At 39.4% G+C, this 144179-nt stretch overlaps 27 non-coding genes across 27 annotated transcripts; all 27 read left to right on the plus strand.

The window, feature by feature from the left end:
- The first annotated feature begins 8850 nt into the window (after positions 1-8850).
- TRNAC-GCA (transfer RNA cysteine (anticodon GCA)) lies at positions 8851-8922 on the plus strand. The gene has a single exon. It is a non-coding gene; the product is annotated as a tRNA-Cys (tRNA).
- A 2779-nt stretch (positions 8923-11701) lies between these two features.
- On the plus strand, positions 11702-11773 carry TRNAC-GCA (transfer RNA cysteine (anticodon GCA)). Its single transcript has one exon. It is a non-coding gene; the product is annotated as a tRNA-Cys (tRNA).
- A 19322-nt stretch (positions 11774-31095) lies between these two features.
- TRNAC-GCA (transfer RNA cysteine (anticodon GCA)) lies at positions 31096-31167 on the plus strand. The gene has a single exon. It is a non-coding gene; the product is annotated as a tRNA-Cys (tRNA).
- Positions 31168-37728: 6561 nt separating this feature from the next.
- Positions 37729-37800, plus strand: TRNAC-ACA (transfer RNA cysteine (anticodon ACA)). Its single transcript has one exon. It is a non-coding gene; the product is annotated as a tRNA-Cys (tRNA).
- Positions 37801-40589: 2789 nt separating this feature from the next.
- TRNAC-GCA (transfer RNA cysteine (anticodon GCA)) lies at positions 40590-40661 on the plus strand. The gene has a single exon. It is a non-coding gene; the product is annotated as a tRNA-Cys (tRNA).
- An 11483-nt stretch (positions 40662-52144) lies between these two features.
- TRNAC-GCA (transfer RNA cysteine (anticodon GCA)) lies at positions 52145-52216 on the plus strand. The gene has a single exon. It is a non-coding gene; the product is annotated as a tRNA-Cys (tRNA).
- An 881-nt stretch (positions 52217-53097) lies between these two features.
- Positions 53098-53169, plus strand: TRNAC-GCA (transfer RNA cysteine (anticodon GCA)). Its single transcript has one exon. It is a non-coding gene; the product is annotated as a tRNA-Cys (tRNA).
- Positions 53170-54052: 883 nt separating this feature from the next.
- On the plus strand, positions 54053-54124 carry TRNAC-GCA (transfer RNA cysteine (anticodon GCA)). Its single transcript has one exon. It is a non-coding gene; the product is annotated as a tRNA-Cys (tRNA).
- An 882-nt stretch (positions 54125-55006) lies between these two features.
- Positions 55007-55078, plus strand: TRNAC-GCA (transfer RNA cysteine (anticodon GCA)). Its single transcript has one exon. It is a non-coding gene; the product is annotated as a tRNA-Cys (tRNA).
- A 2789-nt stretch (positions 55079-57867) lies between these two features.
- TRNAC-GCA (transfer RNA cysteine (anticodon GCA)) lies at positions 57868-57939 on the plus strand. Its single transcript has one exon. It is a non-coding gene; the product is annotated as a tRNA-Cys (tRNA).
- Positions 57940-58822: 883 nt separating this feature from the next.
- TRNAC-GCA (transfer RNA cysteine (anticodon GCA)) lies at positions 58823-58894 on the plus strand. The gene has a single exon. It is a non-coding gene; the product is annotated as a tRNA-Cys (tRNA).
- A 2785-nt stretch (positions 58895-61679) lies between these two features.
- TRNAC-GCA (transfer RNA cysteine (anticodon GCA)) lies at positions 61680-61751 on the plus strand. Its single transcript has one exon. It is a non-coding gene; the product is annotated as a tRNA-Cys (tRNA).
- Positions 61752-62633: 882 nt separating this feature from the next.
- Positions 62634-62705, plus strand: TRNAC-GCA (transfer RNA cysteine (anticodon GCA)). Its single transcript has one exon. It is a non-coding gene; the product is annotated as a tRNA-Cys (tRNA).
- Positions 62706-63589: 884 nt separating this feature from the next.
- On the plus strand, positions 63590-63661 carry TRNAC-GCA (transfer RNA cysteine (anticodon GCA)). The gene has a single exon. It is a non-coding gene; the product is annotated as a tRNA-Cys (tRNA).
- An 886-nt stretch (positions 63662-64547) lies between these two features.
- On the plus strand, positions 64548-64620 carry TRNAC-GCA (transfer RNA cysteine (anticodon GCA)). Its single transcript has one exon. It is a non-coding gene; the product is annotated as a tRNA-Cys (tRNA).
- Positions 64621-65502: 882 nt separating this feature from the next.
- Positions 65503-65574, plus strand: TRNAC-GCA (transfer RNA cysteine (anticodon GCA)). Its single transcript has one exon. It is a non-coding gene; the product is annotated as a tRNA-Cys (tRNA).
- An 882-nt stretch (positions 65575-66456) lies between these two features.
- On the plus strand, positions 66457-66528 carry TRNAC-GCA (transfer RNA cysteine (anticodon GCA)). The gene has a single exon. It is a non-coding gene; the product is annotated as a tRNA-Cys (tRNA).
- Positions 66529-67411: 883 nt separating this feature from the next.
- TRNAC-GCA (transfer RNA cysteine (anticodon GCA)) lies at positions 67412-67483 on the plus strand. The gene has a single exon. It is a non-coding gene; the product is annotated as a tRNA-Cys (tRNA).
- Positions 67484-69319: 1836 nt separating this feature from the next.
- Positions 69320-69391, plus strand: TRNAC-GCA (transfer RNA cysteine (anticodon GCA)). The gene has a single exon. It is a non-coding gene; the product is annotated as a tRNA-Cys (tRNA).
- A 2789-nt stretch (positions 69392-72180) lies between these two features.
- On the plus strand, positions 72181-72253 carry TRNAC-GCA (transfer RNA cysteine (anticodon GCA)). Its single transcript has one exon. It is a non-coding gene; the product is annotated as a tRNA-Cys (tRNA).
- Positions 72254-73134: 881 nt separating this feature from the next.
- On the plus strand, positions 73135-73206 carry TRNAC-GCA (transfer RNA cysteine (anticodon GCA)). Its single transcript has one exon. It is a non-coding gene; the product is annotated as a tRNA-Cys (tRNA).
- An 883-nt stretch (positions 73207-74089) lies between these two features.
- TRNAC-GCA (transfer RNA cysteine (anticodon GCA)) lies at positions 74090-74161 on the plus strand. The gene has a single exon. It is a non-coding gene; the product is annotated as a tRNA-Cys (tRNA).
- Positions 74162-76937: 2776 nt separating this feature from the next.
- TRNAC-GCA (transfer RNA cysteine (anticodon GCA)) lies at positions 76938-77009 on the plus strand. The gene has a single exon. It is a non-coding gene; the product is annotated as a tRNA-Cys (tRNA).
- Positions 77010-77893: 884 nt separating this feature from the next.
- Positions 77894-77965, plus strand: TRNAC-GCA (transfer RNA cysteine (anticodon GCA)). The gene has a single exon. It is a non-coding gene; the product is annotated as a tRNA-Cys (tRNA).
- An 882-nt stretch (positions 77966-78847) lies between these two features.
- On the plus strand, positions 78848-78919 carry TRNAC-GCA (transfer RNA cysteine (anticodon GCA)). The gene has a single exon. It is a non-coding gene; the product is annotated as a tRNA-Cys (tRNA).
- A 17964-nt stretch (positions 78920-96883) lies between these two features.
- On the plus strand, positions 96884-96955 carry TRNAC-ACA (transfer RNA cysteine (anticodon ACA)). The gene has a single exon. It is a non-coding gene; the product is annotated as a tRNA-Cys (tRNA).
- Positions 96956-98769: 1814 nt separating this feature from the next.
- Positions 98770-98841, plus strand: TRNAC-GCA (transfer RNA cysteine (anticodon GCA)). The gene has a single exon. It is a non-coding gene; the product is annotated as a tRNA-Cys (tRNA).
- Positions 98842-144179: the final 45338 nt, after the last annotated feature.

The following is a 144179-nucleotide window of genomic DNA, read 5'->3' on the forward strand; positions in this document are numbered from 1 at the left end:
ATATGTCAAGGTAATAGGTATATGATTGTAGTAGTATGCCCATTTTCTAGGTGGATTGAAGCAGGGCCCTGTTCACACCCTGATGCGTTTAGAGCAGCCAAATTCATAGTAAGGGAGGTCTTCCCCAGGTGGGGAGTGTGCGAGGTGTTAAGATCAGACAACGGGCCCCATTTCGCAAACGAAATGTTCCAGCATATCACATCCCTGCTGAACATTAAACACAAATTTGCATGTGCATACCACCCACAGGCTAATGGTGTATGTGAACGCCTGAATGGCTTATTGAAGGAGGCAATTGCTAAAATACAACAAACAACAAAGAAAAGTTGGTTGTATTGCCTTCCGTTAGCATTGTTTGAACTTAGAAACAGGCCAGGGTCCGACCACCACCTCACCCCACACGAAGTGGTTACTGGACGCCAAATGCGCCTTCCCCTAACACCAACGTCAAGGGCATTCACCGACCACGAAAGTTCAGCGAATGTGTTAGGTGATGAAATGTATCAATATGTGTCTTCTTTGATTACTAGTGTCGTGTTTGTGTCTCAACAGCTCGAGCGCACACGGGGCGGGTCTACCAGCAACCAAGAAAAAGACGAAAATACAGAATTGGGAAAGGAGAACTTGTGCAAACTTGCCAAAGGTGACCACGTACTACTTCGCAATTTCAATAGGAAGTGGAACCAGAAGAGGTTCACTGGCCCCCATCTGGTAGAGGACGTATCAACAAGAGCAGTAAAACTAAAGGATAAGCGTGCCTGGAACCACCTACATGACGTAAAGATCTACAAACTGCAGACCCGCCCCAGCGCCAACGACAGATCCATTGGAAGAACAGCAACCACATCCCCTACAGCGGAAGAAAGTTTAACCACAGACAACGACCCAATTGTTCCCTCGGAGACAATAACTAACGAAGAAGGGAGTGATCCCCATACTGCCCACCCCATGATCACTCGCTCAAAGAGTAAAAATACTTCCGCCATTTGAGCACAAACCCCCCCATTGACTGCTAAGTACAGTTGTAACTAAAACTGAAGGACATGCTTGCACTAATACACATGTAAACACGTGAATGTTCTCTTTTTTTTTCTCTCGCACATACAGGAACTGCGTAATATTGTATTGTTAAGAAAGCTAATTAACAAATTCAGTGTGCAGGTGTAGATGGTGCTGCCAGACGATAACTACCCAGAAGAATTGTCACACCAGTTCGTATACGAAATAAAGAGGCCAACATACTTAAAAAGGAGAAGGGTACGTGTCTACTACACAGCCTTCCTCCTGGCCATAGAATATCACATGCCCCACCTCCACCCATACTTGCCGGTCTTAAGAGACCCATCACTTAGAGTAGCGTGGGAGCAGCTCTTCGCCTGGGCACTGAATGACTACTTGATAGGGAGAGCTTAAAACTAACATTTAATAACAAGCACTTTTGAGAATTTTTAGGCGGGCAACTGTAACGTCGCAAGAATAAGCTGCCAGGACTGCAGCAAGGTAAGAGCAAAATGCCGGTGAAATTAGCACATGTAATAAAAATAATAGGGATTTTTATGATCACCGGGTTCTTGGCTGCCTCTGTCTGGCAGTACAGCTATGCTATCGATTTTATTGCTGCGCACAAACTTAATATACCCCCGCCCTCTGCTGCAACAGGTGTTACGTCAGGTGGTAATAGTAACATTGCACCCAAGCAAAATAGAGTTAAACGCAGCACATACTCAGACAATAAAGGTATTGATAATTATGTACAAGATTCAGCACATGTCACAAACAACATATGGTACCAGCACATGACCCGCATTGGTAAGCAGACAACTGAGGATAGCTGTTACGTTTGCTCATTAATACCATACGCCATGAGCGCCTCACGAACATTTGTTGCCACAGAAATAGATGAAAAAACAGCACAGTGCATAATATATTTGGCCCTGTTCCAAACGAAAGGAAGATTTCAAGGAACAGTGGTGCACATGACATGGAAAACGCGAGACTCATACCCATATGAAAACAACTTCCTCAAGACCTATCTGAGTTATCACAAGACCAGTTTACATGCCGAAGCATTCAGGTACATAACAAGTGGCCCTGCAAAAGGAGAAACAAAGAAGGTAACACTGCAGTATCTACCATGTGATTGGTACGCCACTGAAGTTCCGGGTAAACAAGGATGCTGGGAAAGGCCGCTACTGACGATAACAGGAAAGGTGTATCTGGACAATAGCTGGGAGATAGGAGTAATTGGCAGCAACATGGTAACAAAAGAAACTATCTCAACCATCGAGACACACAATCATCGATGTTGGACGACGTGGATCAAGTACGTACCTATGCTCACGTGGGTAGAAGAAGATGAAGACCCAATAACAATATTACCATTGACTGCGCCCAAAGTATGCTACCAGCATAAAGGAGAGGTGGATGTAGGATATAACACCAATTGTGCAAGTGTGATGGAGTTACCTGAGGGGGGTGCGGGAACAGCAGTAATAATGGACCATTATTGGGCCTGCGGAGAAAAGGCATATCATACACTGCCTCCCCTGTGGAATGGTGTGTGCACAATGGTACACGTCAATGTACCATCACTAGTGGTACCTAAGAAGCATGTCAATGTGGCGAAATTTCCTAAAATGGATGAAGGGGATAAGAGACGAAAGAGATCTGCACCATTCCAGAAGGAGCAAGAGAACAAGACCAACAGCGAGGATACTGTCCTAAATAGGAGAAAACGACAAGGAGAGCCACTGACAGGAAATTACCTGTGGGGAAGGTCGGAAACGGAACTAACGTCAATACCGCCAGAACACAGACTATTCAGCAGAGCAGCAATGTTTTTCTCCTCAATAATACATCCGGGACTGCAGGCATACGCAAACGCAAAATGGCTCCAAATAACAAGATGGGAACTAATGATGACCATCAATTCAACAGTAAATGGGTTCAACGCAATTAAAGAGGAGCTGCGAGCTGTAAGGATGGTAGCACTACAGAACAGATATGTACTGGACCTTCTCACAGCAATGGAAGGAGGAGTTTGTGCAAAGATAGGACAATCTTGCTGCACGTTCATACCTGCCAACGATGCTGACAATGGTACACTGACAGAAGCAGTTTCACAATTGGCCCAGATGCACTCTAAAATGATGGACGAGAGTAACTGTGTAAACAAGGATAAGAGCTGGTTCTCACTATTATGGTCATGGATGCCATCTTGGCTGTCGGATGGACTGAAAATAATAGTGGGGTGTACTATTTTGGCTGGAGCTACTCTGATCATAATTAAATTTTGGAAAGCCCGAAAGGCACGCACGGCTGACGAGTTGCTGGAAATGGTGGGAATGCACCCCTTGATGCCAGCAGATGATGGTCAGCATACAGGGGTGATAATACAAGAGAGGGAGAAGCTGCGCACACAAATCATCACCAACCATCTAGATCCACCATCAGTGAAGATCGAGAACCCAAGGAACCCCAGGAGCTACATAGGAAGATGGGTATACTGTACTCCTGGAGGAACATGTGAATACATGTATTGGTCGTTTGAAGATCATGTAAACCATTATGGACATCTCGGAGGGATAACTAAGATATGGAGGGTAAGAGGAGATAACGAGAAGGATATGTTTGTGGTCGACAAGTCGACCAGAGGGGGGACTGAAGTGGGAGAATGGAAGACCAGGCTCCCGTCCTTCACCTCTCGCGCTTGGCCTAGAGGGTCACGGCCCAGACACCCGCCGCGAGAAGAGTTTGTCCAGTTACCAGACGACCAGGTACCATGGTCCAGGAACATACGAATGTGTCCACCTGTTTGCCCAGCAGCCCGCACTGGCCATGCCGACACCTGCGGCTCGGATCAGCTAGACTAAAAAACCACACGTCGTTAGAGATGCCATGACGACCTAGACAACTGGAAGCACATCTGTACAAATATACACACCTAACATTCCCACAACAATCTACACGAAGAACATACTCAGTGCTCTGACGTAGGCGACAGGCATATTCACGGACGTGCATCTTTATTATTTTTACATAGGCTTTCAGAATGCAGAAACGCAAGATGCATCATGAATTCATCTATAACGCCGCTTGCTCACGCTTCTCTTGAAACCCGTTACCACCATGAGAGGTATAATAGAAACACGATACTGGTCATGGAAATATACGCCACTATAACCTAAAGCACCCATGCCCGAAATGGATCACTTATACACCAGGCCCAAGTAGGCCTCAGGCAAGAGTTCCCGTGGACATTAACAAAGCAAAAGTCAGGTTGCTGATCCCGCAGAATGAGCCTGGTGGAGCAACCAGCCAAGGTCGCAATGTTGCAAACCCACATCCAAGAACAAATCATCAAAGGCATGATGTTGCAACCTTGCACTCCGCGTACCAACGTTAGAATCATATCTACAAATTAAACCAGACACACAGTGGAAAAGCAATATTAATTGTGCAGAATTCTGCCTCAAACACGGTCCCGCCTCACGTGACCAAGCCGAACCTGACGAGATGCCAAAGCCCAGGAGAAAGAAAGGCGTCTGGGTCCCTCGCTACGAGACATAGGCCGATACACTTGAAAGGCTCAATGGACATCTGCCACAGTGGGAGCGGTCAGCCTTCCACCTATGAATAAATCCTCACATTGTCTGCACGTACCCTTATTGAAACATTGTTGCAAACACAGGTACACCGAGAGCTGGGAACAACGGTGGTCCCAGGCTGGGGAGCTCACGGATGCACCAATCAGAACATGGGGCTCTTATCTCAGACGTCAGTAACATTAGCCAATCCTCAGGAGTCTTCATGTAACAATTCTTATGTATCTAATTATAGGGACAACCCAGATATACCACCTGACTACACCTTGACCACTAATATCATTCTCTATATGTGTACTATACTAACCCTACCACTCGAGCAACCAATTAAGAATGGCGATAGGTTTTTTTTGTTAACTTTTTGAAGTGACGCAAGTAGCGCGTCATATTACAATAAAAAGGGCCTGCGAGCCCCACGAGTGTGTGTGTCAGGACGAACGCGTACGCTCCTTGACCCATCCCTGCCGTTTGCATAATAAACAGCAGAAGTTGCCTTGCTCCTTGTGTGTGCCTCATACTCTGTCTCGATCCGAGATATACACGGGAGGAGTTGGGGCCTCCCTGCCCGGAGGTCTGCGGACGGCCCGGCCGACCCCGGAAGAATTTCCCCCCGACACTTTGCACCCCATATACTTATAAGGAGGGTTTGGTGGCTGAAAATGCATTGCTTTGATGGTGATTGCCTGTTGCTTCCACTTTGTACATATTACTGAATTAATAAAGGTGAACATTTTAGAACTGGGGGTATAGCTCAGTGGTAGTGCATTTGACTGCAGATCAAGAGATCCCTAATTCAAGTCTGAGTGCCCCCTGGTCCAACTGTTGTATCTGTAGAGTTTGTTTTTAATTAAATAAATTAAAGAAAACATTTACAATCTTAGCATTTTATGTAATGAGCAACACATTTCTACATTTGAAATACTCCTGATCATCTCCTGCAACATAGGGTAAACACCATTAAGCTGTTTCGGATTTCTTCGTATGATACAAGCTGTGTATTACATTCACCCAAGTTCTACTGGTGATATTATCAGTTTGAAATAGTCCATTGGAAGCTCATATGAATGTTATAAAACTGTGGTGGAAACCAATAATATGCCATTAATGAAATGTATTAATTTGTACAGCTGACCAGAAGTGCACTGATGTCATTAGTTCTACAAGTTCTATACAGTCACCCACTCTATCACTTTTTTAAAAAAGGGCAGTTTTCAGCATTCAAGGGTTTATGTCAGTGGTAGAGGGTAGGAGTGCAGTTCAAGAAGTCCCTGTTTCATAACCATATAACATCTTCAATAGATCCTGTTAAAAGGTTTTTCAACCCAATGCACGGTAAGAAACAATAAGATATATCATAATTTCATATACAAAACAATGAACAATTGGGTTTAAATATGCTCTAAGCACAAAATCAACAAACTGCAGTATAGAAGCAGTTATGTTTTGCAGAATTTGTGCATTTGACAAAAGTTTTTTTTTCCATGTTACAAGATCTACATGTGATACGAAATGTATGAATTCTTGCACTGGAAACCTCACTGTATTTTACAAAGGCAGATAAAGCACATCTTTTGTACCCCTTATACTTATAAACCGGGTTTGGTGGCTGAAAATGCATTGCTTTGATGGAGATTGCATGTTGCTTGCACTTTGTACATATTACTAAATTAATAAAGGTAAACATTTCACAACCAGGGGTATAGCTCAGTGGTTGAGCATTTGAATGCAGATCAAGAGGTCCCTAGTTCATATCTGGGTGCCCCCGGGTCCAACTGTTTTACCTGTAGAAATATTTTTTTAATTAAATAAATTGAAGAAAACATTTACAATTTTAGCATTTTATGTAATGAGCAACACATTTCTACATTTGAAATACTCCTGATCATCTCCTGAAACATAGGGTAAACACCATGAAACTGTTTAGGATTTCTTCGTATGATACAAGCTGTGTTTTACATTCACCAAAGTTCTACTGGTGATATTATCAGTTTGAAATAGTCCATTGGAAGCTCATATGAATGTTATAAAACTGTGGTGGAAACCAATAATATGCCCTTAATGAAATGTATTAATTTGTTCAGCTGCCCAGAAGTGCACTGATGTCATTAGTTCTACAAGTTCCATACAGTCACCCAGTCTATCACTTTTTTTTAAAAAGGGCAGTTTTCAGCATTCAAGGGTTTATGTCAGTGGTAGAGCGTAGGAGTGCAGTTCAAGAAGTCCCTGTTTCATAACCATATACCCTCTTCAATAGATCCTGTTAAAATGTTTTTCAACCCAATGCACTGTAAGAAACAATAAGATATATCATCATTTCATATACAAAACAATGAACAATTGGGTTTAACTATGCTCTTAGCACAAAATCAACAAACTGCAGTAGAGAAGCAGTTACATTTTGCAGAATTTGTGCATTTGACAAAATATTTTTTTCCATGTTCCAAGATCTACATGTGATACGAAATGTATGAATTCTTGCAATGGAAACTTCACTGTATTTTACCAAGGCAGTTAAAGGACATCTTTGTACCCCTTATACTTATAAGGAGGGTTTGGTGGCTGAAAATGCATTGCTTTGATGGTGATTGCATGTTGCTTGCCCTTTGTACATATTACTGAATAAATAAAGATGTACATTTCAGAACTGGGAGTATAGCTGACTGGTAGAGCATTTGACTGTAGATCAAGGGTCCCTAGTTCAAATCTGGGTGTCCCCTTTTCCATCTGTTTTAATTGTAGAAATATTTTTTTAATTAAATAAATTGAAGTAAACATTTACAATCTTAGCATTTTATGTAATGAGCAACACATTTCTACATTTGAAATACTCCTGATCATCACCTGAAACATAGGGTAAACACCATTAAGCTGTGTAGGATTTCTTCATGTGATACAAGCTGTGTTTAACATTCACCCAGGTTCTACTGGTGATATGATCAGTTTGAAATAGTCCATTGGAAGCTCATATGAATGTTATAAAACTGTGGTGGAAACCAATAATACGCCCTTAATGAAATGTATTAATTTGTACAGCTGACCAGAAGTGCACTGATGACATTGGTTCTACAAGTTCCATACAGTCACCCACTCTATCACCTTTTTAAAAAAAGGGCAGTTTTCAGCATTCAAGGGTTTAACTCAGTGGAAGAGCGTAGGAGTGCAGTTCAAGAAGTCCCTGTTTCATAACCATATACCCTCGTCAATAGATCCTGTTAAAATGTTTTTCAACCCAATGCACTGTAAGAAACAATAGGATATATCATCATTTCATATAAAAAACAATGAACAATTGGGTTTAACTATGTTCTTAGCACAAAATCAACAAACTGCAGTAGAGAAGCAGTTACATTTTGCAGAATTTGTGCATTTGACAAAATATTTTTTTTCCATTTTCCAAGATCTACATGTGATACGAAATGTATGAATTCTTGCAATGGAAACCTCACTGTATTTTACCAAGGCAGATAAAGGACATCTTTTGTACCCTTATACTTATAAGGAGGGTTTGGTGGCTGAAAATGCATTGCTTTGATGGTGATTGCATGTTGCTTGCACTTTGTACATATTACTGAATAAATAAAGATGAACATTTCAGAACTGGGGGTATAGCTCAGGGGTAGAGCATTTGACTGCAGATCAAGAGGTCCCTATTTCGAATCTGGGTGTCCCCTTGTCCATCCATTTTAATTGTAGAAATATTTTTTTTAATTAAATAAATTGAAGAAAACATTTACAATCTCAGCATTTTATGTAATGAGCAAAACATTTCTACATTTGAAATACTCCTGATCATCTCCTGAAACATAGGGTAAACACCATTAAGCTGTTTCGTAACCATATACTCTCTTCAATAGATCCTGTTAAAATGTTTTTCAACCCAATGCACTGTAAGAAACAATAGGATATATCATCATTTCATATGCAAAACAATGAACAATTGGGTTTAACTATGCTCTTAGCACAAAATCAACAAACTGCAGTAGAGAAGCAGTTACATTTTGCAGAATTTGTGCATTTCAAAAAATATTTTTTTCCATGTTCCAAGATCTACATGTGATACGAAATGTATGAATTCTTGCAATGGAAACCTCACTGTATTTTACCAAGGCAGATAAAGGACATCCTTCGCACCCCATATACTTATAAGGAGGGTTTGGTGGCTGAAACTGCATTGCTTTGATGGTGATTGCATGTTGCTTGCACTTTGTACATATTACTGAATTAATAAAGGTGACTTTTTAGAACTGGGGGTATAGCTCAGTGGTAGAGCATTTGATTGCAGATCAAGAGGTCCATAGTTCAAATCTGTGTGCCCCCTTGTCCAACTGTTTTACCTGTAGAAATATTTTTTTAACTAAATAAATTGAAGTAAACATTTACAATCTTAGCATTTTATGTAATGAGCAACACATTTCTACATTTGAAATACTCCTGATCATCACCTGAAACATAGGGTAAACACCATTAAGCTGTTTAGGATTTCTTCATATGATACAAGCTGTGTTTTACATTCACCCAAGTTCTACTGGTGATATTATCAGTTTGCAATAGTCCATTGGAAGCTCATATGAATGTTATAAAACTGTGGTGGAAACCAATAATATGCCCTTAATGAAATGTATTAATTTGTACAGCTGACCAGAAGTGCACTGATGTCATTAGTTCTACACGTTCCATACAGTCACCCACTCTATCACCTTTTTAAAAAAGGGCAGTTTTCAGCATTCAAGGGTTTAACTCAGTGGCAGAGCGTAGGAGTGCAATTCAAGAAGTCCCTGTTTCATAACCATATACCCTTGTCAATAGATCCTGTTAAAATGTTTTTCAACCCAATGTACTGTAAGAAACAAAAGGATATAACATCATTTCATATAAAAAACAATGAACACTTGGGTTTAACTATGCTCTTAGCACAAAATCAACAAACTGCAATAGAGAAGCAGTTACGTTTTGCAGAATTTGTGCATTTGAGAAAAGTTTTTTTCCATGTTCCAAGATCTACATGTGATATGAAATGTATGAATTCTTGCAATGGAAACCTCACTGTATTTTACCAAGGCAGATAAAGGACATCTTTTGTGCCCTTTATACTTATAAGGAAGGTTTGGTGGCTGAAAATGCATTGCTTTGATGGTGATTGCTTGTTGCTTCCACTTTGTACATATTTTCTGAATGAATAAAGGTGAACATTTCAGAAATGGGGGTATAGCTCAGGGGTAGAGGATTTCACTGCAGATCAAAAGGTCCCTAGTTCAAATCTGGGTGCCCCCTTGTCCAACTGTTTTACCTGTAGAAATATTTTTTTAACTAAATCAATTGAAGTAAACATTTACAATCTTAGCATTTTATGTAATGAGCAACACATTTCTATATTTGAAATACTCCTGATCATCACCAGAAACATAGGGTAAACACCATTAAGCTGTTTAGGATTTCTTCATATGATACAAGCTGTGTTTTACATTCACCCAAGTTCTACTGGTGATATGATCAGTTTGAAATAGTCCATTGGAAGCTCATATGAATGTTATAAAACTGTGGTGGAAACCAATAATATGCCCTTAATGAAATGTTTTAATTTGTACAGCTGACCAGAAGTGCACTGATGTCATTAGTTCTACAAGTTCCATAGAGTCACCCACTCTATCACCTTTTTAAAAAAGGGCAGTTTTCATCATTGAAGGGTTTTTGTCAGTGGTAGAGCGTAGGAGTGTAGTTCAAGAAGTCCCTGTTTCATAACCATATACCCTCTTCAATAGATCCTGTTAAAATGTATTTCAACCCAATGCACTGTAAGAAACAATAGGATATATCATCATTTCATTTACAAAACACTGAACAATTGGGTTTAACTATGCTCTTAGCACAGAATCAACAAACTGCAGTAGAGAAGCAGTTACATTTTGCAGAATTTGTGCATTTGACAAAAGATTTTTTTTCCATGTTCCAAGATCTACATGTGATATGAAATGCATGAATTCTTGCAATGGAAACCTCACTGTATTTTACCAAGGCAGATAAAAGACACCTTTTGTACCCCTTATACTTATAAGGAGGGTTTGGTGGCTGAAAATGCATTTCTTTGATGCTTCCACTTTGTACGTATTACTGAATAAATAAAGGTGAACATTTCAGAAATGGGGGTATAGCTCAGGGGTAGAGGATTTCACTGCAGATCAAAAGGTCCCTAGTTCAAATCTGGGTGCCCCCTTGTCCAACTGTTTTACCTGTAGAAATATTTTTTTAACTAAAAAAATAAAATGAAGTAAACATTTACAATCTTAGCATTTTATGTAATTAGCAACACATTTCTACATTTGAAATACTCCTGATCATCACCTGAAACATAGGATAAACACCATTAAGCTGTTTAGGATTTCTTCATATGATACAAGCTGTGTTTTACATTCACCCAAGTTCTACTGGTGACATGATCAGTTTGAAATAGTCCATTGGAAGCTCATATGAATGTTATAAAACTGTGGTGGAAACCAATAATATGCCTTAAATGAAATGTAATAATTTGTACAGCTGACCAGAAGTGCACTGATGTCATTAGTTCTACAAGTTCCATCGAGTCACCCACTCTATCACCTTTTTAAAAAAGGGCAGTTTTCAACATTGAAGGGTTTATGTCAGTGGTAGAGCGTAGGACTGTAGTTCAAGAAGTCCCTGTTTCATAACCATATACCCTCTTCAATAGATCCTGTTAACATGTTTTTCAACCCAATGCACTGTAAGAAACAATAGGGTATATCATCATTTCATATACAAAACAATGAACGCGTGGGTTTAAATATGCTCTTAGCACAAAATCAACAAACTGCAGTAGAGAAGCAGTTACATTTTGCAGAATTTGTGCATTTGACAAAAGATTTTTTTTCCATGTTCCAAGATCTACATGTGATATGAAATGTATGAATTCTTGCAATGGAAACCTCACTGTATTTTACCAAGGCAGATAAAGGACATCCTTCCCACCCCATATACTTATAAGGAGAGTTTGGTGGCTGAAAATGCATTCCTTTGATGGTGATTGCATGTTGCTTGTACTTTGTACATATTACTGAATTAATAAAGGTGATCTTTTCAGAACTGGGGGTATAGCTCAATGGTAGAGCATTTGACTGCAGATCAAGAGGTCCCTAGTTCAAATCTGGGTGTCCTCTTGTCCTCCGGTTTTACCTGTAGAAATATTTTTTAAGTAAATAAATTAAAGTAAACATTTACAATCTTAGCATTTTATGTAATGAGCAACACATTTCTACATTTGAAATACTCCTGATCATCACCTGAAACATAGGGTAAACACCATTAAGCTGTTTAGGATTTCTTCGTATGATACAAGCTGTGTTTTACATTCACCCAAGTTCTACTGGTGATATTATCAGTTTGAAATAGTCCACTGGAAGCTCATATGAATGTTTTAAAACTGTGGTGGAAACCAATAATATGCCCTTAATGAAATGTATTAATTTGTACAGCTGACCAGAAGTGCACTGATGTCATTAGTTCTACAAGTTCCATAGAGTCACCCACTCTATCACCTTTTTAAAAAAGGGCAGTTTTCAACATTGAAGGGTTTATGTCAGTGGTAGAGCGTAGGAGTGTAGTTCAAGAAGTCCCTGTTTCATAACCATATACACTTGTCGGGGGAAATTGTGCCGGGGTCGGCCAGGCCGTCCGCAGACCTCTGGGCAGGGAGGCCCCAACTCCTCCCGTATATCCCAAAAGAGATAGAGTATGAGACACACGCAAGAAGCAAGGTGACTCTGCTGTTTATTAGACAAAACGGCAGGGATGGGTCAAGGAGCGTACGCGTCCGTCCTGACACACACAATTGTGGGGCTCGCAGGCCCTTTTTACCTTATTCTGACGTGCTACTTGCGTCACCTTGGAGTGTTTAGCAAAAAACCTATTTCCACTCTGGATTGGTTACTCGAGTGGTAGGTTTAATATAGCATACATGTAGAGAACGGTGTTAGTGGTTGAGGGTTAGTCAGGTGGTATACCTGGGCTGTGCCTTCAATTTGATACATGAAAATTGTTACATGAAGACCTCTGAGGATTGGTCAATGTTAATGGCGTCAGTGATAAGAGCCCCATGTTCTGAATGGTCCGCTCGCGAGCCTCCCAGTCTGGGACTATCGCTGTTCCCAGCTCGCGGTGCACCTGTCCTTTGCAACAATGTTTTACTATGGGTAGGTGTAAACAATGTGAGGATTCATTCGTATGTTGGGAGGTCGACTACTCCCACTGCTGCAGATGTCCAATGAATCTTTTAATTGTATCTGCATGTGTCTTGAAACGTGGGATTCAGGCGTCTCCTTCCTCCTAGGCTTGGCGTCCTGTCAAGTTTGGCTTTGTCACGTGAGGTGGGACCGTGTTTGAGGCAAAATTCAACACAATTAATATTGTTTTTCCTACTGTGTGCCTGGTTTATCTTGCAGGTGCGACCTTGGCGTCGGCTTGCAGCGTGCGAGATTGCAACATCGTGCCCTTGGCGGTGTGCTTTCGCTGGGCTCATATTGCAGGGTCAGCAACCGAGCTCTTGCTCATTCAATGTTCATGGAAGCTTTTGCTTGCGGCCTACTTGGGCCTGGTGCATAGGTGGAACCGTTTGATGCAGAGCGCTTTAGGTTACGGTATCATATTGCTCTATCCTCAGTATCGTGTCTCCGTTTTATTCTTCATTATGGTACATGGTTCTTAGAAGAAGCGTGAGCAAGCCTTTTTAGATAAGTTCATTATGCGTCCTTCTGCATTTTGAGAGCCTATGTGGAAAATAATAAAGATGCACGTCCGTGGGTATGTCTGTCGCCTACGTCATAGCACTGAGTATGTTCTTCGTGTGGATTGGTGTGGGAGTGTCCGGTGTGCATGTTTGCACAGGTGTGCTGACCGTTGGCTAGGTCGTCATGGCATCTCTAACGACGTGTAGGTTTAGTCGAGTTGATCCATGCCGCAGGTCTCGGCATGGACAGGGCGGGCTGCTGGGCAGGTAGGTGGGCACATCCGTATGTTCCTGTACCAGGGTATTTGGCCGTCTGGTAGATAGGCAAACTCCTCTCGTGGCGGGTGTCTAGGCCGTGATCCTCTAGGCCAAGCGCGAGAGGGGAAGGGCGGGAGCCTGTTCTTCCATTCTCCCACTTCAGTCCCCCCTCTGGTCGACTTGTCGACCACAAACATATCCTTTTCTTTATCTCCTCTTACTCTCCATATTTTAGTTATTCCTCCCAAATGTCCATAGTGGTTAACATGGTCTTCAAATGACCAATACATATATTCACAGGTTCCTCCAGGAGTGCAGTATACCCATTTCCCTATGTAGCTCCTTGGGTTTCTTGGGTTTTCGAGCTTCACAGATGGTGGGTCCAGGTGGTTGGTGATGATCTGGTTGTGCAACTTCTCTCTCTCTTTTATGATTGTGTCTGTGTGTTGGCCGTCATCTGTTGGCATCAAGAGGTGTATACCAACCATTTTGATCATCTCGTCTGTGGTGCGTGCCTTCCGGGCCTTCCAAAATCTTATTATGATCAGTGTAGCTCCAGCCAAAATAGTACATCCATCCAACTATAATCTTCAGTCCATCTGACAGCCAAGATGGCATCCATGACCATAATATTGAAAACCAGCTCTCATCCTTTTTCACACCTTTACTTTCATCCATCATTTTTGAGTGCATCTGGGCCAATTGTAAAACTGCTTCTGTCAGTGTACCATTGTCAGCATCGTTAGCAGGAATGAATGTGCAGCATGATTGTCCTATCTTTGCGCAAACTCCTCCTTCCATTGCTGTGAGGAGGTCCAGTACATATCTGTTCTGTAGTGCAACCATTCTTACTGCTCGCAATTCCTCTTTTATTGCATTGAATCCATTTACTGTAGAGTTAATTGTCATCATTATTTCCCACGTAGTTATCTGGAGCCATTTTGCGTTTGCGTAGGCCTGCAGTCCAGGATGTATTATTGAGGAGAAGAACATAGCTGCTCTGCTGAATAGTCTGTGTTCCGGCGGAATTGAGGTGAGTGCTGTTTCCGACCTTCCCCACAGGTAATTTCCTGTCAGAGGTTCTCCTTGTCTTTTCCTTCTGTTGAGGACAGTGTTGTTGCCGTTGCGTCGGTTCTCTGGCCCTTTCCGAGGCTGTGCAGATCTCTTCTTCCTTTTGTTCCCTTCATCCATCTTGGGGAAATTCGCCATATTCACATGTTTCTGGGGCACCACTAGTGATGGTACATTAACGTGCACCATTGTGCATATACCATTCCACAAAGGGGGCAGTGTGTGGTACGCCTTGTCTCCACAGGCCCAGTAATGGTCCATTACTACTGCTGTTCCTGCTCCCCCCTCAGGTAACTCCATCACGCTTTCACAGTTGGTGATGTATCCTACGTCCACCTCTCCTTTATGTTGGTAGCATACCTTAGGCGCAGTTAGCGGCAGTATTGTTATTGGGTCTTCATCCTTCTCCATCCAAGTGAGCATGGTTACGTACTTGACCCAAGTCATCCAACATCTATGGTTGTGTCCATCAATAGTTGAAATATTTTCTCTTGTTACCATGTTGCTGCCAACCACTCCTATGTCCCATTTGTTGTTCATGTACACCTTCCCTGTTATTATCATCAGTGGTCTTTCCCAACATCCGTTTTTACCAGGGACTTCAGAGGCGTACCAATCACATGGTAGGTACTGTAGTGTTACTTTCTTTGTTTCACCTTTTTCAGGACCACTTGTTATGTATCTGAATCCTTCAGCATATAAACTGCTCTTGTGGTAACTCAAATAAGTCTTGATGAAGTTGTTTTCATATGGATATGTATCTCGTGTTTTCCACACCAGTTTCACCACTGTCCCTTGAAATCTTCCTTTCGTCTGGAACAGTGCCAGGTATATTATACATTGTGCTATTTTTTCATCTATCTCCGTGGCAACAAATGTTCGAGAAGCGCTCATGGCGTATGGGATCAATGAGCAAACGTAGCAGCTGTCTTCTGTTGTCTGCTTACCTATGTGGGTCATGTGTTGGTACCATATGTTGTTTGAGATGTGTGCTGAATCTTGTATGTAGTTGTCAATACCTTTATTATCTGAGTATGTGCTGCGTTTAACTCTATTTTCCTTGTGTGGGATTTTACTAGTACCACCTGACGTAACACCTGTTGCAGCTGGGGGTGGGGGTGTATTAGGTTTGGGTACAGCAATAATATTGATAGCATAGCTGTACTGCCATACAGAGGCAGCCAAGAACCCGGTGATCATTAAAATCCCTATCAATTTTATTACAAATGCTAATTTCACCGGCATTTTGCTCTTACCTTGCTGCAGTCCGGCAGCTTATTCTTGCGACGTTACAGTTGCCCGCCTGAAAATTCTTAATATGCTTGTTATTAGTGTTAGTTGTCGTTTTTAAGCTCTCCCTATCAAGTAGTCATTCAGTGCCCAGGCGAAGAGCTGTTCCCACGCCAATCTAAGCGATCTATCTCTTAGGGCAGGCAAGTATGGTTGGAGGTGGGGCATTGAATGTTCTATGGCCAAGAGGAATGCTGTGTAGTAGACACATACCCTCCTTCTTTTCAGGTACGTTGGCCTTTTTATTTCATATACAAATTGGTGTGACAATTCTTCCAGGTAATTATCGTCTGAGGGTACCATCTACTCATGGGCAGTGAATTGGTTAGTTATCTACTTTCTTAGTAGTACAATAATACGCTGTACCTGCATGTGTGAGAGAAAAGAAAGAGAACATTCAGGTGTTTACATGTGTATATGTGTAAGACAATGTCCTTCAGTTCAGTTATTACTACAGTGGGTAGGGGGTCAATGGGCAGAGGGTTTGGGGCTCAACTGGCGGAAGTCTCTTTACTCTTTAATCGTGTAACCATGGGGTGGGCGGTATGGGGATCACCCCTTTTTTTTCTAGTAGTTGTCTCTGGGGAATCTGAGGGGTGGCGGTGTATGGGGACACTTAGGCTGTTAGTTGTGGTAGAAATCTCTTCCTCCGTTGGTGACGCTGTTGTTGTTCTTCCAGTGGCCCTGTCGGTGGCGCTGGGGCGGGTCTGGAGTTTGTAGATCTTTACGTCGTGTAGGTGGTTCCAGGCACGTTTGTCCTGTAGCTTTACTGCTCTCATTGATACCTCCTCTACCAGATGGGGGCCAGTGAAGCGTGGGCTGTTCCACTTTCTGTTGAAATTGCGAAGTAGTACGTGGTCACCTTTAGCAACTTTGCACAGTCTTTCCTTTTCCAATTCTTCATCCACGTCTTCTTGTTGATCGCTGTTAGACCCGCCCCGCGTGCGCTCGAGCTGTTGAGACACAAACACTACACTAGTAATCAAAGAAGACACATATTGGTACATTTCATCACCAAGGACATTTGCAGTACTCTCGTGGTCGGTAAATGCTCTTGATGTTGGCGTTAGGGGAAGGCGCATTTGACGTCCGGTAACCACCTCGTGAGGGGTGAGGTGGTGGTCGGAACCTGGTCTATCCCTTAGCTCAAATAGGGCTAATGGAAGGCAATACAACCAACTCTTCTTTGTTGTTTGCTGTATTTTTGCAATTGCCTCCTTTAATAGGCCATTCAAGCATTCACATAAACCGTTGGCCTGTGGGTGGTATGCACATGCAAATTTATGCTTGATGTTCAGCAAGGATGTGATGTGCTGGAACATTTCATTTGCGAAATGTGGGCCATTGTCTGACCGCAGTACCTCGCACACTCCCCACCTGGGGAAGACCTCCCTCACTAGGAATTTAGCTGCTCTGAATGCATCTGGGTGTGAACAGGGCCCTGCTTCAATCCACCTCGAGAATGGGCATACTACTACAATCATATACCTATTTCCTTGACATACGTTGATCATATCAACATAGTCAATATGGAGATGTCGGAAGGGTCCCTCTGGCCGGGGTATAGTACCTCTTATCACCTTCAGAGTGTGACCGGCCGTAAACTGTTGACATGTGAGACAATTGCTGATAAAATTTGACACATGAGAATTTAACTCGGGGCAGAACCAGTCTTCCCTAATTCGTGCTGCAATTACTTCCTTGCCTGTGTGGGCTGGGTGATGTAGTTGGCTCAGGGCGGTGTTCAATAGTGCCAGTGGTATTACAATCTTTCCAGTGTCACCCTGGCGCCATAGTGCGTCAGTTGGTGACATTGTGCATCCTCTTTTTACCCATATTTCTTTTTCTGCCATTGGTGCAGCCGCTTGTAGCTCCATTATCTGTGTGGCTGGGAGATGGGTGTACCCTTCTCTTACCAACATCTCCTTAGCCATTCCCCTCCCTCTCCCTCTCTGTGACTCTGGGGGGTTCCATATCTCACCAAAATATGCAGCATACTTCGCATGTGCGTCCGCTGCTGCATTTCCTTTTGAGATGTGGTCTTCACCATTGGTGTGTGCGGTGCATTTGACCAAAGCTAATTCTTGGGGGTCATTTATTGCTTCAATTAGTTCAGCCAATAGGAGGGCATGTTGCACTGGAGTGCCATCAGCTCTCCTAAACCCTCTTCTTCTCCATTTCGACAGCCCTGAGTGGACAGTGGACGTAACATATGCGCTGTCGGAATATATGGTCACTCGTTTGTCAAAGCTTTCCTTCAACGCCAAAATCAGTGCAATTAATTCTGCTGCTTGAGCGGAATAATGCTGTGGTAGTTGTACACATTTCATTGCCACACACACCGGTACCTCCATCATTTTTACCACTGCTGCCCCAGTCCTCCTTATACCATCCCTTTGGTCGATAGTTGATGACCCATCAATGAACAGGAGCTCACCTCCCTCTAGTGCGTTCTCTTCAATCTTTCTAGTATATGAGTACATTTCAGTTATTTGCGTACAGTCGTGGGCATAATCTCCTTCCTCAATTACTTCTGCTAGGAACCTTGCAGGGTTGACTGTGCTACATCTAACAATTGATAGTTCAGCTCTGGATAAGATGATCTCATAACCTGATGCCCTTTGCGTGGTTAGGGTGGACTTAGGTTTATTCAATATCGCAAATAGTGCATGTTCCACAAACAGTGTAGTTGGGCACCCCATGGTGATTGCTGATGCTTTCTCTACCGCAAAAGCGGCTGCGGCGAGACCTTGTTCGCAAGGGAAATGACCTAACATCACAGGATCTAAGTGGCCGCTGTAAAATGCTACTGGTTTGTAGCCCATGCTTGTTTTTTGAGCCAACACTGCTTTCATTACTGCTGAGTCGCAATGTGAAAATATAAAGAATTGTCGCTCATAGTCTGGGGATGCCAGTACCGGAGCAGTTGATATCGCATCTTTCAATCCATCAAAAGCCTCTTTCATTTCCATTGTCCACCCCAACTTTTTCTCCCTTTTATTAGCTTCCTTTAACGCCTCGAGCAGGGGTCCTATGTATGAGCTGTAATCAAATACCCATGCTCTACAGTAGTTGCACAGACCCAGGAACTGCTGCAGTTCCCTCACTGTTTGTGGCACTGGTGTGTTTGAAATGGCCTGTGCTCTTTGTGGTGCAATCTTCCTTCCATGTTGGGATATGAGCTGACCAATGTAAAGTACCTGTTCTTGACAGTACTGTAACTTTTCCATGTCTACCTTGTAACCTTTTTCAGCCAATATTGTCAGCATCTTTAATGAGTCCTCTCTGCATGTTCTTTCGTTTGTACTGCAAATTATTATGTCGTCGACATACTGCAACACTGTGCTTTCCACTTCAATGTTACCCAAATCCATCTGTATTACTCTGTTGAAAATTGAGGGTGATTCGCAATACCCTTGTGGCAATCTGGTGTGTTTCCACTTTGTGCTTCTGTAAGTGAAGCTTGTCAGATCTTGTGAGTCTGGGTGAGAAAAAAACATTTTTAAGGTCGATCACTGTAAATCGTGATGCTTCTGCTGGAATGCCACACAATATTGTGGCCGGGTTTGCGGCTATGGGGTATTCTGCTTCTACTATGTTGTTCAAGGGCCTGAGATCCTGTATGAAGCGCCAAGACCCCCCTTTAGCCTTGCGCAGCACTGGGTATACAGCCGTGTTACATGGTGATTCTGACGGGACCAATATGCCATTATCTATAAGGGCCGTTATGGTTTCATATATGCCCTCATCTGCCTCTTTTGATAGTGGGTACTGTTTCACTCTGGGGAGTATTGCACCTTTTTTCAATTTTATCCTTACTCCCCCTATACTTTTTATGCACCCCACGTCATAGGGGCTAGTAGTCCATAATGATGTGGGTACTTTTGTCATATCCTCCTCAAAGAAGGGAACTGGGGTGGATGTGGGTGCCTCAAGTGCCATTGCAATTTTCTGTGCTACTTGTTTGTACGCCACTCTTAGCCATATTTCCACATTCATCATAAACACCATTTCACCTTCCTCCTTTTCTTCTGAAAACAGCTCCTCATCTGACACCTGGGTGAGTCTACATCCTTCTGCTAGTGCTATTACTGCCCTCCATGCTCTTCCTTCTCTGTCTTGGGCATGTACAGCAATGTAATCAGCTGTTGCTATAATGCTCTCAATGTCCACTGGAACCACCTTTCCTTCTGGTTCATTGACTGGTGTTTCTGGTCTGAACAAATAGGCTGCTGGCCTGCTCCAGATCTTTCCCTCTATCCCTGGCATCCATGCAAATGCCATGTCTGTCCCGTACTGGAAGAGTTCGCCATCTACTGGCTGAGCCCTAATCACTGTCTGTCCGCAGTATGCTTGCATAATCTGTCGTGCTGTGAGCATGTTAATCCCTGGAGTAGAGCAAATTATGCCGTCCTCCGTAAAGGAGATCGTCATATTCAACCTGTTCATTATGTCTCTCCCCAGTATATTTACTGGCGAGGCACTATAATATAAAAGTGGAACTGACATGTCATAATCTCCTATAGATAAGGGAATGTTATCAGTAAAAGGAACCAACCCTCTAGCCCCAGAGAATCTTTGGGTGTTCATGGCTTCGCCCGACATCTTAAATTTACCTTCCCTTATGCAAGACCGGGTCGCCCCGGTGTCAACAAGGAATGATAATTTTTTGTCGCCTATCGTTACCTCTATGCGTGGTTCCTCTGCACTATTAGATGTTACTGACAGGATGGGACACACCAAGGCCGTCTGTGGGCTGTCCTATTGAGGGTACAACTATTGACCATTTCCTGTGTAAGGGTTGTGTCCCAGGACCGTCACCCTACCCAGTTGTGTTTGTTGTGCTTGGGGTTGTTGTGTTATCGCTACCTGTTGTTGTGGCAGTGAATATGTCTGTGGCTGTTGTTGTGTTATTAGTTGTTGCTGTTCATTTCCCTGTTGCAACGTCTGCTGTTGCTGTATGCCCTGCTGTTCCTGTGTGGGCCTTGGTTGTCCCTGTTCGCTCCATGATGGTGTTCCTGGTCTTACTCTACACGTGCGTGACATATGCCCTAATAATCCACAACTCCAACACACCGGTGGTTCCCTACTCTGCCATGGAAAGCTCCCTGTGTTGTCCTGGTATACTGGTTGCCCGGTGGGGTAGGAATTTCTAAGTCCTCCCACCTGCTGTTGTGTGTTATATCCGTATCCTCTCCCTCTCATAATTCCTCCTCTTCCCCTGTTGTAATTATAATACCCAGCTCCTGGCATTGAGTATCCTCCTCCCATGTTGGTCGTGTATGGTTGGAGTGGCGGCACCTGTTGTGTTATAGTCTGTGAGGGTGGTATTTGGGAGGGATCTTGTGCAGCCACTACTTGTGTGGGGCTTTGGGTCATTGTTGTAGCTGTAGTTATTAGTGCCCCTTCCATTGTGTATTTAGTAAGTTTTTTCTGTACTAGTTTAGCCTCTTCCGTTTTCCTGTCCTCTTCCTTTTGTTTCATTTTTCCTTGCCATATCCTGCAATGATGCACTATTGTCAGTTGTATTTCTGGCCATGCTTTTGCTTCCATTCCCACTACTTTCTTCAGTTGTTTCTGAACTCCTTCTGGGAGCCCTTGTACTAGTATATGATAAAATATTGCTGGTGTTTTGTCCCATTGTTCTCTAGTTTCCATGCGCCATTTCTCTTGGATTTCCCGGATATAATCAACAGGATCTTCGTTCTCACACATCTTGCGTGAAGTAATTGCTCCTATGTCTGATGTGTCTGGGTTCTGCACCCTCAGTGCCTGCCATAGTGCATGTCTGCAGTTTGCGAATGGTGCCCCATCGTGCGATGTGTTTACTATTGTTACCCCAGGGAATCCCGCTCTCTTCCAAATGTCATCCGCTGCATCCCCTAATATCGATATTAGAAGGCCCTTTACATCTCCCACTGCCAGTTTCTGTCCTGCGGTGTGTTTTTCCATTTCATATATCCATTTACCCACACCTCCACTTAATGATGGGAGCCTGCACTTTATATTTTCTTTGTCTGTATGCTTCCAAGGGACGTACTGTGGTCTAACCCCTCCCCTCTCCAGAAGTGGCATTAAGTTGTGTCTCGTTTTACCCTTTGGGTTCCATAAAATCGAGTCCTCACACCCCTCCTCTTCTTCCCTCTCTCCTACATCGTCAATTTCGTCCGTATTTCCCCTGCTCGTAACTCTTTCTTCTCCATCTTTTCCCCTTCTTCCATCATTTCCTGTATTTAATGTGGGCATGTGTATTCGTCCTTCCTGCCTGCGTCTAGGGAGGTCTCTAAGCCGACCTACATAGGGTGTCAGTTCGTCTGTGAAGGGCGCAAGTTTGATTGTACGTAATGAGCGTGAGGTGGTTGAGCATGTAGGGTGGGATGGGAGAGGGTGTGATGGTGACGGTGTGGCTTCATGTGTCTGTCTTTCCGCTATTCCTTGCTCTTCCTCCTCATTTCTCTCCAGTTCATCCTTTCTCCTACGGATCCATGGTGAGTCTGTGTTGGTCCGTGTGATGTATAGTTTATCTAGCCTTTCCCTTTCACTGTTTCTACCTTCCTTCTCCATTCCTTCTTCTTCCTCACTACAAAAGTCATTCATAAACGGCACCCCCCACTCTGTCTTTTTTCCCTTGATTGTTACTGTTTTTAAGTCTATTAGGTCCGGTTCTCCCTTTTCTCCTTTACCAACCGCTCCCCTTTGCGCTGATGTTGTTGCTACTTCTGTGTCTCTATATACATACCCCCTTACTTCATTCTCCCTTCTCCTATCTTCTCTTTCCCCTTCATTTCTCTCCTCCATCTCCCTACCATTTTCCTCCCTTTTCCTTTTTAATTCCTCCATTACTTCACTACTCACCTTTTCCAATATCCTTTCATCCTCTTTCTTCCTTTCCCATCTCACCCTCTCCCTTTGAAATATACTCTCTATCACCCTCCCTTCTTCGTATTTCTTAGTCGTTTCTGATAGTAATCTCTTCTTCCACATTGCCATTTCTCTTTCTTTCTCTTCTTCTTCCCTTTTCCTCTCTCGTAGCACTGCTCTTGATACCCTTTCTGCTGCTGCTTTTACCCTTTCAGCTTCTCTCCTTTGCTCCTCAGTTCGTTCCCTTATTTTTTCCAATTCGTTCTTACCTTCTTTCCTTTCCCTCGCTCTCTCTCTTTCCTCCCTCTCGAGCTGTTTGATCAGTTCATTCTGCTCATCCCTTAACTCTACTAGTCGTTCCTCCAAAATCTCTTCCTTTTGCCGTAACAGCTCTTCCCCTCTCATTCCACTCTCCCTGGTATTATCCTCGTCTGTTTTCCTTACTACCTCCTTCTCTTCTCCTGTTAATGAACCTCGTAATTTTAATAGTATCTGCGCAGCTACCCACTCATCATGTCCTATTTCCACAGTTTGTTCTTCTCCAGTCTTCCCCTCCCCTGCTGGCGTCTTCCTATGAGCCACATATGGTGGCGGGCTGTATGCTGGGTTCGAGTACCCCTCAGCCGCCCTTAACTGTCCTCTTTCTATTTCTCCTAATTCTCTTAAAGGGTACAACCCCCCTCCCTCTGTTTTCACTACCTTTGCTAGGGGTATATCGTTGCTCAGTTCCTTTTTTATTTCATTTTCTTTTGAGTTATTATTCTTTTCTCCCCCCTCTTGTCCGTTCCCCGTGTTCTTTGGGTCTTCACTCCCCTTTTTCCCATCCTCTCCTTCCTCCTTAATCTCTTTTTCTTCCGGTATTTCCCCCACAGTGAACATTCCATTTGGTCCTGGTCGGGACCCTTGGAACATCCTCCATAAGTTAAACACCTCCACGTGGTTTGTCAACTTCTTCCCTTTGTATGTATTATGCAGATGGTTTAATAGTGAATGTTGGGCATATGGATCGAAGCTACCATTAGGCGGCCATGGTGTTATCATTTTGTTGTCCGTCCCCTGTGTCCATTCTATGCTATACTTGATCAGTTTCTCCCTATGGGGTGACAGTGTTGTACATATGTGTTGTAGTGGGGTAGTGAGGGTGTTCCCCCACCCTCCCGATCCTGTCCCGTATGACATAGTAGCGCTTCACTTGTTAGCCTTCCCCTATTTGGTAGCTATTATCTTACTAACACTTACAATACACAGCCTTATACCTTTACCTGGCCCCGTAAGTTTGGGGACTTGCTAAGGAAAATTATTAAAATATAGTATTTACATTTGTATATTTTCTTCTTTCTTTCTTCCTTTACACAACACCCTTACGGCCCCCTGCGGCCGAGGCGCACGTAGCCCCCTGCGGCTGCGTACCCCTTGTGACGTTCTTATACAGTCGTCCTATTTTTATTTGCTCCTCCTCCTTCTTCTACACTTGCCGTGGCCGGCGTTCTCCGTGCGCAGCCACGTCCCCCGTTTCGCCTTTCCCCGATCAACTCGTTACCGTTTATCTCCGTTTCCACTCCCTTACCACAGTTCTCTTCCCCACCACTCTCAGAAAGAAAAATGCCTTGTGCTCGGGATATCCTATGAAAGGCCCTACTGGTCACGTCACCGATCGCTTCAAACTACTGGTAAGTTCTTCATATATTCTTTAAGTCCAAAATACACTTGCAATCTACCCCCGTTAACCTCACAGCTGTCTTCCTGTCACTCCTGGAACAAGGTAATCAATAATATAATCGGACTGCGCACGCTGTGTCGCCTCGCGTGTGATACGCCCCTCGACAGGAGGGCTTAACCAGCCAATTATCTTCCGTATTGGGCAACTAACTAGCTACCGCCTACAGGGAAACGTCATCTACCTATCGAGTTTCTTGCTCGAACAATAGGGATCCTCATCTACTCATTGATCAATAAATGCCAACTCGTAGGAAACCACACACACACCCTTACACGTAGTCGCGACCTAGGCCAATCAGTGTCTACGAGCGGCCGCACGTGATGTTTTCGTGCTCCGCCCCCCTCTCTCGGGTAACGTAGCCGACTGCTCTCGCACTCGTTCGGCTACCATTCATTTCATTGTCTACACTAAATTGTCAAACCTTCGCCGCGCACCTGTGCAACACCTCCCACCTCCCGTATTTAATTCCTCCCCCCTCCCTCACAATTTCACATTGCTTGTTGTGCGTGGCATGCTCACCAAAATCTCTTGATGCGTGGCCGCTCGACTGCGTGCACCCATCCAAGCGGCTCGCCACCTTCCCTCGTCTGGACCACGTCTGGACACTCGCCAACCGCGGGCGGGATACTTCTCAACCGGCTCCCGAAAGCCAATATCCGGATTGCGCTGTCCGGTCTTCTCGCAGTTCCGCGATGGTCCAGTAGTCCTCAGAAGGGGGCAACGGCAGAGGGGGCCGCGCCGCCGGGCCTCCTCGCAACAGAAGTACCTGGAAAAAAATAAAAATAAAAAAGCAGATCTTAAACAGATCTCAGCAGTGCCTCCAACTTGTCGGGGGGAAATTCTGCCGCGGTCGGCCGGGCCGTCCGCAGACCTCCGGGCAGGGAGGCCCCAACTCCTCCTGTATATCCCAAAAGAGATAGAGTATGAGACACACGCAAGAAGCAAGGTGACTCTGCTGTTTATTAGACAAAACGGCAGGGATGGGTCAAGGAGCGTACGCGTCCGTCCTGACACACACAATTGTGGGGCTCGCAGGCCCTTTTTACCTTAGTATGACGCGCTACTTGCGTCACCTTGGAAAGTTTAGCAAAAAACCTATTTCCACTCTGGATTGGTTACTCGAGTGGTAGGGTTAATATAGCATACATATAGAGAACGGTGTTAGTGGTTGAGGGTTAGTCAGGTGGTATACCTGGGCTGTCCCTTCAATTTGATACATGAAAATTGTTACATGAAGACCTCTGAGGATTGGTCAATGTTAATGGCGTCAGTGATAAGAGCCCCATGTTCTGATTGGTCCGCTCGCGAGCCTCCCAGTCTGGGACTATCGCTGTTCCCAGCTCGCGGTGCACCTGTCCTTTGCAACAATGTTTTACTATGGGTAGGTGTAAACAATGTGAGGATTCATTCGTATGTTGGGAGGTCGACTACTCCCACTGCTGCAGATGTCCAATGAGTCTTTTAATTGTATCTGCCTGTGTCTTGAAACGTGGGATTCAGGCGTCTCCTTCTTCCTGGGCTTGGCGTCCTGTCAAGTTTGGCTTTGTCACGTGAGGTGGGACCGTGTTTGAGGCAAAATTCAACACAATTAATATTGTTTTTCCTACTGTGTGCCTGGTTTATCTTGCAGGTGCGACCTTGGCGTCGGCTTGCGGCGTGTGAGATTGCAACATTGTGCCCTTGGCGGTGTGCTTTCTCCGGGCTCATTTTGCAGGGTCAGCAACCAAGCTCTTGCTCATTCAATGTTCATGGAAGCTTTTGCTTGCGGCCTACTTGGGCCTGGTGCATAGGTGGAACCGTTTGATGCAGAGCGCTTTAGGTTACGGTATCATATTGCTCTATCCTCAGTATCGTGTCTCCGTTATATTCTTCATTATGGTACATGGTTCTTAGAAGAAGCGTGAGCAAGCCTTTTTAGATAAGTTCATTATGCGTCTTGCGTTTCTGCATTTTGAGAGCCTATGTGGAAAATAATAAAGATGCACGTCCGTGGGTATGTCTGTTGCCTACGTCATAGCACTGAGTATGTTCTTCGTGTGGATTGGTGTGGGAGTGTCCGGTGTGCATGTTTGCACAGGTGTGCTGACCGTTGGCTAGGTCGTCATGGCATCTCTAACGACGTGTAGGTTTAGGCGAGTTGATCCGTGCCGCAGGTGTCGGCATGGACAGGGCGGGCTGCTGGGCAGGTAGGTGGGCACATCCGTATGTTCCTGTACCAGGGTATTTGGTCGTCTGGTAGATAGGCAAACTCCTCTCGTGGCGGGTGTCTATGCCGTGATCCTCTAGGCCAAGCGCGAGAGGGGAAGGGCGGGAGCCTGTTCTTCCATTCTCCCACTTCACCCTCTTCAATAGATCCTGTTAACATGTTTTTCAACCCAATGCACTGTAAGAAACAATAGGATATATCATCATTTCATATACAAAACAATGAATGATTGGGTTTAACTATGCTCTTAGCACAAAATCAACAAACTGCAGTAGAGAAGCAGTTACATTTTGCAGAATTTGTGCATTTGACAAAAGATTTTTTTTTTGTTCCAAGATCTACATGTGATACGAAATGTATGAATTCTTGCAATGGAAAACTCATTGTATTTTACCAAGGCAGATAAAGGACATCCTTCGCACCCCTTATACTTATAAGGAGGGTTTGGTGGCTGAACATGCATTGCTTTGATAGTGATTGCATGTTGCTTCCACTTTGTACATATTACTGAATAAATAAAGGTGAACACTTCAGAAATGGGGGTATAGCTCAGGGGTAGAGCATTTCACTGCACTTCAAAAAGGTCCCTAGTTCAAATCTGGGTTCCCCCTTGTCCAACTGTTTTACCTGTAGAAATATTTTTTTAATTAAATACATTGAAGTAAACATTTACAATCTTAGCATTTTATGTAATGAGCAACACATTTCTACATTTGAAATACTCCTGATCATCACCTGAAACATAGGGTAAACACCATTAAGCTGTTTAGGATTTCTTCATATGATACAAGCTGTGTTTTACATTCACCCAAGTTCTACTGGTGATATGATCAGTTTGAAATAGTCCATTGGAAGCTCATATGAATGTGATAAAACTGTGGTGGAAACAAATAATATGCCTTAAATGAAATGTAATAATTTGTACAGCTGACCAGAAGTGCACTGATGTCATTAGTTCTACAAGTTCCATCGAGTCACCCACTCTATCACCTTTTTAAAAAAGGGCAGTTTTCAACATTGAAGGGTTTATGTCAGTGGTAGAGCGTAGGAGTGTAGTTCAAGAAGTCCCTGTTTCATAACCATATACCCTCTTTAATAGATCCTGTTAACATGTTTTTCAACCCAATGCACTGTAAGAAACAATAGGATATCATCATTTCATATACAAAACAATGAACGATTGGGTTTGAATATGCTCTTAGCACAAAATCAACAAACTGCAGTAGAGAAGCAGTTACATTTTGCAGAATTTGTGCATTTGACAAAAGATTTTTTTTCCATGTTCCAAGATCTACATGTGATACGAAATGTATGAATTCTTGCAATGGAAACCTCACTGTATTTTACCAAGGCAGATAAAGGACATCCTTCGCACCCCTTATACTTAGAAGGAGGGTTTGGTGGCTTAACATGCATTGCTTTGATAGTGATTGCATGTTGCTTCCACTTTGTACATATTACTCAATAAATAAAGGTGAACGATTCAGAAATGGGGGTATAGCTCAGGGGTAGAGCATTTCACTACAAGTCAAACGGTCCTTAGTTCAAATCTGGGTGCACCCTTGTCCAACTGTTTTACCTGTAGAAATATTTTTTTAATTAAATAAATTGAAGTAAACATTTACAATCTTAGCATTTTATGTAATGAGCAACACATTTCTACATTTGAAATACTCCTGATCATCATCTGAAACATAGGGTAAACACCATTAAGCTGTTTAGGATTTCTTCATATGATAGAAGCTGTGTTTTACATTCACCCAAGTTCTACTGGTGATATGATTAGTTTGAAATAGTCCATTGGAAGCTCATATGAATGTTATAAAACTGTGGTGGAAACCAATAATATGCCCTTAATGAAATGTATTAATTTGTACTGCTGACCAGAAGTGCACTGAGGTCATTAGTTCTACAAGTTCCATACAGTCACCCACTCTATCACCTTTTTAAAAAGGGGCAGTTTTCAGCATTCAAGGGTTTATGTCAGTGGTAGAGCGTAGGAGTGCTTTTCAAGAAGTTCCTGTTTCATAACCATATACCCTCTTCAATAGATCCTGTTAAAATGTTTTTCAACCCAATGCACTGTAAGAAACAAAAGGATATATCATCATTTCATATACAAAACAATGAACAATTGGGTTTAACTATGCTCTTAGCACAAAATCAACAAACTGCAGTAGAGAAGCAGTTACATTTTGCAGAATTTGTGCATTTGACAAAATAATTTTTTTTCCATGTTCCAAGATCTACATGTGATACGAAATGTATGAATTCTTGCAATGGAAACCTCACTGTATTTTACCAAGGCAGATAAAGGACATCCTTCGCACCCCATATACTTATAAGGAGGGTTTGGTGGCTGAAAATGCATTGCTTTGATGGTGATTGCATGTTGCTTGCACTTTGTACATATTACTGAATTAATAAAGTTACATTTTTCAGAACTGGGGGTATAGCTCAGTGGTAGAGCATTTGACTGCAGATCAAGAAGTCCATAGTTCAAATCTTGGTGCTCTCTTGTTCAACTGTTTTACCTGTAGAAATATTTTTTTAATTAAATAAATTGAAGAAAACATTTACAATCTTAGCATTTTATGTAATGAGCAACACATTTCTACATTTGAAATACTCCTGATCATCTCCTGATACATAGGGTAAACACCATGAAACTGTTTAGGATTTCTTCATATGATACAAGCTGTGTTTTACATTCACCCAAGTTCTACTGGTGATATTATCAGTTTGAAATAGTCCATTGGAAGCTCATATGAATGTAATAAAACTGTGGTGGAAACCAATAATATGCCCTTAATGAAATGTATTAATTTGTACAGCTGACCAGAAGTGCACTGAGGTCATTAGTTCTACAAGTTCCATACAGTCACCCACTCTATCACCTTTTTAAAAAGGGGCAGTTTTCAGCATTCAAGGGTTTAACTCAGTGGTAGAGCATAGGAGTGCAGTTCAAGAAGTCCCTGTTTCATAACAATATACCCTCGTCAATAGATCCTGTTAAAATGTTTTTCAACCCAATGTACTGTAAGAAACAAAAGGATATATCATCATTTCATATAAAAAACAATGAACAATTGGGTTTAACTATGCTCTTAGCACAAAATCAACAAACTGCAGTAGAGAAGCAGTTACGTTTTGCAGAATTTGTGCATTTGACAAAAGTTTTATTTCCATGTTCCAAGATCTACAGGTGATACGAAATGTAGGAATTCTTGCAATGGAAACCTCACTGTATTTTACCAAGGCAGATAAAGGACATCTTGTGTACCCCTTATACTTATAAGGTGGGTTTGGTGGCTGAAAATACATTGCTTTGATAGTGATTGCATGTTGCTTCCACTTTGTACATATTACTGAATAAGTAAAGGGGAACATTTCTGAAATGGGGCTATAGCTCAGGGGTAGAGCATTTCACTGCAGATCAAGAGGTCCCTAGTTCAAATCTGGGTGCTCCCTTGTCCAACTGTTTTACTTGTAGAAATATTTTTTTAATTAAATAAATTGAAGTAAACATTTACAATCTTAGCATTTTTTGTAACGAGCAACACATTTCTACATTTGAAATACTCCTGATCATCACCTGAAACATAGGGTAAACACCATTAAGCTGTTTAGGATTTCTTCATATGATACAAGCTTTGTTTTACATTCACCCAAGTTCTACTGGTGATATGATGAGTTTGAAATAGTCCATTGGAAGCTCATATGAATGTTATAAAACTATGGTGGAAACCAATAATATGCCCTTAATGAAATGTATTAATTTGTACAGCTGACCAGAAGTGCTCTGATGTCATTAGTTCTACAAGTTCCATAGAGTCACCCACTCTATCACCTTTTTAAAAAAGGGCAGTTTTCAACATTGAAGGGTTTATGTCAGTGGTAGAGCGTAGGAGTGTAGTTCAAGAAGTCCCTGTTTCATAACCATATACCCTCTTCAATAGATCCTGTTAAAATGTTTTTCAACCCAATGCACTGTAAGAAACAATAGGATATATCATCATTTCGTATACAAAACAATGAACAATTGGATTTAACTATGCTCTTAGCACAAAATCACTAAACTGCAGTAGTGAAGCAGTTACATTTTGCAGAATTTGTGCATTTGACAAAAGTTTGTTGTCCATGTTCCAAGATCTACATGTGATACGAAATGTTTGATTCTTGCAATGGAAACCTCACTGTATTTTACCAAGGCAGATAAAGGACATCCTTCGCACCCCATATACCTATAAGGAGGGTTTGGTGGCTGAAAATGCATTGCTTTGATGGTGATTGCATGTTGCTTGCACTTTGTACATATTACTGAATTAATAAAGGTTAACATTTCAGAACTGGGGGTATAGCTCAGTGGTAGAGCATTTGACTGCAGATCAAGAGGTCCATAGTTCAAATCTGGGTGCTCCCTTGTCCAACTGTTTTACTTGTAGAAATATTTTTTTAATTAAATAAATTGAAGAAAACATTTACAATCTTAGCATTTTATGTAATGAGCAACACATTTCTACATTTGAAATACTCCTGATCATCTCCTGAAACATAGGGTAAACACCCTGAAACTGTTTAGGATTTCTTCATATGATACAAGCTGTGTTTTACATTCACCCAAGTTCTACTGGTGATATTATCAGTTTGAAAGAGTCCATTGGAGGCTCATATGAATGTTATAAAACTGTGGTGGAAACCAATAATATGCCCTTAATTAAATGTATTAATTTGTACAACTGAACAGAACTGCACTGATGTCATTAGTTCTACAAGTTCCATACAGTCACCCACTCTATCACCTTTTGAAAAAAGAGCAGTTTTCAGCATTCAAGGGTTTAACTCAGTGGTAGAGCGTAGGAGTGCAGTTCAAGAAGTCCCTGTTTCATAACCATATACCCTTGTCAATAGATCCTGTTAAAATGTTTTTCAACCCAATGCACTGTAAGAAACAATAAGATATATCATCATTTCATATACAAAACAATGAACAATTGGGTTTAACTATGCTCTTAGCACAAAATCAAGAAACTGCAGTAGAGAAGCAGTTACGTTTTGCAGAATTTGTGCATTTGACAAAAGTTTTTTTCCATGTTCCAAGATCTACATGTGATACAAAATGTATGCAGATAAAGGACATCTTTTGTACCCCTTATACTTATAAGGAGGGTTTGGTGGCTGAAAATGAATTGCTTTGATGGTGATTGCATGTTGCTTCCACTTTGTACATATTACTGAATAAATAAAGGTGAGCATTTCAGAAATGGGGTTATAGCTCAGGGGTAGAGTATTTCACTGCAGATCATGAGGTTCCTAGTTCAAATCTGGGTGTCCCCTTGTCCAACTGCTTTACCTGTAGAAATATTTTTTTTAATTAAATCAATTGAAGTAAACATTTACAATCTTAGCATTTTATATAATGAGCAACACATTTCTACATTTGAAATACTCCTGATCATCACCTGAAACATAGGGTAAACACCATTAAGCTGTTTAGGATTTCTTCATATGATACAAGCTGTGTTTTACATTCACCCAAGTTCTACTGGTGATATTATCAGTTTGAAATAGTCCATTGGAAGCTCATATGAATGTTATAAAACTGTGGTGGAAAACAATAATATGCCCTTAATGAAATGTATTAATTTGTACAGCTGACCAGAAGTGCACTGATGACATTAGTTCTACAAGTTCCATAGAGTCACCCACTCTATCACCTTTTTAAAAAAGAGCAGTTTTCAGCATTCAAGGGTTTAACTCAGTGGTAGAGCGTAGGAGTGCAGTTCAAGAAGTCCCTGTTTCATAACCATATACCCTTGTCAATAGATCCTGTTAAAATGTTTTTCAACCCAATGCACTGTAAGAAACAATAAGATATATCATCATTTCATATACAAAACAATGAACAATTGGGTTTAACTATGCTCTTAGCACAAAATCAAGAAACTGCAGTAGAGAAGCAGTTACGTTTTGCAGAATTTGTGCATTTGACAAAAGTTTTTTTTCCATGTTCCAAGATCTACATGTGATACGAAATGTAGGAATTCTTGCAATGGAAACCTCACTGTATTTTACCAAGGCAGATAAAGGACATCTTTTGTACCCCTTATACTTATAAGGTGGGTTTGGTGGCTGAAAATGCATTGCTTTGATAGTGATTGCATGTTGCTTCCACTTTGTACATATTACTGAATAAATAAAGGTGAACATTTCAGAAATGGGGTTATAGCTCAGGGGTAGAGCATTTCACTGCAGATCAAGAGATCCCTAGTTCAAATCTGGGTGCCCCCTTGTCCAACTGTTTTACCTGTAGAAATATTGTTTTAATTAAATAAATTGAAGTAAACATTTACAATCTTAGCATTTTATGTAATGAGCAACACATTTCTACATTTGAAATACTCCTGATCATCACCTGAAACATAAGGTAAACACCATTAAGCTGTTTAGGATTTCTTCATATGATACAAGCTTTGTTTTACATTCACCCAAGTTCTACTGGTGATATGATCAGTTTGAAATAGTCCATTGGAAGCTCATATGAATGTTATAAAACTGTGGTGGAAACCAATAATATGCCCTTAATGAAATGTATTAATTTGTACAGCTGACCAGAAGTGCTCTGATGTCATTAGTTCTACAAGTTCCATAGAGTCACCCACTCTATCACCTTTTTAAAAAAGGGCAGTTTTCAACATTGAAGGGTTTATGTCAGTGGTAGAGCGTAGGAGTGTAGTTCAAGAAGTCCCTGTTTCATAACCATATACCCCCTTCAATAGATCCTGTTAAAATGTTTTTCAACCCAATGCACTGTAAGAAACAATAGGATATATCATCATTTCAAATACAAAACAATGAACAATTGGATTTAACTATGCTCTTAGCACAAAATCACTAAACTGCAGTAGAGAAGCAGTTACATTTTGCAGAATTTGTGCATTTGACAAAAGTTTTTTGTCCATGTTCCAAGATCTACATGTGATACGAAATGTTTGATTCTTGCAAAGGAAACCTCACTGTATTTTAACAAGGCAGATAAAGGACATCTTTTGTACCCCTTATACTTATAAGGAGGGTTTGGTGGCTGAACATGCATTGCTTTGAGAGTGATTGCATGTTGCTTCCACTTTGTACATATTACTGAATAAATAAAGGTGAACAATTCAGACATGGGGGTATAACTCAGGGGTAGAGCATTTCACTGCAGATCAAAAGGTCCGTAGTTCAAATCTGGGTGCCCCCTTGTCCAACTGTTTTACCTGTAGAAATATTTTTTTAATTAAATAAATTGAAGTAAACATTTACAATCTTAGCATTTTATGTAATGAGCAACACATTTCTACATTTGAAATACTCCTGATCATCACCTGAAACATAGGGTAAACACCATTAAGCTGTTTAGGATTTCTTCATATGATACAAGCTTTGTTTTACATTCACCCAAGTTCTACTGGTGATATGATCAGTTTGAAATAGTCCATTGGAAGCTCATATGAATGTTATAAAACTGTGGTGGAAACCAATAATATGCCCTTAATGAAATGTATTAATTTGTACAGCTGACCAGAAGTGCTCTGATGTCATTAGTTCTACAAGTTCCATAGAGTCACCCACTCTATCACCTTTTTAAAAAAGGGCAGTTTTCAACATTGAAGGGTTTATGTCAGTGGTAGAGCGTAGGAGTGTAGTTCAAGAAGTCCCTGTTTCATAACCATATACCCTCTTCACTAGATCCTGTTAAAATGTTTTTCAACCCAATGCACTGTAAGAAACAATAGGATATATCATCATTTCGTATACAAAACAATGAACAATTGGATTTAACTATGCTCTTAGCACAAAATCACTAAACTGCAGTAGAGAAGCAGTTACATTTTGCAGAATTTGTGCATTTGACAAAAGTTTTTTGTCCATGTTCCAAGATCTACATGTGATACGAAATGTTTGATTCTTGCAATGGAAACCTCACTGTATTTTACCAAGGCAGATAAAGGACATCCTTCGCACCCCATAAACCTATAAGGAGGGTTTGGTGGCTGAAAATGCATTGCTTTGATGGTGATTGCATGTTGCTTGCACTTTGTACATATTACTGAATTAATAAAGGTGAATATTTCAGAACTGGGGGTATAGCTCAGTGGTAGAGCATTTGACTGCAGATCAAGAGGTCCATAGTTCAAATCTTGGTGCTCCTTTGTTCAACTGTTTTACCTGTAGAAATATTTTTTTAATTAAATAAATTGAAGAAAACATTTACAATCTTAGCATTTTATGTAATGAGCAACACATTTCTACATTTGAAATACTCCTGATCATCTCCTGAAACATAGGGTAAACACCATGAAACTGTTTAGGATTTCTTCATATGATACAAGCTGTGTTTTACATTCACCCAAGTTCTACTGGTGATATTATCAGTTTGAAATAGTCCATTGGAAGCTCATATGAATGTTATAAAACTGTGGAGGAAACCTATAATATGCCCTTAATGAAATGTATTAATTTGTACAGCTGACCAGAAGTGCACTGATGTCATTAGTTCTACAAGTTCCATAGAGTCACCCACTCTATCACCTTTATCAAAAAGGGCAGTTTTCAACATTGAAGGGTTTATGTCAGTGGTAGAGCGTAGGAGTGTAGTTCAAGAAGTCCCTGTTTCATAACCATATACCCTCTTCAATAGATCCTGTTAAAATGTTTTTCAACCCAATGCACTTTAAGAAACAAAAGGATATATCATCATTTCATATAAAAAACAATGAACAATTGGGTTTAACTATGCTCGTAGCACAAAATCAACAAACTGCAGTAGAGAAGCAGTTAGGTTTTGCAGAATTTGTGCATTTGACAAAAGTTTTTTTTCCATGTTCCAAGATCTACATGTGATACGAAATGTAGGAATTCTTGCAATGGAAACCTCACTGTATTTTACCAAGGCAGATAAAGGACATCTGTTGTACCCCTTATACTTATAAGGAGGGTTTGGTGGCTGAAAATGCATTGCTTTGATGGTGATTGCATGTTGCTTCCACTTTGTACATATTACTGAATAAATAAAGGTGCACAATTCAGAAATGGGGGTATAGCTCAGGGGTAGAGCATTTCACTGCGGATCAAGAGGTCCCTAGTTCAAATCGGGATGCCCTCTTGTCCAACTGTTTTACCTGTAGAAATATTTTTTTAATTAAATAAATTGAAGTAAACATTTACAATCGTAGCATTTTATGTAATGAGCAACACATTTCTACATTTGAAATACTCCTGATCATCATCTGAAACATAGGGTAAACACCATTAATCTGTTTAGGATTTCTTCATATGATACAAGCTATGTTTTACATTCACCCAAGTTCTACTGGTGATATGATTAGTTTGAAATAGTCCATTGGAAGCTCATATGAATGTCATAAAACTGTGGTGGAAACCAATAATATGCCCTTAATGAAATGTATTAATTTGTACAGCTGACCAGAAGTGCACTGATGTCATTAGTTCTACAAGTTCCATAGAGTCACCCACTCTATCACCTTTTTAAAAACGGGCAGTTTTCAACATTGAAGGGTTTATGTCAGTGGTAGAGCGTAGGAGTGTAGTTCAAGAAGTCCCTGTTTCATAACCATATACCCTCTTCAATAGATCCTGTTAAAATGTTTTTCAACCCAATGCACTGTAAGAAACAATAGGATATATCATCATTTCATATACAAAACAATTAACAATTGGGTTTAACTATGCTCTTAGCACAAAATCAACAAACTGCAGTAGAAAAGCAGTTACATTTTGCAGAATTTGTGCATTTGACAAAATATTTTTTTTCCATGTTCCAAGATCTACATGTGATACGAAAAGTATGAATTCTTGCAATGGAAACTTCACTATATTTTACCAAGGCAGATAAAGGACATCCTTCGCACCCCTTATAATTATAAGGAGGGTTTGGTGGCTGAACATGCATTGCTTTGATGGTGATTGCATGTTGCTTCCACTTTGTAGATATTAATGAATAAATAAAGGTGAACATTTCAGAAATTGGGGTGTAGCTCAGGGATAGAGCATTTGACTGCAGATCAAGAGGTCCCTAGTTCAAATCTGGGTGCCCCCTTGTTCAACTGTTTTACCTGTAGAAATATTTTTTTAATTAAATAAATTGAAGTAAACATTTACAATCTTAGCATTTTATGTAATGAGCAACACATTTCTACATTTGAAATACTCCTGATCATCACCTGAAACATAGGGTAAACACCATTAAGCTGTTTAGGATTTCTTCATATGATACAAGCTGTGTTTTACATTCACCCAAGTTCTACTGGTGATATGATCAGTTTGAAATAGTCCATTGGAAGCTCATATGAATGTTATAAAACTGTGGTGGAAACCAATAATATGCCCTTAATGAAATGTATTAATTTGTACAGCTGACCAGAAGTGCACTGATGTCATTAGTTCTACAAGTTCCATAGAGTCACCCACTCTATCACCTTTATCAAAAAGGGCAGTTTTCAACATTGAAGGGTTTATGTCAGTGGTAGAGCGTAGGAGTGTAGTTCAAGAAGTCCCTGTTTCATAACCATATACCCTCTTCAATAGATCCTGTTAAAATGTTTTTCAACCCAATGCACTTTAAGAAACAATAGGATATATCATCATTTCATATACAAAACAATGAACAATTGGGTTTAACTATGCTCTTAGCACGAAATCAACAAACTGCAGTAGAGAAGGAGTTACATTTTGCAGAATTTGTGCATTTGACAAAATATTTTTTTTCCATGTTCCAAGAGCTACATGTGATACGAAATGTATGAATTCTTGCAATGGAAACCTCAATGTATTTTACCAAGGCAGATAAAGGACATCTTTTGTACCCCTTATACTTAAAAGGAGGGTTTGGTGGCTGAAAATGCATTGCTTTGATGGTGATTGTATGTTGCTTCCACTTTGTACATATTACTGGATAAATAAAGGTGAACATTTCAGAAATGGGGGTATAGCTCAGGGGTAGAACATTTCACTACAGATCAAAAGGTCCCTAGTTCAAATCTGGGTGCCCCCTTGTCCAACTGTTTTACCTGTAGAAATATGTTTTTAATTAAATAAATTGAAGTAAACATTTACAATCTTTGCATTTTATGCAATGAGCAACACATTTCTACATTTGAAATACTCCTGATCATCACCTGAAACATAGGGTAAACACCATTAAGCTGTTTAGGATTTCTTCATATGATACAAGCTGTGTTTTACATTCACCCAAGTTCTACTGGTGATATGATCAGTTTGAAATAGTCCATTGGAAGCTCATATTAATGTTATAAAACGGTGGTGGAAACCAATAATATGCCCTTAATGAAATGTATTAATTTGTACAGCTGACCAGAAGTGCTCTGATGTCATTAGTTCTACAAGTTCCATAGAGTCACCCACTCTATCACCTTTTTAAAAAAGGGCAGTTTTCAACATTGAAGGGTTTATGTCAGTGGTAGAGCGTAGGAGTGTAGTTCAAGAAGTCCCTTTTTCATAATCATATACCGTCGTCAATAGATCCTGTTAAAATGTTTTTCAACCCAATGCACTTTAGAAACAATAGGATATATCATCATTTCATATATAAAACAATGAACAATTGGGTTTAACTATGCTCTTAGCACAAAATCAACAAACTGCAGTAGAGAAGCAGTTACATTTTGCAGAATGTGTGCATTTGACAAAAGATTTTTTTTCCATGTTCCAAGATCTACATGTGATACGAAATGAATGAATTCTTGCAATGGAAACCTCACTGTATTTTACCAAGGCAGATAAAGGACTTCCTTCGCACCCCATATACTTATAAGGAGGGTTTGGTGGATGAAATTGCATTGCTTTGATGGTGATTGCATGTTGCTTGCACTTTGTACACATTACTGAATTAATAAAGGTGAACTTTTCAGAACTGCTGGTATAGCTCAGTGGTGGAGCATTTGACTGCAGATTAAGAGGTCCATAGTTCAAATCTGCGTGCCCCCTTGTCCAACTGTTTTACCTGTAGAAATATTTTTTAATTAAATAAATTGAAGAAAACATTTACAATCTTAGCATTTTATGTAATGAGCAACACATTTCTACATTTGAAATACTCCTGATCATCTCCTGAAACATAGGGTAAACACCATGAAACTGTTTAGGATTTCTTCATATGATATAGCTGTGTTTTACATTCACCCAAGTTCTACTGGTTATATTATCAGTTAGCAATAGTCCATTGGAAGCTCATATGAATGTTATAAAACTGTGGTGGAAACCAATAATATGCCCTTAATGAAATGTATTAATTTGTACAGCTGACCAGAAGTGCACTGATGTCATTAGTTCTACAAGTTCCATACAGACACCCACTCTATTACCTTTTTAAAAAAGGGCAGTTTTCAGCATTCAAGGGTTTATGTCAGTGGTAGAGCGTAGGAGTGCTTTTCAAGAAGTTCCTGTTTCATGACCATATACCCTCTTCAATAGATCCTGTTAAAATGTATTTTTTAACCCAATGCACTGTAAGAAACAATAAGATATATCATCATTTCATATACAAAACAATGACCAATTGGGTTTAACTATGCTCTTAGCACAAAATCAACAAACTGCATTAGAGTAGCAGTTACATTTTGCAGAATTTGTGCATTTGACAAAAGATTTTTTTTCCATGTTCCAAGATCTACATGTGATACGAAATGTATGAATTCGTGCAATGGAAACCTCACTGTATTTTACCAAGGCAGATAAAGGACATCTTTTGTACCCCTTATACTTATAAGGAGGGTTTGGTGGCTGAAAATGCATTGCTTTGATGGTGATTGCATGTTGCTTCCACTTTGTACATATTACTGAATAAATAAAGGTGAACATCTCAGAAATGGGGGTATAGCTCAGGGGTAGAGCATTTCACTGTAGATCAAAAGGTCCCTAGTTCAAATCTGGGTGCCCCATTGTCCAACTGTTTTACCTGTAGAAATATGTTTTTAATTAAATAAATTGAAGTAAACATTTACAATCTTAGCATTTTATGTAATGAGCAACACATTTCTACATTTGAAATACTCCTGATCATCACCTGAAACATAGGGTAAACACCATTAAGCTGTTTAGGATTTCTTCATATGATACAAGCTGTGTTTTACATTGACCCAAGTTCTACTGGTGATATGATCAGTTTGAAATAGTCCATTGGAAGCTCATATGAATGTTATAAAACTGTGGTGGAAACCAACAATATGCCCTTAATGAAATTTATTAGTTTGTACAGCTGACCAGAAGTGCACTGATGTCATTAGTTTTACAAGTTCCATAGAGTCACCCACTCTATCACCTTTTTAAAAAAGGGCAGTTTTCAACATTCAAGAGTTTATGGCAGTGGTAGAGCATAAGAGTGTAGTTCAATAAGTTCCTGTTTCATAACCATATACCCTCTTCAATAGATCCTGTTAAAATGTTTTTCAACCAAATGCACTGTAAGAAACAATAGGATATATCATCATTTCATATACAAAACAATGAACAATTGGGTTTAACTATGCTCTTAGCACAAAATCAACAAACTGCAGTAGAGAAGCAGTTACATTTTGCAGAATTTGTGCATTTGACAAAAGATTTTTTTCCATGTTCCAAGATCTACATGTGATACGAAATGTATGAATTCTTGCAATGGAAACCTCACTGTATTTTACCAAGGCAGATAAAGGACATCCTTCGCACCCCTTATACTTATAAGGAGGGTTTGGTGGCTGAACATGCATTGCTTTGATGGTGATTGCATGTTGCTTGCACTTTGTACATATTACTGAATTAATAAAGGATGACCTTTTCAGAAATGGGGGTATAGCTCAGTGGTAGAGCATTTGACTGCAGATCAAGAGGTCCCTAGTTCAAATCTGGGTGCCCCCTTGTTCAACTGTTTTACCTGTAGAAATATTTTTTTAATTAAATTAATTGAAGAAAACATTTACAATCTTAGCAGTTTATGTAATGAGCAACACATTTCTACATTTGAAATACTCCTGATCATCACCTGAAACATAGGGTAAACACCATTAAGCTGTTTAGGATTTCTTCATATGATACAAGCTGTGTTTTACATTGACCCAAGTTCTACTGGTGATATGATCAGTTTGAAATAGTCCATTGGAAGCTCATATGAATGTTATAAAACTGTGGTGGAAACCAATAATATGCCCTTAATGAAATTTATTAATTTGTACAGCTGACCAGAAGTTCACTGATGTCATTAGTTCTACAAGTTCCATACAGTCACCCACTCTATCACCTTTTTAAAAAAAGGGCAGTTTTCAACATTCAAGGGTTTATGTCAGTGGTAGAGCGTAGGAGTGTAGTTCAAGAAGTCCCTGTTTCATAACCATATACCCTCTTCTATAGCTCCTGTTAAAATGTTTTTCAACCCAATGCACTGTAAGAAACAATAGGATATATCATCATTTCATATACAAAACAATGAACAATTGGGTTTAACTATGCTCTCAGCACAAAATCAACAAACTGCAGTAGAGAATCAGTTACATTTTGCAGAATTTGTGCATTTGACAAAAGATTTGTTTTCCATGTTCCAAGATCTACATGTGATACGAAATGTATGAATTCTTGCAATGTAAACCTCACTGTATTTTACCAAGGCAGATAAAGGACATCTTTTGTACCCCTAATACTTATAAGGAGGGTTTGGTGGCTGAAAATGCATTGATTTGATGGTGATTGCATGTTGCTTCCACTTTGTACATATTACTGAATAAATAAAGGTGCACATTTCAGAAATGGGGCCATAGCTCAGGGATAGAGCATTTGACTGCAGATCAAAAGGTCCCCAGTTAAAATCTGGGTGCCCCCTTGTCCAACTGTTTTACCTGTAGAAATATTATTTTAATTAAATAAATTGAAGTAAACATTTACAATCTTAGCATTTTATGTAATGAGCAACACATTTCTACATTTGAAATACTCCTGATCATCACCTGAAACATAGGGTAAACACCATTAAGCTGTTTAGGATTTCTTCATATGATACAAGCTGTGTTTTACATTCACCAAAGTTCTACTGGTGATATGATCAGTTTGAAATAGTCCATTGGAAGCTCATATGAATGTTATAAAACTGTGGTGGAAACCAATAATATGCCCTTAATGAAATTTATTAATTTGTACAGCTGACCAGAAGTGCACTGATGTCATTAGTTCTACAAGTTCCATAGAGTCACCCACTCTATCACCTTTTTTAAAAAGGGCAGTTTTCAACATTCAAGGGTTTATGTCAGTGGTAGAGCGTAGGAGTGTAGTTCAATAAGTCCCTGTTTCATAACCATATACCCTCTTCAATAGATCCTGTTAAAATGTTTTTCAACCCAATGCACTGTAAGAAACAATAGGATATATCATCATTTCATATACAAAACAATGAACAATTGGGTTTAACTATGCTCTTAGCACAAAATCAACAAACTGCAGTAGAGAAGCAGTTACATTTTGCAGAATTTGTGCATTTGGCAAAAGATTTATTTTCCATGTTCCAAGATCTACATGTGATACGAAATGTATGAATTCTTGCAATGGAAACCTCACTGTATTTTACCAAGGCAGATAAAGGGCATCCTTCGCACCCCATATACTTATAAGGAGGGTTTGGTGGCTGAAAATGCATTGGTTTGATGGTGATTGCATGTTGCTTGCACTTTGAACATATTACTGAATTAATAAAGGTAAACAATTCAGAAATGGGGGTATAACTCCGGGGTAGAGCATTTCACTGCAGATCAAAAGGTCCCTATTTCAAATCTGGGTGCCCCCTTGTCCAACTGTTTTACCTGTAGAAATATTTTTTTAATTAAATAAATTGAAGTCAACATTTACAATCTTAACATTTTATATAATGAGCAACACATTTCTACATTTGAAATACTCCTGATCATCACCTGAAACATAGGGTAAGCACCATTAAGCTGTTTAGGATTTCTTCATATGATACAAGCTGTGTTTTACATTCACCCAAGTTCTACTGGTGATATGATCAGTTTGAAATAGTCCATTGGAAGCTCATATGAATGTTATAAAACTGTGGTGGAAACCAATAATATGCCCTTAATGAAATGTATTCATTTGTACAGCTGACCAGAAGTGCACTGATGTCATTAGTTCTACAAGTTCCATACAGTCACCCACTCTATCACCTTTTTAAAAAAGGGCAGTTTTCAGCATTCAAGGGTTTAACTCAGTGGTAGAGCGTAGGAGTGCAGTTCAAGAAGTCCCTGTTTCATAACCATATACCCTTGTCAATAGATCCTGTTAAAATGTTTTTCAACCCAATGCACTGTAAGAAACAATAGGATATATCATCATTTCATATAAAAAACAATGAAAAATTGGGTTTAACTATACTCTTAGCACAAAATCAACAAACTGCAGTAGAGAAGCTGTTATGTTTTGCAGAATTTGTGCATTTGACAAACGTAAAGGACATTTTTGTACCCCTTATACTTATAAGGAGGGTTTGGTGGCTGAAAATGCATTGCTTTGATGGTGATTGCATGTTGCTTCCACTTTGTACATATTACTGAATAAATAACGATGCACATTTCAGAAATGGGGGTATAGCTCAGTGGTAGAGCATTTCACTGCAAATCAAAAGGTTCCTACTTCAAATCTGGGTGCCCCCTTGTTCAACTGTTTTACCTGTAGAAATATTTTTTTATTAAATAAATTGAAGTAAACATTTACAATCTTAGCATTTTATGTAATGAGCAACACATTTCTACATTTGAAATACTCCTGGTCATCACCTGAAACATAGGGTAAACACCATTAAGCTGTTTAGGATTTCTTTATATGATACAATCTGTGTTTTACATTCACCCAAGTTCTACTGGTGATATGATCAGTTTGAAATAGTCGATTGGAAGCTCATGAAGTGGGAGAATGGGAGAAAAGACTCCCCCCAATCTCCTCGCGCCCCTGGCCTAGACAATCGCGACCCAGACACCCACCACGAGATGAATTTGCCTATCTACCAGACGACCAAATACCCTGGTACAGGAACATACGGATGTGCCCATCAGCCTGCCCACCAGCCTGCCCTGCTCAAGCCGACACCTGCATGTCTCGAATGAACTCGACTAAACCCTTCAACACTAAATAAACACATCGTTAGAGATGCCATGACGACCTAGCCAACTGTCAGAACACCCGTGCAACCATGCACACTGGACACCCCCACACCAATCCACACGAAGAACATACTCAGTGCTATGACGTAGGTGACGGACACACCCACTGACGCGCATCTTTATTATTTTTCACATAGGTTTTTCGAAAATGCAGAAACGCAAGACGCACAAAACACTCATCTAAATGCTTTCTGACGCTTCTCCTAACCCTTACATTGTGATGAAAATACAACGTAGACATGATCCCGCATATGAAGCAATGTGATACCGCAACTTAAAGTGCCGTGCATTAAACATCCCCACCTATGCACCAGGCCCAAGTAGGCCGCAAGCAAGAGCCTCCACGAACATTGGACGAGCAAGAGTACAATTGCTGACCCTGAAGAACACGCCCAGCGCGAACTGACAGCCAAGGTAGCGATGTTGCAACTCACATGCCACAAGCCGACGCCAAGGTCACACCTGCAAGCTAAGCCAGGCACACAGTGGAAAATACAACCTTAAATGTGCAGAATTCTGCCTCAACCACAGTCTCTCCTCACGTGACCAAGCCAAACCTGACAGGGTGCCAGACCCAGGAAGGAGAAGTCGCCTGGGTCCCACGTTTGAGACACAGGCTGCAACAATGAAATGACCCAATGGACACCTACAGCGATGGGAATGGTCTGCTCTCAGGCATATGAGCAAATCCACGCATTGTCTGCACGAACACATAGTTACATATTGTTGCAAATGACAGGTACACTGCGAGCTGGGAACAACGATGGTCCCAGGCTGGGGGGCTCGCGAGTCGACCAATCGGAACATGAGGCACTCATCACTGATGCCACTAACATTAGCCAATCATTAGGTGTCTTTGTGTAACAATTTTCAAGTATCTAATAGAAGGGACAACCTAAGTATACCACCTGACTGACCCTTAACCACTAACAGCGTTCTCTATACGTATGCTATACTAACCCTACCACTCGAGGAACCAATCCAGAGTGGCGATAGGTTTTTGCTAACTTTCCCAGGTGACGCAAGTAGCGCGTCATACTGAGGCAAAAAGGGGCATGCGAGCCCCACGAATTTCGAGAGTCTGGACGGACGCGTACGATCCTAGACCTATCCATGCCGTTATTCAATAAACAGCAGAACCACCTTGCTTCTTGTGTGTGTCTCATACTCATTTTTGGGAAACACGTGAGGAGTTGGGGCCTCCCAGCCCGGAGGTCCGCGGAAGGCCCAGCCGACCCCGGGAGAAACCATCCGACACTCAGATGAATGTTAGAACACTGTGGTGGAAACCAATAATATGCCCTTAATGAAATGTATTAATTTGTACAGCTGACCAGAAGTGCACTGATGCATTAGTTCTACAAGTTCCATAGAGTCACCCACTCTATCACCTTTTTAAAAAAGGGCAGTTTTCAACATTGAAGGGTTTATGTCAGTGGTAGGCGTAGGAGTGTAGTTCAAGAAGGCCCTGTTTCATAACCATATACCCTCTTCAATAGATCCTGTTAAAATGTTTTTCAACCCAATGCACTGTAAGAAACAATAAGCTATATCATAATTGCATATACAAAACAATGAACAATTGGGTTTAACTATGCTCTTAACACAAAATCAACAAAATGCAGTAGAGAAACAGTTACGTTTTGCAGAATTTGTCCATTTGACAAAAGTTTTTTTTTCCATGATCCAAGATCTACATGTGATACGAAATGTATGAATTCTTGCAATGGCAACCTCACTGTATTTTACCAAGTCAGATAAAGGACATCTGTTGTACCCCTTATACTTATAAGGAGGGTTTGGTGGCTGAAAATGCATTGCTTTGATGGTGATTGCATGTTGCTTGCACTTTGTACATATTACTGAATTAATAAAGGTGAACATTAATGAACTGGGGGTATAGCTCAGTGGTAGAGCATTTGAATGCAAATCAAGAGGTCCTAGTTCAAATCTGGGTGCCACCTTGTCCAACTGTTTTACCTGTAGAAATGTTTTTTTAATTAAATAAATTGAAGAAAACATTTACAATCTTAGCATTTTATGTAATGAGCAACACATTTCTACATTTGAAATACTCCTGATCATCTCCTGAAACATAGGGTAAACACCATGAAACTGTTTAGGATTTCTTCGTATGATACAAGCTGTGTTTTACATTCACCCAAGTTCTACTGGTGATATTATCAGTTTGAAATAGTCCATTGGAAGCTCATATGCATGTTATAAAACGGTGGTGGAAACCAATAATATGCCTTTAATGAAATGTATTAATTTGTACAGCTGACCAGAAGTGCACTGATGTCATTAGTTCTACAAGTTCCATACAGTCACCCACTCTATCACCTTTTTAAAAAAGAGCAGTTTTCAGCATTCAAGGGTTTAACTCAGTGGTAGAGCATAGGAATGCAGTTCAAGAAGTCCCTGTTTCATAACCATATACCCTCTTCAACAGATCCTGTTAAAATGTTTTTCAACCCAATGCACTGTAAGAAACAATAAGATATATCATCATTTCATATACAAAACAATGAACAATTGGGTTTAACTATGCACTTAGCACAAAATCAACAAACTGCAGTAGAGAAGCAGTTACATTTTGCAGAATTTGTGCATTTGACAAAAGATTTTTTTTCCATGTTCCAAGATCTACATGTGATACGAAATGTATGAATTCTTGCAATGGAAACCTCACTGTATTTTACCAAGGCAGATAAAGGACATCCATTGCACCCCATATACTTATAAGGAGGGTTTGGTGGCTGAACATGCATTGCTTTGATGGTGATTGCATGTTGCTTCCACTTTGTACATATTAATGAATAAATAAAGGTGAACATTTCAGAAATTGGGGTGTAGCTGAGGGGTAGAGCATTTGACTGCAGATCAAGAGGTCCCTAGCCCAAATATGGGTGCCCCCTTGTTCAACTGTTTTACCTGTAGAAATATTTTTTTAATTAAATAAATTGAAGTAAACATTTACAATCTTAGCATTTTATGTAATGAGCAACACATTTCTACATTTGAAATACTCCTGATCATCTCCTGAAACATAGGGTAAACACCTTGAAACTGTTTAGGATTTCTTCGTATGATACAAGCTGTGTATTACATTAAGCCAAGTTCTACTGGTGATATTATCAGTTTGAAATAGTCAATTAGAAGCTCATATGAATGTTATAAAACTGTGGTGGAAACCAAAAATATGCCCTTAATGAACTGTATTAATTTGTACAGCTGACCAGAAGTGCACTGATGTCATTAGTTCTACAAGTTCCATAGAGTCACCCACTCTATCACCTTTTTAAAAAAAGGGCAGTTTTCAGCATTCAAGGGTTTAACTCAGTGTTAGAGCATATGAGTGCAGTTCAAGAAGTCCCTGTTTCATAACTATATACCCTCTTCAATAGATCCTGTTTTTCAACCCAATGCACTGTAAGAAACAAAAGGATATATCAACATTTCATATACAAAACAATGAACAATTGGGTTTAACTATGCTCTTAGCACAAAATCAACAAACTGCAGTAGAGAAGCAGTTACATTTTGCAGAATTTGTGCATTTGACAAAAGATTTTTTTTTCCATGTTCCAAGATCTACATGTCATACGAAATGTATGAATTCTTGCAATGGAAACCTCACTGTATTTTACCAAGGCAGATAAAGGACATCTTTTGTACCACTTATACTTATAAGGTGGGTTTGGTGACTGAAAATGCATTGTTTTGATGGTGATTGCATGTTGCTTGCACTTTGTACATATTACTGAATTAATAAAGGTGAATTTTCAGAAATGTGGGTATAGCTCAGTGGTAGAGCATTTGACTGCAGATCAAGAGGTCCGTAGTTCAAATTTGGGTGCCCCCTTGTTCAACTGTTTTACCTGTAGAAATATTTTTTTAATTAAATAAATTGAAGAAAACATTTACAATCTTAGCATTTTATGTAATGAGCAACACATTTCTACATTTGAAATACTCCTGATCATCTCCTGAAACATAGGGTAAAAACCATGAAACTGTTTAGGATTTCTTCATATGATACAAGCTGTGTTTTACATTCACCCAAGTTCTATTGGTGATATTATCAGTTTGAAATAGTCCATTGGAAGCTCATATGAATGTTATAAAACTGTGGTGGAAACCAATAATATGCCCTTAATGAACTGTATTAATTTGTACAGCTGACCAGAAGTGCACTCATGTCATTAGTTCTACAAGTTCCATACAGTCACCCACTCTATCACCTTTTTAAAAAAGAGTAGTTTTCAGCATTCAAGGGTTTAACTCAGTGGTAGAGCATAGGAATGCAGTTCAAGAAGTCCCTGTTTCATAACCATATACCCTCTTCAATAGATCCTGTTAAAATGTTTTTCAACCCAATGCACTGTAAGAAACAATAAGATATATCATCATTTCATATACAAAACAATGAACAATTGGGTTTAACTATGCTCTTAGCACAAAATCCACAAACTGCAGTAGAGAAGCAGTTACATTTTGCAGAATTTGTGCATTTGACAAACGTTTTTTTTCATTGTTCCAAGATCTACATGTGATACGAAATGTATGAATTCTTGCAATGGAAACCTCACTGTATTTTACCAAGGCAGATAAAGGACATCCTTTACACCCCATATACTTATAAGGAGGTTTTGGTGGCTGAAAATGCTTTGCTTTGATGGTGATTGCATGTTGCTTGCACTTTGTACATATTACTGAATTAATAAAAGTGAACATTTCAGAACTGGGGCTATAGCTCAGTGGTAGAGCATTTGACTGCAGATCAAGAGGTCCCTAGTTCAAATCTGGGTGCCCCTTTGTTCAACTGTTTTACCTGTAGACATATTTTTTTTATTAAATAAATTGAAGAAAACATTTACAATCTTAGCATTTTATATAATGAGCAACACATTTCTACATTTGAAATACTCCTGATCATCTCCTGAAACATAGGGTAAACACCTTGAAACTGTTTAGGATTTCTTCATATGATACAAGCTGTGTTTGACATTCACCCAAGTTCTACTGGTGATATTATCAGTTTGAAATAGTCCATTGGAAGCTCACATGAATGTTATAAAACTGTGGTGGAAACCAATAATATGCCCTTAATGAAATGGATTTATTTGTACAGCTGACCAGAAGTGCACTGATGTCATTAGTTCTACAAGTTCCATACAGTTACCCACTCTATCACCTTTTTAGAAAAAGGGTAGTTTTCAGCATTCAAGGGTTTAACTCAGTGGTAGAGCATAGGAGTGCAGTTCAAGAAGTCCCTGTTTCATAACCCTAAAACCTCATCAATAGATCCTGTTAAAATGTTTTTCAACCCAATGCACTGTAAGAAACAATAGGATATATCATAATTTCATATAAAAAACAATGAACAATTGGGTTTAACTATACTCTTAGCACAAAATCAACAAACTGCAGTAGAGAAGCAGTTACGTCTTGCAGAATTTGTGCATTTGACAAACGTTTTTTTTCCATGTTCCAAGATCTACATGTGATACGAAATGTATGAATTCTTGCAATGGAAACCTCACTGTATTTTACCAAGGCAGATAAAGGACATCCTTTACACCCCATATACTTATAAGGAGGTTTTTGTGGCTGAAAATGCTTTGCTTTGATGGTGATTGCATGTTGCTTGCACTTTGTACATATTACTGAATTAATAAAGGTGAACTTTTCAGAACTGGGGGTATAGGTCAGTGGTAAAGCATTTGACTGCAGATCAATAGATCCCTAGTTCAAATCTGGGTGCCCCCTTGTTCAACTGTTTTACCTGTAGAAATATTTTTTTATTAAATAAATTGAAGAAAACATTTACAATCTTAGCATTCTATGTAATGAGCAACATATTTCTACATTTGAAATACTCCTGATCATCTCCTGAAACATAGGGTAAACACCGTGAAACTGTTTAGGATTTCTTCATATGATACAAGCTGTGTTTTACATTCACTCAAGTTCTATTGGTGATATTATCAGTTTGAAATAGTCCATTGGAAGCTCATATGAATGTTATAAAACTGTGGTGGAAACCAATAATATGCCCTTAATGAACTGTATTAAATTGCACAGCTGACCAGAAGTGCACTGATGTCATTAGTTCTACAAGTTCCATACAGTCACCCACTCTATCACCATTTTAAAAAAGGGCAGTTTTCAGCATTCAAGGGTTTAACTCAGTGGTAGAGCGTAGGAATGCAGTTCAAGAAGTCCCTGTTTCATAACCATATACCCTCTTCAATAGATCCTGTTAACATGTTTTTCAACCCAATGCACTGTAAGAAACAATAAGATATATCATCATTTCATATACAAAACAATGAACAATTGGGTTTAACTATGCTCTTAGCACAAAATCAACAAACTGCAGTAGAGAAGCAGTTACATTTTGCAGAATTAGTGCGTTTGACAAAAGATTTTTTTCCATGTTCCAAGAGCTACATGTGATGCGGAATGTATGAATTCTTGCAATGGAAACCTCACTGTATTTTACCAAGGCAGATAAAGGACATCCTTCGCACCCCATATACTTATAAGGAGGGTTTGGTGACTGAAAACGCTTTGCTTTGATGGTGATTGCATGTTGCTTGCACATTGTACATATAACTGAATTAATCAAAGTGAACTTTTCAGAACTAGGGGTATAGCTCAGTGGTAGAACATTAGACTGCAGATCAAGAGGTCCCTAGTTCAAATCTGGGTGCCCCCTTGTTCAACTGTTTTACCTGTAGACATATTTTTTTTATTAAATAAATTGAAGAACACATTTACAATCTTAGCATTTCATATAATGAGCAACACATTTCTACATTTGAAATACTCCTGATCATCTCCTGAAACATAGGGTAAACACCTTGAAACTGTTTAGGATTTCTTCATATGATACAAGCTGTGTTTGACATTCACCCAAGTTCTACTGGTGATATTATCAGTTTGAAATAGTCCATTGGAAGCTCACATGAATGTTATAAAACTGTGGTGGAAACCAATAATATGCCCTTAATGAAATGTATTAATTTGTACAGCTGACCAAAAGTGCACTGATGTCATTACTTCTACAAGTTCCATACAGTTACCCACTCTATCACCTTTTTAGAAAAAGGGCAGTTTTCAGCATTCAAGGGTTTATGTCAGTGGTAGAGCATAGGAGTGCAGTTCAAGAAGTCCCTGTTTCATAACCATATACCCTCATCAATAGATCATGTTAAAATGTTTTTCAACCCAATGCACTGTAAGAAACAATAGGATATATCATCATTTCATATAAAAAACAATGAACAATTGGGTTTAACTATACTCCCCTTGTTCAACTGTTTTACCTGTAGAAATATTTTTTTTATTAAATAAATTGAAGAAAACATTTACAATCTTAGCATTTTATATAATGAGCAACACATTTCTACATTTGAAATACTCCTGATCATCTCCTGAACATAGGGTAAACACCTTGAAACTGTTTAGGATTTCTTCATATGATACAAGCTGTGTTTGACATTCACCCAAGTTCTACTGGTGATATTATCAGTTTGAAATAGTCCATTGGAAGCTCACATGAATGTTATAAAACTGTGGTGGAAACCAATAATATGCCCTTAATGAAATGTATTAATTTGTACAGCTGACCAGAAGTGCACTGATGTCATTAGTTCTACAAGTTCCATACAGTTACCCACTCTATCACCTTTTTAGAAAAAGGGCAGTTTTCAGCATTCAAGGGTTTAACTCAGTGGTAGAGCATAGGAGTGCTGTTCAAGAAGTCCCTGTTTCATAACCATATACCCTCATCAATAGATCCTGTTAAAATGTTTTTCAAGCCAATGCACTGTAAGAAACAACAGGATATATCATCATTTCATATAAAAAAAACAATGAACAATTGGGTTTAACTATACTCTTAGCACAAAATCAACAAACTGCAGTAGAGAAGCAGTTACATTTTGCAGAATTTGTGCATTTGACAAAAGATTTTTTTTCCATGTTCCAAGATCTACATGTGATACGAAATGTATGAATTCTTGCAATGGAAACCTCACTGTAGTTTACCAAGGCAGATAAAGGACATCCTTTGCACCCCATATACTTATAGGGAGGTTTTGGTGGCTGAAAATGCTTTGCTTTGATGGTGATTACATGTTGCTTGCACTTTGTACATATTACTGAATTAATAAAGGTGAGCTTTTCAGAACTGGGGGTATAGCTCAGTGGTAGAGCATTCGACTGCAGATCAAGAGGTCCCTAGTTCAAATCTGGGTGCCCCCTTGTTCAACTGTTTTACCTGTAGAAATATTTTTTTATTAAATAAATTGAAGAAAACATTTACAATCTTAGCATTCTATGTAATGAGCAACATATTTCTACATTTGAAATACTCCTGATCATCTCCTGAAACATAGGGTAAACACCATGAAACTGTTTAGGATTTCTTCATATGATACAAGCTGTGTTTTACATTCACCCAAGTTCTACTGGTGATATTATCAGTTTGAAATAGTCCATTGGAAGCTCACATGAATGTTATAAATCTGTGGTGGAAACCAATAATATGCCCTTAATGAAATGAATTAATTTGTACAGCTGACCAGAAGTGCACTGATGTCATTAGTTCTACAAGTTCCATTCAGTTACCCACTCTATCACCTTTTTAGAAAAAGGGCAGTTTTCAGCATTCAAGGGTTTAACTCAGTGGTAGAGCGTAGGAATGCAGTTCAAGAAGTCCCTGTTTCATAACCATATACCCTCTTCAATAGATCCTGTTAAAATGTTTTTCAACCCAATGCACTGTAAGAAACAATAGGATATATCATCATTTCATATAAAAAACAATGAACAATTGGGTTTAACTATACTCTTAGCACAAAATCAACAAACTGCAGTAGAGAAGCAGTTACGTTTTGCAGAATTTGTGCATTTGACAAACGTTTTTTTTCCATGTTCCAAGATCTACATGTGTTACGAAATGTATGAATTCTTGCAATGGAAACCTCACTGTATTTTACCAAGGCAGATAAAGGACATCCTTTACACCCCATATACTTATAAGGAGGTTTTGGTGGCTGAAAATGCTTTGCTTTGATGGTGAATGCATGTTGCTTGCACTTTGTACATATTACTGAATTAATAAAGGTGAATTTTTCAGAACTGGGGGTATAGCTCAGTGGTAGAGCATTTGACTGCAGATCAAGAGGTCCCTAGTTCAAATCTGGGTGCCCCCTTGTTCAACTGTTTTACCTGTAGAAATATGTTTTTTATTAAATAAATTGAAGAAAACATTTACAATCTTAGCATTTTATATAATGAGCAACACATTTCTACATTTAAAATACTCCTGATCATCTCCTGAAACATAGGGTAAACACCTTGAAACTGTTTAGGATTTCTTCATATGATACAAGCTGTGTTTGACATTCACCCAAGTTCTACTGGTGATATTATCAGTTTGAAATAGTCCATTGGAAGCTCACATGAATGTTATAAAACTGTGGTGGAAACCAATAATATGCCCTTAATGAAATGTATTAATTTGTACAGCTGACCAGAAGTGCACAGATGTCATTAGTTCTACAAGTTCCATACAGTTACCCACTCTATCACCTTTTTAGAAAAAGGGCAGTTTTCAGCATTCAAGGGTTTAACTCAGTGGTAGAGCATAGAAGTGCAGTTCAAGAAGTCCCTGTTTCATAACCATATACCCTCATCAATAGATCCTGTTAAAATGTTTTTCAACCCAATGCACTGTAAGAAACAATAGGATATATCATCATTTCATATAAAAAACAATGAACAATTGGGTTTAACTATACTCTTAGCACAAAATCAACAAACTGCAGTAGAGAAGCAGTTACGTTTTGCAGAATTTGTGCATTTGACAAAAGATTTTTTTTCCATGTTCCAAGATCTACATGTGATACGAAATGTATGAATTCTTGCAATGGAAACCTCACTGTAGTTTACCAAGGCAGATAAAGGACATCCTTTGCACCCCATATACTTATAGGGAGGTTTTGGTGGCTGAAAATGCTTTGCTTTGATGGTGATTACATGTTGCTTGCACTTTGTACATATTACTGAATTAATAAAGGTGAGCTTTTCAGAACTGGGGGTATAGCTCAGTGGTAGAGCATTCGACTGCAGATCAAGAGGTCCCTAGTTCAAATCTGGGTGCCCCCTTGTTCAACTGTTTTACCTGTAGAAATATTTTTTTATTAAATAAATTGAAGAAAACATTTACAATCTTAGCATTCTATGTAATGAGCAACATATTTCTACATTTGAAATACTCCTGATCATCTCCTGAAACATAGGGTAAACACCATGAAACTGTTTAGGATTTCTTCATATGATACAAGCTGTGTTTTACATTCACCCAAGTTCTACTGGTGATATTATCAGTTTGAAATAGTCCATTGGAAGCTCACATGAATGTTATAAATCTGTGGTGGAAACCAATAATATGCCCTTAATGAAATGAATTAATTTGTACAGCTGACCAGAAGTGCACTGATGTCATTAGTTCTACAAGTTCCATTCAGTTACCCACTCTATCACCTTTTTAGAAAAAGGGCAGTTTTCAGCATTCAAGGGTTTAACTCAGTGGTAGAGCGTAGGAATGCAGTTCAAGAAGTCCCTGTTTCATAACCATATACCCTCATCAATAGATCCTGTTAAAATGTTTTTCAACCCAATGCACTGTAAGAAACAATAGGATATATCATCATTTCATATAAAAAACAATGAACAATTGGGTTTAACTATACTCTTAGCACAAAATCAACAAACTGCAGTAGAGAAGCAGTTACGTTTTGCAGAATTTGTGCATTTGACAAACGTTTTTTTTTTCATGTTCCAAGATCTACATGTGATACGAAATGTATGAATTCTTGCAATGGAAACCTCACTGTATTTTACCAAGGCAGATAAAGGACATCCTTTACACCCCATATACTTATAAGGATGTTTTGGTGGCTGAAAATGCTTTGCTTTGATGGTGATTGCATGTTGCTTGCACTTTGTACATATTACTAAATTAATAAAGGTGAGCTTTTCAGAACTGGGGGTATAGCTCAGTGGTAGAGCATTTGACTGCAGATCAAGAGGTCCCTAGTTCAAATCTGGGTGCCCCCTTGTTGAACTGTTTTACCTGTAGAAATATTTTTTTATTAAATAAATTGAAGAAAACATTTACAATCTTAGCATTCTATGTAATGAGCAACATATTTCTACATTTGAAATACTCCTGATCATCTCCTGAAACATAGGGTAAACACCACGAAACTGTTTAGGATTTCTTCATATGATACAAGCTGTGTTTTACATTCACCCAAGTTCTACTGGTGATATTATCAGTTTGAAATAGTCCATTGGAAGCTCATATGAATGTTACAAAACTGTGGTGGAAACCAATAATATGCCCTTAATGAACTGTATTAATTTGTACAGCTGACCAGAAGTGCACTGATGTCATTAGTTCTACAAGTTCCATACAGTCACCCACTCTATCACCTTTTTAAAAAAGGGCAGTTTTCAGCATTCAAGGGTTTAACTCAGTGGTAGAGCGTAGGAATGCAGTTCAAGAAGTCCCTGTTTCATAACCATATACCCTCTTCAATAGATCCTGTTAACATGTTTTTCAACCCAATGCACTGTAAGAAACAATAAGATATATCATCATTTCATATACAAAACAATGAACAATTGGGTTTAACTATGCTCTTAGCCCAAAATCAACAAACTGCAGTAGAGAAGCAGTTACACTTTGCAGAATTTGTGCATTTGACAAAAGATTTGTTTTCCATGTTCCAAGAGCTACATGTGATACAAAATGTATGAATTCTTGCAATGGAAACCTCACTGTATTTTACCAAGGCAGATAAAGGACATCCATTGCACCCCATATACTTATAAGGAGGTTTTGGTGGCTGAAAATGCTTTGCTTTGATGGTGATTGCATGTTGCTTGCACTTTGTACATATTACTGAATTAATAAAGGTGATCTTTTCAGAACTGGGGGTATAGCTCAGTGGTAGAGCATTTGACTGCAGTTCAAAAGGTCCCTAGTTCTCATCTGGGTGCCCCCTTGTTCAACTGTTTTACCTGTAGAAATATTTTTTTTATTAAATAAATTGAAGAAAACATTTACAATCTTAGCATTTTATATAATGAGCAACACATTTCTACATTTGAAATACTCCTGATCATCTCCTGAACATAGGGTAAACACCTTGAAACTGTTTAGGATTTCTTCATATGATACAAGCTGTGTTTGACATTCACCCAAGTTCTACTGGTGATATTATCAGTTTGAAATAGTCCATTGGAAGCTCACATGAATGTTATAAAACTGTGGTGGAAACCAATAATATGCCCTTAATGAAATGTATTAATTTGTACAGCTGACCAGAAGTGCACTGATGTCATTAGTTCTACAAGTTCCATACAGTTACCCACTCTATCACCTTTTTAGAAAAAGGGCAGTTTTCAGCATTCAAGGGTTTAACTCAGTGGTAGAGCATAGGAGTACAGTTGAAGAAGTCCCTGTTTCATAACCATATACCCTCATCAATAGATCCTGTTAAAATGTTTTTCAACCCAATGCACTGTAAGAAACAATAGGATATAACATCATTTCATATAAAAAACAATGAACAATTGGGTTTAACTATACTCTTAGCACAAAATCAACAAACTGCAGTAGAGAAGCAGTTATGTTTTGCAGAATTTGTGCATTTGACAAACGTTTTTTTTTTCCATGTTCCAAGATCTACATGTGATACGAAATGTATGAATTCTTGCAATGGAAACCTCACTGTATTTTACCAAGGCAGATAAAGGACATCCTTTACACCCCATATACTTATAAGGATGTTTTCGTGGCTGAAAATGCTTTGCTTTGATGGTGATTGCATGTTGCTTGCACTTTGTACATATTACTGAATTAATAAAGGTGAGCTTTTCAGAACTGGGGGTATAGCGCAGTGGTAGAGCATTTGACTGCAGGTCAAGAGGTCCCTAGTTCAAATCTGGGTGCCCCATTGTTGAACTGTTTTACCTGTAGAAATATTTTTTTATTAAATAAATTGAAGAAAACATTTACAATCTTAGCATTCTATGTAATGAGCAACATATTTCTACATTTGAAATACTCCTGATCATCTCCTGAAACATAGGGTAAACACCACAAAACTGTTTAGGATTTCTTCATATGATACAAGCTGTGCTTTACATTCACCCAAGTTCTACTGGTGATATTATCAGTTTGAAATAGTCCATTGGAAGCTCATATGAATGTTACAAAACTGTGGTGGAAACCAATAATCTGCCCTTAATGAACTGTATTAATTTGTACAGCTGACCAGAAGTGCACTGATGTCATTAGTTCTACAAGTTCCATACAGTCACCCACTCTATCACCTTTTTAAAAAAGGGCAGTTTTCAGCATTCAAGGGTTTAACTCAGTGGTAGAGCGTAGGAATGCAGTTCAAGAAGTCCCTGTTTCATAACCATATACCCTCTTCAATAGATCCTGTTAACATGTTTTTCAACCCAATGCACTGTAAGAAACAATAAGATATATCATCATTTCATATACAAAACAATGAACAATTGGGTTTAACTATGCTCTTAGCCCAAAATCAACAAACTGCAGTAGAGAAGCAGTTACATTTTGCAGAATTAGTGCATTTGACAAAAGATTTTTTTTCCATGTTCCAAGAGCTACATGTGATGCGAAATGTATGAATTCTTGCAATGGAAACCTCACTGTATTTTACCAAGGCAGATAAAGGACATCCTTCACACCCCATATACTTATAAGGAGGTTTTGGTGGCTGAAAATGCTTTGCTTTGATGGTGATTGCATGTTGCTTGCACTTTGTACATATTACTGAATAAATAAAGGTGAACTTTTCAGAACTGGGGGTATAGCTCAGTGGTAGAGCATTTGACTGCAGATCAAGAGGTCCCTAGTTCATATCTGGGTGCCCCCTTGTTCAACTATTTTACCTGTAGAAATATTTTTTTTATTAAATAAATTGAAGAAAACATTTACAATCTTAGCATTTTATATAATGAGCAACACATTTCTACATTTGAAATACTCCTGATCATCTCCTGAAACATAGGGTAAACACCTTGAAACTGTTTAGGATTTCTTCATATGATACAAGCTGTGTTTGACATTCACCCAAGTTCTACTGGTGATATTATCAGTTTGAAATAGTCCATTGAAAGCTCACATGAATGTTATAAAACTGTGGTGGAAACCAATAATATGCCCTTAATGAAATGTATTAATTTGTACAGCTGACCAGAAGTGCACTGATGTCATTAGTTCTACAAGTTCCATACAGTTACCCACTCTATCACCTTTTTAGAAAAAGGGCAGTTTTCAGCATTCAAGGGTTTAACTCAGTGGTAGAGCATAGGAGTACAGTTGAAGAAGTCCCTGTTTCATAACCATATACCCTCATCAATAGATCCTGTTAAAATGTTTTTCAACCCAATGCACTGTAAGAAACAATAGGATATATCATCATTTCATATAAAAAAACAATGAACAATTGAGTTTAACTATACTCTTAGCACAAAATCAACAAACTGCAGTAGAGAAGCAGTTACGTTTTGCAGAATGTGTTCATTTGACAAACGTTTTTTTTCCATGTTCCAAGATCTACATGTGATACGAAATGTATGAATTCTTGCAATGGAAACCTCACTGTATTTTACCAAGGCAGATAAAGGACATCCTTTGCACCCCATATACTTATAAGGAGGTTTTGGTGGCTGAAAATGCTTTGCTTTGATGGTGATTGCATGTTGCTTGCACTTTGTACATATTACTGAATTAATAAAGGTGAACTTTTCAGAACTGGGGGTACAGCTCAGTGGTAGAGCATTTGACTGCAGATCAAGAGGTCCCTAGTTCAAATCTGGGTGCCCCCTTGTTCAACTGTTTTACCTGTAGAAATATTTTTTTATTAAATAAATTGAAGAAAACATTTACAATCTTAGCATTCTATGTAATGAGCAACATATTTCTACATTTGAAATACTCCTGATCATCTCCTGAAACATAGGGTAAACACCATGAAACTGTTTAGGATTTCTTCATATGATACAAGCTGTGTTTTACATTCACCCAAGTTCTACTGGTGATATTATCAGTTTGAAATAGTCCATTGGAAGCTCATATGAATGTTATAAAACTGTGGTGGAAACCAATAATATGCCTTTAATGAAATGTATTAATTTGTACAGCTGACCAGAAGTTCACTGATGTCATTAGTTCTACAAGTTCCATACAGTCACCCACTCTATCACCTTTTTAAAAAAGGGCAGTTTTCAGCATTCAAGGGTTTATTTCAGTGGTAGAGCGTAGGAATGCAGTTCAAGAAGTCCCTGTTTCATAACCTTATACCCTCTTCAATAGATCCTGTTAACATGTTTTTCAACCCAATGCACTGTAAGAAACAATAATATATATCATCATTTCATATACACAACAATGAACAGTTGGGTTTAACTATGCTCTTAGCACAAAATCAACAAACTGCAGTAGAGAAGCAGTTACATATTGCAGAATTATTGCATTTGACAAAAGATTTTTTTTGCATGTTCCAAGAGCTACATGTGATGCGAAATGTATGAATTCTTGCAATGGAAACCTCACTGCATTTTACCAAGGCAGATAAAGGACATCCTTCGCACCCCATATACTTATAAGGAGGGTTTGGTAGCTGAAAACGCTTTGCTTTGATGGTGATTGCATGTTGCTTGCACTTTGTACATATTACTGAATTAATAAAGGTGAACGTTTCAGAACAAGGGGTATAGCTCAGTGGTAGAGCATTAGACTGCAGATCAAGAGGTCCCTAGTTCAAATCTGGGTGCCCCCTTGTTCAACTGTTTTACCTTTAGAAATATTTTTTTTATTAAATAAATTGAAGAAAACATTTACAATCTTAGCATTTTATATAATGAGCAACACATTTCTACATTTGAAATACTCCTGATCATCTCCTTAAACATAGGTTAAACACCTTAAAACTGTTTAGGATTTCTTCATATGATACAAGCTGTGTTTTACATTCACCCAAGTTCTACTGGTGATATTATCAGTTTGAAATAGTCCATTGGAAGCTCATATGAATGTTATAAAACTGTGGTGGAAACCAATAATATGCCATTAATGAAATGTATTAATTTGTACAGCTGACCAGAAGTGCACTGTTGTCATTAGTTCTACAAGTTCCATACAGTTACCCACTCTATCACCTTTTTAAAAAAGGGCAGTTTTCAGCATTCAAGGGTTTAACTCAGTGGTAAAGCATAGGAGTGCAGTTCAAGAAGTCCCTGTTTCATAACCATATACCCTCTTCAATAGATCCTGTTAAAATGTTTTTCAACCCAATGCACTGTAAGAAACTATAGGATATATCATCATTTCATATAAAAAACAATGAACAATTGGGTTTAACTATACTCTTAGCACAAAATCAACAAACTGCAGTAGAGAAGCAGTTACGTTTTGCAGAATTTGTGCATTTGACAAACGTTTTCTTTCCATGTTCCAAGATCTACATGTGATTCGAAATGTATGAATTCTTGCAATGGAAACCTCACTGTATTTTACCAAGGCAGATAAAGGACATTTTTGTACCCCTTATACTTAAAAGGAGGGTTTGGTGGCTGAAAATGCATTGCTTTGATGGTGATTGCATGTTGCTTGCACTTTATACATATTACTGAATTAATAAAGGTGAACTTTTCAGAACTGGGGGTATAGCTCAGTGGTAGAGCATTTGACTGCAGATCAAGAGGTCTCTAGTTTAAATCTGGGTGCCCCTTGTTCAACTGTTTTACCTGTAGAAATGTTTTTTATTAAATAAATTGAAGAAAACATTTACAATGTTAGCATTTTATGTAATGAGCAACACATTTCTACATTTGAAATACTCCTGATCATCTCCTGAAACATAGGGGAAAACACCATGAAACTGTTTAGGATTTCTTCATATGATACAAGCTGTGTTTTACATTCACCCAAGTTCTACTGGTGATATTATCAGTTTGAAATGGTCAATTGGAAGCTCATATGAATGTTATAAAACTGTGGTGGAAACCAATAATATGCACTTAATGAAATGTATTAATTTGTACAGCTGATCAGAAGTGCACTGATGTCATTAGTTCTACAAGTTCGATACAGTCACCCACTCTAACACCTTTTTCAAAAAGGGCAGTTTTCAGCATTCAAGGGTTTAACTCAGTGGTAGAGCATAGGAGTGCAGTTCAAGAAGTCCCTGTTTCATAACCATATACCCTCATCAATAGATCCTGTTAAAATGTTTTTCAACCCAATGCACTGTAAGAAACAATAGGATATATCATCATTTCATATAAAAAACAATGAACAATTGGGTTAAACTATGCTCTTAGCACACAATCAACAAACTGCAGTAGAGAAGCAGTTACATTTTGCAGAATTTGTGCATTTGACAAAAGATTTTTTTTCCATGTTCCAAGATCTACATGTGATACGAAATGTATGTATTCTTGCAATGGAAACCTCACTGTATTTTACCATGGCAGATAAAGGACATCCTTCGCACCCCATATACTTATAAGGAGGTTTTGGTGGCTGAAAATGCTTTGCTTTGATGGTGATTGCATGTTGCTTGCACTTTGTACATATTACCGAATTAATAAAGGTGAACTTTTCAGAGCTGGGGGTATAGCTCAGTGGTAGAGCATTTGACTGCAGATCTAGAGGTCCCCAGTTCAAATCTGGGTGCCCCCTTGTTCAACTGTTTTACCTGTAGAAATATGTTTTTTATTAAATAAATTGAAAAAAACATTTACAATCTTAGCATTTTATATAATGAGCAACACATTTCTACATTTGAAATACTCCTGACCATCTCCTGAAACACAGGGTAAACACCATGAAACTGTTTAGGATTTCTTCCTATGATACAAGCTGTATTTTACATTCACCCAAGTTCTACTGGTGATATTATCAGTTTGAAATAGTCAATTGGAAGCTCATATGAATGTTATAAAACTGTGGTGGAAACCAATAATATGCCCTTAATGAACTGTATTAATTTGTACAGCTGACCAGAAGTGCACTGATGTCATTAGTTCTACAAGTTCCATACAGTCACCCACTCTATCACCTTTTTAAAAAAGAGCAGTTTTCAGCATTCAAGGGTTTAACTCAGTGGTAGAGCATAGGAATGCAGTTCAAGAAGTCCCTGTTTCATAACCATATACCCTCTTCAATAGATCCTGTTAAAATGTTTTTCAACCCAATGCACTGTAAGAAACAATAAGATATATCATCATTTAATATACAAAACAATGAACAATTGGGTTTAACTATGCTCTTAGCACAAAATCAACAAACTGCAGTAGAGAAGCAGTTACATTTTGCAGAATTTGTGCATTTGACAAAAGATTTTTTTTCCATGTTCCAAGATCTACATGTGATACGAAATGTATGAATTCTTGCAATGGAAACCTCACTGTATTTTACCAAGGCAGATAAAGGACATCCTTCGCACCCCATATACTTATAAGGAGGTTTTGGTGGCTGAAAATGCTTTGCTTTGATGGTGATTGCATGTTGCTTGCACTTTGTACATATTACTGAATTAATAAAGGTGAACTTTTCAGAACTGGGGGTATAGCTCAGTGGTAGAGCATTTGACTGCAGTTCAAGAGGTCCCTAGTTCAAATCTGGGTGCCCCCTTGTTCAACTGTTTTACCTGTAGAAATATTTTTTTTATTAAATAAATTGAAGAAAACATTTACAATCTTAGCATTTTATATAATGAGCAACACATTTCTACATTTGAAATACTCCTGATCATCTCCTGAAACATAGGGTAAACACCTTGAAACTGTTTAGGATTTCTTCATATGATACAAGCTGTGTTTGACATTCACCCAAGTTCTACTGGTGATATTATCAGTTTGAAATAGTCCATTGGAAGCTCACATGAATGTTATAAAACTGTGGTGGAAACCAATAATATGCCCTTAATGAAATGAATTAATTTGTACAGCTGACCAGAAGTGCACTGATGTCATTAGTTCTACAAGTTCCATACAGTTACCCACTCTATCACCTTTTTAGAAAAAGGGTAGTTTTCAGCATTCAAGGGTTTAACTCAGTGGTAGAGCATAGAAGTGCAGTTCAAGAAGTCCCTGTTTCATAACCATATACCCTCATCAATAGATCCTGTTAAAATGTTTTTCAACCCAATGCACTGTAAGAAACAATAGGATATAACATCATTTCATATAAAAAACAATGAACAATTGGGTTTAACTATACTCTTAGCACAAAATCAACAAACTGCAGTAGAGAAGCAGTTACGTTTTGCAGAATTTGTGCATTTGACAAACGTTTTTTTTTTCCATGTTCCAAGATCTACATGTGATACGAAATGTATGAATTCTTGCAATGGAAACCTCACTGTATTTTACCAAGGCAGATAAAGGACATCCTTCGCACCCCATATACTTATAAGGAGGTTTTGGTGGCTGAAAATGCTTTGCTTTGATGGTGATTGCATGTTGCTTGCACTTTGTACATATTACTGAATTAATAAAGGTGAACTTTTCAGAACTGGGGGTATAGCTCAGTGGTAGAGCATTTGACTGCAGTTCAAGAGGTCCCTAGTTCAAATCTGGGTGCCCCCTTGTTCAACTGTTTTACCTGTAGAAATATTTTTTTTATTAAATAAATTGAAGAAAACATTTACAATCTTAGCATTTTATATAATGAGCAACACATTTCTACATTTGAAATACTCCTGATCATCTCCTGAAACATAGGGTAAACACCTTGAAACTGTTTAGGATTTCTTCATATGATACAAGCTGTGTTTGACATCATTCACCCAAGTTCTACTGGTGATATTATCAGTTTGAAATAGTCCATTGGAAGCTCACATGAATGTTATAAAACTGTGGTGGAAACCAATAATATGCCCTTAATGAAATGAATTAATTTGTACAGCTGACCAGAAGTGCACTGATGTCATTAGTTCTACAAGTTCCATACAGTTACCCACTCTATCACCTTTTTAGAAAAAGGGTAGTTTTCAGCATTCAAGGGTTTAACTCAGTGGTAGAGCATAGAAGTGCAGTTCAAGAAGTCCCTGTTTCATAACCATATACCCTCATCAATAGATCCTGTTAAAATGTTTTTCAACCCAATGCACTGTAAGAAACAATAGGATATAACATCATTTCATATAAAAAACAATGAACAATTGGGTTTAACTATACTCTTAGCACAAAATCAACAAACTGCAGTAGAGAAGCAGTTACGTTTTGCAGAATTTGTGCATTTGACAAACGTTTTTTTTTTCCATGTTCCAAGATCTACATGTGATACGAAATGTATGAATTCTTGCAATGGAAACCTCACTGTATTTTACCAAGGCAGATAAAGGACATCCTTTACACCCCATATACTTATAAGGATGTTTTCGTGGCTGAAAATGCTTTGCTTTGATGGTGATTGCATGTTGCTTGCACTTTGTACATATTACTGAATTAATAAAGGTGAGCTTTTCAGAACTGGGGGTATAGCTCAGTGGTAGAGCATTTGACTGCAGATCAAGAGGTCCCTAGTTCAAATCTGGGTGCCCCATTGTTGAACTGTTTTACCTGTAGAAATATTTTTTTATTAAATAAATTGAAGAAAACATTTACAATCTTAGCATTCTATGTAATGAGCAACATATTTCTACATTTGAAATACTCCTGATCATCTCCTGAAACATAGGGTAAACACCACAAAACTGTTTAGGATTTCTTTATATGATACAAGCTGTGTTTTACATTCACCCAAGTTCTACTGGTGATATTATCAGTTTGAAATAGTCCATTGGAAGCTCACATGAATGTTATAAATCTGTGGTGGAAACCAATAATATGCCCTTAATGAAATGAATTAATTTGTACAGCTGACCAGAAGTGCACTGATGTCATTAGTTCTACAAGTTCCATTCAGTTACCCACTCTATCACCTTTTTAGAAAAAGGGCAGTTTTCAGCATTCAAGGGTTTAACTCAGTGGTAGAGCGTAGGAATGCAGTTCAAGAAGTCCCTGTTTCATAACCATATACCCTCTTCAATAGATCCTGTTAAAATGTTTTTCAACCCAATGCACTGTAAGAAACAATAAGATATATCATCATTTCATATACAAAACAATGAACAATTGGGTTTACCTATGCTCTTAGCACAAAATCAACAAACTGCAGTAGAGAAGCAGTTACATTTTGCAGAATTTGTGCATTTGACAAAAGATTTTTTTTCCATGTTCCAAGATCTACATGTGATACGAAATGTATGAATTCTTGCAATGGAAACCTCACTGTATTTTACCAAGGCAGATAAAGGACATCCTTCGCACCCCATATACTTATAAGGAGGTTTTGGTGGCTGACAATGCTTTGCTTCGATGGTGATTGCATGTTGCTTGCACTTTGTACATATTACTGAATTAATAAAGGAGAACTTTTCAGAACTGGGGGTATAGCTCAGTGGTAGAGCATTTGACTGCAGTTCAAGAGGTCCTTAGTTCAAATCTGGGTGCCCCCTTGTTCAACTGTTTTACCTCTAGAAATATTTTTTTTATTACATAAATTGAAGAACATATTTACAATCTTAGCATTTTATATAATGAGCAACACATTTCTACATTTGAAATACTCCTGATCATCTCCTGAAACATAGGGTAAAAACCTTGAAACTGTTTAGGATTTCTTCATATGATACAAGCTGTGTTTGACATTCACCCAAGTTCTACTGGTGATATTATCAGTTTGAAATAGTCCATTGGAAGCTCACATGAATGTTTTAAAACTGTGGTGGAAACCAATATTATGCCCTTAATGAAATGTATTAATTTGTACAGCTGACCAGAAGTGCACTGATGTCATTAGTTCTACAAGTTCCATTCAGTTACCCACTCTATCACCTTTTTAGAAAAAGGGCAGTTTTCAGCATTCAAGGGTTTAACTCAGTGGTAGAGCATAGAAGTGCAGTTCAAGAAGTCCCTGTTTCATAACCATATACCCTCATCAATCGATCCTGTTAAAATGTTTTTCAACCCAATGCACTGTAAGAAACAATAGGATATATCATCATTTCATATAAAAAACAATGAACAATTGGGTTTAACTATACTCTTAGCACAAAATCAACAAACTGCAGTAGAGAAGCAGTTACGTTTTGCAGAATTTGTGCATTTGACAAACGTTTTTTTTCCATGTTCCAAGATCTACATGTGTTACGAAATGTATGAATTCTTGTAATGGAAACCTCACTGTATTTTACCAAGGCAGATAAAGGACATCCTTTACACCCCATATACTTATAAGGAGGTTTTGGTGGCTGAAAATGCTTTGCTTTGATGGTGAATGCATGTTGCTTGCACTTTGTACATATTACTGAATTAATAAAGGTGAACTTTTCAGAACTGGGGGTATAGCTCAGTGGTAGAGCATTTGACTGCAGATCAAGAGGTCCCTAGTTCAAATCTGGGTGCCCCCTTGTTCAACTGTTTTACCTGTAGAAATATTTTTTTTATTAAATAAATTGAAGAAAACATTTACAATCTTAGCATTTTATATAATGAGCAACACATTTCTACATTTAAAATACTCCTGATCATCTCCTGAAACATAGGGTAAACACCTTGAAACTGTTTAGGATTTCTTCATATGATACAAGCTGTGTTTGACATTCACCCAAGTTCTACTGGTGATATTATCAGTTTGAAATAGTCCATTGGAAGCTCACATGAATGTTATAAAACTGTGGTGGAAACCAATAATATGCCCTTAATGAAATGTATTAATTTGTACAGCTGACCAGAAGTGCACTGATGTCATTAGTTCTACAAGTTCCATACAGTTACCCACTCTATCACCTTTTTAGAAAAAGGGCAGTTTTCAGCATTCAAGGGTTTAACTCAGTGGTAGAGCATAGAAGTGCAGTTCAAGAAGTCCCTGTTTCATAACCATATACCCTCATCAATAGATCCTGTTAAAATGTTTTTCAACCCAATGCACTGTAAGAAACAATAGGATATATCATCATTTCATATAAAAAACAATGAACAATTGGGTTTAACTATACTCTTAGCACAAAATCAACAAACTGCAGTAGAGAAGCAGTTACGTTTTGCAGAATTTGTGCATTTGACAAACGTTTTTTTTTTCATGTTCCAAGATCTACATGTGATACGAAATGTATGAATTCTTGCAATGGAAACCTCACTGTATTTTACCAAGTCAGATAAAGGACATCCTTTACACCCCATATACTTATAAGGATGTTTTGGTGGCTGAAAATGCTTTGCTTTGATGGTGATTGCATGTTGCTTGCACTTTGTACATATTACTGAATTAATAAAGGTAAGCTTTTCAGAACTGGGGGTATAGCTCAGTGGTAGAGCATTTGACTGCAGATCAAGAGGTCCCTAGTTCAAATCTGGGTGCCCCCTTGTTGAACTGTTTTACCTGTAGAAATATTTTTTTATTAAATAAATTGAAGAAAACATTTACAATCTTAGCATTCTATGTAATGAGCAACATATTTCTACATTTGAAATACTCCTGATCATCTCCTGAAACATAGGGTAAACACCACGAAACTGTTTAGGATTTCTTCATATGATACAAGCTGTGTTTTACATTCACCCAAGTTCTACTGGTGATATTATCAGTTTGAAATAGTCCATTGGAAGCTCATATGAATGTTACAAAACTGTGGTGGAAACCAATAATATGCCCTTAATGAACTGTATTAATTTGTACAGCTGACCAGAAGTGCACTGATGTCATTAGTTCTACAAGTTCCATACAGTCACCCACTCTATCACCTTTTTAAAAAAGGGCAGTTTTCAGCATTCAAGGGTTTAACTCAGTGGTAGAGCGTAGGAATGCAGTTCAAGAAGTCCCTGTTTCATAACCATATACCCTCTTCAATAGATCCTGTTAACATGTTTTTCAACCCAATGCACTGTAAGAAACAATAAGATATATCATCATTTCATATACAAAACAATGAACAATTGGGTTTAACTATGCTCTTAGCCCAAAATCAACAAACTGCAGTAGAGAAGCAGTTACACTTTGCAGAATTTGTGCATTTGACAAAAGATTTGTTTTCCATGTTCCAAGAGCTACATGTGATACAAAATGTATGAATTCTTGCAATGGAAACCTCACTGTATTTTACCAAGGCAGATAAAGGACATCCATTGCACCCCATATACTTATAAGGAGGTTTTGGTGGCTGAAAATGCTTTGCTTTGATGGTGATTGCATGTTGCTTGCACTTTGTACATATTACTGAATTAATAAAGGTGAACTTTTCAGAACTGGGGGTATAGCTCAGTGGTAGAGCATTTGACTGCAGATCAAGAGGTCCCTAGTTCAAATATGGGTGCCCCCTTGTTCAACTGTTTTACCTGTAGAAATATTTTTTTTATTAAATAAATTGAAGAAAACATTTACAATCTTAGCATTTTATATAATGAGCAACACATTTCTACATTTGAAATACTCCTGATCATCTCCTGAACATAGGGTAAACACCTTGAAACTGTTTAGGATTTCTTCATATGATACAAGCTGTGTTTGACATTCACCCAAGTTCTACTGGTGATATTATCAGTTTGAAATAGTCCATTGGAAGCTCACATGAATGTTATAAAACTGTGGTGGAAACCAATAATATGCCCTTAATGAAATGTATTAATTTGTACAGCTGACCAGAAGTGCACTGATGTCATTAGTTCTACAAGTTCCATACAGTTACCCACTCTATCACCTTTTTAGAAAAAGGGCAGTTTTCAGCATTCAAGGGTTTAACTCAGTGGTAGAGCATAGGAGTGCTGTTCAAGAAGTCCCTGTTTCATAACCATATACCCTCATCAATAGATCCTGTTAAAATGTTTTTCAACCCAATGCACTGTAAGAAACAACAGGATATATCATCATTTCATATAAAAAAAACAATGAACAATTGGGTTTAACTATACTCTTAGCACAAAATCAACACACTGCAGTAGAGAAGCAGTTACGTTTTGCAGAATTTGTGCATTTGACAAATGATTTTTTTCCATGTTCCAAGATCTACATGTGATACGAAATGTATGAATTCTTGCAATGGAAACCTCACTGTAGTTTACCAAGGCAGATAAAGGACATCCTTTGCACCCCATATACTTATAAGGAGGTTTTGGTGGCTGAAAATGCTTTGCTTTGATGGTGATTACATGTTGCTTGCACTTTGTACATATTACTGAATTAATAAAGGTGAGCTTTTCAGAACTGGGGGTATAGCTCAGTGGTAGAGCATTCGACTGCAGATCAAGAGGTCCCTAGTTCAAATCTGGGTGCCCCCTTGTTCAACTGTTTTACCTGTAGAAATATTTTTTATTAAATAAATTGAAGAAAACATTTACAATCTTAGCATTCTATGTAATGAGCAACATATTTCTACATTTGAAATACTCCTGATCATCTCCTGAAACATAGGGTAAACACCATGAAACTGTTTAGGATTTCTTCATATGATACAAGCTGTGTTTTACATTCACCCAAGTTCTACTGGTGATATTATCAGTTTGAAATAGTCCATTGGAAGCTCACATGAATGTTATAAAATTGTGGTGGAAACCAATAATATGCCCTTAATGAAATGAATTAATTTGTACAGCTGACCAGAAGTGCACTGATGTCATTAGTTCTACAAGTTCCATTCAGTTACCCACTCTATCACCATTTTAGAAAAAGGGCAGTTTTCAGCATTCAAGGGTTTAACTCAGTGGTAGAGCGTAGGAATGCAGTTCAAGAAGTCCCTGTTTCATAACCATATACCCTCTTCAATAGATCCTGTTAAAATGTTTTTCAACCCAATGCACTGTAAGAAACAATAAGATATATCATCATTTCATATACAAAACAATGAACAATTGGGTTTACCTATGCTCTTAGCACAAAATCAACAAACTGCAGTAGAGAAGCAGTTACATTTTGCAGAATTTGTGCATTTGACAAAATATTTTTTTTCCATGTTCCAAGATCTACATGTGATACGAAATGTATGAATTCTTGCAATGGAAACCTCACTGTATTTTACCAAGGCAGATAAAGGACATCCTTCGCACCCCATATACTTATAAGGAGGTTTTGGTGGCTGACAATGCTTTGCTTCGATGGTGATTGCATGTTGCTTGCACTTTGTATATATTACTGAATTAATAAAGAAGAACTTTTCAGAACTGGGGGTATAGCTCAGTGGTAGAGCATTTGACTGCAGTTAAAGAGGTCCCTAGTTCAAATCTGGGTGCCCCCTTTTTCAACTGTTTTACCTGTAGAAATATTTTTTTTATTACATAAATTGAAGAAAACATTTACAATCTTAGCATTTTATATAATGAGCAACACATTTCTACATTTGAAATACTCCTGATCATCTCCTGAAACATAGGGTAAACACCTTGAAACTGTTTAGGATTTCTTCATATGATACAAGCTGTGTTTGACATTCACCCAAGTTCTACTGGTGATATTATCAGTTTGAAATAGTCCATTGGAAGCTCACATGAATGTTATAAAACTGTGGTGGAAACCAATATTATGCCCTTAATGAAATGTATTAATTTGTACAGCTGACCAGAAGTGCACTGATGTCATTAGTTCTACAAGTTCCATTCAGTTACCCACTCTATCACCTTTTTAGAAAAAGGCCAGTTTTCAGCATTCAAGGGTTTAACTCAGTGGTAGAGCATAGAAGTGCAGTTCAAGAAGTCCCTGTTTCATAACCATATACCCTCATCAATCGATCCTGTTAAAATGTTTTTCAACGCAATGCACTGTAAGAAATAATAGGATATATCATCATTTCATATAAAAAACAATGAACAATTGGGTTTAACTATACTCTTAGCACAAAATCAACAAACTGCAGTAGAGAAGCAGTTACGTTTTGCAGAATTTGTGCATTTGACAAACGTTTTTTTTCCATGTTCCAAGATCTACATGTGTTACGAAATGTATGAATTCTTGCAATGGAAACCTCACTGTATTTTACCAAGGCAGATAAAGGACATCCTTTACACCCCATATACTTATAAGGAGGTTTTGGTGGCTGAAAATGCTTTGCTTTGATGGTGAATGCATGTTGCTTGCACATTGTACATATTACTGAATTAATAAAGGTGAACATTTCAGAACTGGGGGTATAGCTCAGTGGTAGAGCATTTGACTGCAGATCAAGAGGTCCCTAGTTCAAATATGGGTGCCCCCTTGTTCAACTGTTTTACCTGTAGAAATATTTTTTTTATTAAATAAATTGAAGAAAACATTTACAATCTTAGCATTTTATATAATGAGCAACACATTTCTACATTTAAAATACTCCTGTTCATCTCCTGAAACATAGGGTAAACACCTTGAAACTGTTTAGGATTTCTTCATATGATACAAGCTGTGTTTGACATTCACCCAAGTTCTACTGGTGATATTATCAGTTTGAAATAGTCCATTGGAAGCTCACATGAATGTTATAAAACTGTGGTGGAAACCAATAATATGCCCTTAATGAAATGAATTAATTTGTACAGCTGACCAGAAGTGCACTGATGTCATTAGTTCTACAAGTTCCATACAGTTACCCACTCTATCACCTTTTTAGAAAAAGGGCAGTTTTCAGCATTCAAGGGTTTAACTCAGTGGTAGAGCATAGAAGTGCAGTTCAAGAAGTCCCTGTTTCATAACCATATACCCTCATCAATAGATCCTGTTAAAATGTTTTTCAACCCAATGCACTGTAAGAAACAATAGGATATAACATCATTTCATATAAAAAACAATGAACAATTGGGTTTAACTATACTCTTAGCACAAAATCAACAAACTGCAGTAGAGAAGCAGTTACGTTTTGCAGAATTTGTGCATTTGACAAACGTTTTTTTTTCCATGTTCCAAGATCTACATGTGATACGAAATGTATGAATTCTTGCAATGGAAACCTCACTGTATTTTACCAAGGCAGATAAAGGACATCCTTTACACCCCATATACTTATAAGGATGTTTTCGTGGCTGAAAATGCTTTGCTTTGATGGTGATTGCATGTTGCTTGCACTTTGTACATATTACTGAATTAATAAAGGTGAGCTTTTCAGAACTGGGGGTATAGCTCAGTGGTAGAGCATTTGACTGCAGATCAAGAGGTCCCTAGTTCAAATCTGGGTGCCCCATTGTTGAACTGTTTTACCTGTAGAAATATTTTTTTATTAAATAAATTGAAGAAAACATTTACAATCTTAGCATTCTATGTAATGAGCAACATATTTCTACATTTGAAATACTCCTGATCATCTCCTGAAACATAGGGTAAACACCACAAAACTGTTTAGGATTTCTTCATATGATACAAGCTGTGTTTTACATTCACCCAAGTTCTACTGGTGATATTATCAGTTTGAAATAGTCAATTGGAAGCTCATATGAATGTTACAAAACTGTGGTGGAAACCAATAATCTGCCCTTAATGAACTGTATTAATTTGTACAGCTGACCAGAAGTGCACTGATGTCATTAGTTCTACAAGTTCCATACAGTCACCCACTCTATCACCTTTTTAAAAAAGGGCAGTTTTCAGCATTCAAGGGTTTAACTCAGTGGTAGAGCGTAGGAATGCAGTTCAAGAAGTCCCTGTTTCATAACCATATACCCTCTTCAATAGATCCTGTTAACATGTTTTTCAACCCAATGCACTGTAAGAAACAATAAGATATATCATCATTTCATATACAAAACAATGAACAATTGGGTTTAACTATGCTCTTAGCCCAAAATCAACAAACTGCAGTAGAGAAGCAGTTACATTTTGCAGAATTAGTGCATTTGACAAAAGATTTTTTTTCCATGTTCCAAGAGCTACATGTGATGCGAAATGTATGAATTCTTGCAATGGAAACCTCACTGTATTTTACCAAGGCAGATAAAGGACATCCTTCGCACCCCATATACTTATAAGGAGGTTTTGGTGGCTGAAAATGCTTTGCTTTGATGGTGATTGCATGTTGCTTGCACTTTGTACATATTACTGAATAAATAAAGGTGAACTTTTCAGAACTGGGGGTATAGCTCAGTGGTAGAGCATTTGACTGCAGATCAAGAGGTCCCTAGTTCATATCTGGGTGCCCCCTTGTTCAACTGTTTTACCTGTAGAAATATTTTTTTTATTAAATAAATTGAAGAAAACATTTACAATCTTAGCATTTTATATAATGAGCAACACATTTCTACATTTGAAATACTCCTGATCATCTCCTGAAACATAGGGTAAACACCTTGAAACTGTTTAGGATTTCTTCATATGATACAAGCTGTGTTTGACATTCACCCAAGTTCTACTGGTGATATTATCAGTTTGAAATAGTCCATTGGAAGCTCACATGAATGTTATAAAACTGTGGTGGAAACCAATAATATGCCCTTAATGAAATGTATTAATTTGTACAGCTGACCAGAAGTGCACTGATGTCATTAGTTCTACAAGTTCCATACAGTTACCCACTCTATCACCTTTTTAGAAAAAGGGCAGTTTTCAGCATTCAAGGGTTTAACTCAGTGGTAGAGCATAGGAGTACAGTTGAAGAAGTCCCTGTTTCATAACCATATACCCTCATCAATAGATCCTGTTAAAATGTTTTTCAACCCAATGCACTGTAAGAAACAATAGGATATATCATCATTTCATATAAAAAAACAATGAACAATTGAGTTTAACTATACTCTTAGCACAAAATCAACAAACTGCAGTAGAGAAGCAGTTACGTTTTGCAGAATGTGTTCATTTGACAAACGTTTTTTTTCCATGTTCCAAGATCTACATGTGATACGAAATGTATGAATTCTTTCAATGGAAACCTCACTGTATTTTACCAAGGCAGATAAAGGACATCCTTTGCACCCCATATACTTATAAGGAGGTTTTGGTGGCTGAAAATGCTTTGCTTTGATGGTGATTGCATGTTGCTTGCACTTTGTACATATTACTGAATTAATAAAGGTGAACTTTTCAGAACTGGGGGTATAGCTCAGTGGTAGAGCATTTGACTGCAGATCAAGAGGTCCCTAGTTCAAATCTGGGTGCCCCCTTGTTCAACTGTTTTACCTGTAGAAATATTTTTTTATTAAATAAATTGAAGAAAACATTTACAATCTTAGCATTCTATGTAATGAGCAACATATTTCTACATTTGAAATACTCCTGATCATCTCCTGAAACATAGGGTAAACATCATGAAACTGTTTAGGATTTCTTCATATGATACAAGCTGTGTTTTACATTCACCCAGGTTCTACTGGTGATATTATCAGTTTGAAATAGTCCATTGGAAGCTCATATGAATGTTATAAAACTGTGGTGGAAACCAATAATATGCCTTTAATGAAATGTATTAATTTGTACAGCTGACCAGAAGTGCACTGATGTCATTAGTTCTACAAGTTCCATACAGTCACCCACTCTATCACCTTTTTAAAAAAGAGCAGTTTTCAGCATTCAAGGGTTTATTTCAGTGGTAGAGCGTAGGAGTGCTTTTCAAGAAGTTCCTGTTTCATAACCATATACCCTCTTCAATAGATCCTGTTAAAATGTATTTTTTAACCCAATGCACTGTAAGAACCAATAAGATATATCATCATTTCATATACAAAACAATGAACAATTGGGTTTAGCTATGCTCTTAGCACAAAATCAACAAAATGCAGTAGAGGAACAGTTACGTTTTGCAGAATTTGTGCATTTGACAAAAGTTTATTTTCCATGTTCCAAGATTTACATGTGATACGAAATGTATGAATTCTTGGAATGGAAACCTCACTGTATTTTACCAAGGCAGATAAAGGACATCTTTTGTACCCCTTATACTTATAAGGAGGGTTTGGTGTCTGAAAATGCATTGCTTTGATGGTGATTGCATGTTGCTTCCACTTTGTACATATTACTGAATAAATAAAGGTGAACATTTCAGAAATGGGGCTATAGCTCAGGGGAAGAGCATTTCACTGCAGATCAAAAAGGTCCCTACTTCAAATCTGGGTGCCCCCTTGTCCAACTGTTTTACCTGTAGAATTAAATAAATTGAAGAAAACATTTACAATCCTAGCATTTTATGTAATGAGCAACACATTTCTACATTTGAAATACTCCTGATCATCTCCTGAAACATAGGGTAAACACCTTGAAACTGTTTAGGATTTCTTCATATGATACAAGCTGTGTTTGACATTCACCCAAGTTCTACTGGTGATATTATCAGTTTGAAATAGTCCATTGGAAGCTCACATGAATGTTATAAAACTGTGGTGGAAACCAATAATATGCCCTTAATGAAATGTATTAATTTGTACAGCTGACCAGAAGTGCACTGATGTCATTAGTTCTACAAGTTCCATACAGTTACCCACTCTATCACCTTTTTAGAAAAAGGGCAGTTTTCAGCATTCAAGGGTTTAACTCAGTGGTAGAGCATAGGAGTGCAGTTCAAGAAGTCCCTGTTTCATAACCATATACCCTCATCAATAGATCCTGTTAAAATGTTTTTCAACCCAATGCACTGTAAGAAACCATAGGATATATCATCATTTCATATAAAAAACAATGAACAATTGGGTTTAACTATACTCTTAGCACAAAATCAACAAACTGCAGTAGAGAAGCAGTTACGTTTTGCAGAATTTGTGCATTTGACAAACGTTTTTTTTCCATGTTCCAAGATCTACATGTGATTCGAAATGTATGAATTCTTGCAATGGAAACCTCACTGTATTTTACCAAGGCAGATAAAGGACATTTTTGTACCCCTTATACTTATAAGGCGGGTTTGGTGGCTGAAAATGCATTGCTTTGATGGTGATTGCATGTTGCTTGCACTTTGTACATATTACTGAATTAATAAAGTTGAACTTTTCAGAACTGGGAGTATAGCTAAGTGGTAGAGCATTTGAGTGCAGATCAAGAGGTCCCTAGTTCAAATCTGTGTGCTCCTTGTTCAACTGTTTTACCTGTAGAAATTTTTTTGTAATACATAAATTGAAGAAAACATTTACAATGTTAGCATTTTATGTAATGAGCAACACATTTCTACATTTGAAATACTCCTGACCATCTCCTGAAACATAGGGTAAACACCATGAAACTGTTTAGGATTTCTTCATATGATACAAGCTGTATTATACATTCACCCAAGTTCTACTGGTGATATTATCAGTTTGAAATAGTCCATTGGAAGCTCATATGAATGTTATAAAACTGTGGTGGAAACCAATAATATGCCCTTAATGAACTGTATTAATTTGTACAGCTGACCAGAAGTGCACTGATGTCATTAGTTCTACAAGTTCCATACAGTCACCCACTCTATCACCTTTTTAAAAAAGAGCAGTTTTCAGCATTCAAGGGTTTAACTCAGTGGTAGAGCATAGGAATGCAGTTCAAGAAGTCCCTGTTTAATAACCATATACCCTCTTCAATAGATCCTGTTAAAATGTTTTTCAACCCAATGCACTGTAAGAAACAATAAGATATATCATCATTTAATATACAAAACAATGAACAATTGGGTTTAACTATGCTCTTAGCACAAAATCAACAAACTGCAGTAGAGAAGCAGTTACATTTTGCAGAATTTGTGCATTTGACAAAAGATTTTTTTTCCATGTTCCAAGATCTACATGTGATACGAAATGTATGAATTCTTGCAATGGAAACCTCACTGTATTTTACCAAGGCAGATAAAGGACATCCTTCGCACCCCATATACTTATAAGGAGGTTTTGGTGGCTGAAAATGCTTTGCTTTGATGGTGATTGCATGTTGCTTGCACTTTGTACATATTACTGAATTAATAAAGGTGAACTTTTCAGAACTGGGGGTATAGCTCAGTGGTAGAGCATTTGACTGCAGTTCAAGAGGTCCCTAGTTCAAATCTGGGTGCCCCCTTGTTCAACTGTTTTACCTGTAGAAATATTTTTTTTATTAAATAAATTGAAGAAAACATTTACAATCTTAGCATTTTATATAATGAGCAACACATTTCTACATTTGAAATATTCCTGATCATCTCCTGAAACATAGGGTAAACACCTTGAAACTGTTTAGGATTTCTTCATATGATACAAGCTGTGTTTGACATTCACCCAAGTTCTACTGGTGATATTATCAGTTTGAAATAGTCCATTGGAAGCTCACATGAATGTTATAAAACTGTGGTGGAAACCAATAATATGCCCTTAATGAAATGAATTAATTTGTACAGCTGACCAGAAGTGCACTGATGTCATTAGTTCTACAAGTTCCATACAGTTACCCACTCTATCACCTTTTTAGAAAAAGGGTAGTTTTCAGCATTCAAGGGTTTAACTCAGTGGTAGAGCATAGAAGTGCAGTTCAAGAAGTCCCTGTTTCATAACCATATACCCTCATCAATAGATCCTGTTAAAATGTTTTTCAACCCAATGCACTGTAAGAAACAATAGGATATAACATCATTTCATATAAAAAACAATGAACAATTGGGTTTAACTATACTCTTAGCACAAAATCAACAAACTGCAGTAGAGAAGCAGTTACGTTTTGCAGAATTTGTGCATTTGACAAACGTTTTTTTTTTCCATGTTCCAAGATCTACATGTGATACGAAATGTATGAATTCTTGCAATGGAAACCTCACTGTATTTTACCAAGGCAGATAAATGACATCCTTTACACCCCATATACTTATAAGGATGTTTTCGTGGCTGAAAATGCTTTGCTTTGATGGTGATTGCATGTTGCTTGCACTTTGTACATATTACTGAATTAATAAAGGTGAGCTTTTCAGAACTGGGGGTATAGCTCAGTGGTAGAGCATTTGACTGCAGATCAAGAGGTCCCTAGTTCAAATCTGGATGCCCCCTTGTTCAACTGTTTTACGTGTAGAAATATTTTTTTTATTAAATAAATTGAAGAAAACATTTACAATCTTAGCATTTTATATAATGAGCAACATATTTCTACATTTGAAATACTCCTGATCATCTCCTGAAACATAGGGTAAACACCTTGAAACTGTTTAGGATTTCTTCATATGATACAAGCTGTGTTTGACATTCACCCAAGTTCTACTGGTGATATTATCAGTTTGAAATAGTCCATTGGAAGCTCACATGAATGTTATAAAACTGTGGTGGAAACCAATAATATGCCCTTAATGAAATGTATTAATTTGTACAGCTGACCAGAAGTGCACTGATGGCATTAGTTCTACAAGTTCCATACAGTTACCCACTCTATCACCTTTTTAGAAAAAGGGCAGTTTTCAGCATTCAAGGGTTTAACTCAGTGGTAGAGCATAGGAGTACAGTTGAAGAAGTCCCTGTTTCATAACCATATACCCTCATCAATAGATCCTGTTAAAATGTTTTTCAACCCAATGCACTGTAAGAAACAATAGGATATATCATCATTTCATATAAAAAACAATGAACAATTGAGTTTAACTATACTCTTAGCACAAAATCAACAAACTGCAGTAGAGAAGCAGTTACGTTTTGCAGAATTTGTTCATTTGACAAACGTTTTTTTTCCATGTTCCAAGATCTACATGTGATACGAAATGTATGAATTCTTGCAATGGAAACCTCACTGTATTTTACCAAGGCAGATAAAGGACATCCTTTGCACCCCATATACTTATAAGGAGGTTTTGGTGGCTGAAAATGCTTTGCTTTGATGGTGATTGCATGTTGCTTGCACTTTGTACATATTACTGAATTAATAAAGGTGAACTTTTCAGAACTGGGGGTATAGCTCAGCGGTAGAGCATTTGACTGCAGATCAAGAGGTCCCTAGTTCAAATCTGGGTGCCCCCTTGTTCAACTGTTTTACCTGTAGAAATATTTTTTTATTAAATACATTGAAGAAAACATTTACAATCTTAGCATTCTATGTAATGAGCAACAAATTTCTACATTTGAAATACTCCTGATCATCTCCTGAAACATAGGGTAAACACCATGAAACTGTTTAGGATTTCTTCATATGATACAAGCTGTGTTTTACATTCACCCAAGTTCTACAGGTGATATTATCAGTTTGAAATAGTCCATTGGAAGCTCATATGAATGTTATAAAACTGTGGTGGAAACCAATAATATGCCTTTAATGAAATGTATTAATTTGTACAGCTGACCAGAAGTGCACTGATGTCATTAGTTCTACAAGTTCCATACAGTCACCCACTCTATCACCTTTTTAAAAAAGAGCAGTTTTCAGCATTCAAGGGTTTATTTCAGTGGTAGAGCGTAGGAGTGCTTTTCAAGAAGTTCCTGTTTCATAACCATATACCCTCTTCAATAGATCCTGTTAAAATGTATTTTTTAACCCAATGCACTGTAAGAACCATTAAGATATATCATCATTTCATATACAAAACAATGAACAATTGGGTTTAGCTATGCTCTTAGCACAAAATCAACAAAATGCAGTAGAGGAACAGTTACGTTTTGCAGAATTTGTGCATTTGACAAAAGTTTATTTTCCATGTTCCAAGATTTACATGTGATACGAAATGTATGAATTCTTGGAATGGAAACCTCACTGTATTTTACCAAGGCAGATAAAGGACATCTTTTGTACCCCTTATACTTATAAGGAGGGTTTGGTGTCTGAAAATGCATTGCTTTGATGGTGATTGCATGTTGCTTCCACTTTGTACATATTACTGAATAAATAAAGGTGAACATTTCAGAAATGGGGCTATAGCTCAGGGGAAGAGCATTTCACTGCAGATCAAAAAGGTCCCTACTTCAAATCTGGGTGCCCCCTTGTCCAACTGTTTTACCTGTAGAATTAAATAAATTGAAGAAAACATTTACAATCCTAGCATTTTATGTAATGAGCAACACATTTCTACATTTGAAATACTCCTGATCATCTCCTGAAACATAGGGTAAACACCTTGGAACTGTTTAGGATTTCTTCATATGATACAAGCTGTGTTTGACATTCACCCAAGTTCTACTGGTGATATTATCAGTTTGAAATAGTCCATTGGAAGCTCACATGAATGTTATAAAACTGTGGTGGAAACCAATAATATGCCCTTAATGAAATGTATTAATTTGTACAGCTGACCAGAAGTGCACTGATGTCATTAGTTCTACAAGTTCCATGCAGTTACCCACTCTATCACCTTTTTAGAAAAAGGGCAGTTTTCAGCATTCAAGGGTTTAACTCAGTGGTAGAGCATAGGAGTGCAGTTCAAGAAGTCCCTGTTTCATAACCATATACCCTCATCAATAGATCCTGTTAAAATGTTTTTCAACCCAATGCACTGTAAGAAACCATAGGATATATCATCATTTCATATAAAAAACAATGAACAATTGGGTTTAACTATACTCTTAGCACAAAATCAACAAACTGCAGTAGAGAAGCAGTTACGTTTTGCAGAATTTGTGCATTTGACAAACGTTTTTTTTCCATGTTCCAAGATCTACATGTGATACGAAATGTATGAATTCTTGCAATGGAAACCTCACTGTATTTTACCAAGGCAGATAAAGGACATCCTTTACACCCCATATACTTATAAGGAGGTTTTGGTGGCTGAAAATGCTTTGCTTTGATGGTGATTGCATGTTGCTTGCACTTTGTACATATTACTGAATTAATAAAGGTAATCTTTTCAGAACTGGGGGTATAGCTCACTGGTAGAGCATTTGACTGCAGATCAAGATGCCCCTAGTTCAAATCTGGGTGCCCCCTTGTTCAACTGTTTTACCTGTAGAAATATTTTTTTATTAAATAAATTGAAGAAATCATTTACAATCTTAGCATTCTATGTAATGAGCAACATATTTCTACATTTGAAATACTCCTGATCATCTCCTGAAACATAGGGTAAACACCATGAAACTGTTTAGGATTTCTTCATATGATACAAGCTGTGTTTGACATTCACTCAAGTTCTACTGGTGATATTATCAGTTTGAAATAGTCCATTGGAAGCTCATATGAATGTTATAAAACTGTGGTGGAAACCAATAATATGCCCTTAATGAACTGTATTAATTTGTACAGCTGACCAGAAGTGCACTGATGTCATTAGTTCTACAAGTTCCATACAGTCACCCACTCTATCACCTTTTTAAAAAAGGGCAGTTTTCAGCATTCAAGGGTTTAACTCAGTGGTAGAGCGTAGGAATGCAGTTCAAGAAGTCCCTGTTTCATAACCTTATACCCTCTTCAATAGATCCTGTTAACATGTTTTTCAACCCAATGCACTGTAAGAAACAATAATATATATCATCATTTCATATACACAACAATGAACAGTTGGGTTTAACTATGCTCTTAGCACAAAATCAACAAACTGCAGTAGAGAAGCAGTTACATTTTGCAGAATTAGTGCATTTGACAAAAGATTTTTTTTGCATGTTCCAAGAGCTACATGTGATGCGAAATGTATGAATTCTTGCAATGGAAACCTCACTGTATTTTACCAAGGCAGATAAAGGACATCCTTCGCACCCCATATACTTATAAGGAGGGTTTGGTAGCTGAAAACGCTTTGCTTTGATGGTGATTGCATGTTGCTTGCACTTTGTACATATTACTGAATTAATAAAGGTGAACATTTCAGAACAAGGGGTATAGCTCAGTGGTAGAGCATTAGACTGCAGATCAAGAGGTCCCTAGTTCAAATCTGGGTGCCCCCTTGTTCAACTGTTTTACCTTTAGAAATATTTTTTTTATTAAATAAATTGAAGAAAACATTTACAATCTTAGCATTTTATATAATGAGCAACACATTTCTACATTTGAAATACTCCTGATCATCTCCTTAAACATAGGTTAAACACCTTAAAACTGTTTAGGATTTCTTCATATGATACAAGCTGTGTTTTACATTCACCCAAGTTCTACTGGTGATATTATCAGTTTGAAATAGTCCATTGGAAGCTCATATGAATGTTATAAAACTGTGGTGGAAACCAATAATATGCCATTAATGAAATGTATTAATTTGTACAGCTGACCAGAAGTGCACTGTTGTCATTAGTTCTACAAGTTCCATACAGTTACCCACTCTATCACCTTTTTAAAAAAGGGCAGTTTTCAGCATTCAAGGGTTTAACTCAGTGGTAAAGCATAGGAGTGCAGTTCAAGAAGTCCCTGTTTCATAACCATATACCCTCTTCAATAGATCCTGTTAAAATGTTTTCAACCCAATGCACTGTAAGAAACTATAGGATATATCATCATTTCATATAAAAAACAATGAACAATTGGGTTTAACTATACTCTTAGCACAAAATCAACAAACTGCAGTAGAGAAGCAGTTACGTTTTGCAGAATTTGTGCATTTGACAAACGTTTTTTTTCCATGTTCCAAGATCTACATGTGATTCGAAATGTATGAATTCTTGCAATGGAAACCTCACTGTATTTTACCAAGGCAGATAAAGGACATCCTTTACACCCCTTTCAAAACCATATACCCTCGTCAATAGATCCTGTTAAAATGTTTTTCAACCCAATGCACTGTAAGAAACAATAGGATATATCATCATTTCATATAAAAAACAATGAACAATTGGGTTTAACTATACTCTTAGCACAAAATCAACAAACTGCAGTAGAGAAGCAGTTACATTTTGCAGAATTAGTGCATTTGACAAAAGATTTTTTTCCATGTTCCAAGATCTACATGTTTGTTTGTTGATACGAAATGTATAAATTCTTGCAATGGAAACCTCACTGTATTTTACCAAGGCAGATAAAGGACATTTTTGTACCCCTTATACTTATAAGGAGGGTTTGGTGGCTGAAAATGCATTGCTTTGATGGTGATTGCATGTTGCTTGCACTTTGTACATATTACTGAATTAATAAAGTTGAACTTTTCAGAACTGGGAGTATAGCTAAGTGGTAGAGCATTTGAGTGCAGATCAAGAGGTCCCTAGTTCAAATCTGTGTGCTCCTTGTTCAACTGTGTTACCTGTAGACATTTTTTTGTAATACATAAATTGAAGAAAACATTTACAATGTTAGCATTTTATGTAATGAGCAACATATTTCTACATTTGAAATACTCCTGATCATCTCCTGAAACATAGGGTAAACACCACAAAACTGTTTAGGATTTCTTCATATGATACAAGCTGTATTTTACATTCACCCAAGTTCTACTGGTGATATTATCAGTTTGAAATAGTCAATTGGAAGCTCATATGAATGTTATAAAACTGTGGTGGAAACCAATAATATGCCTTTAATGAAATGTATTAATTTGTACAGCTGACCAGAAGTGCACTGATGTCATTAGTTCTACAAGTTCCATACAGTCACCCACTCTATCACCTTTTTAAAAAAGAGCAGTTTTCAGCATTCAAGGGTTTAACTCAGTGGTAGAGCATAGGAATGCAGTTCAAGAAGTCCCTGTTTCATAACCATATACCCTCTTCAATAGATCCTGTTAAAATGTTTTTCAACCCAATGCACTGTAAGAAACAATAAGATATATCATCATTTCATATAAAAAACAATGAACAATTGGGTTTAACTATACTCTTAGCACAAAATCAACAAACTGCAGTAGAGAAGCAGTTACGTTTTGCAGAATTTGTGCATTTGACAAACGTTTTTTTTTCATGTTCCAAGATCTACATGTGATACGAAATGTATGAATTCTTGCAATGGAAACCTCACTGTATTTTACCAAGGCAGATAAAGGACATCCTTCGCCCCCCATATACTTATAAGGAGGGTTTGGTGGCTGAAAATGCTTTGCTTTGATGGTGATTGCATGTTGCTTGCACTTTGTACATATTACTGAATTAATAAAGGTGAAGTTTTCAGAACTGGGGGTATAGCTCAGTGGTAGAGCATTTGACTGCAGATCAAGAGGTCCCTAATTCAAATCTGGGTGCCCCCTTGTTCAACTGTTTTACCTGTAGAAATATTTTTTTTATTAAATAAATTTAAGAAAACATTTACAATTTTAGCATTTTATATAATGAGCAACACCTTTCTACATTTGAAATACTCCTGATCATCTCCTGAAACATAGGGTAAACCCCTTGAAACTGTTTAGGATTTCTTCATATGATACAAGTTGTGTTTTACATTCACCCAAGTTCTACTGGTGATATTATAAGTTTGAAATAGTCCATTGAAAGCTCATATGAATGGTATAAAACTGTGGTGGAAACCAACAATATGCCCTTAATGAAATGTATTAATTTCTACAGCTGACCAGAAGTGCACTGATGTCATTAGTTCTACAAGTTCCATACAGTCACCCACTCTATCACCTTTTTAAAAAAGGGCAGTTTTCAGCATTCAAGGGTTTAACTCAGTGGTAGAGCGTAGGAATGCAGTTCAAGAAGTCCCTGTTTCATAACCATATACCCTCTTCAATAGATCCTGTTAACATGTTTTTCAACCCAATGCACTGTAAGAAACAATAAGATATATCATCATTTCATATACCCAACAATGAACAATTGGGTTTAACTATGCTCTTAGCACAAAATCAACAAACTGCAGTAGAGAAGCAGTTACATTTTGCAGAATTAGTGCATTTGACAAAAGATTTTTTTCCATGTTCCAAGATCTACATGTGATACGAAATGTATAAATTCTTGCAATGGAAACCTCACTGTATTTTACCAAGGCAGATAAAGGACATTTTTGTACCCCTTATACTTATAAGGAGGGTTTGGTGGCTGAAAATGCATTGCTTTGATGGTGATTGCATGTTGCTTGCACTTTGTACATATTACTGAATTAATAAAGTTAAACTTTTCAGAAGTGGGAGTATAGCTAAGTGGTAGAGCATTTGAGTGCAGATCAAGAGGTCCCTAGTTCAAATCTGTGTGCTCCTTGTTCAACTGTTTTACCTGTAGAAATGTTTTTGTAATACATAAATTGAAGAAAACATTTACAATGTTAGCATTTTATGTAATGAGCAACACATTTCTACATTTGAAATACTCCTGATCATCTCCTGAAACATAGGGTAAACACCATGAAACTGTTTAGGATTTCTTCATATGATACAAGCTGTATTTTACATTCACCCAAGTTCTACTGGTGATATTATCAGTTTGAAATAGTCAATTGGAAGCTCATATGAATGTTATAAAACTGTGGTGGAAACCAATAATATGCCCTTAATGAACTGTATTAATTTGTACAGCTGACCAGAAGTGCACTGATGTCATTAGTTCTACAAGTTCCATACAGTTACCCACTCTATCACCTTTTTAAAAAAGAGCAGTTTTCAGCATTCAAGGGTTTAACTCAGTGGTAGAGCATAGGAATGCAGTTCAAGAAGTCCCTGTTTCATAACCATATACCCTCTTCAATAGATCCTGTTAAAATGTTTTTCAACCAAATGCACTGTAAGAAACAATAGGATATATCATCATTTCATATAAAAAACAATGAACAATTGGGTTTAACTATACTCTTAGCACAAAATCAACAAACTGCAGTAGAGAAGCAGTTACATTTTGCAGAATTTGTGCATTTGACAAAAGATTTTTTTTCCATGTTCCAAGATCTACATGTGATACGAAATGTATGAATTCTTGCAATGGAAACCTCACTGTATTTTACCAAGGCAGATAAAGGACATCCTTTACACCCCATATACTTATAAGGAGGTTTTGGTGGCTGAAAATGCTTTGCTTTGATGGTGATTGCATGTTGCTTGCACTTTGTACATATTACTGAATTAATAAAGGTGAACTTTTCAGAACTGGGGGTATAGCTCAGTGGTAGAGCATTTTACTGCAGATCAAGAGGTCCCTAGTTCAAATCTGGGTGCCCCCTTGTTCAACTGTTTTACCTGTAGAAATATTTTTTTATTAAATAAATTGAAGAAAACATTTACAATCTTAGCATTCTATGTAATGAGCAACATATTTCTACATTTGAAATACTCCTGATCATCTCCTGAAACATAGGGTAAACACCATGAAACTGTTTAGGATTTCTTCATATGATACAAGCTGTGTTTTACATTCACTCAAGTTCTACTGGTGATATTATCAGTTTGAAATAGTCCATTGGAAGCTCATATGAATGTTATAAAACTGTGGTGGAAACCAATAATATGCCCTTAATGAACTGTATTAATTTGTACAGCTGACCAGAAGTGCACTGATGTCATTAGTTCTACAAGTTCCATACAGTCACCCACTCTATCACCTTTTTAAAAAAGGGCAGTTTTCAGCATTCAAGGGTTTAACTCAGTGGTAGAGCGTAGGAATGCAGTTCAAGAAGTCCCTGTTTCATAACCATATACCCTCTTCAATAGATCCTGTTAACATGTTTTTCAACCCAATGCACTGTAAGAAACAATAAGATATATCATCATTTCATATACACAACAATGAACAATTGGGTTTAACTATGCTCTTAGCACAAAATCAACAAACTGCAGTAGAGAAGCAGTTACATTTTGCAGAATTAGTGCATTTGACAAAAGATTTTTTTTCCATGTTCCAAGATCTACATGTGATACGAAATGTATAAATTCTTGCAATGGAAACCTCACTGTATTTTACCAAGGCAGATAAAGGACATTTTTGTACCCCTTATACTTATAAGGAGGCTTTGGTGGCTGAAAATGCATTGCTTTGATGGTGATTGCATGTTGCTTGCACTTTGTACATATTACTGAATTAATAAAGGTGAACTTTTTTCAGAACTGGGGGTATAGCTCAGTGTTAAGACGGATTTCTGAACTCTGTCCTGGTGGCGCAGAAGTTCAGAAGGCCAACCTAATTACTTGGAACAGGGTAACCTCTGGACAAGCCAGACCAATCAAGGTAGCGATCGCGGCGGTCAAGACTAGGTCTCAAGAGGGGTGAGGGTGACTGAAAGCCCGCAATGAGCACACAAAGCAAGAGCGCTTACAAACTACTCCAAACAGTTGTTTATATCAAAAATAGATACACATTTATTATAAGGCCTTGAAACTAATAACCACAGTAAAAGCAGCAATATACAACGATATTAAACCAACACATACACTATCCACCCAATATATATACAGAATACACAGTTTCACAGCATTAGCAGCACGAAATATGTTATCCACCTGCAGGGGAAGGAAAACAGGCAGTGCGAACCAAAGCGTGTGGTATGTCCGCCTTCTGAGGCCCCTAACTGGATGGTAGTCCAATCCCTACGAAGAGTGGAGCCTAGCGCTCAAAAGTACCTGCACACGCCGGTGCCAATGGGCAGAAGGTGAAGCTCTTCGGAGGACGTTGGACAGCTCTGTAGGGTGCCCTAATGAAGGAGAACACGGTCCGCGACTCTAGCGCAGCCTCCACTGTGAGGCAGAAGTAGGGCGCGAGTACGGACAAGGGGAGCTGTATTTACAGCGGGGAAAAGCAAGGGGCACTGCAGGAGGGCGACCAGATCCTAGCTAATCTACTCACCGGTCCCCGAAGCAAGCAGGCCCGAGCTTCTCCTCGATAGATGCAGCTTCTGGCAGGTTCTGAAGAGCAGGGAACGTCTCGTCGTCGTGCAGAGTAAAAAGACGTCCCGATCGAAGAATCCTGCACAGTTTTGTCGCCACGGCAGGGCAACGGAACGGCCGGGTGTATTCAAGCCAAACGAGCACCGTTCACCTCTAGCTTAGGGTTGCTAAGCAAACGAAGCGTGTGAGCGTGCCCCGGACTCAGAATACCACCCAACCTGTCGGCGATTACAGAGCAGGACTCCTTAGTAAGCTGGTCAGTCAACTGGATGGCCCAGAGACACTTCCGAAGGCTTACGGCAGGAGTTGATGAAGGTGCCGGGAATAGCTGGTCCTGCTATTCCAATAGGTCGAAGCGCCAGTACAGGCCTTCTTGTTCGATCTTAGGTGGAAAGGGCTTCACCGGACGACAGCAATGAGGAGCAGAAGTTCTTCAGGGGGTCACCAGCGATTCCTCGGTCCAGTCTCGTGTTCGCAGGATACTTGGCTCCTGTATCACTGGGTTCGTAAGAACTCAGGAGATCGACATGGTAGTGGTGTTTCCAGCTCCCTCTTATCCACGGTTCCCTTCGCGCCAAAACGGAGGGGAGCCAATGGGAGATCCGCTCATCAACACCCATACCATACGTGGACCAATCACGGACCACAGTGGTCCCAGGCATTCACACCACCCTAGACTCTCTGGCACCCAGGATGTGTATTGGGACCAGACAGCCCAGCCCACATCCTGGGGGCACTCAAACGACATGTAGAAGCCCGCGAAAGCAACCGTGTTTCGCGGGAAACTACATGCCCAAATAAGGAAGGCCCCGGGTCGCCTGACCCGGGGGAAGGTAAAGGGAGCAAGACGGACAGTGGACGAGACAAAGGAGCCTCGTGGTCCGGCCATTTTGGGTAGCCGGGCCACCCTTTTGTGTTCGCGGCAAAAAGGTGCTCAGAACGGCAAAAGGAGCTCAAAATAAACCAAATGATCGCTGCCACCAGCCCAGTCCCTGAATGACTTGCACCGATCCAAAAACCATCCTACAAGAGTGTCTAGGGTCTGTAGACGGCTAGAGACCCAAGAGAGCTGTAACTTAGCTTACAGTGCCCTCTTGTGTCGTGTTGCACTAAAATGGCGACACGATAAAAGAAACTACGGGAAACAGCGTTCCCCGGTACTGACTGTCTTAAGGGCATGTCAGTTTCCCCGTAAGAAAGGAGCGAAAGCCCAGAGGAGTACGGCAGAAGGCTGCACTTCTCTGGCAAAGTCAAGAAAACAGGTTGAAAACAATAGCAAAAAGTTTAGGGGTTGCCACATGGAAGGAAAGTTCCCTACAATAACGAAATCTTTCCTAACACTCGCCCCTCCCAGACTATGGACAGGGGGAACTAATCCACCCCTGGATGAGTCTCTTGTTCAGGTCGGTAAAACATTCTGGACAACCCATCAGCATTGCTATGTTGGACACCTGGCCTATGCTCAATAGTGAAGTCGAAGCCTTGTAGACTTATGGACCACCTAAGCAACTTTGGATTCTCCCCCTTCATGTTCATTAGCCACTTTAACGGCTTATGGTCAGTCTGCACAGTGAAGTGGGTCCCATAGAGGTAGGGCCGCAGCTTCCTTAGGGCCCACACAACAGAGAAACATTCTTTCTCTACCGTGGACCATCTGAGCTCTCTGTCCTTAAGCTGGCGACTAATAAAACCGATAGGGTGTTCCTTACCCTTCTCATCTACTTGTGATAGTACAGCTCCTATCCCAGTGTCAGAGGCATCCGTCTGCACGATAAAAGGTCTTTGATAATCAGGGGCCCTGAGCACAGGGGCCTGGCACAAGGAGTCTTTCAAGCCATTGAAGGCCTTCTCACACTCGTCAGTCCAAGTTACCTTCTTGGGTTTCTTCGGAGTTGTGAGGGCAGTCAGCGGAGCAGCTATGGTGCCATAGTCTGCCATAAAATTGCGGTAATAACCCGTGAGTCCTAAGAAGGCTCTCACTTGGGTTTGTGTAGTGGGGGTAGGCCAGTCTTGTACTGCTTGTACTTTACTGGGGAGAGGCTGTATCCTTCCTCCACCTACTTCATGCCCAAGGTAAACCACTGAGCCTTGTCCAATCTGGCATTTACTCGCCTTGATGGTCAAGTGGGCTTTCTGAAGAGCCTGGAGCACAATCCCGAGGTGTTTCACATGGTCTTCCCAGGTGGCACTGAAAACTGCTATATCGTCCAGATATGCAAGACAGAATTCGTCCAACCCATTCAACACATGATTCACAAGCCTCTGGAAAGTGGCAGGTGCATTCTTCAATCCGAACGGCATTACCCGGAATTGGTAAAGCCCGTCGGGAGTTGAAAATGCTGTCTTCTCCTTGGCATGTTCTGCTAAAGCTATTTGCCAATAGCCCGCAGTCAGGTCAAACGTGCTGAGGTACTTGGAGGCACCCAAGGTATCCACCAGCTCGTCAGTTCGAGGCAAGGGGTGAGCGTCTGTCTTGGTGACAGCATTCAGAGCCCTGTAATCCACGCAGAACCTCAATTCAGAAGTGCCTGCCTTTGGAACCAATACCACAGGACTGGACCAAGGACTACTAGAGGGTTCAATCACCCCAAGGTCTAACATCTTGTTGACCTCGGTCTTAATATAAGACCGTACTTTATCCGACATCCTGTATCCCCTACTTTTGGTAGGTATACTGTCTCCTGTGTCAATGTTATGTTTGCACCAAGGTGTCAAACCAGGCGACTGTGAAAACAGGGGGGAAAACTGCCTAAGCAAACTTTTCACCTCAGCCTGCTGATCAGAAGTCAGGTGAGGGGCCACTCGGACACCCTCAACGGAGCTATCTGAAGGACCGCTTTGGAACAGGTCGGGAAGAGGTTCTGACTCCTCTTCCTCAACGTCTGACGCCAGTAGCAGTGCTGCGATTTCGACTCTTGGGACGAAAGCCTTCAGCCTATTTACGTGGAACACTTTTGGAGCCTGTCCAGGCCTTCCAAGGTCCACTAAATAGTTCACCTCACCCAGGGGCTCCACCACTGTGTAAGGGCCTGACCATTTGTCCTGTAAAGCGCGAGGCCTTATAGGGTTCATGATCAGGACTTGCTGACCAGGGGTAAAGTGAATTAAGGAAGCTTTCTGGTCGTACCAATGTTTCACCAGCGCTTGTCCTGCCTTCAACTTTTCACTAGCCAAGCCCATCAGGAGTACCATCCGTTTTCTGAGCCCTAGCACATAGTCAACTACATTGGTAGTAACAGGGGGAGTGGGCATCTCCCATCCCTCTTTGACGATGGCTAAGGGTCCCCGTACGGGATGACCGAACAGAAGTTCGAAGGGGCTGAAGCCAACACCCTCCTGGGGTACCTCTCTGTAGGCAAACAGCAAGCATGGTAAAAGAAGATCCCATTTTCTTCTCTGGGGCTCCTCCAGAGCCCCAATCATGCTCTTTAACGTTCTGTTGAAACGTTCCACCAGACCATTGGTCTGGGGGTGATATGCAGAAGAGAACTTGTAGGTGACCCCACATTCTTTCCACATAGCCTGCATATACTTCGACATAAAGTTGCTGCCACGATCTGACACAACTTCTTTAGGGAAGCCAACCCTAGTAAATATGCCGAGTAAAGCTTTTGCAACTGACTTGGCAGTTACAGTCTTTAATGGGATGGCCTCAGGATACCTGGTTGCATGGTCGACCAGCACCAGGATAAACCTATTGCCCGAGGATGTTTGCGGGTCAAGGGGACCAACGATGTCGATCCCTACCCTTTCAAATGGTACCCCCACAACTGGGAGCGGTACCAACGGAGCTTGGATTGTCGCGCCAACCTTACCAGACAACTGGCAGGAGGCACAACTCCTGCAGTGACTTTCTACTTGCACCCCCATCTTGGGCCAGTAGAAGTGCATAGATAACCTTTGCTTGGTCCTCTTCATTCCAAGGTGACCAGCAAGGGGAACTTCATGCGCCAACTGCAAGAGGAAGGGTCTAACAGAAAGGGGAACCACCAACCTCCTATGGTCTCCTTCTGTAGACTCTGTGGGCTCACTGTACAGGAGTCCACCTTCCCAATAAATCCGATGCTTCCCAGGAGGTTCACCCTCAAGCTGGGAGCAGGCCTGTCTCCTTAGGCCTTCCAGAGATGGGCACTCACGTTGGCCCTTACTGAAGTCGTCCCTATCAGGACCTCCTTCAACTAACAAGTCTTTTAGTTCAGGATGGTCGTTGGGGTCGAACACTTCAGGCATCACCACCTCCTCGTCAGGCTCGGGCGATTGACCAACTCCCTCCACCGCAGTGGTAGGCGAGCTCGGGGGAATATTCTCTTTCCCCCGTCGGGACTTGTTGACTCCTTTCGCCTTGGGTTTCCCCTTCGGCTGGGGCGGCGTATTGGACTTGGCCAATGCTGCCCGTGCTTGAGACCGTGTGTAGGGTCTTTCGGCAGTGTCTCCTACGAGCCCTAGAGCTCTGAGATCATTGCCCAACAAGACCTTTCCCGGGACGTTTCTCTGAATGCTCACTGGAATCCTAACTGCTGTACCATTTAAAGTTAGATTAACAGGGATCACGGGAAACATACGGAGGGGGCCGTCAGCCAACTTAGTGGGCATCAGAGGAGCTCTGGCAACTTCCTCTGGGTCTACCAAGGTAGAATCCACTACAGTTCGACTGCACCCACTATCCCTAAGAGCTGGAGTATCCACTCCATTGATCAGCACACTGTCTTTAAAGTAGTGCTTGGTATTATCCGGAATCCTAGCATACGCCTCTGCGACTTTAGGCTCCCAGGAACCCAGGGACACTAAAACTACCTCAGCCTCTATTCCGCTGGGAAATGAGTCTGAGGAGAAGGATGCTCCTGTAATCTCTTCTTCCTCGTAGGAGGAGAAGGCCAGATTAGCGGAGTGGACCCCCAGAGGTCTAACCTTACAACGGGGATCCCCCTTCACATGGTCAGTTGCTCCACAAGAAAAACAAGCCCCATTGGGTCTGTTTACGTAGGGAGGCTTATTATAACCAGAGTTCTGTTTCGGAGGCGAACCTCCACTACCCTGTGAGTTCTCGTATGGCTTACCCTTATTTTTCTTTTTGTGGCCCTTATGGGAAGAAGATTTAGCAGATTCCCCACCCTCCACATCTTTGGACTTTTTCCCTTCCTCCTGCTTACCAGGATGAGTTTTGTCCTTATGGGACACTCGATGTGACACCCATAAGTCTGCTGCAATGGCCAGCTTCTTAGGATCTATCTCCTTCGAATCGGCCAAATGCTGCTTAAGCTCCGGGGAAGAAGAAGCAAAAATGTGTTCCAGCATGACCAGATTGATCATGCCTTCGAAGGTAGAAACCTTATAACCTTCAACCCAGCCAGTTAAGTTTTTCAGGGACTCAGCTACATACGACACCCAAGTACCACCTTCCTTTTTCTTATACTCTCTAAACCTTTTCAAATATTGGGTCGGAGTCTTCCCAAACTTTAAAATGAGAGTCTGCTTCAACATTGCAAAATCAGCGCGCTCAGCCTTCGACATTTCCATAATGGCACTGCAACCAGAATGGGGCAGTCTGCTGAGTAACCATGCAATCTTATCCGCATTATCAACCTCTTGAACCTCGCATGCATACTCAAACGCATTTAACCAGTCCATAATGTCATTTCGTTCCTCATACACACTGAGCAGATCTTTTGGAAACCGTGGATGAGAGGAAGCCCCAGAACCATGTCCAGGACCCTTGGACCCATTTGCGAACTGAAGCTTGGCCAGTTCCAACTGGTGATCCCTGTCTTTTTGTTTTTCTGCCTGGTCGATTTTCAGTTTGGCTATGCTGAATTCAAGCTCCTGCTGCCTAAACCGCAGCTCTTGCTTCTTGAATTCAAGCATAGCCTCCCCATCAACACTGGCAGAGGAAACGTTAGACATTACATCCTCCCTGTCCTCGTGGTCGTGATGGATCAGTGCAGCGGCAGAACCGTCGGTTCTGCCAGTGAGAGCAGCCCCACCACCTTCTGCACTGTCCTCGGAAGTTATAGCGTCAAGCTGCGCTTCTTGCCACGCCACGATTCTCTGGATCATTTCCAATTTAGTGCCTTGAGAGGAAACCCCTCTCTCCGCACACATCTTCTTCAATGTTTCAGATTTCGAAGCATTTAAGGTTAATAAAGTATTCGTTTCCATACTGTTGATAGGACTATGGCCTTTTTAACGTTATATTCAATACTTTACTGCGTGTCCTGGTTGGAATAACCTGAAAACGCCTTAGCTCGTGCGCAACACCGGATACCCTCAGTCGTATCCCACCGCTGTACACCAATTTGTTAAGACGGATTTCTGAACTCTGTCCTGGTGGCGCAGAAGTTCAGAAGGCCAACCTAATTACTTGGAACAGGGTAACCTCTGGACAAGCCAGACCAATCAAGGTAGCGATCGCGGCGGTCAAGACTAGGTCTCAAGAGGGGTGAGGGTGACTGAAAGCCCGAGATGAGCACACAAAGCAAGAGCGCTTACAAACTACTCCAAACAGTTGTTTATATCAAAAATAGATACACATTTATTATAAGGCCTTGAAACTAATAACCACAGTAAAAGCAGCAATATACAACGATATTAAACCAACACATACACTATCCACCCAATATATATACAGAATACACAGTTTCACAGCATTAGCAGCACGAAATATGTTATCCACCTGCAGGGGAAGGAAAACAGGCAGTGCGAACCAATGCGTGTGGTATGTCCGCCTTCTGAGGCCCCTAACTGGATGGTAGTCCAATCCCTACGAAGAGTGGAGCCTAGCGCTCAAAAGTACCTGCACACGCCGGTGCCAATGGGCAGAAGGTGAAGCTCTTCGGAGGACGTTGGACAGCTCTGTAGGGTGCCCTAATGAAGGAGAACACGGTCCGCGACTCTAGCGCAGCCTCCACTGTGAGGCAGAAGTAGGGCGCGAGTACGGACAAGGGGAGCTGTATTTACAGCGGGGAAAAGCAAGGGGCACTGCAGGAGGGCGACCAGATCCTAGCTAATCTACTCACCGGTCCCCGAAGCAAGCAGGCCCGAGCTTCTCCTCGATAGATGCAGCTTCTGGCAGGTTCTGAAGAGCAGGGAACGTCTCGTCGTCGTGCAGAGTAAAAAGACGTCCCGATCGAAGAATCCTGCACAGTTTTGTCGCCACGGCAGGGCAACGGAACGGCCGGGTGTATTCAAGCCAAACGAGCACCGTTCACCTCTAGCTTAGGGTTGCTAAGCAAACGAAGCGTGTGAGCGTGCCCGGACTCAGAATACCACCCAACCTGTCGGCGATTACAGAGCAGGACTCCTTAGTAAGCTGGTCAGTCAACTGGATGGCCCAGAGACACTTCCGAAGGCTTACGGCAGGAGTTGATGAAGGTGTCGGGAATAGCTGGTCCTGCTATTCCAATAGGTCGAAGCGCCAGTACAGGCCTTCTTGTTCGATCTTAGGTGGAAAGGGCTTCACCGGACGACAGCAATGAGGAGCAGAAGTTCTTCAGGGGGTCACCAGCGATTCCTCGGTCCAGCCTCGTGTTCGCAGGATACTTGGCTCCTGTATCCCTGGGTTCGTAAGAACTCAGGAGATCGACATGGTAGTGGTGTTTCCAGCTCCCTCTTATCCACGGTTCCCTTCGCGCCAAAACGGAGGGGAGCCAATGGGAGATCCGCTCATCAACACCCATACCATACGTGGACCAATCACGGACCACAGTGGTCCCAGGCATTCACACCACCCTAGACTCTCTGGCACCCAGGATGTGTATTGGGACCAGACAGCCCAGCCCACATCCTGGGGGCACTCAAACGACATGTAGAAGCCCGCGAAAGCAACCGTGTTTCGCGGGAAACTACATGCCCAAATAAGGAAGGCCCCGGGTCGCCTGACCCGGGGGAAGGTAAAGGGAGCAAGACGGACAGTGGACGAGACAAAGGAGCCTCGTAGTCCGGCCATTTTGGGTAGCCGGGCCACCCTTTTGTGTTCGCGGCAAAAAGGTGCTCAGAACGGCAAAAGGAGCTCAAAATAAACCAAATGATCGCTGCCACCAGCCCAGTCCCTGAATGACTTGCACCGATCCAAAAACCATCCTACAAGAGTGTCTAGGGTCTGTAGACAGCTAGAGACCCAAGAGAGCTGTAACTTAGCTTACAGTGCCCTCTTGTGTCGTGTTGCACTAAAATGGCGACACGATAAAAGAAACTACGGGAAACAGCGTTCCCCGGTACTGACTGTCTTAAGGGCATGTCAGTTTCCCCGTAAGAAAGGAGCGAAAGCCCAGAGGAGTACGGCAGAAGGCTGCACTTCTCTGGCAAAGTCAAGAAAACAGGTTGAAAACAATAGCAAAAAGTTTAGGGGTTGCCACATGGAAGGAAAGTTCCCTACAATAACGAAATCTTTCCTAACACTCAGTGGTAGAGCATTTGACTGCAGATCAAGCGGTCCCTAGTTCAAATCTGCGTGCCCCTTGTTCAACTGTTTTACCTGTAGAAATTTTTTTGTATTAAATAAATTGAAGAAAACATTTACAATGTTAGCATTTTATGTAATGAGCAAACATTTCTACATTTGAAATACTCCTGATCATCTCCTGAAACATAGGGTAAACACCATGAAACTGTTTAGGATTTCTTCATATGATACAAGCTGTATTTTACATTCACCCAAGTTCTACTGGTGATATTATCAGTTTGAAATAGTCAATTGGAAGATCATATGAATGTTATAAAACTGTGGTGGAAACCAATAATATGCCCTTAATGAACTGTATTAATTTGTACAGCTGACCAGAAGTGCACTGATGTCATTAGGTCTACAAGTTCCATACAGTCACCCACTCTATCACCTTTTTAAAAAAAGAGCAGTTTTCAGCATTCAAGGGTTTAACTCAGTGGTAGAGCATAGGAATGCAGTTCAAGAAGTCCCTGTTTCATAACCATATACCCTCTTCAATAGATCCTGTTAAAATGTTTTTCAACCCAATGCACTGTAAGAAACCATAAGATATATCATCATTTCATATACAAAACAATGAACATTGGGTTTAACTATGCTCTTAGCACAAAATCAACAAACTGCAGTAGAGAAGCAGTTACATTTTGCAGAATTTGTGCATTTGACAAAAGATTTTTTTTCCATGTTCCAAGATCTACATGTGATACGAAATGTATGAATTCTTGCAATGGAAACCTCACTGTATTTTACCAAGGCAGATAAAGGACATCCTTCGCACCCCATATACTTATAAGGAGGTTTTGGTGGCTGAAAATGCTTTGCTTTGATGGTGATTGCATGTTGCTTGCACTTTGTACATATTACTGAATTAATAAAGGTGAACTTTTCAGAACTGGGGGTATAGCTCAGTGGTAGAGCATTTGACTACAGATCTAGAGGTCCCTAGTTCAAATCCGGGTGCCCCCTTGTTCAACTGTTTTACCTGTAGAAATATTTTTTTTTATTAAATAAATTGAAGAAAACATTTACAATCTTAGCATTTTATATAATGAGCAACACATTTCTACATTTGAAATACTCCTGATCATCTCCTGAAACATAGGGTAAACACCTTGAAACTGTTTAGGATTTCTTCATATGATACAAGCTGTGTTTTACATTCACCCAAGTTCTACTGGTGATATTATCAGTTTGACATAGTCCATTGGAAGCTCACATGAATGTTATAAAACTGTGGTGGAAACCAATAATATGCCCTTAATGAAATGTATTAATTTGTACAGCTGACCAGAAGTGCACTGATGTCATTAGTTCTACAAGTTCCATACAGTTACCCACTCTATCACCTTTTTAAAAAAAGGTCAGTTTTCAGCATTCAAGGGTTTAACTCAGTGGTAGAGCATAGGAGTGCAGTTCAAGAAGTCCCTGTTTCATAACCATATACCCTCATCAATAGATCCTGTTAAAATGTTTTTCAACCCAATGCACTGTAAGAAACAATAGGATATATCATCATTTCATATACAAAACAATGAACAATTGGGTTTAACTATGCTCTTAGCACAAAATCAACAAACTGCAGTAGAGAAGCAGTTACATTTTGCAGAATTAGTGCATTTGACAAAAGATTTTTTTCCATGTTCCAAGATCTACATGTGATGCGAAATGGCTGAATTCTTGCAATGGAAACCTCACTGTATTTTACCAAGGCAGATAAAGGACATCCTTCGCACCCCATATACTTATAAGGAGGGTTTGGTGGCTGAAAACGCTTTGCTTTGATGGTGATTGCATGTTGCTTGCACTTTGTACATATTACTGAATTAATAAAGGTGAACTTTTCAGAACTAGGGGTATAGCTCAGTGGTAGAGCATTACACTGCAGATCAAGAGGCCCCCTTGTTCAACTGTTTTACCTGTAGAAATATGTTTTTTATTAAATAAATTGAAAAAAACATTTACAATCTTAGCATTTTATATAATGAGCAACACATTTCTACATTTGAAATACTCCTGATCATCTCCGGAAACATAGGGTAAACACCTTGAAACTGTTTAGGATTTCTTCATATGATACAAGCTGTGTTTTACATTCACCCAAGTTCTACTGGTGATATTATCAGTTTAAAATAGTCCATTGGAAGCTCATATGAATGTTATAAAACTGTGGTGGAAACCAATAATATGCCCTTAATGACATGTATTAATGTGTACAGCTGACCAGAAGTGCACTGTTGTCATTAGTTCTACAAGTTCCATACAGTTACCCACTCTATCACCTTTTTAAAAAAGGGCAGTTTTCAGCATTCAAGGGTTTAACTCAGTGGTAGAGCATAGGAGTGCAGTTCAAGAAGACCCTGTTTCATAACCATATACCCTCTTCAATAGATCCTGTTAAAATGTTTTTCAACCCAATGCACTGTAAGAAACAATAGGATATAACATCATTTCATATAAAAAACAGTGAACAATTTGGTTTAACTATACTCTTAGCACAAAATCAACAAACTGCAGTAGAGAAGCAGTTACGTTTTGCAGAATGTGTGCATTTGACAAATTTTTTTTTTCCATGTTCCAAGATCTACATGTGATACGAAATGTATGAATTCTTGCAATGGAAACCTCACTGTATTTTACCAAGGCAGATAAAGGACATTTTTGTACCCCTTATACTTATAAGGAGGGTTTGGTGGCTGAAAATGCATTGCTTTGATGGTGATTGCATGTTGCTTGCACTTTGTACATATTACTGAATTAATAAAGGTGAACTTTTCAGAACTGGGGGTATAGCTCAGTGGTAGAGCATTTGACTGCAGATCAAGAGGTCCCTAGTTCAAATCTGGGTGCCCCTTGTTCAACTGTTTTACCTGTAGATTTTTTTTGTATTTAATAAATTGAAGAAAACATTTACAATGTTAGCATTTTATGTAATGAGCAACACATTTCTACATTTGAAATACTCCTGATCATCTCCTGAAACATAGGGTAAACACCATGAAACTGTTTAGGAATTCTTCATATGATACAAGCTGTGTTTTACATTCACCCAAGTTCTACTGGTGATATTATCAGTTTGAAATGGTCAATTGGAAGCTCATATGAATGTTATAAATCTGTGGTTTAAACCAATAATATGCCCTTAATGAAATGTATTAATTTGTACAGCTGATCAGAAGTGCACTGATGTCATTAGTTCTACAAGTTCCATACAGTCACCCACTCTAACACCTTTTTCAAAAAGGGCAGTTTTCAGCATTCAAGGGTTTAACTCAGTGGTAGAGCATAGGAGTGCAGTTCAAGAAGTCCCTGTTTCATAACCATATACCCTCATCAATAGATCCTGTTAAAATGTTTTTCAACCCAATGCATTGTAAGAAACAATAGGATATATCATCATTTCATATAAAAAACAATGAACAATTGGGTTAAACTATACTCTTAGCACAAAATCAACAAACTGCAGTAGAGAAGCAGCTACATTTTGCAGAATTTGTGCATTTGACAAAAGATTTTTTTTCCATGTTCCAAGATCTACATGTGATACGAAATGTAAGAGTTCTTGCAATGGAAACCTCACTGTATTTTACCAAGGCAGATAAAGGACATCCTTCGCACCCCATATACTTATAATGAGGGTTTGGTGGCTGAAAATGCTTTGCTTTGATGGTGATTGCATGTTGCTTGCACTTTGTACATATTACTGAATTAATAAAGGTGAACTTTTCAGAGGTGGGGGTATAGCTCAGTGGTAGAGCATTTGACTGCAGGTCAAGAGATCCCTAGTTCAAATCTGGGTGCCCCCTTGTTCAACTGTTTTACCTGTAGAAATATTTTTTTATTAAATAAATTGAAGAAAACATTTACAATCTTAGCATTTTATATAATGAGCAACACATTTCTACATTTGAAATACTCCTGATCATCTCCTGAAACATAGGGTAAACACCTTGAAACTGTTTAGGATTTCTTCATATGATACAAGCTGTGTTTTACATTCACCCAAGTTCTACTGGTGATATTATCAGTTTGAAATAGTCCATTGGAAGCTCATATGAATGTAATAAAACTGTGGTGGAAACCAATAATATGCCCTTAATGAAATGTATTAATTTGTACAACTGACCAGAAGTGCACTGATGTCATTAGTTCTACAAGTTCCATACAGTTACCCACTCTATCTCCTTTTTAAAAAAGGGCAGTTTTCAGCATTCAAGGGTTTAACTCAGTGGTAGAGCATAGGAGTGCAGTTCAAGAAGTCCCTGTTTCATAACCATATACCCTCGTCAATAGATCCTGTTAAAATGTTTTTCAACCCAATGCACTGTAAGAAACAATAGGATATATCATCATTTCATATAAAAAACAATGAACAATTGGGTTTAACTATACTCTTAGCACAAAATCAACAAACTGCAGTAGAGAAGCAGTTAGGTTTTGCAGAATTTGTGCATTTGACAAACGTTTTTTTTTCCATGTTCCAAGATCTACATGTGATACGAAATGTATAAATTCTTGCAATGGAAACCTCACTGTATTTTACCAAGGCAGATAAAGGACATCTTTTGTACCTGTCGGGGGGAAATTCTGCCGGGGTCGGCCGGGCCGTCCGCAGACCTCCAGGCAGGGAGGCCCCAACTCCTCCCGTGTATCCCAGTTGAGACAGAGCGCGAGACACACACAAGGAGCAAGGTGACTCTGCTGTTTATTAGACAAAACGGCAGGGATGGGTCGAGGAACGTACGCGTCCGTCCTGACACACACACAATCGTGGGGCTCGCAGGCCCTTTTTACTGCATTATGACGCGCTATTCGCGTCACTTCAGAAAGTTAACAAAAAACCTATCGCCACTCTTAATTGGTTGCTCGAGTGGTAGGGTTAGTATAGCGCACATATAGAGGACAATGTTACTGGACAAAGGGTAGTCAGGTGATATATCTGGGTTGTCCCTACAATTAGATACATGAAACTTGTTACATGAAGACTCCTGAGGATTGGTTAATATTACTGACGTCTAAGATAAGAGCCCCATGTTCTGATTGGTGCACCCGTGAGCTTCCCAGCCTGGGACCACCGTTGTTCCCAGCTCTCGGTGTACCGGCGATTGCAACAATGTTTCAATATGGGTACGTGCAGACAATGTGAGGACTTATTCATAGTTGGAAGGCTGACCGCTCCCACTGTCGCAGATGTCCATTGAGCCTTTCAAGTGTAACTGCCTGTGTCTCGTAGCGAGGGATCCAGACGCCTTTTCTCTCCTGGGTTTGGCATCTCGTCAGGTTCGGCTTGGTCACGTGGGGAGGGACCGTGCTCGAGGCAGAATTCTGCACAATTAATATTGCTTTTCCACTGTGTGTCTGGTTTAATTTGCAGGTGTGACCTTAACGTTGGTGCGCGGAGTGCGAGGCTGCAACATCGTGCCTTTGGTTCCTCCAGGTGTACAGTAAACCCATTTTCCTATGTAACTCCGGGGGTTTCTCGGGTTCTCGACCTTCACTGATGGTGGGTCTAGATGGTTGGTGATTATTTGGGTGCGCAGCTTCTCCCTCTCCTGTATTATCACACCTGTATGTTGGCCGTCATCTGCTGGCATCAGGGGGTGCATTCCCACCATTTCGAGCAACTCGTCAGTGGTGCGTGCCTTCCGGGCCTTCCAAAATCTAATTATGATCAGCGTAGCTCCAGCCAAAATAGTACAACCCACTATTATTTTCAGTCCATCTGACAGCCAGGATGGCATCCATGACCATAATATTGAGAACCAGCTCTTATCCTTGTTTACACCGTTACTTTCATCCATCATTTTGGAGTGCATCTGGGCCAATTGTGAAACTGCTTCAGTCAGTGTACCATTATCAGCATCGTTGGCAGGTATGAACGTGCAGCATGATTGTCCTATCTTTGCACAAACTCCTCCTTCCATTGCTGTGAGAAGGTCCAATACATATCTGTTCTGGAGTGCTACCATTCTTATAGCTCGCAGCTCCTCTTTTATTGCGTTAAACCCATTCACTGTAGAATTGATGGTCATCATTAGTTCCCATCTAGTTATTTGGAGCCATTTCGTGTTTGCGTAAGCCTGCAGTCCCGGGTGTATTATTGAAGAGAAGAACATTGCTGCTCTGCTGAATAGTCTGTGTTCTGGCGGTATGGAAGTTAGTTCCGTTTCCGACCTTCCCCACAGGTAATTTTCCGTCAATGGCTCTCCTTGTCTTTTCCTTCTATTTAGAACAGTATCATTGTTGTTGGTCCTGTTCCCTTGCTCCTCCTTAAGTGGTGCAGATCTCTTTTTTCTCTTGTCCCCTTCATCCATTTTGGGAAAGTTCGCCACGTTAACATGCTTCTTAGGTACCACTAGTGATGGTACATTGACGTGCACCATTGTGCACACACCATTCCACAGGGGGGGCAGTGTATGGTATGCCTTTTCTCCACAGGCCCAATAATGGTCCATTATTACTGCTGTTCCTGCTCCCCCCTCAGGTAACTCCGTCACACTTGCACAATTGGTGTTATATCCTACGTCCACCTCTCCTTTATGCTGGTAGCATACCTTGGGCGCAGTCAACGGTAGTATTGTTATTGGGTCTTCATCTGTTTCTACCCACGTGAGCATTGGTACATACTTGATCCACGTCGTCCAACATCGGTGATTGTGGGCCTCGATAGTTGAGATAGTTTCTTTTGTTACCATGTTGCTGCCAATCACTCCTATCTCCCAGCTGTTGTCCAGATACACCTTTCCTGTTATCGTCACCAGCAGCCTCTCCCAACATCCTTGTTTACCCGGAACTTCGGTGGCGTACCAATCACATGGTAGATACTGCAGTGTTACTTTCTTTGTTTCTCCTTTTGCAGGGCCACTTGTTATGTATCTGAATGCTTCTGCATGTAAACTGGTCTTGTGGTAACTCAAATAGGTCTTGAGGAAGTTGTTTTCATATGGATATGAGTCTCGTGTTTTCCATGTCATGTGCACTACCGTCCCTTGAAATCTTCCTTTCGTTTGGAACAGTGCCAAGTATATTATGCATTGTGCTATCTTTTCATCAATTTCTGTGGCAACAAATGTTCGTGAAGCACTCATGGCGTATGGTATTAATGAGCAAACGTAGCAGCTGTCCTCAGTTGTCTGTTTACCAATGCGGGTCATGTGTTGGTACCATATGTTGTTTGTGACGTGTGCTGAGTCTTGTATAAAATTATCAATACCTTTATTGTCTGAGTATGTGCTGCGTTTAACTCTATTTTGCTTGGGTGCAAAGTTACTACTATCACCTGACGTAACACCTGTTGCAGCATGGGACGGGGGTATGTTAGGTTTAGGTGCAGCAATAAAATTAATAGCATAGCTGTACTGCCATACAGAAGCAGCCAAGAACCCGGTGATCATCAAAATCCCTATTACCTTTATTACATATGCTAGTCTCACCGGCATTTTGCTCTTACCTTGCTGCAGTCCTGGCAGCGTATTCTTGTGACGTTAAAGTTGCCCGCCTGAAAATTCTCAAAATGCTGCTTACTAAATGTTAGTGTTTTGTTTCCTTTAAGCTCTCCCTATCAAATAGTCATTCAGTGCCCAGGTGAAGAGCTGTTTCCACGCCACTCTAAGTGATCTGTCTCTTAGGATCGGCAAGTATGGGCGGAGGTGGGGCATGGAATATTCTATGGCCAAGAGGAATGCTGTGTAGTAGACACGCACCCTTCTCCTTTTTAGGTACGTTGGCCTTTTTATTTCGTATACAAATTGGTGTGACAATTCTTCTTTGTAGTTATCATCTGGGAGTACCATCGACACCTGGGCAGTGAACTTATTAGTAAGCTATTTTCTTAACAGTACAATACGCAGTTCCTGTATGTGCGAAAGAAAAAGAGAACATTCACGTGTTTACAGGTGTATTTGTGAGGCAATGTCTTTCAGGTCGGTTATGACTGAACTTGGGGGTCAATGGGCGGGGGTTTGGGCTCAGGTGGCGGAAGTATTTTTACTCCTTGAGCGTGTGACCATGGGGTGGGCAATATGGGTATCACTCCTTTCTCCGTCAGTTATTGTCTCCGGGGAAGTTGGGGAGTGACACGGTAAGGGAACCATTGGGTCGTTGTCTGTGGTAGAACTTTCTTCCTCTGTCGGGGATGTTGTTGCTGCTCTTCCACTGGACCTGTCGTTGGCGCTGGGGCGGGTCTGCAGTTTGTAGATCTTTACATCATGTAGGTGGTTCCAGGCACGCTTGTCTTTTAATTTTACTGCTCTTGTTGATACGTCCTCTACCAGATGGGGGCCAGTAAACCTCTTATCGTTCCATTTCCTATTGAAATTGCGAAGTAGCACGTGGTCACCTTTGGCAAGTTTGCACAAGTTCTCCTTTTCTAATTCGGTACTGGCGCCTTCTTCTTGATTGCTGGTGGACCCGCCCCGTGTGCGCTCGAGCTGTTGAGACACAAACACAACACTAGTAATCAAAGAAGACACATATTGATACATTTCATCACCTAACACACTTGCTGAACTTTCGTGGTCAGTGAATGCCCTTGACGTTGGCGTTAGGGGAAGGCGCATTTGACGTCCAGTAACCACCTCGTGCGGGGTGAGGTGGTGGTCGGACCCTGGCCTATTCCTTAATTCTAATAGGGCTAATGGAAGGCAATACAACCAGCTTTTCTTTGTTGTTTGTTGTATTTTTGCAATTGCCTCCTTCAGTAGGCCATTCAGGCGTTCACATACACCGTTAGCCTGTGGGTGGTATGCACATGCAAATTTATGTTTTATGTTCAGCAAGGATGTAATATGCTGGAACATTTCGTTTGCGAAATGTGGGCCGTTGTCTGACCTTAACACCTCGCACACTCCCCACCTGGGGAAGACCTCCCTTACTAGGAATTTGGCTGCTCTAAATGCATCTGGGTGTGAACAGGGCCCTGCTTCAATCCATCTAGAGAATGGGCATACTACTACAATCATATACCTATTACCTTGACATATGTTGATTATATCAACATAGTCAATGTGAAGGTGCCGAAAAGGTCCCTCTGGCCGGGGTATGGTACCTCTTATCACCTTTAGGGTATGACCGGCCGTAAACTGCTGACATGTAAGACAATTGCTAATAAAATTTGACACATGAGAATTTAACTCAGGACAGAACCAATCTTCTCTAATTCGTGCTGCAATTATTTCCTTGCCTGTATGGGCTGGGTGATGTAATTGACTTAGGGCGGTGTTTAAAAGTGCCAATGGTATTACAACTTTCCCAGTGCTGCTCTGGCGCCATAATGCGTCGGTTGGTGACATTGTACATCCTCTTTTTACCCATATTTCTTTTTCGGCCATTGGTGCAGCCGCTTGTAGCTCCATAATCTGTGTGGCTGGAAGATGGGTGTACCCTTCTCTTATCAACATCTCCCTAGCCATTCCCCTCCCTCTCCCTCTCTGTGAGTCTGTAGGGTTCCATATTTCACCAAAGTATGCAGCATATTTCGCATGTGCGTCTGCTGCTGCATTCCCTTTTGAGATGTGATCTTCCCCATTGGTGTGTGCGGTGCATTTTACCAGGGCTAGTTCTTGGGGGTCATTTATTACTTCAATTAGTTCAGCTAATAAGAGGGCATGTTGCACTGGAGTGCCATCAGCTCTCCTAAACCCTCTTCTTCTCCATTTTGATAGCCCTGAGTGGACAGTGGATGTAACATATGCACTGTCGGAATACATTGTTACTCGTTTGTCAAAACTTTCCTTCAATGCCAATATTAGTGCAAACAGTTCTGCGGCTTGAGCAGAATAATGCTGTGGTAATTGTACACATTTCATAGCCACACACACCGGCGCCTCCATCATTTTAACCACTGCTGCCCCCGTCCTCCTTATCCCATCTCCTTGATCAATAGTTGATGACCCATCAATAAACAAAAGCTCACCTCCCTCTAGTGCGTTTTCTTCAACTTTTCTAGTACCCGAGTACATTTCAGTTATTTGGGTGCAATCATGGGCATAATCTCCCTCCTCAATTACTTCTGCTAGGAACCTTGCAGGGTTAACCGTGCTGCATCTAACAATTGCTAGTTCAGCTCTAGACAAGATGATCTCATAACCTGATGCCCTTTGCGTTGTTAGTGTGGACTTCAATATTGCAAATAGTGCATGTTCCACAAACAGTGTAGTCGGACACCCCATGGTTATTGCTGATGCTTTTTCCACTGCAAACGCAGCTGCAGCGAGACCTTGTTCGCAAGGGAAGTGGCCTAACATCACAGGGTCTAAATGACCGCTGTAAAATGCTACTGGTTTATAGCCCATGCTCGTTTTCTGGGCCAATACTGCCTTCATCACTGCTGAGTCGCAATGTGAAAATATAAAAAAAAAAAAAAAAAATCGACGCTCATAGTCTGGGGATGCCAGTACTGGAGCAGTTGAAATTGCGTCTTTCAATTCATCAAAGGCCTCTCTCATTTCCATAGTCCACCTCAACTTTTTCTCCCCTTTATTTGCTTCTCTCAAACCCTCAAGCAGGGGTCCTATGTCCTATGTATGAGCTGTAATCAAATACCCATGCTCTACAGTAGTTGCACAGCCCCAGAAATTGCTGCAGTTCTCTCACAGTCTGTGGCATTGGAGTGCTTGAAATGGCCTGTGCTCTTTGTGGTGCAATCTTTCTTCCATGTTGGGATATTACTTGGCCAATGTAAAGTACCTGTTCCTGACAGTATTGTATCTTATTCATGTCTACCTTGTACCCTTTCTCAGCCAATATCGTCAAAATTTTTAAGGAGTCCTCTCTACATTTACTTTCGTTTGTACTGCAAATTATTATGTCATCCACATACTGTAACACTGTGCTTTCCATTTCAACGTTACTCAACGTTACTCAAATCCATCTGTATTACTCTATTGAAAATTGAGGGTGATTCACAATACCCCTGTGGCAATCTGGTATGTTTCCACTTTGTATTTCGGTAAGTGAAGCTTGTCAAATCTTGTGAGTCTGGGTGTAATGGTATTGAGAAGAAAGCATTTTTAAGGTCAATCACTGTAAACCGTGATGCTTCTGCTGGAATGCCACACAATATTGTGGCCGGGTTTGCTGTTACTGGATACTCTGCTTCCACTATGTTATTCAAGGGCCTGAGGTCCTGTATGAAGCGCCAAGACCCCTCTTTAGCCTTGCGCACTGGGTACACAGCCGTGTTGCAGGGTGACTCTGAGGGGACCAATATGCCATTGTTTATAAGGGCCGTTATGGTTTCATATATGCCCTCATCTGCCTCTCTTGACAGTGGGTACTGTTTCACTCTTGGTAGTATTGCACCTTTTTTCAATTTTATCCTTACACCCCCTATGCTTTTTATGCATCCCACGTCATAAGGGCTGGTAGTCCATAATGATTTGGGCACCCTTGACATATCCTCCTCAAAGAAGGGGACTGGGGTGCATGTGGGTGCCTCAAGTGCCATTGCAATTTTCTGTGCTACTTGTTTGTGAGCCACCCTTAGCCATATTCCTACACTCATCATGAACACCATTTCACCTTCCTCCTTTTCTTCTGAGAACAGCTCCTCATCTGACACCTGGGTCAGCCTACATCCTTCTGCTAGTGCTATCACTGCCCTCCATGCTCTCCCTTCTTTATCTTGGGCATGTACAGCAATATAGTCAGCTGTTGCAATAATGCTCTCAATGTCCATTACAAACACCTTTCCTTCTGGTTCATTAACAGGTGTTTCTGGTCGGAACAGATAGGCTGCTGGCCTCCTCCATATTTTCCCTTCTATCCCTGGCATCCATGCAAACGCCATGTCTGTTCCATACTGGAATAGCTCGCCATCTACTGGCTCCGCCCTAATCGCTGTCTGTCCACAGTATGCTTGCATAATCTGTCGTGCTGCGAGCATGTTAATCCCTGGAGTAGAGCAAATTATGCCATCCTCTTTAAAGGAGATCGTCATATTCAACCTGTTCATTATGTCCCTCCCCAGTATATTCACTGGGGAGGCACTATAATATAAAAGTGGAACTGACAGATCATAATCTCCAATAGATAAGGGAACGTTATCAGTAAAGGGAACCAACCCTTTAGCCCCAGAAAATCCTTGGGTGTTAATGGCTTCGCCTGACATCTTAAATTTACCTTCCCTTATGCAAGACCGGGTTGCCCCGGTATTAACAAGGAATGATAATTTTTTGTGACCTATCGTTACCTCTATGCGTGGCTCCTCCGCACTATTAGGTGTTACTGACAGGATGGGACACACCAAGGCCGTCTGTGGGCTGTCCTATTGTGGGTACAATGATTGGCCATTCCCGGTGTAAGGGTTGTGTCCCAAGACCGTCACACTACCCAATTGCGTTTGTTGAGTTTGGGGTTGCTGTGTTAAGGGTACTTGTTGTTGTGGCAGTGGCTGTTGTTGTGGTATTTGTTGTTGTTGTGGGTCACTTCCTTGTTGTAACGTCTGCTGTTGTTGTATGCCCTGCTGTTCTTGTGAGGTCCTAGGTTGTGCTTGTTCATTCCATGCTGGTGTTCCTGGCCTACGTACGTGACATGTGTCCTAATAACCCACAACTCCAACACACGGGTGGTTCCCTGCTTTGCCATGGGAAGCTCCCTGTGTTGTCCTGGAATACTGGTTGCCCTGTGGGGTAGGAATGTCTATGTCCTCCCACCTGCTGTTGGGCATTATATCCGTATCCTTTCCCTCTCATAAATCCTCCTCTCCCCCTATTATAACTATAATACCCAGCTCCTTGCATTGGGTACCCTCCTCCCATGTTTGGTGCGTGTAATTGCAGTGGTGGGACTGGGGCTTGTTGTGTTATAATCTGTGGAGGTGCTATTTGAGCAGGATCTTGTGCAGCCACTACTTGTATTGGGCTTTGGGCCATTGGTGTGGGCGTAGTTATTAGTGCCCCTTCCATTGTGTATTTAGTAAGTTTTTTCTGTACTAGTTTAGCCTCTTCTGTTTTCCTGTCTTCTTCCTTTTGTTTCATCTTTCCTTGCCTTGTCCTGCAGTGATGTACTATAGTCAGTTGTATTTCTGGCCATGGTTTTGCTTCCATTCCCACTACTTTCTTTAGTTGTTTCTGAACTCCTTCTGGGAGCCCTTGTACTAGTATATGATAAAATATGGCTGGTGTTTTGTCCAATTGTTCTCTAGTTTCCATGCGCCACTTCTCTTGGATATCCTGGATATAATCAACAGGATCCTCATTCTCACGCATCTTACGGGAAGTAATTGCTCCTATGTCTGATGTGTCTGGGTATTGTACTCTTAGTGCCTGCCATAGCGCATGTCTGCAGTTTGCAAATGGTGCCCCATCATGCGATGTGTTTGTTATTGTTACCCCATGGAATCCCGCTCTCTTCCAAATGTCATCCGCTCTATCCCCTAATATTGATATCAACAGGCCCTTTACATCTCCTACTGCTAGTTTCTGTCCTGCGGTGTGTTTTTCCATTTCATATATCCACTTACCCGCACCTCCACTTAGTGATGGGAGCCTACATTTTATATTTTCCTTATCCGTATGCTTCCAAGGGACGTACTGTGGTCTAACCCCTCCTCTCTCCAACAGTGGCATTAAGTTGTGTCTTGTGTCACCCTTTATGTTCCACAATATCGAGTCTTCACACCCCTCCTCTTCTTCCGGTTCCTTTACCTCTTCAATTTCGTCCTTATTACCCCTGCTCCTAACTCCTTCTCCATCCTTTCCCCTTTCGTCATTTCCTGTAGTTAATGTGGGCGTGTTTATTTGTCTGTCTTGCCTGCGACTAGGGAGGTCTCTAAGTCTACATGCATAAGGTGTCAGTTCGTCCATGAAGGGCGCGAGCTTTATTCTGCGCAGCGAGCGTGCGGTGGTTGAGCATGTAGGGTGCGATGGGGGAGTGCGTGATGGAGATGGGGATGGTGTGTTTTCATTGGTTTGTCTTTCCACTAATCCTTTCACTCCCTCCTCACTTCTCTCCAAGTCCTCCCTTCTCCTACTGATCCATGGCGAGTCTATGTTTGTTCGAGTGAGGTATAGCTTATCTAAGCTTTCTTTTTCACTCTTTCTTCCTTCTCTCTCCACTCCTTCTTCCTCCTCACTGCAAAAATCATTCATAAATGGCACCCCCCACTCTGCCTTTTTCCCTTTTATTGTTACTGTCTCTAAGTCTATTAGGTCTATTTCTCCTTTTCTTTTGCTATTAACCGCTCCCCCTAGTGCTGATGTTGTTGCTACTTCTCTACTTCTATATACATCCCCCCATCTTTCACTCTCCCTACTCCTCCCTTCTCTTTCTCCTTCACTTTTCTCCTCCATCTCCCTACTATTTTCCTCCCTCTTCCTTTTCAATTCCTCCATCACTTCGTTGCTCATCTGTTCCAATATTCTTTCATCCTCTTTCTTCCTTTCCCATTTCACTCTTTCTCTCTCTACTATACTTTCTATTATTTTCCCCTCTTCATATTTCTTAGCTGTCTCTGATAGTACCCTCCTCTTCCATATTGCCATTTCCTTTTCTCTTTCTTCTTCTTCCTTCTTCTTCTCTCTCAACACTACTCTTGATACCCTGTCTGCTGCGGCTTTTACCCTTTCAGCTTCTCTCCTCTGCTCCTCATTTTGTTCCCTTAATTTTTCCAATTCGTTCTTACCTTCTTTCCTTTTCCTCACTCTCTCTTTTTCCTCCCTCTCAAGCTGTTTGATTAGTTCATTCTGCTCATCCCTTAGCTTCGCTAATCTTTCCTCTAAAATCTCTTCCTTTTGTCGTAATAGCTCCTCCCCCCTCATTTCACTCTCTCTTGCACTATCCTCGTCTGTTCTCTTTACTACCTCCCTCTCTTCTCCAGTTAGTGTACCCCGTAATTTTAATAATATCTGTGCAGCTACCCACTCATCATGTCTTATCTCTACAGTCTGCTCCTCTCCAATCTTCCCCTCTCCCATTGCCATTTTCCTATGAGCCACATATGGTGGAGGGCTGTATGCCGGGTTCGAGTATCCCTCAGCCGCCCTTAACTGTCCTTCTATTTCTCCTAATTCTCTTAACGGGTACAATCCTCCTCCCTCCGTTTTCACTCCCAGTGTTATGGGTATCTCGTTGTTCGGTTCCTTTTTTATGTCGTCTGATTTAACACTTTTTTCTCCTCCCTCTCCTCCGTTCCCCGTATTCTTTGTGCTTTCACGCCCCTGTTTCCCATCCTCTCCTTCTTTCTTAATCTCCTTTTCTTCCGGTGTTTCCCCCATAGTGAACATTCCATTTGGTCCCGGTCGGGACCCCTGGAACATCCTCCATAAGTTAAACACCTCCACATGGTTTGCCAACTTCTTCCCCTTGTATGTATTGTGCAGATGGTTTAGCAGTGAATGTTGGGCATATGGATCGAAACTCCCATTAGGTGGCCATGGTGTTAACATTTTGTTATCCGTCCCCTGGGTCCACTCTATGCTGTACTTTATTAACTTCTCCCTATGGGGTGGCAGTGTGGTGCATATGTGTTGTAATGGTGTAGTGAGGGTGTTCCCCCACCCTCCCGACCCTGTCCCGTATGACATGGTGACTCTCCACTTGTTACCCTTTCCTTCACTGGTAGTTTACAATATACAACCTTATATTGTTTACCTGGCCCCGTAATTATGGGGACTTACGACAATCCGTTATGTATGGTTTTACATTTGTCGATTCCCTTCTGTTACTACACCCTTACGGCCCCCTGCGGCCGAAGCGCACTCAGCCCCCTGTGGCTGCGTACCCTTTACGACGCTCTTATACAGTCGTCCTGTTTCCCCGTTCTCCTCCCCCTGTTACACTTGCCGTGGCCGGCATTCTCCGTGCGCAGCCACGCCCCTTTCCCCTTCTCCTTTTCCCAATCCACTCGTTTATCGTTTATCTCCGCGCCCGCTCCCTTATCACATTTCTCTTCCCCACCACTCCCAAAACCAAACTTCCTTGTGTTCGCGCTATCCTATTAAGTCCTACTGGTGACGTCACCGATCTCTTCGAGCTACTGGTACATTCTTATTATGTTCTTTTAAGTTCAAAATACACTTGCAACCTACCCCCGCTAACCCTACAGCTGTCTTCCTGTCACTCCTGGAACAAGGTAATCAAATCAACAATATAATCGGACTGCGCACGCTGCGTCGCCTCGCGTGTGATACGCCCCTCAACAGGAGGGCTTAACCAGCCAATTATCTTCCGTATTGGGCAACTTAGTTAACTAGCCACCGCCTACAGGGAATCGTCATCTACCTATCGAGTTTCTTGCTCGAACAATAGGGATCCTCGTCTACTCATTGATCAATAAATGCCAAATCGTAGGAAACCACACACACACCCCCACCCTTACACGCAGTCACGACTTAGGCCAATCAGTGCCTTACGAGCTGCCGCACGTGATGTTTTCGTGCTCCGCCCTCCCTTTTCCGCGTAACGTAGCCGACTGCTCTCGCACTCGTTTCGCTACCATTCATTCCATTGGCAACACTAAGTTTTTAGACCTTCGCCGCGCATCTGTACAACACCTCCCTCATTCACTTCCTCCCCCCTCCCTCACAATTTCGCATTGCTTGTTGTGCGTGTCATGCTCACCAAGTTCTCTCGATGCAGGGCCGCTCGACTGCGTGCACCCCTCCAAGCGGCTCGCCACCTCCCCTCGTCTGGACCACGTCTGGACACTCGCCAACCGCGGGCGGGATACTTCTCAACCGGCTCCCGAAGGCCAATATCCGGATTGCGCTGTCCGGTCTTCTCGCAGCTCCGCGATGGTCCTGTAGTCCTCAGAAGGGGGCAACGGCAGAGGGGGCCGCGCCGCCGGGCCTCCTCGCAACGGGAGTGCCTGGAAAAATTAAAAATAGAAGGTCGAAGTAAAAAATAAAAGGTCGATCTTAAACAGATCTCAGCAGTGCTTCCAACTTGTCGGGGGGAAATTCTGCCGGGGTCGGTCGGGCCGTCCGCAGACCTCCAGGCAGGGAGGCCCCAACTCCTCCCGTGTATCCCAGTTGAGACAGAGCGCGAGACACACACAAGGAGCAAGGTGACTCTGCTGTTTATTAGACAAAACGGCAGGGATGGGTCGAGGAACGTACGCGTCCGTCCTGACACACACACAATCGTGGGGCTCGTAGGCCCTTTTTACTGCATTATGACGCGCTATTCGCGTCACTTCAGAAAGTTAACAAAAAACCTATCGCCACTCTTAATTGGTTGCTCGAGTGGTAGGGTTAGTATAGCGCACATATAGAGGACAATGTTACTGGACAAAGGGTAGTCAGGTGATATATCTGGGTTGTCCCTACAATTAGATACATGAAACTTGTTACATGAAGACTCCTGAGGATTGGTTAATATTACTGACGTCTAAGATAAGAGCCCCATGTTCTGATTGGTGCACCCGTGAGCTTCCCAGCCTGGGACCACCGTTGTTCCCAGCTCTCGGTGTACCTGCGATTGCAACAATGTTTCAATATGGGTACGTGCAGACAATGTGAGGACTTATTCATAGTTGGAAGGCTGACCGCTCCCACTGTCGCAGATGTCCATTGAGCCTTTCAAGTGTATCTGCCTGTGTCTCGTAGCGAGGGATCCAGACGCCTTTTCTCTCCTGGGTTTGGCATCTCGTCAGGTTCGGCTTGGTCACGTGGGGAGGGACCGTGCTCGAGGCAGAATTCTGCACAATTAATATTGCTTTTCCACTGTGTGTCTGGTTTAATTTGCAGGTGTGACCTTAACGTTGGTGCGCGGAGTGCGAGGCTGCAACATTGTGCCTTTGATGCTTTGTTCTTGGAATGTGGGTTTGCAACATCGCGACCTTGGCTGGTTGTTTCACCGGGCCCATTCTGCAGGATCAGCAACCAGACTCTTGCTTTGTTAATGTCCACGGGAGCTCTTGTTTGAGGCCTACTTGGGCCTGGTGCATAAGTGGTCCGGTTGGTGCATGGGAGCTTTAAGTTATAGCAGCATATAGTTCCATGACCAGTATCGTGTCTTCATTATAGTTCTTATGGTGGTAACTGGTTTCAAGAGAAGCGTGAGCAAGCTTTGTAGATGAGTTCATGACGCGTCTTGCATTTCTGCATTCTGAAAGCCTATGTAAAAATAATAAAGATGCACGTCCGTGAATATGCCTGTCGCCTACGTCATAGCACTGAGTATATTCTTCGTGTAGATCGGTGTGGGAATGTCCAATGTGTATATTTGCACAGATGTGCTTCCCGTTGTCTAGGTCGTCATGGCATCTCTAACGACGTGTAGATTTTAGTCTAGTTGGTCCGCGCCGCAGGTGTCGGCATGGCCAGTGCGGGCTGTTGGGCAGGCAGATGGACACATCCGTATGTTCCTATACCAGGGTATTTGGTCATCTGGTAAATGGACAAACTCTTCTCGTGGCGGGTGTCTGGGTCGTGACCCTCTAGGCCAAGCGCGAGAGGTGAAGGACGGGAGCCTGGTCTTCCATTCTCCCACTTCATACCCCTTATACTTATAAGGAGGGTTTGGTGGCTGAAAATGCATTGCTTTGATGGTGATTGCATGTTGCTTCCACTTTGTACATATTACTGAAAAAATAAAGGTGAACATTTCAGAAATTGGGTTAGTGCTCAGGGGTAGAGCATGTCACTGCAGATTAAGAGGTCCCTAGTTCAAATGTGGGTGCCCCCTTGTCCAACTGTTTTACCTGTAGAAATATTGTTTTAATTAAATAAATTGAAGTAAACATTTACAATCTTAGCATTTTATGTAATGAGCAACACATTTCTACATTTGAAATACTCCTGATCATCACCTGAAACATAGGGTAAACACTATTAAGCTGTTTAGGATTTCTTCATATGATACAAGCTGTGTTTTACATTCACCCAAGTTCTACTGGTGATATTATCAGTTTGAAATAGTCCATTGGAAGCTCATATGAATGTTATAAAACTGTGGTGGAAACCAATAATATGCCCTTAATGAAATGTATTAATTTGTACAGCTGACCAGAAGTGCACTGATGTCATTAGTTCTACAAGTTCCATACAGTCACCCACTCTATCACCTTTTTAAAAAAGGGCAGTTTTCAGCATTCAAGGGTTTAACTCAGTGGTAGAGCGTAGGAGTGCAGTTCAAGAAGTCCCTGTTTCATAACCATATACCCTCTTCAATAGATCCTGTTAAAATGTTTTTCAACCCAATGCACTGTAAGAAACAATGAGATATATCATCATTTCATATACAAAACAATGAACAATTGGGTTTAACTATGCTCTTAGCACAAAATCAACAAACTGCAGTAGAGAAGCAGTTACGTTTTGCAGAATTTGTGCATTTGACAAAAGTTTTTTTTCCATGTTCCAAGATCTACATGTGATACGAAATGTATTAATTCTTGCAATGGAAACCTCACTGTATTTTACCAAGGCAGATAAAGGACATCTTGTGTACCCCTTATAGTTATAAGGAGGGTTTGGTGGCTGAAAATGCATTGCTTTGATGGTGATTGCATGTTGCTTCCACTTTGTACATATTACTGAATTAAAATAGCTGAACGTTTCAGAATTGGGGGTATAGCTCCGTGGTAGAGTGTCTGGCTGCAGATCAAGAGGTACCTAGTTCATATCTGGGTGCCCACTTGTTTTACCTGTAGAAATATTTTTTTAATTAAATAAATTGAAGAACACATTTACAATTTTAGCATTTTATGTAATGAGCAACACATTTCTACATTTGAAATACTCCTGATCGTCACCTGAAACATAGGGTAAACACCATTAAGCTGTTTCGGATTTCTTCGTATGATACAAGCTGTGTATTATGAAGTGGGAGAATGGGAGAAAAGACTCCCCCCCAATCTCCTCGCGCCCCTGACCTAGAGGATCGCGACCCAGACACCCGCCACAAGATGAATTTGCATATCTACCAGACGACCAAATACCCTGGTACAGGAACATACGGATGTGCCCATCAGCCTGCCCACCAGCCTGCCCTGCTCAAGCCGACACCTGCGGCATGGATGAACTTGACTAAACCCTTCAACAGTAAATAAACACATCGTTAGAGATGCCATGACGACCTAGCCAACTGTCAGAACACTTGTGCAACCATGCACACTGGACACCCCCACAACAATCTACATGAAGAACATACTCAGTGCTATGACGTAGATGACAGACTCACCCACTGACGCGCATCTTTATTATTTTTCACATAGGTTTTTCGAAATGCAGAAACGCAAGACGCACAAAGCACTCATCTAAATGCTTGCAGACGCTTCTCCTAACCCTTGCATTGTGATGAAAATACAACGTAGACATGGTCCCGCCTATGAAGCAATGTGATACTGCAACTTAAAGTGCCGTGCATTAAACATCCCCACCTATGCACCAGGCCCAAGTAGGCCGCAAGCAAGAGCCTCCATGAACATTGAACGAGCAAGAGTCCAATTGCTGACCCTGCAGAACGCGCCCAGCGAGAACTGACAGCCAAGGGAGCGATGTTGCAACTCGCATGCCACCAGCCGACGCCAAGGTCGCACCTGCAAGCTAAGCCAGACACACAGTGGAAAGTACAACTTAAATGTGCAAAATTCTGCCTCAACCACGGTCTCTCCTCACGTGACCAAGGCAAACCTGACAGGGTGCCAGACCCAGGAGGAAGAATTCGCCTGGGTCCCACGTTTGAGACACAGGCTGCAACAATGAAATGACCTAATGGACACCTACAGCGATGGGAATGGTCTGCTCTCAGGCATATGAGCAAATTCACGCATTGTCTGCACAAACACATAGTTACATATTGTTGCAAATGACAGGTACACCGCGAGCAGGGAACAACGATGGTCCCAGGCTGGGGGGCTCGCGAGTCGACCAATCAGAACATGGGGCACTCATCACTGAAGCCACTAACATTAGCCAATCATTAGGGGTCTTTGTGTAACAATTTTCAAGTATCTAATAGAAGGGACAACCTAAGTATACCATCTGACTGACCCTTAACCACTAACAGCGTTCTCTATACGTATGCTATACTAACCCTACCACTCTAGCGACCAATCCAGAGTGGCAATAGGTTTTTTGCTAACTTTCCCAGGTGACGCAAGTAGCGCGTCATACTGAGGCAAAAAGGGGCCTGCGAGCCTTACGAATTTCGAGAGTCTGGACGGACGCATACGATCCTAGACCCATCCCTGCCGTTATTCAATAAACAGCAGTAACACCTTGCTTCTTGTGTGTGTCTCATACTCATTTTTGGGATACGCGGGAGGAGTTGGGGCCTCCCAGCCCGGAGGTCAGCGGAAGGCCCAGCCGACCCCAGGAGAAACCCCCCGACAATTACATTCACCCAAGTTCTACTGGTGATATTATCAGTTTGAAATAGTCCATTGGAAGCTCATATGAATGTTATAAAACTGTGGTGGAAACCAATAATATGCCCTTAATGAAATGTATTAATTTGAGCAGTTTTCAGCATTCAAGGGTTTATGTCAATGGTAGAGGGAAGGAGTGCAGTTCAAGAAGTTCCTGTTTCATAACCATATAATCTCTTCAATAGATCCTGATAAAATGTTTTTCAACCCAATGCACTGTAAGAAATATAAGATACATCATCATTTCATATACAAAACAATGAACAATTGGGTTTAACTTTGCTCTTAGCACAAAATCAAAAAACTGCAGTAGAGAAGCAGTTACATTTTGCAGAATTTGTGCATTTGACAAACGTTTTTTTCCATGTTCCAAGATCTACATGTGATACGAAATCTATGAATTCCTGCAATGGAAACCTCACTGTATTTTACCAAGGCAGATAAAGGACATCTTTTGTACCCCTTATACTTATAAGGAGGGTTTGGTGGCGGCTGAAAATGCATTGCTTTGATGGTGATTGCATGTTGCTTCCACTTTGTACATATTACTGAATAAATAAAGGTGAATATTTCAGAACTGGGGGTATAGCTCAGTGGTACTGCATTTGACTGCAGATCAAGCGGTCCCTAGCTCAAATCTGGGTGCCCCCTTGTCCAGCTCTTTTACCTGTAGAAATATTTTTTTAAATAAATTGAAGAAAACATTTACAATCTTAGCATTTTATGTATTGAGCAACACATTTCTACACTTGAAATACTCCTGATCATCTCCTGAAACATAGGGTAAACACCATTAAGCTGTTTAGGATTTCTTTGTATGATACAAGTTGTGTATTACATTCACCCAACTTCTACTGGTGATATTATCAGTTTAAAATAGTCCATTGGAAGCTCATATGAATGTTATAAAACTGTGGTGGAAACCAATAATATGCCCTTAATGAAATGTATTAATTTGTACAGCTGACCAGAAGTTCACTGATGTCATTAGTTTGACAAGTTCCATACAGTCACCCACTCTATCACTTTTTTAAAAAAGGGCACTTTTCAGCATTCAAGGGTTTATGTCAGTGGTAGAGGGTAGGAGTGCAGTTCAAGAAGTCCCTGTTTCATAACCATATACCTTCTTCAATAGATCCTGTTAAAATGTTTTTGAACCCAATGCACTGTAAGAAACAATAAGATATATCATCATTTCATATACAAAACAATGAACAATTGGGTTTAACTATGCTCTTAGCACAAAATCAACAAACTGCAGTAGAGAAGCAGTTACGTTTTGCAGAATGTGTGCATTTGACAAAAGATTTTTTTTCCATGTTCGAAGATCTACATGTGATCCGAAATGTATGAATTCATGCAATGGAAACCTCACTGTATTTTACCAAGGCAGATAAAGGACATCCTTCGCACCCCATATACGTATGAGGAGGGTTTGGTGGCTGAAAATGCATTGCTATGATGGTGATTGCATGTTGCTTGCACTTTGTACTTTTTACTGAATTAATAAAGGTGAACATTTCAGAATTTGGGGTATAGCTCAGTGGTAGAGCATTTGACTGCAGATCAGGAGGTCCCTAGTTCAAACCTGGATGCCCCCTTTTCCAACTGTTTTACCTGTAGAAATAAATTGAAGAAAACATTTACAATCTTAGCATTTTATGTAATGAGCAACACATTTCTACATGTGAAAGACTCCTGATCATCTCCTGAAACATAGGATAAACACCATTAAGCTGTTTAGGATTTCTTCATATGATACAAGCTGTTTTTTACATTCACCCAAGTTCTACTCGTGATATTATCAGTTTGAAATAGTCCATTGAAAGCTCATATGAATGTTATAAACTGTGGTGGAAACCAATAATATGCCCTTAATGAAATGTATTAATTTGTACAGCTGACCAGAAAGTGCACTGATGTCATTAGTTCTACAAGTTCCATACAGTCACCCAATCTATCACCTTTTTTAAAAAGGGCAGTTTTCAGCATTCAAGGGTTTAACTCAGTGGTAGAGTGTAGGAGTGCAGTTCAAGAAGACCCTGTTTCATAATCATATACCCTCTTCAATATATCCTGTTAAAATGTTTTTTAACCCAATGCACTGTAAGAAACAATAAGATATATTATAATTTCATGTACAAAACAATGAACAATTGGGTTTAACTATGCTCTTAGCACAAAATCAACAAACTGCAGTAGAGAAGCAGTTACGTTTTGCAGAATTTGTGCATTTGACAAAAGATTTTTTTTCCATGTTCCAAGATCTACATGTGATACGAAATGTATGAATTATTGCAATGGAAACCTCACTGTATTTTACCAAGGCAGATAAAGGACATCCTTCGCAACCCTTATACTTATAAGGAGGGTTTAGTGGCTGAATTTGCATTGCTTTGATGGTGATTGCATGTTGCTTCCACTTTGTACATATTACTGAATAAATAAAGGCGAACATTTCAGAGAGGGGGTATAGCTCAGTTGTAGAGCATTTGACTGCAGATTAAGAGGTCCCTAGTTTAAATCTGGGTGCCCTCTTCTCCAACTATTTTACCTGTAGAAATAAATTGAAGAAAACATTTACAATCTTAGCATTTTATGTAATGAGCAACACATTTCTACATTTGAAAGACTCCTGATCATCTCCTGAAACATAGGGTAACACCATGAAACTGTCTAGGATTTCTTCATATGATACAAGCTGTGTTTTACATTCACCCAAGTTATACTGGTGATATTATCAGTTTGAAATAGTCCATTGGAAGCTCATATGAATGTTATAAAACTGTGGTGGAAACCAATAATATGCCCTTAATGAAATGTATTAATTTGTACAGCTGACCATAAGTGAACTGATGTCATTAGTTCTACAAGTTCCATACAGTAACCCACTCTATCACTTTTTTAAAAAAGGGCAGTTTTCAGCATTCAAGGGTTTATGTCAGTGGTAGAGCCTAGGAGTGCAGTTCAAGAAGTCCCTGTTTCATAACCATACACCCTCTTCAATAGATCCTGTTAAAATGTATTTTTTAACCCAATGCACTGTAAGAAACAATAAGATATATCATCATTTCATATACAAAACAATGAACAATTGGGTTTAACTATGCTCTTAGCACAAAATCAACAAAATGCAGTAGAGAAGCAGTTACGTTTTGCAGAATTTGTGCATTTGACAAATGTTTTTTTTCCATGTTCCAAGATCTACATGTGATACGAAATGTATACATTTCTGCAATGGAAACCTCACTGTATTTTACCAAGGCAGATGAAGGACATCTTTTGTACCCCTTATACTTATAAGGAGGGTTTGGTGGCTGAAAATGCATTGCTTTGATCGTGATTGCATGTTGTTTCCACTCTGTACATATTACTGAATAAATAAAGATGAACATTTCAGAACTGGGGGTATAGCTCAGTGGTAGTGCATTTGACTGCATATCAAGCAGTCCATAGTTCAAATCTCGGTGCCCCATTGTCCAACTGTTTTACCTGTAGAAATATTTTTTAATTAAATAAATTGAAGAAAATATTTACAATCTTAGCATTTTATGTAATGAGCAACACATTTCTACATTTGAAATACTCCTGATCATCTCCTGAAATATAGGGTAAACACCATTAAGCTGTTTAGGATTTCTGCATATGATACAAGCAGTGTTTTACATTCACCCAATTTCTACTCATGATATTATCAGTTTGAAATAGTCCATTGGAAGCTCAAATGAATGTTATAAAACTGTGGTGGAAACCAATAATATGCCCTTAATGAAATGTATTAATTTGTACAGCTGACCAGAAGTGCACTGATGTCATTAGTTCTACAAGTTCCATACAGTCACCCACTCTATCACCTTTTTAAAAAAGGGCAGATTTCAGCATTCAAGGGTTTAACTCAGTGGTAGAGCGTAGGAGTGCAGTTCAAGAAGTCCCTGTTTCATAACCATATACCCTCTTCAACAGATCCTGTTAAAATGTTTTTCAACCCAATGCACTGTAAGAAACAATAGGATATATCATCATTTCATATAAAAAACAATGAACAATTGGGTTTAACTATGCTCTTAGCACAAAATCAACAAACTGCAGTAGAGAAGCAGTTACGTTTTGCAGAATTTGTGTTTTGACAAAAGTTTTTTTCCATGTTCCAAGATCTACATGTGATACGAAATGTATGAATTCTTGCAATGGAAACCTCACTTTATTTTACCAAGGCAGATAAAGGACATCTTGTGTACCCCTTATAGTTATAAGGAGGGTTTGGTGGCTGAAAATGCATTGCTTTGATGGTGATTGCATGTTGCTTCCACTTTGTACTTATTACTGAATTAAAATAGGTGAACATTTCAGAATTGGGGGTATAGCTCTGTGGTAGAGCACTTGACTGTAGATCAAGAGGTCCCTAGATCAAATCTGGGTGCCCCCTTGTCCAACTGTAAATTGAAGAAAACATTTACAATCTTAGCATTTTATGTAATGAGCAACACATTTCTACATTTGAAATACTCCTGATCATCTCCTGAAACATAGGGTAAACACCATGAAACTGTTTAGGATTTCTTCATATGATACAAGCTGTGTTTTACATTTACCCAAGTTCTACTGGTGATATTATCAGTTTGAAATAGTCCATTGGAAGGTCATAAGAATGTTTTAAAACTGTGGTGGAAACCAATAATATGCCCTTAATGAAATGCATTAATTTGTACAGCTGCCCAGAGGTGCACTGTTGTCATTAGTTCCACAAGTTCCATACAGTCACCCACTCTATCACTTTTTTAAAAAAGGTCAGTTTTCAGCATTCAAGGGTTTATGTCAGTGGTAGAGCGTAGGAGTGCAGTTCAAGAAGTCCCTGTTTCATAACCATATACCCTCTTCAATAGATCCAGTTAAAATGTTTTTCAACCCAATGCACTGTAAGAAACAATAAGATATATCATCAGTTCATATACAAAACAATGAACAATTGGGTTTAACTATGCTCTTAGCACAAAATCAACAAACTGCAGTAGAGAAGCAGTTACGTTTTGCAGAATTTGTGCATCTGACAAAAGTTTTATTTCCATGTTCCAAGATCTACATGTGATACAAAATGTATGAATTCTTGCAATGGAAACCTCACTGTATTTTACCAAGGCAGACAAACGACTTCTTTTGTACCCCTTATACTTATAAGGAGGGTTTGGTGGCTGAAAATGCATTGCTTTGATGGTGATTGCATGTTGCTTCCACTTTGTACATATTACTGAATAAATAAAGGTGAACATTTCAGAACTGGGTGTATAGCTCAGTGGTAAAGCATTCAACTGCAGATCAAGAGGTCCCTAGTTCAACTCTGGGTGCCCCCTTGTTCATCTATTTTAATTGTAGAAATATTTTTTAAATTAAATAAATTGAAGAAAACATTTACAAACCCAGCATTTTATGTAATGAGCAACACATTTCTACATTTGAAATACGCCTGATCATCTCCTGAAACATAGAGTAAACTCCATGAAACTGTTTAGGATTTCTTCATATGATACAAGCTGTGGTTTACATTCACCCAAGTTCTACTGGTGATATTATCAGTTTGAAATAGTCCATTGGAAGCTCATATGAATGTTATAAAACTGTGTTGGAAACCAATAATATGCCCTTAATGAAATGTATTAATTTGTACAGCTGACCAGAATTGCACTGATGTCATTAGTTCTACAAGTTCCATACAGTCACCCACTCTATCACCTTTTTAAAAAAGGGCATTTTTCAGCATTCAAGGGTTTAACTCAGTGGTAGAGCGTAGGAGTGCAGTTCAACAAGTCCCTGTTTCATAACCATATACCCTCTTCAATAAATCCTGTTAAAATGTTTTTCAACCCAATGCACTGTAAGTAACAATAGGATATATCATCATTTCATATAAAAAACAATGAACAATTGGGTTTAACTATGCTCTTAGCACAAAATCAACAAACTGCAGTAGAGAAGCAGTTACGTTTTGCAGAATTTGTGCATTTGACAAACGTTTTTTTTCCATGTTCCAAGATCTACATGTGATACAAAATGTATGAATTCTTGCAATGGAAACCTCACTGTATTTTACAAAGGCAGATAAAGGACATCATTTGTACCCCTTATACTTATAAGCAGGGTTTGGTGGCTGAAAATGCATTGCTTTGATGGTGATTGCATGTTGCTTCCACATTGTACATATTACTGAATAAATAAAGGTGAACATTTCAGAAATGGGGCTATAGCTCAGGGGTAGAGCATTTCACTGCAGATCAAGAGGTCCCTAGTTCAAATCTGGGTGCCCCCTTGTCCAACTGTTCTACCTGTAGAAATATTGTTTAATTAAATAAATTGAAGTAAACATTTACAATCTTAGCATTTTATGTAATGAGCAACACATTTCTACATTTGAAATACTCCTGATCATCACCTTAAACATAGGGTAAACACCATCAAGCTGGTTAGGATTTCTGCATATGATACAAGCTGTGTTTTACATTCACCCAAGTTCTACTGGTGATATTATCAGTTTGAAATAGTCCATTGGAAGCTCATATGAATTTTATAAAACTGTGGTGGAAACCAATAATATGCCCTTAATGAAATGTATTAATTTGTACAGCTGACCAGAAGTGCACTGATGTCATTAGTTGTACAAGTTCCATACAGTCACCCACTCTATCACCTTTTTAAAAAAGGGCAGTTTTCAACATTCAAGGGTTTATGTCAGTTGTAGACCGTAGGAGTGCAGTTCAAGAAGTCGCTGTTTCATAAACATATACCCTTTTCAATAGATCCTGTTAAAATGTTTTTCAACCCAATGCCCTGTAAGAAACAATAGGATATATCATCATTTCATATACAAAACAATGAACAATTGGGTTTAACTATGCTCTTAGCACAAAATCAACAAACTTCAGTAGAGAAGCAGTTACATTTTGCAGAATTTGTGCATTTGACAAAAGATTTTTTTTCCATGTTCCAAGATCTACATGTGATACGAAATGTATGAATTCTTGCAATGGAAACCTCACTGTATTTTACCAAGGCAGATAAAGGACATCTTGTGCACCCCATATACTTATAAGGAGGGTTTGGTGGCTGAAAATGCATTGCTTTGATGGTGATTGCATGTTGCTTCCACTTTGTACATATTACTGAATAAATAAAAGTGAACATTTCAGAACTGGGGGTATAGCTCAGTGGTAGAGCATTTGACTGCAGCTCAAGAGGTCCCTAGTTCAAATCTGTGTGGCCTCTTGTCCAACTGTTTTACCTGTAGAAATATTTTTTTAAATAAATTGAAGAAAACATTTACAATCTTAGCATTTTATGTAATGAGCAACACATTTCTACATTTGAAATACTCCTGATCATCTCCTGAAACATAGGGTAAACACCATGAAACTGTTTAGGATATCTTCATATGATACAAGCTGTGTTTTACATTCACCCAAGTTCTACTGGTGATATTATCAGTTTGAAATAGTCCATTGGAAGCTCATATGAATGTTATAAAACTGTGGTGGAAACCAATAATATGCCCTTAATGAAATGTATTAATTTGTATAGCTGACCAGAATTGCACTGATGTCATTAGTTCTACAAGTTTCATACAGTCAAACACTCTATCACCTTTTTAAAAAAGGGCAATTTTCAGCATTCAAGGGTTTAACTCAGTGGTAGAGCGTAGGAGTGCAGTTCAAGAAGTCCCTGTTTCATAACCATATACCCTCTTCAATAGATCCTGTTAAAATGTTTTTCAACCCAATGCACTGTAAGAAACTATAAGATATATCATCATTTTATATACAAAACAATGAACAATTGGGTTTAACTATGCTCGTAGCACAAAATCAACAAACTGCAGTAGAGAAGCAGTTACGTTTTGCAGAATTTGTGCATCTGACAAAAGTTTTATTTCCATGTTCCAAGATCTACATGTGATACAAAATGTATGAATTCTTGCAATGGAAACCTCACTGTATTTTACCAAGGCAGACAAACGACTTCTTTTGTACCCCTTATACTTATAAGGAGGGTTTGGTGGCTGAAAATGCATTGCTTTGATGGTGATTGCATGTTGCTTCCACTTTGTACATATTACTGAATAAATAAAGGTGAACATTTCAGAACTGGGTGTATAGCTCAGTGGTAAAGCATTCAACTGCAGATCAAGAGGTCCCTAGTTCAACTCTGGGTGCCCCCTTGTTCATCTATTTTAATTGTAGAAATATTTTTTAAATTAAATAAATTGAAGAAAACATTTACAAACCCAGCATTTTATGTAATGAGCAACACATTTCTACATTTGAAATACGCCTGATCATCTCCTGAAACATAGGGTAAACTCCATGAAACTGTTTAGGATTTCTTCATATGATACAAGCTGTGGTTTACATTCACCCAAGTTCTACTGGTGATATTATCAGTTTGAAATAGTCCATTGGAAGCTCATATGAATGTTATAAAACTGTGTTGGAAACCAATAATATGCCCTTAATGAAATGTATTAATTTGTACAGCTGACCAGAATTGCACTGATGTCATTAGTTCTACAAGTTCCATACAGTCACCCACTCTATCACCTTTTTAAAAAAGGGCATTTTTCAGCATTCAAGGGTTTAACTCAGTGGTAGAGCGTAGGAGTGCAGTTCAACAAGTCCCTGTTTCATAACCATATACCCTCTTCAATAAATCCTGTTAAAATGTTTTTCAACCCAATGCACTGTAAGTAACAATAGGATATATCATCATTTCATATAAAAAACAATGAACAATTGGGTTTAACTATGCTCTTAGCACAAAATCAACAAACTGCAGTAGAGAAGCAGTTACGTTTTGCAGAATTTGTGCATTTGACAAACGTTTTTTTTCCATGTTCCAAGATCTACATGTGATACAAAATGTATGAATTCTTGCAATGGAAACCTCACTGTATTTTACAAAGGCAGATAAAGGACATCATTTGTACCCCTTATACTTATAAGCAGGGTTTGGTGGCTGAAAATGCATTGCTTTGATGGTGATTGCATGTTGCTTCCACATTGTACATATTACTGAATAAATAAAGGTGAACATTTCAGAAATGGGGCTATAGCTCAGGGGTAGAGCATTTCACTGCAGATCAAGAGGTCCCTAGTTCAAATCTGGGTGCCCCCTTGTCCAACTGTTCTACCTGTAGAAATATTGTTTAATTAAATAAATTGAAGTAAACATTTACAATCTTAGCATTTTATGTAATGAGCAACACATTTCTACATTTGAAATACTCCTGATCATCACCTTAAACATAGGGTAAACACCATCAAGCTGGTTAGGATTTCTGCATATGATACAAGCTGTGTTTTACATTCACCCAAGTTCTACTGGTGATATTATCAGTTTGAAATAGTCCATTGGAAGCTCATATGAATTTTATAAAACTGTGGTGGAAACCAATAATATGCCCTTAATGAAATGTATTAATTTGTACAGCTGACCAGAAGTGCACTGATGTCATTAGTTGTACAAGTTCCATACAGTCACCCACTCTATCACCTTTTTAAAAAAGGGCAGTTTTCAACATTCAAGGGTTTATGTCAGTTGTAGACCGTAGGAGTGCAGTTCAAGAAGTCGCTGTTTCATAAACATATACCCTTTTCAATAGATCCTGTTAAAATGTTTTTCAACCCAATGCCCTGTAAGAAACAATAGGATATATCATCATTTCATATACAAAACAATGAACAATTGGGTTTAACTATGCTCTTAGCACAAAATCAACAAACTTCAGTAGAGAAGCAGTTACATTTTGCAGAATTTGTGCATTTGACAAAAGATTTTTTTTCCATGTTCCAAGATCTACATGTGATACGAAATGTATGAATTCTTGCAATGGAAACCTCACTGTATTTTACCAAGGCAGATAAAGGACATCTTGTGCACCCCATATACTTATAAGGAGGGTTTGGTGGCTGAAAATGCATTGCTTTGATGGTGATTGCATGTTGCTTCCACTTTGTACATATTACTGAATAAATAAAAGTGAACATTTCAGAACTGGGGGTATAGCTCAGTGGTAGAGCATTTGACTGCAGCTCAAGAGGTCCCTAGTTCAAATCTGTGTGGCCTCTTGTCCAACTGTTTTACCTGTAGAAATATTTTTTTAAATAAATTGAAGAAAACATTTACAATCTTAGCATTTTATGTAATGAGCAACACATTTCTACATTTGAAATACTCCTGATCATCTCCTGAAACATAGGGTAAACACCATGAAACTGTTTAGGATTTCTTCATATGATACAAGCTGTGTTTTACATTCACCCAAGTTCTACTGGTGATATTATCAGTTTGAAATAGTCCATTGGAAGCTCATATGAATGTTATAAAACTGTGGTGGAAACCAATAATATGCCCTTAATGAAATGTATTAATTTGTATAGCTGACCAGAATTGCACTGATGTCATTAGTTCTACAAGTTTCATACAGTCAAACACTCTATCACCTTTTTAAAAAAGGGCAGTTTTCAGCATTCAAGGGTTTAACTCAGTGGTAGAGCGTAGGAGTGCAGTTCAAGAAGTCCCTGTTTCATAACCATATACCCTCTTCAATAGATCCTGTTAAAATGTTTTTCAACCCAATGCACTGTAAGAAACTATAAGATATATCATCATTTTATATACAAAACAATGAACAATTGGGTTTAACTATGCTCGTAGCACAAAATCAACAAACTGCAGTAGAGAAGCAGTTACGTTTTGCAGAATTTGTGCATTTGACAATTTTTTTTCCATGTTCCAAGATCTACATGTGATACAAAATGTAGGAATTCTTGCAATGGAAACCTCACTGTATTTTACCAAGGCAGATAAAGGACATCATTTGTACCCCTTATACTTATAAGGAGGGTTTGGTGGCTGAAAATGCAGTGCTTTGATGGTGATTGCATGTTGCTTCCACTTTGTACATATTACTGAATAAATAAAGGTGAACATTTCAGAAATGGGGCTATAGCTCAGGGGTAGAGCATTTCACTGCAGATCAAGAGGTCCCTAATTCAAATCTGGGTGCCCCCTTGTCCAACTGTTTTACCTGTAGAAATATTTTTTAATTAAATAAATTGAAGTAAACATTTACAATCTTAGCATTTTATGTAATGAGCAACACACTTCTACATTTGAAATACTCCTGATCATCACCTGAAACATAGGGTCAACATCATTAAGCTGTTTAGGATTTCTTCATATGATACAAGCTGTGTTTTACATTCACCCAAGTTCTACTGGTGATATTATCAGTTTGAAATAGTCCATTGGAAGCTCATATGAATGTTATAAAACTGTGGTGGAAACCAATAATATGCCCTTAATGAAATGTATTAATTTGTACAGCTGACCAGAATTGCACTGATGTCATTAGTTCTACAAGTTTCATACAGTCAAACACTCTATCACCTTTTTAAAAAAGGGCAGTTTTCAGCATTCAAGGGTTTAACTCAGTGGTAGAGCGTAGGAGTGCAGTTCAAGAAGTCCCTGTTTCATAACCATATACCCTCTTCAATAGATCCTGTTAAAATGTTTTTCAACCCAATGCACTGAAAGAAACTATAAGATATATCATCATTTCATATACAAAACAATGAACAATTGGGTTTAACTATGCTCTTAGCACAAAATCAACAAACTGCAGTAGAGAAGCAGTTACGTTTTGCAGAATTTGTGCATTTGACAAACGTTTTTTTTCCATGTTCCAAGATCTACATGTGATACAAAATGTATGAATTCTTGCAATGGAAACCTCACTGTATTTTACAAAGGCAGATAAAGGACATCATTTGTACCCCTTATACTTATAAGGAGGGTTTGGTGGCTGAAAATGCAGTGCTTTGATGGTGATTGCATGTTGCTTCCACATTGTACATATTACTGAATAAATAAAGGTGAACATTTCAGAAATGGGGCTATAGCTCAGGGGTAGAGCATTTCACTGCAGATCAAGAGGTCCCTAGTTCAAATCTGGGTGCCCCCTTGTCCAACTGTTCTACCTGTAGAAATATTGTTTAATTAAATAAATTGAAGTAAACATTTACAATCTTAGCATTTTATGTAATGAGCAACACATTTCTACATTTGAAATACTCCTGATCATCACCTTAAACATAGGGTAAACACCATCAAGCTGGTTAGGATTTCTGCATATGATACAAGCTGTGTTTTACATTCACCCAAGTTCTACTGGTGATATTATCAGTTTGAAATAGTCCATTGGAAGCTCATATGAATTTTATAAAACTGTGGTGGAAACCAATAATATGCCCTTAATGAAATGTATTAATTTGTACAGCTGACCAGAAGTGCACTGATGTCATTAGTTGTACAAGTTCCATACAGTCACCCACTCTATCACCTTTTTAAAAAAGGGCAGTTTTCAACATTCAAGGGTTTATGTCAGTTGTAGACCGTAGGAGTGCAGTTCAAGAAGTCGCTGTTTCATAAACATATACCCTTTTCAATAGATCCTGTTAAAATGTTTTTCAACCCAATGCCCTGTAAGAAACAATAGGATATATCATCATTTCATATACAAAACAATGAACAATTGGGTTTAACTATGCTCTTAGCACAAAATCAACAAACTTCAGTAGAGAAGCAGTTACATTTTGCAGAATTTGTGCATTTGACAAAAGATTTTTTTTCCATGTTCCAAGATCTACATGTGATACGAAATGTATGAATTCTTGCAATGGAAACCTCACTGTATTTTACCAAGGCAGATAAAGGACATCTTGTGCACCCCATATACTTATAAGGAGGGTTTGGTGGCTGAAAATGCATTGCTTTGATGGTGATTGCATGTTGCTTCCACTTTGTACATATTACTGAATAAATAAAAGTGAACATTTCAGAACTGGGGGTATAGCTCAGTGGTAGAGCATTTGACTGCAGCTCAAGAGGTCCCTAGTTCAAATCTGTGTGGCCTCTTGTACAACTGTTTTACCTGTAGAAATATTTTTTTAAATAAATTGAAGAAAACATTTACAATCTTAGCATTTTATGTAATGAGCAACACATTTCTACATTTGAAATACTCCTGATCATCTCCTGAAACATAGGGTAAACACCATGAAACTGTTTAGGATTTCTTCATATGATACAAGCTGTGTTTTACATTCACCCAAGTTCTACTGGTGATATTATCAGTTTGAAATAGTCCATTGGAAGCTCATATGAATGTTATAAAACTGTGGTGGAAACCAATAATATGCCCTTAATGAAATGTATTAATTTGTATAGCTGACCAGAATTGCACTGATGTCATTAGTTCTACAAGTTTCATACAGTCAAACACTCTATCACCTTTTTAAAAAAGGGCAGTTTTCAGCATTCAAGGGTTTAACTCAGTGGTAGAGCGTAGGAGTGCAGTTCAAGAAGTCCCTGTTTCATAACCATATACCCTCTTCAATAGATCCTGTTAAAATGTTTTTCAACCCAATGCACTGTAAGAAACTATAAGATATATCATCATTTTATATACAAAACAATGAACAATTGGGTTTAACTATGCTCGTAGCACAAAATCAACAAACTGCAGTAGAGAAGCAGTTACGTTTTGCAGAATTTGTGCATTTGACAATTTTTTTTCCATGTTCCAAGATCTACATGTGATACAAAATGTAGGAATTCTTGCAATGGAAACCTCACTGTATTTTACCAAGGCAGATAAAGGACATCATTTGTACCCCTTATACTTATAAGGAGGGTTTGGTGGCTGAAAATGCAGTGCTTTGATGGTGATTGCATGTTGCTTCCACTTTGTACATATTACTGAATAAATAAAGGTGAACATTTCAGAAATGGGGCTATAGCTCAGGGGTAGAGCATTTCACTGCAGATCAAGAGGTCCCTAATTCAAATCTGGGTGCCCCCTTGTCCAACTGTTTTACCTGTAGAAATATTTTTTAATTAAATAAATTGAAGTAAACATTTACAATCTTAGCATTTTATGTAATGAGCAACACATTTCTACATTTGAAATACTCCTGATCATCACCTGAAACATAGGGTAAACATCATTAAGCTGTTTAGGATTTCTTCATATGATACAAGCTGTGTTTTACATTCACCCAAGTTCTACTGGTGATATTATCAGTTTGAAATAGTCCATTGGAAGCTCATATGAATGTTATAAAACTGTGGTGGAAACCAATAATATGCCCTTAATGAAATGTATTAATTTGTACAGCTGACCAGAATTGCACTGATGTCATTAGTTCTACAAGTTTCATACAGTCAAACACTCTATCACCTTTTTAAAAAAGGGCAGTTTTCAGCATTCAAGGGTTTAACTCAGTGGTAGAGCGTAGGAGTGCAGTTCAAGAAGTCCCTGTTTCATAACCATATACCCTCTTCAATAGATCCTGTTAAAATGTTTTTCAACCCAATGCACTGAAAGAAACTATAAGATATATCATCATTTCATATACAAAACAATGAACAATTGGGTTTAACTATGCTCTTAGCACAAAATCAACAAACTGCAGTAGAGAAGCAGTTACGTTTTGCAGAATTTGTGCATTTGACAAACGTTTTTTTTCCATGTTCCAAGATCTACATGTGATACAAAATGTATGAATTCTTGCAATGGAAACCTCACTGTATTTTACAAAGGCAGATAAAGGACATCATTTGTACCCCTTATACTTATAAGGAGGGTTTGGTGGCTGAAAATGCAGTGCTTTGATGGTGATTGCATGTTGCTTCCACATTGTACATATTACTGAATAAATAAAAGTGAACATTTCAGAAATGGGGCTATAGCTCAGGGGTAGAGCATTTCACTGCAGATCAAGAGGTCCCTAGTTCAAATCTGGGTGCCCCCTTGTCCAACTGTTCTACCTGTAGAAATATTGTTTAATTAAATAAATTGAAGTAAACATTTACAATCTTAGCATTTTATGTAATGAGCAACACATTTCTACATTTGAAATACTCCTGATCATCACCTGAAACATAGGGTAAACACCATCAAGCTGGTTAGGATTTCTGCATATGATACAAGCTGTGTTTTACATTCACCCAAGTTCTACTGGTGATATTATCAGTTTGAAATAGTCCATTGGAAGCTCATATGAATTTTATAAAACTGTGGTGGAAACCAATAATATGCCCTTAATGAAATGTATTAATTTGTACAGCTGACCAGAAGTGCACTGATGTCATTAGTTGTACAAGTTCCATACAGTCACCCACTCTATCACCTTTTTAAAAAAGGGCAGTTTTCAACATTCAAGGGTTTATGTCAGTTGTAGACCGTAGGAGTGCAGTTCAAGAAGTCGCTGTTTCATAAACATATACCCTTTTCAATAGATCCTGTTAAAATGTTTTTCAACCCAATGCCCTGTAAGAAACAATAGGATATATCATCATTTCATATACAAAACAATGAACAATTGGGTTTAACTATGCTCTTAGCACAAAATCAACAAACTTCAGTAGAGAAGCAGTTACATTTTGCAGAATTTGTGCATTTGACAAAAGATTTTTTTTCCATGTTCCAAGATCTACATGTGATACGAAATGTATGAATTCTTGCAATGGAAACCTCACTGTATTTTACGAAGGCAGATAAAGGACATCTTGTGTACCCCATATACTTATAAGGAGGGTTTGGTGGCTGAAAATGCATTGCTTTGATGGTGATTGCATGTTGCTTCCACTTTGTACATATTACTGAATAAATAAAAGTGAACATTTCAGAACTGGGGGTATAGCTCAGTGGTAGAGCATTTGACTGCAGCTCAAGAGGTCCCTAGTTCAAATCTGTGTGGCCTCTTGTCCAACTGTTTTACCTGTAGAAATATTTTTTTAAATAAATTGAAGAAAACATTTACAATCTTAGCATTTTATGTAATGAGCAACACATTTCTACATTTGAAATACTCCTGATCATCTCCTGAAACATAGGGTAAACACCATGAAACTGTTTAGGATTTCTTCATATGATACAAGCTGTGTTTTACATTCACCCAAGTTCTACTGGTGATATTATCAGTTTGAAATAGTCCATTGGAAGCTCATATGAATGTTATAAAACTGTGGTGGAAACCAATAATATGCCCTTAATGAAATGTATTAATTTGTATAGCTGACCAGAATTGCACTGATGTCATTAGTTCTACAAGTTTCATACAGTCAAACACTCTATCACCTTTTTAAAAAAGGGCAGTTTTCAGCATTCAAGGGTTTAACTCAGTGGTAGAGCGTAGGAGTGCAGTTCAAGAAGTCCCTGTTTCATAACCATATACCCTCTTCAATAGATCCTGTTAAAATGTTTTTCAACCCAATGCACTGTAAGAAACTATAAGATATATCATCATTTTATATACAAAACAATGAACAATTGGGTTTAACTATGCTCGTAGCACAAAATCAACAAACTGCAGTAGAGAAGCAGTTACGTTTTGCAGAATTTGTGCATTTGACAATTTTTTTTCCATGTTCCAAGATCTACATGTGATACAAAATGTAGGAATTCTTGCAATGGAAACCTCACTGTATTTTACCAAGGCAGATAAAGGACATCATTTGTACCCCTTATACTTATAAGGAGGGTTTGGTGGCTGAAAATGCAGTGCTTTGATGGTGATTGCATGTTGCTTCCACTTTGTACATATTACTGAATAAATGAAGGTGAACATTTCAGAAATGGGGCTATAGCTCAGGGGTAGAGCATTTCACTGCAGATCAAGAGGTCCCTAATTCAAATCTGGGTGCCCCCTTGTCCAACTGTTTTACCTGTAGAAATATTTTTTAATTAAATAAATTGAAGTAAACATTTACAATCTTAGCATTTTATGTAATGAGCAACACATTTCTACATTTGAAATACTCCTGATCATCACCTGAAACATAGGGTAAACATCATTAAGCTGTTTAGGATTTCTTCATATGATACAAGCTGTGTTTTACATTCACCCAAGTTCTACTGGTGATATTATTAGTTTGAAATAGTCCATTGGAAGCTCATATGAATGTTATAAAACTGTGGTGGAAACCAATAATATGCCCTTAATGAAATGTATTAATTTGTATAGCTGACCAGAATTGCACTGATGTCATTAGTTCTACAAGTTTCATACAGTCAAACACTCTATCACCTTTTTAAAAAAGGGCAGTTTTCAGCATTCAAGGGTTTAACTCAGTGGTAAAGCGTAGGAGTGCAGTTCAAGAAGTCCCTGTTTCATAACCATATACCCTATTCAATAGATCCTGTTAAAATGTTTTTCAACCCAATGCACTGTAAGAAACTATAAGATATATCATCATTTTATATACAAAACAATGAACAATTGGGTTTAACTATGCTCGTAGCACAAAATCAACAAACTGCAGTAGAGAAGCAGTTACGTTTTGCAGAATTTGTGCATTTGACAATTTTTTTTCCATGTTCCAAGATCTACATGTGATACAAAATGTAGGAATTCTTGCAATGGAAACCTCACTGTATTTTACCAAGGCAGATAAAGGACATCATTTGTACCCCTTATACTTATAAGGAGGGTTTGGTGGCTGAAAATGCAGTGCTTTGATGGTGATTGCATGTTGCTTCCACTTTGTACATATTACTGAATAAATAAAGGTGAACATTTCAGAAATGGGGCTATAGCTCAGGGGTAGAGCATTTCACTGCAGATCAAGAGGTCCCTAATTCAAATCTGGGTGCCCCCTTGTCCAACTGTTTTACCTGTAGAAATATTTTTTAATTAAATAAATTGAAGTAAACATTTACAATCTTAGCATTTTATGTAATGAGCAACACATTTCTACATTTGAAATACTCCTGATCATCACCTGAAACATAGGGTAAACATCATTAAGCTGTTTAGGATTTCTTCATATGATACAAGCTGTGTTTTACATTCACCCAAGTTCTACTGGTGATATTATCAGTTTGAAATAGTCCATTGGAAGCTCATATGAATGTTATAAAACTGTGGTGGAAACCAATAATATGCCCTTAATGAAATGTATTAATTTGTACAGCTGACCAGAATTGCACTGATGTCATTAGTTCTACAAGTTTCATACAGTCAAACACTCTATCACCTTTTTAAAAAAGGGCAGTTTTCAGCATTCAAGGGTTTAACTCAGTGGTAGAGCGTAGGAGTGCAGTTCAAGAAGTCCCTGTTTCATAACCATATACCCTCTTCAATAGATCCTGTTAAAATGTTTTTCAACCCAATGCACTGAAAGAAACTATAAGATATATCATCATTTCATATACAAAACAATGAACAATTGGGTTTAACTATGCTCGTAGCACAAAATCAACAAACTGCAGTAGAGAAGCAGTTACGTTTTGCAGAATTTGTGCATTTGACAATTTTTTTTTCCATGTTCCAAGATCTACATGTGATACAAAATGTATGAATTCTTGCAATGGAAACCTCACTGTATTTTACCAAGGCAGATAAAGGACATCATTTGTACCCCTTATACTTATAAGGAGGGTTTGGTGGCTGAAAATGCAGTGCTTTGATGGTGATTGCATGTTGCTTCCACTTTGTACATATTACTGAATAAATAAAGGTGAACATTTCAGAAATGGGGCTATAGCTCAGGGGTAGAGCATTTCACTGCAGATCAAGAGGTCCCTAATTCAAATCTGGGTGCCCCCTTGTCAAACTGTTTTACCTGTAGAAATATGTTTTAATTAAATAAATTGAAGTAAACATTTACAATCTTAGCATTTTATGTAATGAGCAACACATTTCTACATTCGAAATACTCCTGATCATCTCCTGAAACATAGGGTAAACACCATGAAACTGTTTAGGATTTCTTCATATGATACAAGCTGTGTTTTACATTCACCCAAGTTCTACTGGTGATATGATTAGTTTGAAATAGTCCATTGGAAGCTCATATGAATGTTATAAAACTGTGGTGGAAACCAATAATATGCTCTTAATGAAATGTATTAATTTGTACAGCTGACCAGAATTGCACTGATGTCATTAGTTCTACAAGTTCCATACAGTCACCCACTCTATCACCTTTTTAAAAAAGAGGGCAGTTTTCAGCATTCAAGGGTTTAACTCAGTGGTAGAGCGTAGGAGTGCAGTTCAAGAAGTCCCTGTTTCATAACCATATACCCTCTTCAATAGATCATGTTAAAATGTTTTCAACCCAATGCACTGTAAGTAACAATATGATATATCATCATTTCATATAAAAAAAACAATGAACAATTGGGTTTAACTATGCTCTTAGCACAAAATCAACAAACTGCAGTAGAGAAGCAGTTAGGTTTTGCAGAATTTGTGCATTTGACAAAAGTTTTCTTTCCATGTTCCAAGATCTACATGTGATAATAAATGTATGAATTCTTGCAATGGAAACCTCACTGTATTTTACCAAGGCAGATAAAGGACATCTTGTGTACGCCTTACAGTTATAAGGAGGGTTTGGTGGCTGAAAATGCATTGCTTTGATGGTGATTGCATGTTGCTTCCACTTTGTACATATTACTGAATTAAAATACGTGAACATTTCAGAATTGGGGGTATAGTTCCGTGGTAGAGCATTTGACTGTAAATCAAGAGGTCCCTCGTTCAAATCTGGGTGCCCCCTTGTCCAACTGTAAATTGAAGAAAACATTTACAATCTTAGCATATTATGTAATGAGCAACACATTTCTACATTTGAAATACTCCTGATCATCTCCTGAAACAAAGGGTAAACACCATGAAACTGTTTAGGATTTCTTTGTATGATACAAGCTGTGTTTTACATTCACCCAAGTTCTACTGGTGATATTATCAGTTTGAAATAGTTCATTGGAAGCTCATATGAATGTTATAAAACTGTGGTGGAAACCAATAATATGCCCTTAATGAAATGTATTAATTTGTACAGCTGCCCAGAAGTGCACTGATGTCATTAGTTCTACAAGTTCCATACAGTAACCCACTCTATCACTTTTTTTAAAAAGGGCAGTTTTCAGCATTCAAGGGTTTATGTCAGTGGTAGAGCGTAGGAGTGCAGTTCAAGAAGTCCCTGTTTCATAACCATATACCCTCTTCAATACATCCTGTTAAAATGTTTTTTAACCCAATGCACTGTAAGAAACTATAAGATATATCATCATTTCATATACAAAACAATGAACAATTGGGTTTAACTATGCTCGTAGCACAAAATCACGAAAACTGCTGTAGAGAAGCAGTTACGTTTTGCAGAATTTGTGCATTTGACAAAAGTTTTTTTTCCATGTTCCAAGATCTACATGTGATACGAAATGTATGAATTCTTGCAATGGAAACCTCACTGTATTTTACCAAGGCAGATAAAGGACATCCTTCGCACCCCATATACTTATAAGGAGGGTTTGGTGGCTGAAAATGCATTGCTTTGATGGTGATTGCATGTTGCTTCCACTTTGTACATATTACTGAATAAATAAAGGTGAACATTTCAGAAATGGGGCTATAGCTCAGGGGTAGAGCATTTCACTGCAGATCAAGAGGTCCCTAGTTCAAATCTGGGTGCACCTTTGCCCAACTGTTTTACATGTAGAAATATTTTTTAATTAAATAAATTGAAGTAAACATTTACAATCTTAGCATTTTATGTAATGAGCAACACATTTCTACATTTCAAATACTCCTGATCATCACCTGAAACATAGGGTAAACACCATTAAGCTGTTTAGGATTTCTGCATATGATACAAGCTGTGTTTTACATTCACCCAAGTTCTATTGGTGATATTATCAGTTTGAAATAGTCCATTGGAAGCTCATATGAATGTTATAAAACTGTGGTGGAAACCAATAATATGCCCTTAATGAAATGTATTAATTTGTACAGCTGACCAGAAGTGCACTGATGTCATTAGTTCCTCAAGTTCCATCCAGTCACCCACTCTATCCCTTTTTTAAAAAAGGGCAGTTTTCAGCATTCAAGGGTTTATGTCAGTGGTGGAGGGTAGGAAGCAGTTCAAGAAGTCCCTGTTTCATAACCATATACCCTCTTCAATAGATCCTGTTAAAATGTTTTTCAACCCAATGCACTGTAAGAAAATATAAGATATATCATCATTTAATATACAAAACAATGAACAATTGGGTTTAGCTATGCTCTTAGCACAAAATCAACAAAATGCAGTAGAGAAGCAGTGAAGTTTTGCAGAATTTGTGCATTTGACAAACGTTTTTTTTCCATGTTCCAAGATCTTCATGTGATACGAAATGTATGAATTCTTGCAATGGAAACCTCACTGTATTTTACCAAGGCAGATAAAGGACATCTTGTGTACCCCTTATAGTTATAAGGAGGGTTTGGTGGCTGAAAATGCATTGCTTTGATGGTGATTGCATGTTGCTTCCACTTTGTACATATTACTGAATAAATAAAGGGGAACATTTCAGAAATGGGGGTGTAGCTCAGGGGTAGAGCATTTCCCTGCAGATCAAGAGGTCCCTAGTTCAAATCTGGGTGCCCCCTTGTCCAACTGATTTACCTGTAGAAATATTTTTTTAAATAAATTGAAGAAAACATTTACAATCTTAGCATTTTATGTAATGAGAAACACATTTCTACATTTGAAATACTCCTGATCATCTCCTGAAACATAGGGTAAACACCATTAAGCTGTTTCGGATTTCTTCGTATGATACAAGCTGTGTATTCCATTCACCCAAGTTCTACTGGTGATATTATCAGTTTCAAATAGTCCATTGGAAGCTCATATGAATGTTATAAAACTGTGGTGGAAACCAATAATATGCCCTTAATGAAATGTATCAATTTGTACAGCTGACCAGAAGTGCACTGATGTCATTAGTTCTACAAGTTCCATCCAGTCACCCACTCTATCACTTTTTTTTAAAAAAGGGCAGTTTTCAGCATTCAAGGGTTTATGTCAGTGGTAGAGGGTAGGAAGCAGTTCAAGAAGTCCCTGTTTCATAACCATATACCCTCTTCAATAGATCCTGTTAAAATGTTTTTCAACCCTATGCACTCTAAGAAACAATAAGATATATCATCATTTCATATACAAAACAATGAACAATTGGGTTTAACTATGCTCCTTAGCACAAATTCAACAAACTGCAGTAGAGAAGCAGTTACGTTTTGCAGAATTTGTGCATTTGACAAAAATTTTTTTTTCCATGTTCCAAGATCTACATGTGATACGAAATGTATGAATTCTTGCAATGGAAACCTCACTGTATTTTACCAAGGCAAATAAAGGACATCATTTGTACCCCTTATACTTATAAGGAGGGTTTGGTGGCTGAAAATGCATTGCTTTGATGGTGATTGCATGTTGCTTCCACTTTGTACATATTACTGAAAAAATAAAGGTGAATATTTTAGAAATGGGGCTATAGCTCAGGGGTAGAGCATTTAACGGCAGATCAAGAAGGCCCTAGTTCAAATCTGAATGCCCACTTGTTTTACCTGTAGAAATATTTATTTAATTAGATAAATTGAAGAAAACATTTACAATCTTAGCATTTTATGTAATGAGCAACACATTTCTACATTTCAAATACTCCTGATCATCCCCTGAAACATAGGGTAAACACCATTAAGCTGTTTAGGATTTCTTCATATGATACAAGCTGTGTTTTACATTCACCCAAGTTCTACTGGTGATATTATCAGTTTGAAATAGTCCATTGGAAGCTCATATGAATGTTATAAAACTGTGGTGGAAACCAATAATATGCCCTTAATGAAATGTATTAATTTGTAGAGCTGACCAGAAGTGCACTGATGTCATTAGTTCTACAAGTTCCATACAGTCACCCACTCTATCACCTTTTTTAAAAAGGGCAGTTTTCAGCATTCAAGGGTTTAACTCAGTGGTAGAGCGTAGGAGTGCAGTTCAAGAAGTCCCTGTTTCATAACCATATACCCTCTTCAATAGATCCTGTTAAAATGTTTCTCAACCCAATGCACTGTAAGTAAAAATATGATATATCATCATTTCATATAAAAAACAATGAACAATTGGGTTTAACTATGCTCTTAGCACAAAATCAACAAACTGCAGTAGAGAAGCAGTTAGGTTTTGCAGAATTTGTGCATTTGACAAAAGTTTTCTTTCCATGTTCCAAGATCTACATGTGATAAGAAATGTATGAATTCTTGCAATGGAAAAGTCACTGTATTTTACCAAGGCAGATAAAGGACATCTTGCGTACCCATTATAGTTATAAGGAGGGTTGGGTGGCTGAAAATGCATTGCTTTGATGGTGATTGCATGTTGCTTCCACTTTGTACATATTACTGAATAAATAAAGGTGAACATTTCAGAAATGGGGCTGTAGCTCAGGGGTAGAGCATTTCACTGCAGATCAAGAGGTCCCTAGTTCAAATCTGGGTGCCCCCTTGTCCAACTGATTTACCTGTAGAAATATTTTTAAATAAATTGAAGAAAACATTTACAATCTTAGCATTTTATGTAATGAGAAACACATTTCTACATTTGAAATACTCCTGATCATCACCTGAAACATAGGGTAAACACCATTAAGCTGTTAGGATTTCTTAGTATGATACAAGCTGTGTTTTACATTCACCCAAGTTCTACTGGTGATATTATCAGTTTGAAATAGTCCATTGGAAGCTCATATGAATGTTATAAAACTGTGGTGGAAACCAATAATATGCCCTTAATGAAATGTATTAATTTGTACAGCTGACCAGAAGTGCACTGATGTCATTAGTTCTACAAGTTCCATACAGTCACCCACTCTATCACCTTTTTAAAAAAGGGCAGTTTTCAACATTCAAGGGTTTATGTCAGTGGTAGAGCGTAGGAGTGTAGTTCAAGAAGTCCCTGTTTCATACCCATATACCCTCTTCAACAGATCATGTTCTAATGTTTTTCAACCCAATGCACTGTAAGAAACAATAGGATATATCATCATTTCATATACAAAACAATGAACAATTGGGTTTAACTATGCTCTTAGCACAAAATCAACAAACTGCTGTAGAGAAGCAGTTACGTTTTGCAGAATTTGTGCATTTGACAAAAGTTTTTTTTCCATGTTCCAAGATCTACATGTGATACAAAATGTATGAATTCTTGCAATGGAAACCTCACTGTATTTTACCAAGGCAGATTAAGGTCATCATTTGTACCCCTTATACTTATAAGGAGGGTTTGGTGGCTGAAAATGCATTGCTTTGATGGTGATTGCATGTTGCTTCCACTTTGTACATATTACTGAATAAATAAAGGTGAACATTTCAGAAATGGGGCTATAGCTCAGGGGTAGAGCATTTCACTGCAGATCAAGAGGTCCCTAGTTCAAATTAGGGTTGTAACGGTATACCGGTACAAAAACCGTTGTCAATTTCATTTTGTGTAAATAACCGTTACCTTGTTTGTAACGGTAAACCGATTGAACTGTTGTTTTTGTTTTGCAAGTCTGCACTTCAATGAATGCATTGCAAATTGCATATAGGGCTGGGCTGGCTGTGTTGTTCACAGTGAACCTGGAGGAGGTGGGGTTTGCCCAGGCCCAGGCTTGGCTCGGCTGATGCATTGCAAATTGAATATAGGGCTGGGCTGGCTGTGTTGTTCACAGTGAATCTGGAGGAGGTGGAGTTTGCCCAGGCCCAGGCTCGGCTGGGCTGGCTTCATCAAGCCTGGGAGTGGAGGAGGTGAAGTTTGCCCATGCTGGGCTGGCAACAGTGAGCCTGGAGGAGGTGGAGTTTGCCCAGGCCCGGGCCCAGGCTAGGCTAGGCTGGGCTGGCTTCAGCAAGCCTGGGAGTAGAGGAGGTGGAGTTTGCCCAGGCTGGGCTGGCAACAGTGAGCCTGGAGGAGGTGGAGTTTGCCCGGGCCCGGGCCAAGGCTGGGCTGGGCTGGCTCCAGTGAGCCTGGAGGAGGTGGAGTTTTCCTGGGCTGGAACATTCCGGAATCAATGCACGTGTCACTGTCAGAGACAGTTGAGGCTCCGTTTATGCTCCATATAAACCCTGCTGTCACACTTCCGAAAGCTACGTGCTGTGCCAGATTTCAAAGGTTCCAAGAAGGTAAGCAGCCCCCACACCAGGTCCTCTATCCTCTTTTTCTTCCCTCCCGTCTCATGGCCTTCTTTCCTGCTTCTCCCCCTTTGTTGAAATCTAGGCCCAAGTGATGAATGTGCCCTTAACACGTGTTAGTGCAAATTAAATGTGTTTTTATTCTCTGTGTTATTGTGAGCCTGAATGAATGTGCATGGTGCGCGATAATCTACCTGTTGGCAGATGAGGGTGAAATGCTACTGAGCGCATGATATGGTATGGCATTTATAACGCGCCTATAAACAAAAGTGTTTGTAACCTATTACGGAATCACTCGTTTACAAATACCCACTTAGCATTCACATTCACAATATATCCTTTATTGAAATCGAAACTGCACCCCACTCACTGTGCTTTTAAAGCTCTCCAGATCCCGATAGCACGCGCCTCGCTCACTTCTGCCACTTCCACTCTCACAGCCAGGCGTTCGGAGGCTGAGAGTCTCCAAATTCTCCAACACAGATCTCACACCCTCTGCAACCCACCCCCCATGGGGAAGAACTCAACGCATACATGCCATTCATGGGCACGTGCGCAGAGCATTTGTGTAGGTAAAAACGCACACGTTTGAATGTGTAGGTGTGGGTAAATATGGAACATGCATCGTGCTAAGGTTGTTCTGAAATGCATTTGTATACGTGCGTCACGCCCAATGCATTACAATACCTAAGTACACAGTAGGTGAGCACTGCCTGCCATACGTATTATTCATAATTATGTAGTGCCTTTACAGGTTGCACACTATAAAACCTCAAACCAATCAATCATGTGCATGCAGTTAACTTTCCAGAAAGATCCTACATGTGAAACTGGAACCACGGGCCAAACCGTCTTACTTGCCCTGGCTGCCCTCCCCAGTTCTTTCCAGCGTTCTCTCTCTGTATTTTCTTTTGTTACACAATGCTCCATTGAGTGCTGGTTTGGATCGTACTATATACGTTCCATACAGACACACATAGCTAGAAGTTTTTTCTTCTGGTGCACATGAGCATTCTGCATCCAGAATCACTGCTGAGTGTGGGAATCGGAAAGCCAGCATTGCAGACAACCGACTGCAGTGCCCACTTACTTCACCCAACTACTGCATCACACTCTTGTTTCATACAAATGTGCTGAAATAGATCATGTTCCATTCTTGTACAGTTTATAAATAAAGGCCAATATGTCGAGAATGTAGTATGATATGAGCCTAAAAGCTAAGAGTGCTTGATTATTTCACTCCTAATAAGGGACAACTTAATTTCCTGCCCAATGAAGTGTACTACTTACAAGATGGAGAGGAGACATGAAGAGACTGTGTGAGAGTCAAATGCTTGTAGCTATTTTTTGACACGGGCATTGCGTTTTTTATGCATAAAATTTGAAGCTCTATATTTTTAAACAATTGAACCCGTTTGTGTGCATCAAGCAGGGAAATGTGCGCTGTCATGATAAGTTGTCAGGACCAGCTCTGAACAAAGCAGAGCCATTGCAAGAGCAACAAGTTGGCCCCTGGCGCCCACACCTTGCCCTTCATGCCACATTATGCCCACACCACTACCAGGAGTTCTAGGGGCCTACTATCTGATAGTGGAGACTTCTCTCTGCTTCAAATTATGTGTTCGGGTCACTAAATGCAGTTTAAACGCATTATACGGGAAAGGAGCGTCATCACGTCTTGTGTTTACTGTTGCTCCATGCAATACGGTGTAAACACGAGTGCTTCAATTGTGGCCCCTGCACACATACAAAGGTTGTACACTTTAACATTGCAAGTTACATTTGCTCTTAGGGTGAGAATTCACTGCAAATATATTGCTCTTTTCTGACTGTG

This window comes from Ambystoma mexicanum, chromosome 4q, assembly GCF_040938575.1.
Source record: "Ambystoma mexicanum isolate Mex_15411 chromosome 4q, UKY_AmexF1_1, whole genome shotgun sequence".
Classification (NCBI taxonomy): Eukaryota; Metazoa; Chordata; class Amphibia; order Caudata; family Ambystomatidae; genus Ambystoma; species Ambystoma mexicanum.